Below are 144,179 nucleotides of genomic sequence, written 5' to 3'. Positions count from 1 at the left end.
CTTCCCCTCTCGCATCCACCACGACCAAGGAGGAGAGTTCGAGAATCAGTTGTTCAGTCAGTTAAAGGAGCTCAGCGGAGTGGCTGGGTCCAGAACAACGCCCTCTCACCCGATGGGGAACGGTCGAGTGGAACGCATGAATAGGACATTGTTGCAAATGCTAAGAACACTGACGGAGACACAGAAATCAAACTGGAAGGAGTCCCTGAACAAACTGGTGTGTGCCTATGACTGCACACGCTGTGAAGTGACAGGCTACTCACCATTTTACCTCCTGTACGGGAGATCACCCAGGCTGCCGGTGGCATGCTCTTTGGACTGCACACAGAGCCAGGTTCCAGTGATCAGTGAAATTATGTGGAAAAATGGAAACAAGGTATGGAGGAAGCATACAACATTGTAAACCAAAATGCTCAAAGGGCTGCCGGAAGGAGTAAAAGTTACTATGACACAAAAGTAAGGAGTTCAGTGCTACAACCCGGTGAGCGTGTCCTGACACCCAGAGGAGGACCAGGTAAACTCCGAAACTATTGGGAGGACACAGTCCACACAGTAGTGAGACAAATGGGGTCAGACCTGCCAATTTATGAACTGAGACCAGAAAGGGGTAAGGGACGCTCCAGAGTCTTGCACAGAAACTTGCTAATGCCCTGTGATCACTTACCTTTTGAGACACAACCAGAGATAGCTACAAATGACCAGGGGAGACAGAAAAAGAGACACCAGCCTGCACATCAAACATCTACACATCAGATGAGGACAGTGAGGATGAGGATGAGGATGAGCTTCATTACGAGCCACTCCGGCCCCCCAAGGTGCCAGCAGAAAGAAATGAGACATTAGGTGGACCAGAGATGGAGCCTGAACACAGGCACCCACCAGCAGTAAGGAGGGTTGAAACGCAAGCTCCTGTTGCACCACCCACGCAGCCTCCTGAAGGGGATCAGCTGGAGGAGTTTAGTGCACCTGGTGAGAAAACAGACTTACCTGCTGGAAATCTGCCTGATGAACATTCCTCACACCCCTCTTCTTCATCAAGTGGTGCTGCTGAACCTGAGGAACTGCCCTACCAGCTGCCACAAAGGCAGAGACCCCCGCCGAGACATACGACCTACGATCAGCTTGGCGTCCCTTCCTGCTACAGTGTCCAGCCAGCACCTCAGATGTTGCCTCTCTACCATGCACCAGGACTGGTCCCATGGCTGCCACCCATACAGCCATACTACTTCCAGCCTCCCCCCATGTATGGACACCAGCCAGTGTGAGCCTACAGACTTGATGTTTGACTGACGTCACGGGCAATGCATAGGCTGTTTATGCAGATCATTGCCATGAGAGACTAATGGACTGTTGAAAGACTGCGTATAGACTGTTTCAGTGGCTCGTCACCAGACAGGGACTGTGGCCCTGTGATTATGGACTGTTGACAGTCATCAACCTGTGACCCTTGCGTACCAACTCACAGAAGGTCTTCAGTGCCAAGTTCATGAGAGTCTGGAAAAAAAGGGAAAAGGGAAAATTGTTTAATGTTGGGACAACATTTACTTTTGTTGGTGAGAGTGTGACAAGTTAAAGGATAAGACACTAAAGATCTGTTAAGTTCAAAAATTGTTTAAAGCCAGTGAAAACACATGTTAAAAAGGGCTAAAATACTAACAGGTACTTAATTCATTTCATTGTTTCTTTCATTCTTTATTGTGTAAAGTTAAGCCCTGATAGTATTATCAGAGATCTGCAGAGTAGCCTTGATCTGCGAGCCAGAGGTCGATTGCTTCTGTCTCCACCCACATACCCAGGGGACATCGCGGTACTTTTTTCACTTGAGTAAATTCTCAATGAGGAAACCACATCACATCTTTGTCATGATTACTTCTCCCCATTTTTCAGGGGCGTAACGGTGGCATCAAAATTCATCATCACTGAGGAAGACGTTAGAAGAGCCTTCCTGAAGATAAATCCAAGGAAGGCAACGGACCCAGATGGCATCCTGGGACGGGTTCTCCGGGCCTGTGCAAGCGAGCTAGCTGGAGTGTTTGCTGACATCTTCAACTGCTCCCTGCTTCAGTCTAAGATCCCCTCGTGTTTTAAGAAGGCAACGATAATCCCGGTGCTGAAGAAAAGCAAGGTGGCATGCCTGAATGACTATCGACCTGTGGCTCTGACATCAATTGCTACGAAGTGCTTCGAGCGATTGGTTATGGCACACATCAACCATAACCTACCGGTCAACCTCGGCGCTTTGCAATTCACCTACCGGAGCAACAGGTCAACGGCAGATGCCATCTCTCTGGCACTACATTCCTCCTTAGAACACCTGGAGAATAAAGACGCGTATGTAAGGCTCCTTTTCATTGACTACAGCTCTGCCTTTAATACTGTTACGTACCCCGTAACTGGGTATCTTACCAGCAAAGAAAGAAGTGTCCATTGGAGTCTGGTGATACTATTTTCAACAATACTTATTAGCAAAAATATACAAAATAATATCATGCGAATATACAGAGAATATACATTAGCAATTCTAAACCTAAAAGTGCGGGTATAATAATAATCACTAATGAAACAAGCTCTATCGTTGTCTAGGGGATAATGAATTGTCAGATGGAAATATAAAGTTCAGTTCAGTTCATGCAGGCTGCGGTAGTTGTTGGTCGCGGTGTTTCAATTGTTGGAGAGAGAGAGAGAGAGAGGAAACGTGCGAACAGTAATAGCTATTATCTTGCCAACCTTACTTTACGATTTTGATCCGTCGATGCGTTGTTGTTGTGACCATTCACGTTAGACCCCTCCGTCCTTTAGCTAGACCGTTCTTCCATGGTGGACTCGTCACCCAGGCAAGGGTAGACACACACACAAGTCCCCACCGGTCTCGCTACAAAACACTGTGAGTTAAAATTTACCAACCCTTCGTTCGGTCTCCGGTCTCCCACCCTGTCTTGTGGGGTTTTGATGCTCACTAGCATTTTTCCTGGTGCGTCTGAGGGGTGTTACCCCAGACCTCACTTTTATCCCCACTCACGGGGTCTCAGGTGTCAATCAGGTTAGGGTGATGTAACCCCATCAAACCAGCCCACTCTGGTTGCCCCCTGAGGGGTTTCAATGAATAGAACAGTACCAAGTAAACAATCCTTCTCCAAAAGACAATAGCAGTAATCAATGGTTCCGTTCCTCTTTTGTTAGTATGAGACATTCCACCTTAGCTGTGCCTCTCTCTCATTAACTTTCATGCGCTGTTATCAATAACAACTGCCCTGGCAGATTTCCTTTTTGTCTCTCTTACTTCCTTGTTATCAGCATCGAAATAGTAGCAATTTGCGATTTTCCAAAAGGGGAAGGGGCATGGGCGACTCTGCACCCTTCTGCCCATCAGAGTTGTTCATCCTTGGTAACAATACCATCATTCCAAATAAACTGATTCCTAAGCTCCGGAACCTGGGTCTTAGCACTCAGATCTGCAGCTGGATCTTCAACTTTCTCACAGACAGGACACAGGCTGTAAAGATAGGGGACAAGCTCTCCTCTACAATCACTCTGAGCACTGGTGCCCCACAAGGCTGTGTACTCAGCTCCCTGCTGTACTCACTGTGCACCCATGATTGTGTAGCCAAGTTTCCATCGAACTCAATATATAAGTTTGCTGATGACACCACAATTGTAGGCCGCATCTTGGGTAATGATGAGTCTGAGTACAGAGAGGAAATTAAGGACCTGGTGGCATGGTGCGAAGACAATAACCTATCCCTCAACGTCAGCAAGACAAAGGAATTGGTTGTTGACTTCAGAAGGAGTAGCGGACCGCACGACCCCATCTACATCGGTGGTGCACAGGTGGAACAGGTCAAAAGCTTTAAGTTCCTCGGGGTGAATATCACAAATGTCCTGACTTGGTCTAGCTAAGCAGAGTCCACTGCCAAGAAGGCCCACCAGCGCCTTTACTTCCTGAGAAAGCTAAAAAAAATTGGCCTGTCCCCTAAAACCCTCACTAATTTTTAGAGATGCACCGTAGAAAGCATTCTTCTAGGGTGCATCACAGCCTGGTATGGAAGTTGTCCTGTCCAAGACCGGAAGAAGCTGCAGAAGATCGCGAACCTAGCCCAGCACATCACACAAACCAATCTTCCATCCTTGGACTCACTTTACACCACACGCTGTCGGAGCAGTGCTGCCAGGATAATCAAGGATAAGTCCCACCCAGCCAACATACTTTTTGTCCCTCTTCCCTCTGGGAGAAGGTTCAGGAGCTTGAAGATTCATACGGCCAGATTTGGGAACAGCTTCTTTCCAACTGTGATAAGACTGCTGAAGAGATCCTGACCCGGATCTGGGCTGTACTTTCCAAATATCTGGACCTGCCTTGCACTACCGTACTTTCCCTTTTCTATTTTCTAATTATGATTTAAAATTTAAATTTTTATTATATTTACTTCGATTTGTACTTAAGGGAGCGCAAAGCACAGAAACAAATATCACTGTGATGATTATACGCTCTAGTATCAATTGTTTGGTGAAAATAAAGTATTTGTATTGTATGCGAGGTGCTTCCTCCGGGTTCTCTGGCTTCTTTCCACAGTCCAAAGATCTACTGGTTAGTAGGTTAATTGCTCTTTGTAAATTGGCCCACGATTAGACGAGAATTAAATTGGGGGTTGCTGGGTAACATGGTTTGAAAGGCTAGAAGTGCCAATTCTGTGCTGTAACTTTAAATTGTTTTAAAATATATAAAATAACTGAAAATAAAAGAAAAAGTAAAAATAAAATTAAACATGAAAATGAAAGACAGAAGATGTTACTATAAAGCAAGCCCATGGTATTACAGGAAAGATATTAGCATTGGCTGATTGGCAGGAGCCAAAGAGTGGGAATAAAGGGAGCCTTTTCTGGTTTTCTGCCAGTGACTAGGGATGTTCCACAGTGGTCTCTATTGGGACCGCTTCTTTTCATGTTATATGTCAATGATTTGGATGAGAGAATTGATGGCTATCTGACCAAATTTTCAGACCATACAAAGATAGGCGGAGGAGTGTTTAGTGTTCAGGAACACAGGGGCTGCAGAAGTACAGAAGGAGTTAGATTAACAGAATGGACAAAGAAGTGGCAGATGGAATACAGTGTCAGGTAGCAGAAAAAAAAATAGACTATTTTCTAAATGGGGACAAAATTCAAATTCAAAGATCTGAGTGTAAAGTGACTTGAGAGTGCTTGTGCAGGATTCCCTTAACTTGCAGGTTCAATTGGTGGTGAAGAAGAGGACTAGAATATAACAGCAAGGATGTAATGCTGAGACTTTATAAAGCATTATTGAGGCCTCACGTGGGGTAATTGTGAGCAGTTGTAGGCCCCTTACCTTAGAAAGAATGTTCCAAAACTGGAAAGGGTTCAAAGGATGTTCATGAAAATGATTCTGGGATTGAAAGGCTTATCATATGAAGAGCATTTAATGACTCTGAGCCTATACTCACTGGAATTCAGAAGAATGAGGGGTATCCCATTGAAACCTATCAAATGTTGAAAGCCTTTGATAGAGTGGATATGGAGAGAATGTTTCCTACAGTGGGGTAGTCTAAGACCAGAGTACACAGCCTCAATCTGCCCAAAGTGACTGGTTTTGAGGTGCCAGTAACCTGCCTTTCCCCCTTCTCCTGTCAGTAGAAATGGTTCCGCTGGGCTTAGCAGCTAAGCCACACGTGAAGCCCAGGAGCTGGACTTGGTTGCCAGAGGCTATTTGAGATGCATGCCATTGGGAGCATTTAATAGATAGTGGGTGCTTATCCCCACTACCTCCCCCCCCAGCTATGATAACATTAAGGAACCTAAATAGGCTTATTCCTTAAAATCCATTTATATAACATCCACTGGTCTATTCCCTTCAAATTTGTAAGACATGACCTCCTCCTCACAAAACCATTTTATCCTTCATAAGTCTATGCTTTTCCAGATGCAAGGAGATTCCATCCCCAAGAATCTCCTCTAATGATTTCCCTAACACTTGATGTAAAGCTTACCAGACTGTAATTTCCTGGCTTGTTTTTATTGCCTTTCTTAAAGAGACTAACAATTTGTTTATTCTCCAGTCTTCTGAGACCTCTCCTATGGTTAAAGAGGGCACAACGATCTCTGTCAAGGCCCCAGACATCTTCTCTCTTGCCTTTCTCAATAACCTGGGATAGATCTCTTCAGGCCCTAGGTACATCCCACTGAATGATCTTCAAGAGCCCCAAAGCCTTTTCTTTGTTGATACCGACTTGCCCCAGGATTATTAGAATTCACCACCCGCCCCACTCCCCCCCGCCCTTGGACTCTCTTTGATGAATATTGGTGAGAAGTACTAATTCACTATCTTACTCACTTCCTCTGGATCCAGGAACAAATTCTCTCCTTTGCCCCTGAGTGGTTCTCTAGTTACCCTCTTGTTTTTAATGTACTGTATGTATAAAATGCCTCAGGTTTCTTCAATCCTATTTGCCAAAGATTTTGCGGGGCCCTTTTAGCCCTCTTAACTCCTGCTTAAGTTCTTTCCTGCTTACTTTATATTCCTCAAAGACCTGTCCAATTTCAGCTTCCTGAACTTTATATATGCACTGTTTTTCTTTTTGACTATATTTATAACTGCCATCATACAAGTTTACTGAACCTTGCCACCCTTGTCTTTCTTCCTCACAGCAAAATGTTGGTCCTGAATTCTAACCAGCTGTTTTTCACACAGCTCCTACATGTCAGATGTGGATTGATCCAAAAACAGTTTCTCCTAATCTACTGTCTCCAGCTCTTGACTAATACTGCTGTAATTATTATCCTTCCCTCAAATTAGCACTTTCCCCTGCAGTCTAGTATTATTAGTACTCATAACTATCTGAAAACATCAACATTTAAATTTATTGTCAAAGTACATTTGGTACACACATATATACAGTATATATCTATCAATCACCGTATACAACCCTGAGATTCACTTTCTTGTGGGCATACACAGTAAATCCAAGAAGCACAATAGAATCAGTGAAAGACTGCAACCAACAGTAGACAAAGAACCAATGTCAAAAGACAACAAACTGTGCAAATAATGTTTTAAATAATAATAATACTAAATACATAAGCAATAAATATTAAGAACATTAGATGAAAACGAGTCTATAGGTTGTGGGAACAAATTTAGTGATAAAGCGACTGAAGATTTCCCCTCTGGTTCAAAAGCCTGATGCTTGAGGGGTAATCCACAATCCTGGGGCTTCGATGCATTGTACGGGATGCAATACACAAGTCCGTCTCCAAGAGACAATAGCTGGTATCAATGGGTCCGCCTTTCGGAGGTCAGGACACATTCCAACCCTTTTGTGGATTCTGCATGTCTTTTTCTCATTTCCTGTGTCCCCTGAACTGACTTAACAGTGATCTTGCGATTCTCACAAAGGAGGGGGCTACCCCACACCCTTCGGCCCCTCAGAGCTGTGGCACATTCGTAACACCCCCTTTCTTCAAAGCGTTTTCACCAGCGGTGAAAACGAAGTAGTACAGAGTCTTACAGGATTTTAGAATCTAACACAATACAAAAGCTTTTCTTTTCACTACAGAGTAATACAGTTATACATTCAATTCAGCATCTAGATGGTTACCGATTACAATTGTCACTTCCTTTAATAGCTTAACATCTTGTACCCTACTAAAGTCTTGTAGCATCAGACTCCAATTTAGTAACCACCTATTTTTTTTCAGCAAACAAAACTAAAGAGTTGTGATCTTAAGCTTACGTGTATACTACAAAAGTTCATGCAAATACCAATCGTTATGTTGCTTTCAAACTTAACAGGCAGGCTTCCATGGGGGTTGTCTTTGATTATTCACAGGCTTTGTCGAAATCCCTTAAAACCGGTTTCTGCTATTTAAAAATGGCGTCCCCATTAACCCTCGTCTCTTTTCCGGTTAGTTCCCACGTGGGGAGCTTGGGTACCCTGGCGAAATAGGCTTTTTCCCGCTTCTTTCATAGGAGTTATTTTATCAACACTGTGTCCCAAACTTAGACCATCTTCTAAATTTCCACCCAATTCTTTAATTTTATGCAAGTTGCTAGCTTTCTCTTCAGGACCCCTCAGGCTATTAGTTTTCAGTTCAAACTCTTTGTTCAAGCAGCATTTCAAATTCTGCCTTTTCACACCACACTCTGGAATAACAATAGTGGGGGGGGGCCCCGTCATCTTCCAACTCAACCTGTAAGTGATCCGCAGGTTTTAAATTTTCTTCATTCGATTTGGGAACTACATATTTCCCGTTTTCTTCAATGATAATATTCATCTCCCCACTTTTGATCTCCGCATTAACTTTTAACACACCTTCGAGCACAAACACCTGGGAACTCTCACTTCCCACTATTACCAAGGTTAACCCTTTCTTCGCTGAACCAAGTCTATCTGACCCACAAGGACTGCCTTCCTTGTCAACTGAATCAAATACCTCAGACTTTTTCTGAGCTTCATTACTAGGTTCAGTACCACGTGCATCCACATCTTGGACACACTCCAATGGGACATTTGCCTCTTCCAGGCTTTCAATACCCATACCCGGTCCAAATTCTAAATTCCCCTGATTCTCCCAGCTAATCTCTGGGCAACTCCCTTCCGGAGTAAACTCAACCCCACAGGCTGAAACAACCTCATCTGCCAACCCAGCAGACTTCTTCAAGGTAAGGGCACCCTTTTCATCTAGGACTGCCCTCAGTTCATTATCGGGAACACCTTTAGAATTTTCAACTTCTTCAAACAGTTCTGCCAAACCAGACAGATCATCCATGTCCAACTCTGGACCTTTTAACAGCTCTACCTGTTTCTCATCTTTATCTCCTGCTTCTAGAACTTTTCTCCTCGCTAAGGGCAGATCTACCTCCTCTCCCTTACTCTCTTTCACTTTACTACTCTTCGTTTTACCACCCTCTAAACCCTCGTGGTACAGGGTCAGTAAAAACGTCTTGGCCAAATCGACACTGGCCAGATTTAAACTGCTCTCGTTCTCAGCTGCCTTTCTCGACATGCTGCGAGTAACCGCGCATGCGGGATAGATCTTGGACGCTAGGGGCGGGGCTGCAACGCTCACCAGCCGGCTCGTCAGCGTCATTGCTGACCAAACCTTACCACCGGCTAAATCATTACCCAGAAGGACGTCCGCGTCAGTTCTCGGGAATTCTGATCGCACCCCCATTTCAACTGGTCCAGAGACTAGCTCGCAATTCATAATGACCCTATGCAAGGGCACCATTTCCGTCCCTTTGCCTATTCCTTTCACAGCTACCATTCCTGTCTTGCGACCAAAATCTAGTACCTTACTGCAGATCAATGATAGTTCCGTCCCCGTGTCTCTCCAGATCCGTACTGGAACTGGGGTGCCTCCCTCCCTCACAGACACGGTTCCGTTTGACATACAAGTCTCAGACCCTTCTCGTACTCTGTCTACCTGGGGCTCTCTTGTCGATTTACTGATTACCAAGGCACATCCAATAGAGACTGTTGCTTTCCCTTTTCCTGTCTCTTTCCTCGGAGCAAAGCACCTAGATGCAATATGCCCCCCCTTTCCACAATTAAAACAGGTCAAGCCCGGAAATCTCTGGCCGTCTTGCCTTTCCCCCTCAATCTTACCACTAGCTCCCGGCGGGACATCTGCCTCAGCCGGCGGGCTTTCTCGATCATTCCCACGGTCTCTCTGGGAACTTTTATTCGAGGAAAACTTTGTCTTGTGGGTTAGGGCATATTCATCTGCGAACCTAGCAAATTCTGAGATGGACTTATTCGGCTTCTCATTCAAATACATCTGGATATCCTCCGAAACACAACCTTTAAATTCCTCAATCAGAATTAACTCCCTGAGACGCCAATAATCCTCTTCCACTATCTCTGCTGTGCACCAACGGTCCAAGAGCACACCCTTCTCATAGGCAAACTCGGTATACGTCTGATTCCACCCTTTTTTCAAATTTCTGAACTTTTGTCTATACACTTCAGGTACTAACTCATAACTCCGGAGAATGGCCGCCTTTACTTTGTCATAACTCTCCTCCTCTTCCTCCTCCATGGACAACACCGTATATGCCCGCTGTGCCTTCCCTTTTAACACACTTTGTAACAACGCCACCCACTGATCTCTGGGCCACTTCTGATTCACTGCCACCTTTTCAAAAAGCAAGAAATAACTATCAACATCTGTCTCCTCGAACGGAGGTACTAACCTCAACTCCCGACTAACATTAAACCGCTCCTCTCGGTCTGACCCCTGAACTCGTTGCTCTTGCCTTAACTTCTCCATCTCCAAGTTATGTTTCCTCTGTTTCTCTGCCTCCCTCTCCTTCTTGGCCCTTTCCTTCTCTTTCTCAGCTCTTTCTTTCTCCTTCTCAGCTGCTTCCAGCTGTTTTAACTGAAGTTCATGCTCTCTTTGCTTCTCAGCTCTGTCCTGCTCTAACTCCTTTAGCTGGAGCACATGCTCCCTTTCTTTCTCAGCCCGGTCCCGCTCTAACTCCTTTAGCTGGAGCTCATGCTCCCTTTGTTTGTCGGCCCTTTCTTTCTCCTTCTCAGCTGCTTCCAGCTGCTTTAACCTAATTGCATGTTCCAACCTTAATTTCTCCAACTCTAACTGAGCCATCCCACTAGCTGGTACCTTTTCAGGGATATTTTCCAACACCTCAGCTGTAAACACATTCTTCCCAATATAATACTGAGTTATTGCCCTTCGCACCTCCCGCTTTTTCATTGACAACCTCACCTCTGCGAGGTTTAACCCCTTCGCCAAATTTATCAAGTCTGATTTGGTGGCCGCCTCTAGCGCCTCCAGAGTCGGGTTTTCTATAAATTCACCCACGTCCATCTTTGCTGGTTTCCCGTCTGGCTACCCGCGTAACCAGATCCAAGTTTGGACTTACAAGCCCAATTCACTGGCCTCCCAATTTGGTGTCAAATCCCGAGACGAGAACCCCAAGTTGTTATGTACCCCGTAACTGGGTCACTTACCAGCAAAGATAGAGAGGTCCGTTGAAGTCTGATGATACTATTTTTAAACAGTATTTATTAGTAAAAAGACACAAAAATAATATCAATGCAAATATACAGATACTATACGTCATCAATACTAAATCTAAAGGTGTGGGTATAATAATAATCAATAAGAAATAAGCTGTATCGTTGTCTAGGGGATAATGAATTGTCCGATGGAAATATATAGTTCGTTCCGTTCATACAGGCTGCAGCCGTTGGGGAGAGAGAGATTTAGAGAAAAACTTGCCGATTCCTTTTATGATGTCAATCCTTCAAGAGTCGTTGGGAAGTTGAGTTCCCCGTTGTTAGCTAAAAACCGATTTTCTGTGGCAAAGGCCACCGATTCCGGGGCAAATGGAAGCGGACGCACGTGGCCTTCCACCGGCTTTCGCTATTACAGGATCGCTAGCGTTTCTTCTGGTGCGTCTGAGGGGCTGTTCCCACAGACCCTCTTTTTATCCTGACTCACAGGGTCTCAGTTGTCAATCAGGTTGGGATGATGCAATCCCTCCACCAACCTCCCCCTCGGTTCATTGCCTGGGGCTTTGATGCATCGTACAGGATGCAATACACAAGTCCGTCTCCAAGAGACAATAGCCGGTATCAATGGGTCCGCCTTTCGAAGGTCAGGACACATTCCAACCCTTTTGTGGATTCTGCATGTCTTTCTCTCATTTCCTGTGTCCCCTGAACTGACTTAATAGTGATCTTGCGATTCTCACAAAGGAGGGGGCTACCCCGCACCCTTCAGCCCCTCAGAGCTGTGGCACATTTGTAACAAACAGAAACCAAAACACAAAATATCTTGTCATCCTTTGTGTTTATATATAGATATGCACAAAATTAACTCCTTTGCTAAACTTTGACAGTGGAAATGAGGATTAACTTCTGCCAACAAACCCCTACCTGCTCTCCCCCCACCTGGAAATTGTCTGTGGTGGAGTTATTCAGATTCCTGGGGACTACCATTACCAATATTTTGAAGTGAACCAAGCAAGTTACGCTCGTCACTAGGAAAGCCCAGCAATGATTGGTCTTCCTTTGCCAGCTTAGGAAACTGAACATCTCAGAGCATATCCTGATGAATTTTTGCCCAGCCATCACTGGAAGTGTTGTGACCACCTGTATCACTGCTTGGGTTCCCTCCACCTCCTCCCACTCCAAGTCCAGGTTGCAGTGAGTGGTCCACTCAACAGAGAAGATCCCTGGCTGTCAGCTACCAACATTAAAAGAGCTGTTCATCACCAGAGCAAAGAAAAAAGCTGAAAAAATTACTGCTGACTACACCCACCCTAGCAGTCACCTATTTACAAAATTGCCATCAGGGAGGCACTACATCCATCACCACCTGAACTACATGTCATCTCTGAAGCTTCTTTCCTGTAGCTATCCAGCCTCTCAACAAAACTCAGCCAAGTGTAATAGTCTCACTGCCCCTGCACTGCATCCATTAAGTGGTCTTTCCAGCTATCCTTGATAATTTATTTATTTATTTAAGTTTGATTATTGACATTTGCGCATGAGACCCTTCTGCTAATTGTTGATTTCTCACAGCTGTTTGCACTATTGTCTTGTAAATTGTTGGTTGCTATTGTGTTGTCTATTATGGTATTGTCCTGTGGTTTATGCTTGGCACTGAACCACAATCAATTCTCGAACGTTTCATATACTGACAATAAAGTGATTCTGAAATATAGCACCTAACCATCAGGTTATCAAAGGAATCCAGACTGTAGCTCAATTGTCTTTAGGAAATTTTGCTCTAAAAGATTTGGGAAAAATAAACATCCAATTCATTTTATCTTGAAAAGTTGAAATACTGGCTGGAGAAATTATTCTAATAAGTACTTTTTCCACATGACCTTGAGATATACATCAGAGGTTTAATGACTCATTAAATGAATTAATACATTAGGAATTTTTAAAGACACTCATAATGGACATAATCTCTCAAAACAGAAATATTAGAGGTAAGCATGGCTTAACTCACTAGAGAATGCAGTTGTTGACCGTCCATCAATGGAACCAGGTTATGAAACTCACAACACAACTCTTAATTATTGAAGCTCATACTTTATTGTTTCTACACAAACAATAACATAATGATGTTGACTCTAGGCCAACAATTTAAAACATGAATTCTATTGTTCCCTTTGTACCAATTCTCACTCACACCACTTTTCAACATCTTATCTGAGAATGATCTCAGGTTTAGCAGGTACATAGTTAAAACTCCTTGTGTGCATGTTCAATTGCTCTAGTTAGATTATCCTAGATTAAGAATCTGTTCAAACAGTTCACAAGATGGAGGTTACAGAGCAGCTTCACAAAATGCCAGCCTCCATCTTGTTCAAGCATTTAGCAAGAACAAGACAATTAGTTTGTCTGCTTTCACTGACCTTGAACCATTTGAGTTAGATGTTTTCTTCCACATTTTAATTCCTCCACGGCCAACACAGCAACATTTAGAAATAGCTTACAAATATCTAATTTGTGCTCTAACAGCAATTCACATCATCAATATTGCTGTATCATATCCATTTAGAGTTGACCACAATCATTATTATGGGCATAAGGTTTGTCCATGAGCAATCCAAAAAAGGAAAGGGAAAAACTCAGAAATGTTTTGCAACAAACCTATTGTGTTACACATACATTCATGATTAAAATACTTCTTAGGTCTATTACAAACTTCAGTAATCACCTTAACAACTCTAAATTTAATTATTAAGTCAATGCTAGAATATAAATGTTAAAGAGAAATGTTCAAGCAAACACTAGTGGAAAGAGAATTAAGAGATATAGTCAGAGTCGTTAGAAGCTCAAGAGACCCAATGTCAAATTCATCATTTCCTCCCGAGTAATTTGCACTGATTTCCACTGAGTTGGATACATTTTGCTGCCTGACGTGTATAGACTAAACATAAATTTCATGTAAAATGTCAACAGTATTCAAGAGCTACTTTCACCCTGTTTTACCACAGGTTCAAATTCTATTACAGATTAATTTTACATCAATTGTTGCAATGTGCGTAGACACCTGAGGCAGAAGAGCAACTGCATGCTTATAGCCATAAGTGAGATACCCTGAATATAAAATAAGAGTTAGTTGTTTTTAGGGTGAATAGGGAATTGCAATAGTATGCTAATTAAAAACAATCTATCATGCCTATATGACATGCAGCCAATATCTTGTCCATGGAATAGTGGGACTGGCTGAGATTTATCTTATTTTGTTTTAAGATGGGAGTCTAGAATATTAATTCATCTGAAAATCAGCATTAACAAGACACTGTGCAGTGGTCCCACACGATATTTATCAACAATATTCTCAACAACGCAAGGTCTTGTGCATGTTAAAACACATGGAAGCCTTCCTTCATGCTGTTCTGCCATCACAGACAGTGGAGATCATGGTGGTTGCGTTGGATAGTGTATTAAGAACGGAATGGATGACCGGGAGGTGAAGATTAATGGGGAAAGTGCGGAAAGGATTCCATGGAAGAAAGGTAGCAGTGAAATGTGGTTGTACTCTGAGTTACATTCCCCTTTCTACCTTTCCTCCTATCACAATTCCTTTCACAGCACAGCTGCTATGAAGATGCTGTAAATCAGTGTAAACACAATACTAATGTGAGTGCTTTTTTATTTAAGGTGATCGGTGCATTGGTATTCAGAAAATGCAAGACTTACAAAAGCTCATGAGTCTGGTTCACATGGAACTGATTATTTTGTTCTTGAGAGCGGAAGCAGCAGCGATAGGTACCATAACAAAGTCTAAAAGACATCTGGATGCATACATGGAGAAGAAAGGTTTAGAGAAATATTGGCCAAATGCAGGCAGGTGTAAGCAGCTCAGGTTAGTAACCTGTTCTCCATGGTCCAGATTAAGGGTTTCAACTCAAAATGTCATCTGTCCAATTCCCTCCATAGATACTGCCTGGCCTATTGAATTTCTCCAGGTTTTTTTTAATGTTGCTCCAGACTTCAGCATCTCTTGTGTCTCCATTGTTCTTTCTCCTCTCTCTCTCTCAAGTGAAGTGTGATTGAATCTGGGTGAAAACCTACTTACCAGTGTTAAAGTCAGGACAAAGTGGCAGTAGTAAGTGTGAGTACTGTGGCAGTGTGCCAATAGAAAGAACCTTTTCTTTGCTGAAATCATCATCCCTGGCTTCCATTAACCACTCCTTCACAAGTGAAATCCTCAGCTAAGATACGTAAATATGTGAATTATTGTTGGCAGGGTGAGAATATTGTGACATGGACATGAAGGTGCGTATGTTTCACTGGTTTTGTGATCATATCAATATGACTGAGTATTACATTCCATGTGGACTGGTGTCATCCGGTAAGTGAGGGCCAGTAGTCTTCTGATCTCTGGCAACCATTTAGTCAGAACAGGAATGATCATTCTGCTATGTACATTAATCTTTTCCTCCTACTACAGTGGGGAAAAAACTGACCTATAAATGACACCAGCCTCTAGAATTTGTAAGGGCTTACCAAGGACATATCTTATGCACCATACTTGGGTAAGTGCAGGCATAATCGACAGAGCACAAAGCAGCATGCCAAATGACTTGGTATGGGTAAGCCTTGAATAAATTTCATGAGGATGAGGCTGAGTGCCCTAGTAGGATGGAAAAGGAAATTTGAAGAGTGTAGGCTAGTGGGCAAAAAGAATGGTCCAAAACAAGAAATACTGTGACTGCAAGTGTTTGTAATGTTCTGAAAAGAGATGCAAAAAGCACAAAGTAAATGTAAGCATTTATTTTCTATTTTTTACTCATAGAATCACAGAGTCATATTGCATGGAAACGGGCCTTTTAAGCCAAGTAGATTGTGCTGACCTGTTTCTCTGCCTTGTCCCATCTACCTCGCCTAGACCAATGTTGCAAGTGAACCCGCATCTGTCACTTCTGCTGGCTGCTCATTCCACACCCGCACCACCCTCTGAGTGAGGAAAATCCTCCTCAGGTCCCTCTTAAATATTTCACCTTTCACCCTAAACCTATGACCTCTAATTCTAGTCTCACCCAACCTCAAGGAAAAAGAATCCGCATGTATTTACCCTCTCTATACCCCTCATAATTCTGTATACCTTTATAAGATTTCCCCTAGTTCTTCTATGCTCCAGGAAATAAAGTCCTAACCTAGTCAACCTTTCCCTCTTGCCCAGTTCCTCGAGTCCCAGCAACACCCTTGTAAATTTCCTCTGCACTCTCAATCTTATTGATATCTTTCCTGTAGAAAGTTGTCCAGAAATGCACAGAATACTCCAAATTCAGCTTCACCAATATCTTTTACAACTTCAACGTAACATTGCAACTCCTGTACTCAATTCATAAAAAACAAGAGATTCTGCAGATGCTGGAAATCCAGAGCAACACACACAAAATGCTGGAGGAACTCAGCAGGTCAGGCTGCATCTGTGGAAGAAAATAAGCATTTCTCTGTCTGATAAAGGGTCTCAGCCTGAAAATCGAATGCACATTTTCTTGACCTGCTGAATTCCTCCAGTATTTGGTGCGTGTTACATTATCTATTGCTTGCAGGCCTGCAGAACCAGCACATACCCACCAACTAATACCCAAACACAAAAAAATGAACTTTCTAATTTATGTTTATGTATAGTTTTTTTATAAATTCTATTGTATTTCTTCATTTTTCTACACAATGAATCTCAAGGTAGTATATGGTAACATATACACTCACTGGTCACTTTATTAGGTTACATGCTTGCCCAAGAGTGAAACTTCGAGCCTCCTTGTTTGAGAAGCCCTCAATTTGTTTCAGCTGTTAGTCCCACATAATCCTTCTGAGATCAGGTTTGAGGAGATCCAAACGTGAGTGCAAGACATGACAAGGGAGCAGCATAGTTTATGAGTGTTGGTTGTGTACTATGCTGCATTTTAATATGCAAGGAGGAAATTGATTCAGTGTCAGTGTGGTGTATTCTGCTGGCATTGCTCTCAGTGGGTTCTTTAGACTCTGGACAAACCTTTCCACCAAGCTATTTGTAGCTGGGTGGTATGGTACAGATGTAATATGTCTTATTCCATTAATTTTCTAGAATGACAGAAACTATTCCACATCAAACTGTGGTCCATTGTCACTGACAAAGTGTTCTGGAACACCAGTCCTTGAGAAAAGGCTTCTCAATACAACAACAGTGTGCGAGTCTGTAGTTGAAGCTATTGGGAACACTTCTGGCCTCTTTGTACCTGCATCCATTACTATCAAGAAATTTGTACCCATGAATGGTCCAGCAGAGTTGACATGAGTCTCCTGCTAGGGCAATAGAGGCCATTCCTAGGGATGGAGAGGCACTGTTCTTGGCATCTTCTAGACATGTTGGTATTCTGAACAATGCACAGCAAGCTACTCAATCTGCTGACCTATCCCAGGGCACAGAGAAAGCTTTGAGCCAATGTTTTCATTTTGACCATGCCTAGAATGGCATATGGTTCCTCCAACACAATGTGTATCTTTGGACATTCCATTCTTTCAGCCATGATTCAGTGATGCCCAAAACATCATACTCAGTGTCATACCTAGCTCCCTAAAATCCCTCTTCATGACTCTCTTGCCTTCCCTGCCTTTGTCATTGGTGCAATGTGTACCAACACTCTCCCCTTTTAAAAAGCCATAGAACCGATTTGAAACATCCTTCACATTGGCACCTGGAAGGCAATGTACCATCCAGATGTTTCTATCGTGCCTACAGAATCTCGTCTCTGTTCTTCTGACTATGGAATCTCCTATCTTGAAGACTATCCTTGAATAGTGTTGAAGACTATTCAAGATGGTGCCACACATGGCGGTCGTGTTGTGAGCTCCATTCCAAATCTATAGTATACTACTAATTTCTACAATTTTCTTAGCTTTTTCTTTTCAAGTAGCTGATAGTCACATCAGATATGATGGACTGACCCTTCTGAACACTGGAATGATGGCATTTACCCAACTATATGTGCCGCCTTTCCTACACTGGGATCCCCTACTTGCGCAATCCATGGGAGACTCATCTCTTACACTGCCACTACCTCAGAAGAAGTGCTGGAGGGAGGGAGAAGGGCCGGTGTCCTGGTGAGGCTGAGACGGCATGCAAATCAGCCACCACTCCCTAGCATACTCTTAGCTAAAGTTCATTCCCTGGACAACAAGCTGTGCGAACTGAGAGCCAGAATCTCTTATCAATGGGAAACAAAGGAATGCAAGGTTTTGTGCTTCGTGGAGACCTGGCTGATGGAGAAGATATCGGACCATGCTATCGAGCCCTCTGGGTTCCCCCTGTTCTGGGTGGACAGGTAAAAAAAAACCCCTGGGAAGAGTAAAGGAGGAGGGGTATGCCTCATGGTCAACAATGCTTGATGCAACACCCAGAATGTCCATGCTCTCAAATTCTTTTGTTCCCCAGACCTGCAATACCTGGTGCTGCTGTGCAGACCCTACTGGCTGCCTAGGGAATTCACGGCTGTTATCATCACAGCGGTGTACATTCCACTGCAGGCTGATACTGGCCTGGCTCTCAAACCGTACGAGACCATCAACACGCTAGAGACTGCACACCCAGAGGATGCCTTCATTGTTGCCGATGACTTTAATTGAGCGTCACTGATGAAAGTCTCTCAGAAGTTCTGTCAGCATATCCAGATGAGCACTCGTGGAGATAACACACTTGACCACTGCTACACTCCCTTCTGCAATGCTTACAAAGCTCTCCTTCGTTCAGCTTTTGGAAAATCAGATCACCCTTTGATCCTGCTTTTGCCAACGTACAGGCAGAAGTTGAAACAAGAGGCGGGCATAGTTAAAACCATCCACTGTTGGTCCGACCAATTGGCCTCCATGCTGCGGGACTGCTTCGATGACATCGACTGGAATGTCTTCCACGATGAGGATGTCTCCGAGTTCATGGATGGGGTCAAGTGCCTCATCCAGAAGTGCTCCTACGATGTTGTCCCCCAGAAGTCGGTCAGGGTCTTACCGAACCAGAAACCCTGGATCAATAGTTCCATGCGAGCAGCACTTACTGCACAACATTGAGCTTACATCGCTGGCGATCAGCTAGAGCTCAAGAAAAGCAGCTACGATCTGCGCAAAGGTATCAAGGTTGTAAAACAACAATACAGGGACAAGACTGAGCCAAGATTCACAACGAATAGCACATGTGACTTGTGGCGAGGGCTACATACTAACCCAGACTTCAAAGCCAAACATAATGGTACTGCCAACATCAGAGCCTCTCTCCCAGATGAGCTCAATCACTTTTATGCTCAGCTCAACGTTGCTAACTCTGGGCCTCCGAGGAAAGCCACCACTACAACCTGCAACTCGGTCATCTCTGAGGCTGAGGTACGCAGATGTTTCCAATGAGTGGACGGTCACAAGGCTGCGGGACCGGACGGCATCCCAGGGCGAGTACTCAGAATGTGTATAGCACAACTGGCAGATGTGTTTACAGACATTTTTAATCTCCCAGTGTAGAGTGGCCTCCTGCTTCAAATTATCCACCATTGTCCCTGTACCAAAAAAGACCAAGGCAACATGCCGGAATGACTGGCATCCTGTCACAGTCACCTCAATAATAAGCAAATGCTTGAGAGGCTGGTCAAGGATTACATCTGCAGCTTGCTACCACCCATACTGGACCCCCTACAATTAGCCGACACAACTGATCAACAGACGACACAGTAGCCACTGCTCTACATACTGTCCTTATATATCTGGAGAAGAAGGATGCTTATGTGAGAATGCTGTTCTTGGACTACAGTTCAGCATTCAACACCATAATTCCATCCAGGCTCGACAAGAAGCTTAGAGACCTCGGCCTTGACCCTGCCTTGTGTAGCTGGATCCTGGACTTCCTGTCGAATTGCTGGCAAGTGGTAAGAGTTGGCTCCACCCCTCTGACTCTCAATACAGGTGCCCCTCAGGGCTGTGTACTGAGTTCTCTCCTTTACTCCCTGTATACCCATGACTGTATTGTCACCCATAGCTCTACTCTATGAATTAAATTTGCAGATGACACTACATTGATTGGCCTAATCTCAAACAATAACAAGATGGCCTACAGAGAAGAAGTCACCTCTCTGACACAGTGGTGTCAAGAAAACAACCTCTCCCTCAACGTTGCAAAAACAAAGGAGCTGGTTGTGGATTACAGGAGGAATGAAGATGGGCTAACCCCTATTGACATCAATGGATCTGGGGTTGAGAGGGTAAACAGCTTTAAGGTCCTTGACATTCACATCACCGAGGACCTCACGTGGTCTGTACACACAAGCTGTGTGGTGAAAAAGGCACAACAGTGCCTCTTTCACTTCAGGTAGTTAAGGAAGTTTGGTATGGGCCCCAAAATCCTAAGAACTTTCTACAGGGGCACAATTGAGAGCATCCTGACTGGCTGCATCACTGCCTGGTATGGGAACTGTACCTCCCTTAATCGCAAGACTCTGCAGAGAGTGGTGTGGACAGCCCAGCGCATCTGTAGTTATGAACTTCCCATGATTCAGGACATTTACAAAAACAGGTGTGTAAAAAGGGCCCAAAGGATCATTGGGGATCCAAGTCACTCCAACCACAATCTATTCCAGCTGCTACCATCCGGGAAACAGTACCGCAGCATAAAAGCCAGGACCAACAGTCTCCACGACAGCTTCTTCCACCAGGCCATCAGACTGATTAACTCATGCTGATTTTAGTGCATTTTTATGTTACATTGACTGTTCTATTTATCATAAATGATTTTAAATTACCATGATTGCACATTGCACATTTAGACGGAGATGTAATGTAAAGATTTTTATTCCTCATTTATGTGAAGGACGTAAGAAACAAAGCCAATTCAATTCAAAATCACCACTGTAGTGCTCTTCACCTCTCTTCTCTTTTCAAATACTTCCCCTTTTAATACCTCCTTTCTATCATGTGTAAAACGATGGAACCCCAGAACATTAAGCTGCCAGTCCTGCCTCTCCCTCAAGCATGTCTCACTAACAGCTACAAAATTGCAATTCCATGTGCTTATCCATGCTCTAAGTTCCTTTGCCTTACCAAAATACTCTTTGCATTGAAATATACAAGTCTCAGAACATTAACCTAGCATTTTGGTTTTCGTCTTTGTATGCAGATCGAACATCTACTTTCCCCACAGCCACTCCACTTGCTGACCTGCCAATCCCCTGTCACTCTAGTTTTAACTTCCCTCACCGACCCCCCCCCCCCCCCACCAGAGCAACCCCGGCAAACCTTCCCTCAAGAACATCAGTCACCTCTTCCCCTATTCTATTCCGTGCTTTGCTCATCCACGTTAATAGCATAGTTGTGAACAATAATAGGAGATTTGCTGGTCAATTAAAATATCTGATCTTTTCTTTGAAAACCTGGTTAAAGTTCAATGATTTGTGATTGAAAGTTAAATATGTGGTGGCGGCCTTGGAGAAAATGATGAAGCAAAAATGCCAACATGTAATTCTGGTTGTAACCATGGTAACATTCTTCTAATCCATGCAACAATCAACAGTATGATAGCGTAAACAGACATCCAAAGATATCAATGTAATCTAGCAGAAATGTAAATACTTATAATTCTCTAATCTTAGTTATTTATGGACCTTTTGACTCTGAACACCACTAAAACCAGGGACTGCTGAGGTTTGCCTTTGTTCCCACACTAATTCCTCCATGTAACAGTCCATACTTCCTCTTCATATTTAGCTAAAGTTTTGAATGTACTTGTTCAGAAGTCTGTTAATTTAGATCAGCAGGCATTTCATCCATTCTGGGGAAAGTGCATCTGGGAATAGCAAAGAGAAATAGTCATTGTCAAATCAGTTCAAAGCTGAACAAGAAATTCTGATAGGGTGAAAAGACAGAGCTCAGCTGGACTGATAAAACTGTGAGGTCCCCTTGGGAACTCTGTTTAAATTGTATGTGGAACATATGCTCTCCTTACTCTGCCCTAATAACTTCATCAGTCCTGAAAGAGATTACACAATTCTTCGCAATACTTGGTTACGTTTCAACCCTGTAGGCTTTAAATACACCTGCTCCTCTCTAGGGTGCAACTTTGCACATGATCTATCAGCAGGGCAATAACTGGAAATTATTGAATGGTTTACACTTTCCAGTAATTATTATCCTGGCATGCTTAGTTTTATAACATAAACATATTAAAAATGAAAAGTCTAAAGCATTCGTTAGAAAATGAGGAAATATGTTGTGTGAACATAAGAAAATAATAAACTACTGGTATTCAATTCCACATGCCTGCTCTACCATTGAATAAGATCATTGCTAATATTTTACCTCAATATATTTGCCAGCACTGACTTCATATTCCTTGATGCTCTTAATACCAAAAAATCTACAAAACCTTTCTTCTGAATATATTCAGCATAAAAAGTCTTTCCAAACCACTTATGAAGAGAATTTCCAAGATTCACTATATGTTAGGTGATGAAATTTCTTACTGTCAAATAAAATATTTTTATGCATTCTACAAAAATTAATGACCACGCCTTTTTCATATTATATTCCATCTTCCATGTCCTTTTCCATTGAAGTAGTCAGACCATATTCCCCCAAAGCAGGGGTTCCCAACATTTTTGTGCCTTGGACCCTTAACATTAACTGGGGGTCTGTGGACCCTAGGTTTGGAATCCCCTGCTAAAGAATATTTACATTCTCCTCACAGTCTACAGTGCTAATTGGCTTTGTATCATTTGCCAACCTGGATATATTACACTTGACTCCTCTCATCTAAATATGTGACATAGATTGTGAACACTTGTACCAATCCCTGCAGATATCACATCCATTAGTCACAGCTTCAAACATAAAAATGGCCATTTATTCTTACTTTGTTTTTTCAGTTTGTTAACTAATGCGCGGACTACTGAAAGCCTTACATTATTTGCAATTTTGTCTATTCTAATTTTATCAAAGGCCTTCAATGAGTTTAAATTTCTTCATTAACTCTGCTATCCTTATCTATTCAGTTGGTTACAATCTCAAACAAAAGATCAACAGAATTATTAAATGTAATTTCGCTTTCATAAATCTCTGTTGACTCTGCCCATTATTTTTCAATTTCCTTAAGAGGTTTCAGCATTTTGCTAGTACAGATGTCTACAATTCCCAGTTTTTTTCTCCCTCCAATCTGTAGGAAATTCTCCAGAATCTGTGGATTCTTGAAACTAGAAAATTAATGCATCTATTATCTCTGCAATCAATTCTGTTAAACCCTATGCTTGACACTATCAGCCCTGGATTTTCACTCACATTAATTTCTCAAATACTAGTATCCAGCAGGTGTTAAATTTGTTGCTCGTTTTTTGCTCGAGAGCTGTATTCCTCCATTATTTCTGAGGGCTTTCTTGTTTCTTCTTCCACAAATGTAGACACAAAATACAATTAACTTCTTGGCTAATTTCTCCTATCTGGAGAGTACCCTCATTAACTTTTTTACATATCTATAGACGTTTTACAATCTGCTTTTAAGTTTCCTGCAGGCCTCTTGTCTCAGCTTTCCCTTTCCTTATGAGTGCCTTGGTGCTTACTTGTTAAATTAAGAAACATACACAATTCTCAGGTGGTGTGCTTTTTGGCAAGCCTCCTTATTTGATCTTCAACTTCTCTTGATGTTTAACCTTTTTTAAAAATTTTATTTAATTGCGTTTTTAAGTAATTACAAGAGTGGAAAAAAAAAGTATATATCCCTTCCCCCCTCCCCTTAAACCCTCCCCCCTGACTTCCCTATATAGAAAAAAGAGAAAGTAAGAAAGAAAAAAAAAGAAAGAGTGCCTGGTTGTTGGAAGATCTCCACATGCTCCATGGAGTTCTTAATAACTTTAATATATATTTATTTATTTATTTCCCCAAGTAACCAATTGTTTCATCTTCAGAGCACCTATATATTTAGTCCTGTCTTTTGTAAATAAGGTCACCAAATTTTCAAAAATGTTTCATATTTATCTCTTAAATTATAAGTAATTTTCTCTAATGGAATACAGCCATAGATTTCTTTCTTCCAACAATCTATACTTAAATATGTATCCGATTTCTAAGTAACTGCAATAGCCTTTTTGGCTACTGCCAGTGCAATTTTTATGAATTCTTTCTGATATTTATTTAGTTTGAGTTTCAGTTTTATCCCTTCAATATCACCTAGTAAAAGTAATATTGGATTATGAGGAAGTTGTATTCCCATAATTTGTTCCAGTAAAAGTCTTAAATTTGTCCAAAAAGGCTGAATTTTAGAACAAGACCATGTAGAATGTAAAAATGTACCAGTTTCTTGGTTACATCGGAAACACTGATCAGATAAACTTGGATGTTTAACCTTTCTTGATAGAAATGTCTTTTCTCCATAAGGGCATATGTTTTACTTTATAACCTAAGCATCAGTTCTTGAAAAGTTAGCCATTGTTTGCTTCCCATCGTTCCTAAAGACTACCATCTATCATGGCCAAAACAAAGAAGAGATTCAATATCAAAAAATCTGTAAATATTTGAAAACTGAAATAAAAATGGAAAATGCTGGAAAAATTCAGTATCTGAGGAAAAAGAAACAGCTACTGTTTCAGGTTCTAAACCTTTCCTTGGATCTGTAAACAAAGGAGGAGAAGATGTTTCAAATATCAATTGTCCTACTTTTAAAGCAATGATGTGTTACAATACCATAGTATTTTTGGTCGATTCTGTTGCTGCGATGCTCTGAATCCATTTATTTGGATCACTGACCTTTAAGCTGCCAGAGGCCTTTAAGTCTTGCATGACAGACCCTGACCAATGTGATAGGCTCTTAATCAGTATATTTCCTGGTACCTGGACCTTACTTCAATTATTAGAATTAGACTGAGTCCAGTAACTGAGGTGGCCAGATGATTCACATAAGCTGAATGCAAGCAGCATACTGCCCTTTTAACCTCACAATTTCACTGGTAAAACATCTTGATTAAATAACTTCTAACAGTGCCTTTGAGTCCTTCCCTTTTGTAAATCTGTTTGTGTAAAGATTAAGTTCTTACGTTTCTTATTCCAACAGAATGGAAAATGGAACAAAAATATTAGAGACACATTCCAATTTGAAGGTGCCCTGACTTCATAATTGCACATTTACCTGGGTTAAATCAAAAATTGGAGGAGAAGAAATTGATCCTGAAACATTGAGTGTGTGCCTCAGGCTGCTGTACCTCCTCCTTGATGGCAGCAATGAGAAGAGAGGGTTCTAAATGATGGACGCTGCCTTTTTAAGCCATCGTATTTTGAATATATCTGGATGCTAGGAAGGCTATTGCCCATGATGGGACTGACTGAGTTTCAACTTTCTGCTGTTTTTTCTTCTGATCTTGTGTAGTGGTCCCACTGTACCAGACAGTTATAATGCTCTCCACAGTAGGAATTTGGGAGTGTCTTTGGAGACATAACAATTCTCCTCAAACTCCTAATGAAATATAGCTGCTGTTGTGCCTTCATTGTAATTGCATCGATATGATGGGCCCGGGATAGATCATCAGAAATGTTGACAATCAGAAACTTTAAACTGATCACCCTTTCCACTTCTGATCCCTCTGAGGACTGGTGTGTGTTCTCTTGCTGAAGTCCACAACCATTTCCTTGGTCTTACTGATGTTGAGTGAAAGGTTGTTGCTGAGACACCACTCAACCAGCTGATGTGCCATGCTCTGTTCTCAGTATTACTATCGGGCAGGAGGTACAGAAGCCTTAGGTCCCATGTTACCAGGCTCAGAAACATTTATCACCTGACAATCATCAGGCTCCTGAACTAGTGTGGATAACTTCACTCACCACAACTCTGAACTGATCACCTAAGACATGCTTCCAAGGACTCTTTACATGTTCTCAGTATTACTATTTTTTATTTGTACAGTCTATCTCCCTTTGCACATTGGTCATTTGTCAGTCTTTTCTCATGTATGTTTTTCCATAAATCTTAATGTATTTCTATACGTTTCCTGTAAACACCTGCAAGAAAATGTATCTCAATGTGGTATATGGTAACATGTATGTGCTTTGATAATAAATTTCCTTTGAACACTAAATAGAAATCATTCTGGTAACTCCTTTCAACAGCCCAGGTGTTCAGCTCAACACACGCAAAATGCTGGAGGAACTCAGCAGGCCAGGTAGCATCTGTGGAAAAAAAGTACAGTGGACGTTTCAGGCTGAGACCCTTTGGCTGATCTGGAGAAAAGAAGCTGAGGAGTAGATTTAAAAGGCTGGGGAGGGGATGATAGGTGAAACCCAAAGGGGAGGTAAAGAGCTGGGAAGTTGATTGGTGGAAATGATACAGAGCTGGAGAAGGGGGAGTCTGACAGAAGGACATAGAAGAAAAGGTGGGAGGAGCACCAGCTGTTCAGTGTTTGATCTCTTGTTCATATTGATCATGGAACAATGAACTCTATTGTAGAATGATTAAATTATATTCCACCCACCCTACATTTAATGACAGGTTCTTTTATATAGCTGAATCATTCAAAACAAAGTCATAGTGAATCACACTGAAAAGAAGATGATATCAGGCAAAGATCCCAAGTAAATTCCCACTAAAATGAATACCAGTATTTTAGAAGACTTTGTGGAAATCAACATCACCCCTGCCGCAGCATCAGCAAGAGTGTAAAGAGTGATGAGACAGCAAGTGTAAAATTCCATTTTCTCATCAGGGACGGAAGAGTTGTTGTGAGGGGATGGGGTGAGGGGAGTTATTGAGGTTCAGTGGAATAGTGGATAGGGTAAAATACACATAAATCATAAAAATAAGGCTGATCACCTTTACTTCAACAGACATGTTGAGATTGCCTTTGGGGTAACCTAGCTGGACTTACTTAACGTGGGTGCTCCAAAATGTCCATGCTATTCTGCTAAGGGCCATGTCAAGTTTATTGTTGAATCAATTTTCATTAATATAACATATTATCCAGAAAGAATAGTTGTTCAAAGTTTATCAAAGGTAATAAAATCACGGTATCAAAGTTCATAAAATCATCTGTTTGGCAAGCTAGAATTTGCTGAAACCCAACTTCCTTGTTACAGAAACACTGGAACACAAACACTTGCCTTAGTCCTTGTTTTCAATTTCAGATGAGCAATAATTTAGATTATTACAGCACTGCTGTCTCTACTTTTGTACTAGCAACATGACTAAAATAATGATGAACTCTATCTAAAAGATTGTTTCTTTCTACTATTTAATTACCATTCCTGGCACTCCATTCACAGTTTGCAGAGAAATCGCTGAAAAGGAGTAAATATGCAGGATTTCTAATATCAATAGCCCGCAAAGAATTGCTGGCCTCTGCAGTTTGAAGGAATCAATCTGCCTCAGAAACCATTATGGAGGAAGTCAAAATCTGCAGATGCTGGAAATCCAAGCTACATACATAAGATGCTGGAGGAACTCAGCAGGCCAGGAAGCATCTATGAAAAAGAGTGAACAATCAATGTTTTGGGCTGAGACCCTTCATCAGGACTGGAAAAAAAAGATGAGAAGCCAGTGTAAGAAGGTGGGGGAAGGGGAGGAGGCCAGAAAAAGTGGGATCTTCTGGTGGCCACCCATTTCAGTTCCCATTCCCATTCTGACACGTCAGTCCACGGTCTCCTCTACTGCCACAATGAGACCACACTCAGGCAACACCTTATAATCCGTCTGGGTAATTTTTCACACTTCTAGTAATTGTCCCCACCCTTTCTTTCACCATTCCCCATTCCCATTTCCCTTTTCCACTGCCCATCACCTCCCTCTGGTGCTCCTCCCTCTTCCCTTTTTTCAATGGTCTTCTACCCTCTCCTATCAGACTCCCCCTTCTCCAACCCTTTATCTCTTTCACCAATCAGCAACCCAACTCTTCACCACTCCTCCCCCTCTTCTGGTTTCACCTACCACCTTGTATTTCTTCCCCCCACCTTCATACTCTGACATCTTTTTTTCCCTCAGTTTCAGATCAAGACCCTTCATCTAGACTGCAGAAGGGGGAAGAAGCCAGCATAAGAAGTTGGAGGGAGTGGAAAGAGGACAGCTAGAAGGCGATAGGTGAGGGAGGGAAAATGAAATAAGAAGCCTGGAGGTCATATGTGGGCTGGAGATGAAGGAATCTGATAGGAGAGGGGAGTGGACCATGGGAGAAAGGGAAGGAGGAGGGACTCCAGCAGGAGATGAGGAGAAGAAGTAAGAGGGGAGCCAGAGAGGAATTGAAGGGGGGGGGGGATTTACTGAGGAAATCGAAGTTCATGCCATCAGGTTGGAGGCTACCTAGATAAGGTATTGCTCCTCCAACCTGAGAGTGGCCTCATGAAGAAGAAGTAGCCATGAACCAACATGACAAAATGTGAATGGGGTTTGGAATTGAAATGGTTGGCCACTGGGAAATTGCTTTTTGAGGATGGAGCAAAGGTGCTCAAACAAAGCGGTTCCCCCAATGCATGTTGGGTCTCACCAATGTAAATGTAGCACCATCGGAAATACCAGACACAGTTCCATTTCTTCCATGGTCCACTCTCCTCTCCTATCAGATTTCTTTTTTCCAGCTCTTTACCTTTTCCACCTATCACCTCCCAGCTTCTTACTTCACCCTTCTTCCCCCACACACCTGGCTTCACCTATCACCTTCTAGCTTGTACTCCTTCCCCTCCCCCACCTTCTTATTCTGGCAGCTTCCCCCTTCCTTTGCAGTCCTGATGAAGGGTCTCGAATAGAACGTGCAGGCAGGGATTCAAAAAGTAGAGGTTCAGATGATCATGTTGAGCTGAGAGACTTAACTGCCTCATATGGAGTGAACTACAAAAATAAAGCAAAGCCAATGGTGGTTATGTTTTGTCTGCAGTGAGAATCTTGAGAGATGCCCAAGCCACTCATTAGCAATCACATCCTTGCTGCCCTTTAAAGGAAACATTTTGACTTCCAAAATGTTATGCCTGGTGACTGTATGGGGCCATCTCTGTCAGAAAAAAATTGATGCAGCACGAAGATTCAAGGTAGAGTGGTTTCCTGAGTGAGAAGAAAGAGAAGTGTTAACTGATTTGCCCAGGAAAATATGCATACATAGAATTATTCTCGCGAAGATAGAAAGGGAATATTAATTAAGATGAGATTTGATAGAGGTATACAAAATTATGAAGGGAAAAGATAGGGTAAACACAAGCAGGCTTTCTCCATTGAGGTTGGGTCGAACTACAAATAGAGATCATGGGTTAAGAGTGAAAGGTGAAAAGTTCAAGAGAACATGAGGGAAAACTTTGTCACTCAGAGGTTGTGAGATTATGGAACAGGCTGCCAACTTAAGTGGTGCATGTGAGCTCAACTTCAATGTTTAAGGGAAGTTTGGATAGGTACAGTACATGGATGGTAGGGGTATGGAGGGCTACAGTTCTGGTTTAGGTTAATAGCAGTTTAAATGGTTCAGTATGGACTAGATAGCTGAAGGACCTGTTTCTATGCTGGACTTTTCTATGACTCTATGACTCTAATAAGTGAAGGTGTTGATAAATAGAGGGAAATAATATTTTTGTTACAATTAACTGACTAATTCGGAATGGAAAATTAATTTATGAGTGTATCTTTACGAAGTTCAAGATTCAAGGTTCATTTTCTTCTCAAAGTATTGCATATACAATACAACTCTGATATTTGTCTTCTCCAGCTAGCCATGAAATAGACAAGAAAAAGTAAAAGTATGCATCTGAAAATGACATGGGCTGATACTATTGAGAAATATACCTGATATAATCATTATATATACCTGAACTATAATCACTATGTATTAGCTATTTACTATACTATGTAATCACTTCTAGGTACCGAATATTAATATGTATTATTTTACTAGGCACATTTTGTTATGTGTTGTTTTCACTAGATACTTTGTACTCTCTTAGCTGCATATTATGGCACTTACAGTACACCTGCTTGTTTTGCAACACTATTAGCTGCGATGTATCCCATGTATTACACTCAGCCTTTGTTTAGTACGAGATAACGGTGGCGGACAGGATGCTGCGAGCAGGAATGTACCGTGAGGGAGGTTGTCTGAAAAACATAATCTTGGCCACGAAAAAAGCCCCAATGTGAACGGGTGAAAAACAATGGTGACGTACCGCGGGCTAGGCAAGAGCGATTAATTAATTCATATATAGATGATGTGCAACTAAAAATTGATTGGGTATGCTAATAAAACCGAAATGTAACTGAGATAAGGAATTACTATAAAGAATGCTGTACACCGGAGCTCGGTGGGCTTTCGGTGACAAGTTCATTGATTGCCTCAGCCTTTGTTTGCAAATAAAGGTTTAATTTTCTTGAAGAATTGTCTGTGTCTCCAAGTCATTTCAAGTAACCACGACAAAATTGGCGACCGCGAGCAGGGTCGGAAAGAGACCCGCGGAAAAGAAACGGCAGATTGGGGACGCTTCCCAGTCCTCTAGGGACCCCCATAAGGCTAACAGAATTAAGGGTGCACCCAAACAAAAGGTAAGCGCTTTTTGCGACAATTTGGACTAAGAATTCTGTTGGCTTTGGGGAGGTCTTGGAGTCTCAGAAGTGTGGAACCACTGCCGAAGGGTCTCTCCAGTCCAAAGAATCTGGCAGAATTGGGGGTTAACAGAGGAGGCTCAGAGGATTGATCAAGAACACTGCAGTGAGGGCAAGTACAAATAAGTTAATAAGAAGTTAAGAAAAATTCCACGTGGTGTTGGTAAATCCCTGTGGATACCGCTTCGCACAGAGCGAAGGGCTGCACGGGCAGGGTAAGGAAAAGTAGAGTAAATCCCTGTGGATACCGCTTCGCACAGAGCGAAGGGCTGAACGGGCAGGGTAAGGAAAATTGAGTAAATCCCTGTGGATACCGCTTCGCACAGTGCGAAGGGCTGCACGGGCAGGGTAAGGAAAAGTAGAGTAAATCCCTGTGGATACCGCTTCGCATAGAGCGAAGGGCTGCACGGGCAGGGTAAAGAAATATAGAATAGAATTAGAGTAGAAAATCCTCGTGGATACCACCTTAAGAGATAAGGGTCTGAACAGACGAGGTGCAAAGAGCAAGTTCTGTGGGTACCGCTCTGAATAGAGGTCTGCACGGGCAGAACAGAATAGACTAGGCATAGAATTAGAGTAAATAATATTATCCAGTAAACAAATTGTGAATCTCTGAAATACCTTAAAAAGAGAATAACACGACAGGTGAAGGAACGGCAGTAGAGATTCTGAGCAAAAAATTCCCGTTAATTAAATGAGATCACAAAAACTTCAGAAAAATGGGAAAAAAGAACCAAAAACCTGGTCACAAAGTGGCCAAGAGAAGGAACGTTTGATGTAAGTTTGTGCGAAGAAATGGAGGGACTAATTAAAAAATTACAAACCAAAAGATAAATCTAAGAAAAGAGGGCAAAAAAGAGAACGAGAAATGGAAGTGCTAAAACTCTTCAGAACGGAGGGAGAAAGGCTGAGGAGGACAGGTAGAATATTGATTACAAACGAGGAAGACACTAAGGTGCTGGAAAAACAGCCTGTTAGAGAGAGAGGAGGGTACAGTGAGAAGCTGGCTTCAGCTCGTACCCGGATGCGAAAGAAACAGAAAAACCCCCCTCCCTATAATGAGGAAGGAACCCCTAAGCAGTGCCCCCTGCTGACGGAAACAGTAAACATGCAGGGAGAAGTCCAAGTTTGGGATAATGAGGAGGAAAAAAGCGGGGATATAGAACGAGATAGAGGGAGAAAAGATAAAGATAGAACAGGAAAGAAGGGAGATGGAAAGAGTAGTGGAAAGGCTACAGCAGCTGAGAAAGAAGAGGGATTATGAGGAGTATCGGTTATACTATAGAGACAGACAGACTAGAAGAGAACAGGAATCATCTAGACAGCAAGAATGGAGTGAGTTGAGAGGAAGTTGAAGGAAGGTAGGAGACGAGAGTTTGGAGGAAATACGAGAGAGGACGGAGAAGCAGATATTGGAGATGGAAGAGGGGACTAGAGTGGAGAAGGAGCAAGGAAGAAGGTATACCCCAGGAAGGTATGAGTGGCAGCCAGTAGTACTTGGGCCAGCAATAGATAAAGAACCAAGTGAGGAAGGAAGCTTGATTACATGGAACGGGGAGAAGGAAATGCTGCCACTGCTGGTAAAGGGATCAGGACAAGTACAGTATATCCCCTGGGGATCCCAGGACCTGGAAGGGCTGAAAAATACTCTGCCTAGTCTGCACGAGGAGGCAGGAAAGTGGATTAGAGCCTTTGAGGAGGAAACAACGGGACGATTGTTGGCTATGGGAGATTTGAAGGCACTGCTGATAAGATTGATGGGAACTTCCAAGTTGAAAGAACTGATGGAGATGGCTGGCTTACATAATGTGGACAGTCCACAGACTGATGGGGCCAATTTTGATCCAGTGAGACAGAGGGTATGGCAGACCCTCAGGAAGCTTTATCCACCCAGAGTAGACCCCAAAGCCTTAAAGGGGGAACTACTGGGAGACACTGAAAACCCAGCAGCCTATGCAGAAAACCAGTTGAAAAAGTGGAGACTGGAGACTGAGCAAGAGGTGGAAAATAACTTGTTTCTGAACTCACTGTTCCAACAGAGCATTTTGAATGCAATGCCTCCGCAGGTCAAGTCTAAATTGGAGGAGGTGGTTGGGCTGTCATCACTGACCCCACAAGCATTCAGTGATCACGTAGTCCACGCAGTGGAGAAATATCGGAGAGACAAACGAAAGCTGGCTGAGCAGCAAGAAGAGGTGCAGCGAAAGCTATTGCAAATGCAGCTCGAAGAACTGAAAAAGAAGGACAAAGACAAAAGCAAAAAGATGCTGCCAGCCATCACTAATGTGAGTACAGCCATTACACCATTAGATGGAGGAACCAGTCATTCTGTCAGTCAAGGGCCAGAAAACCCCATGCCAATAATGAATGTCTCCGGCAGAACATTTCCACAGATGCCCTATTGGGGACAGAGTAGAGTTAAGCAACAGCCCAGACAGGACTGGAACTCCCAAGGAGGGGGGCAGAGGAGTTATGGGCAAAGTGGATTAGAGAGGAGACAGGGGGAAAAGAGAGGCAGAAAGATTGTGCTGGGGATGCAGCCAGCCTGGACACATGAAGAGAGACTGCCCATTTAAACCATGGCCTGTCTCATACCAGCAGGAGCCGATGGCAAGGGAGCCACAGTTTGGCTACATGCTGGCTCCTGGGGGTCCGAGCGGACCTGTAAATCCTTATGCAAGGTATTAGGGGTGCCCCGAGAACTCGAGTGGGAAGGGACATTACCCAATGATAACAAGGGAGGCAGAGGAGGAACCTATGGTTCAGGTTATGTTAGAAGGGCAACTGACACCAATGATGATAGATACTGGAGCCACATACACTTGCGTACAGCCACAGTATGCCCTTCACCTTCCCATGTCAGGAAAATTTATTAAGACGGTAGGGTTCTCGGGGAAAACACAGTTGACACAGTGCACGGCTCCAGTGCATTTGAAAATGGGAAATAAAGGAATTGTCTTACCAGTACTAGTATATAAAGGAACTCCGATTAATTTGTTAGGCAGAGATGCTTTATTGAAACTGGAATTAAAATTAGAATGCACCAGAAATGGGTTAAGTGTGGAAAGAGCAGGGGCTCAATTGATAGTGCGAGAAGATAAGAGAGCCAATGTTTTTTGGATAGGGGACATAGAAGATCAGATCTGGGATACCTGGGAAAAGTGGAAACAGGGTGTGCAGGCCATATTACCTGAGGCTGTAGTGCCCAAATCTGAGTTACATTGTACTGTAATTTTTGATGAGGCTCAGAATAAGGAGGTAGAGAGGAGATGGAACATGAGGACAGAAATTCGACAACACCTAAAAGGGGAAGCCATAGTAATTGGGAAGCAGGGGGCAGCCCTGCAAGTCAGGTGGAATACCTTCTTGAAAGAATGGTACAGGATACCGGAAGCTGTACCCCACATAACCTTGCTGGTAAGGAAGTTGAAGTAACTCCTCAGCCACACATGCCGTTGTTGGGGCAGGCAAGGGGTCAGCAGAAAAATAAAATATTGGACAAGTTGCCATCTATTCTGTGGTCGCAACATGACACGGACGTGGGGAAAATAGAAACAGCCAGTCCGGTGGAGGTAGGGTTAAAGAAAGGAGCAGTTCCACCTAGGAGACCACAATATCCCTTAAGACCAGAAGCAGAGGAAGGTATAGCGCCGACAATACAGGGACTGTTAGCGGCAGGAGTGCTTAAGAGAGTAAACAGCCCCTTTTCAGTAATTGATTTGTGTTCGGCTTTCTTCAGCATTCCCCTAGCCGAACAGTGTCAGTATTTGTTTGCATTTACATACAGAGGCAACCAGTACACCTACACTAGAATGCCACAAGGATTTAAGCATTCACCACATGTTTTTAATAAAGTATTGAAGGAAGATTTGGATGGCATTTCGTTGGAAAGTACACTGATACAGTATGTGGATGATTTGTTGATTTGCTCTGAAAGTGAAGAGCAGTGTGAACGGGATACTGTGATACTTTTAGAGAAACTGGCATATGGAGGGCATAAAGTATCTAAGAAAAAGCTGCAATTTTGTAAGCAGCAGGTGGAATATTTAGGAAGGATGGTATCTAAAGGCGTAAAGGCAGTAGCGCCAAGTCAGATTGAGGTGATAACGAAGGCTCCAAAGCCCCAAACAGTAGGGCAGATGATGACGTTTCTGGGAATGACAGGATATAGCTCAGATTGGATAGGAGAATATGCTGAGATTGTGGCACCTTTGAGAAAGATAATGAAAGAAGCAGGACATACAAATTTGAAGAATGGCTTACAGTGGAATGGAGAGGCGGAGATAGTTTTCAATACTATTAAGCAGGAATTGCAGTCAGCACCAGCTTTGCCTGACTACGAGAAGGTTTTTCATTTGTATGTATCCAACCGACAGGAGGGTTATGTCACAGTGGTTCTAACACAAGAGACAGGCACAGGAAAAGCAAAGCAGCCAGGAAAGCGTCTGGGTGTACATCAGTTATTATTGCACCCCAGGTAAGCCTAGAGCCGGAATCCATGATAGAGGACCTGGTTGAAATGCAAGGTAGGGCAACGTTGGCAGAACAGACAATGTGGAGGCAGAACTTAGAAGGCCTGTGGAGCACAGAGGATGGTTTGTGGGTAGCTCCTACTCCTTTGTTGACTATCCTAATTTCAGAAGCACATGGAGTGGACCATTGTGCAAGGGGGGAAGTAATAAGGAAAATAAAAAAGGATGGTTTCTGGTCGCCTTATTTACAGGCTTCGGTAGACTATATTTTAGCACAGTGTGAGGTTTGTGCACAGAATAATGTTCGAAGGGGGATTGCAACCCCAATAGGTCACATACCCGTGCCTGAAGGACCATTTCGACATCTGGTGATCGACTATGTAGATATGATAAAGACGGTAAGAGGAAAAAGATACATTCTGGTGGTAATTGACAGGTTCAGCAGATGGGTAGAGGCAATACCCTCGAAGGATCAAGGGGCAGGAACAGTGGTAAGGTTCCTGACAAATGAAGTGATCCCAAGGTTTGGGATACCTTCGGAGATTAGCTCGGACAGCGGTTCGGCCTTCATCCAAAAGGTGGTCAAATTGGTATTACAAGTACTGAGAATAAAACAAAGGTTTGGATGTGTGTACCACCCACAGTCACAGGGCATGGTGGAAAGAATCAATGGCACTCTGAAGGCCAAACTAAACAAAATTTGTGCAGACACTAAACTTAATTGGGTCGATGTTTTACCGTTAGCATTGATGAGTTACCGCATGCAAACTAATCGAGTGACATGCCTGACACCGCATGAGATGCTCACTGGGAAGCTATCATACCTGTGATAGGGGTAAGCAAAAATGTTGAATGGATAAATTATATATACTACAATCAATAGAGGTTCATCAACTACACTGACGATGCGCTGGAGGCCTTAGGGTAACAGCTGGATGCAACTAGCAGGATGGCGTGGCAAAACAGACAGGTACTGGATTGGCTTTTGGCAGAAAAAGGGGGTGTGTGTGTGATGTTAGGAGATCAATGCTGCACTTTCATACCGAATAATACTAGCCCAGAAGGGTCTTTCACCCGAGCAATGAATAAATTAAAGGATCTGCGGAAGGAGGTCAAACAGAATGCAGGATTTGGGCATCGGTGGTTTGATTGGTTAGAAAGCAAACTAGGGGGATGGGGTGCGTGGCTGATTAAATTGGCAATGACTGCAGGCATTGTGCTGATAAGTTGTGCATTTATTCTGTGCTGTTTTTTTCCATGTCTCAAGACTTTGATAATGCATGCGACAGCAAAACAATTCCCGATGCTCCTGGAAATTGTTGAATCTGACCCTAGACAAGGAGAAAAGCCGATGATGTACTGTTACAGTCTGCACGATGCATCAAGCGGACTGGAAGGTGTTAATAATGTGGACACTAGTCTGTAAGGGTGCCTGAGTCTTTTTTCCTGTCTCAGCTACGGAGGGACAGGTTTTTGGCTCAACAGCCTAGGGTAACAGAGAGAGATCATTTTGAGCTCTGAGTATGGAAATTGTAGTTGACCCAAATTTGGGATTAAAATGCTGGACTTTATTTTGGCTTTGGTGCAAGGCCTCTGAGTGTTCTCTTTCTGTGTGAGACCCTGTGGGTCTCAAAGGGGGGATTATATTGAGAAATATACCTGATATAATCATTATATATACCTGAACTATAATCACTATGTATTAGCTATTTACTATACTATGTAATCATTTCTAGGTACCGAATATTAATATGTATTATTTTACTAGGCACATTTTGTTATGTGTTGTTTTCACTAGATACTTTGTACTCTCTTAGCTGCATATTATGGCACTTACAGTACACCTGCTTGTTTTGCAACACTATTAGCTGCGATGTATCCCATGTATTACACTCAGCCTTTGTTTAGTACGAGATAACGGTGGCGGACAGGATGCTGCGAGCAGGAATGTACTGTGAGGGAGGTTGTCTGAAAAACATAATCTTGGCCACGAATAAGGCCCCAATGCGAACGGGTGAAAAACAATGGTGACGTACCGCGGGCTAGGCAAGAGCGATTAATTAATTCATATATAGATGATATGCAACTAAAAATTGATTGGGTATGCTAATAAAACTGAAATGCAACTGAGATAAGAAATTACTATAAAGAACGCTGTACACCGGAGCTCGGTGGGCTTTCGGTGACAAGTTCATTGATTGCCTCAGCCTTTGTTTGCAAATAAAGGTTTAAATTTCTTGAAGAATTGTCTGTGTCTCCAAGTCATTTCAAGTAACCACGACAATACTGGCATACACAGCATGAACAAGATATGAACCAGAACACATTGCAGCAAATGAGTCACAGAATGAAACAGCAAAAGAAATGGCTCAGTAGATTTAAGCTACAAAAGCAGAAAAACTGAAAATTTGCAACACTTAGCAAAGATATCTCTCTCACACCACCACTGTTCAATCAGCAACCATGTGACTTCAGAGCAGAAGGTCACTCTGTCCCTTAAGCCTGCATTGCCGTTCATTAAAATCATTGTAAACCCAACTGTGCACTCCTGCCAACAGACGTGCCTCTCAAAATACTGCACATTGCCCTCTGCCTTACAGTTATTCAAAAACTCTGTTTCTACTCTCCTTCGAGGAAAGGAGCCACAGAGGCTCCTGAACCTCATCCCTTAAATAGATAATCCCTTGCAAATATGAACCCCCTACTACTAGGTTCTCCACACTCATCAGAACCACTTTATTGCCAGTATGTGAAGCATACCAGAATTGATTGTGGTTCGGTACCAAGCATAAAGCACTGGACAATATCATAACAGACAACACAATAGCAACTAATAACTTACAAGACAATAGTGCAAACAGCCATAAGAAATCAACAATTAGAAGGGTCACATGCACAAATGGCAATAATTAAACTGTGTGAACATTTGAACAGACTCAACAATTATCAACAGAACAAGGAGAGCAGGAAAGGCCACTTAATGGATGTTGTACAGGGACAGGTAGAGTATTACACTTGGCTGAGTTTTGTTGAGAGGCTGGATAGCTACAGGAAAGAAGGTTCAGAGATGATGTGTAGTCCAGGTGGTGATGGATGTAGTGTCTCCCTGATGGCAATTTTGTAAATAGGTGACTGCTAGGGTGGGTGTAGTCAGCAGTAATTTTTTTCAGCTTTTTTCTTTGCTCTGGCGATGAACAGCTCTTTTAATGTTGGTAGCTGACAGCCAGGGATCTTCTCTGTTGAGTGGACCACTCACTGCAACCTGGACTTGGAGAGGGAGGAGGTGGAGGGAACCCAAGCAGTGATACAGGTGGTCACAACACTTCCAGTGATGGCTGGGCAAAAATTCATCAGCATATGCTCGGAGATGTTCAGTTTCCTAAGCTGGCAAAGGAAGACCAGTCATTGCTGGGCTTTCCTAGTGATGAGCGTAACTTGCTTGGTCCACTTCAAAATATTGGTAATGGTAGTCCCCAGGAATCTGAATGACTCCACCACAGACACAACCAGGCCATTAATTTCCAAACTGGAGGGCAGGTCGGGGGTTGTTGGTGGGAGTCAATCCTCATTTCTGCTGTCTTGATAGCGTTAACCTCCAAGTTGTTATGAGCACACCGTGCTGCAAGACAGTCTACTTCTCCTCAGAATTTCTCAGCACCGACCTGATTTTCCCAATCTACCTGCATATTAGAATCCTCCATGACTATTGTAACATTGCCTTTTCCGTCCACCACCTACCTGCCTGTCCTTTCAATACAATGGGTATCCTTGGGCGCTAAGCTCCCAACTATAAACTTCTTTCAGCCATGACTCAGTGATGTTCACAACATCATACCTGCCAATCTCTAACTGTACAAGATCATCTACCTTATTTTGTATATTGCATGCATTCAAATATAATATCTTCATTATTTTATTTTCTAAGTACCTTTGTATCATCAGAAAATTTAGCAATTATACCCCTAGTGCTTTCATCCAAATCATTTATATAAATTGTAAAATAATGATGTTCCAAATTTGCATGGATGTGATTGTGCCAGGAAGTTTAATATTTAAAGTCCATCATCAGGAAGATGGTGAATTACTTTCTCCATTTGCCACTGTGAAGATTTTCAGACAATGCTGCAGAGAAAGGAATTCCAAGATTTTGATTAAGCAGAATTAAGGTCACGCTGTTACATAGGTCAGAATGCTGTGTAAATCAAGGCAGTGGCATTCGAATACAGCTGCCCTTATTCCTCCAAGAGATGTGTACAATGTCCTGTGTATGTTACTCAAAATGGCTTCTTTGGTTTGTTAAGAGTAGGAATGCTTCTTTGTCTGATAAGTGTTTCTCTCGCAGTTGTTTAGCTTTAGACTTGCTGATATGGGGATTGTATTAATTTGTTAACCAATGGGGAATGTTATTTTGTCTTGTGAGGCTGGGAACTTGGGGGGGGGGGGGGTGTTTCACGGTCTTTTGAGGAGAGTCGAGAGGAAAACGCCGAGGAAGGTGGACGTGCGCTGCACTGCTTGGTTGACCACCGGGGGTGGTCCCAGGTGCGAAGACGTGGAGGTTGGAGGTAAGCGATGAGGGGTCGAATGGTTCGATGGTTGAGCTCCAACGATGTGCACTAAACTGACTGAACTTTGATAAGTTGGCGCCTTTTGTTTTTTTCTTTCCTTTCATATATATTGTATTGCCTAGTACTCTTTTAGTTTTAGTAAACTCTTTAAAGTGTATTTCATAATGGTATCTGGTGTGAATTTGATACTGTGTGCAGGCGCGAGGCATAAACTTGATTCTCACAGCACCTGCGTGTACAGGAGGTGGGGTTGGTGTGTGGCTGGATCTCCTTTTCCCCTAGACATATACCAGCCTGTTGGTTAAGTGTTACATCTGAATGACATGGTTCCCAGATGCACTATCTAAAAGATCTTGGCAAGATGCTGAATGGTATTTTATAGAAGGTGCACATTACAATAGCAAGGTGTCGATGATGAAAGAAATGGGAAAGAGATGCAGTTCAAGAAGAGTGCATTTCTCACAATAATATTGCGCTTTTTGAGTGCAGTTGGAACTACTTCCTTCCAGCTGAATGAAGTGAATTCCATCAGAGTCTTTGCTTTCCATAGAGTTGTAACAGTATGAGAGGAGGCCATTGGGTCATCAAGGAGAAAATCCTGCCAATCAACCCTGCAACTAAGGTAATTGCCAAGCAGCAACCACAGCCATTTCCCTTTCCCTATGACTCTAATTTCTCAGCTTCCCACTGACAAAAGTTTTACTAGCCTTCCTTGGTGTCATACAGTTAAATGCCAGCTTGAAGTCAACAGCCATTTTCTTCTTCTCATCTCTGGACTTCAGTTCCTTTATTAATGCTTAAAACAAGCCTGGAGTCAAGTGATCTTGTCAGAACATAAACTGGGTTTGGCTGAGCAGGCTGTTAATGCTTGACCATTCTGTCAATGAGCCCCTCCTTCACTCTGTTAATAATTAAATGAAGAATGATGGGATGGTAATTAAATTCGATTTGTCTTGTTTCTCTTTTTTCACAGACAACTGGGAAATGTTTTACTCTGTCAGATAGATACCAATGTTCACATTACAATGGAACAACTTAGGTGAGGGCAGTTCTTCAGGACTCTTTCTTATTTATTCAAAGGACATGGACATCTTTGGCAATGCCAGTTTTTATTGTCCTTTCCTGACTCCCCTGAACTGAGGATTAATTAAAAGTGAACCACATTTGTGTTTCCAAAGTCATATTTAGGTGAAACCTAGAGAAGGCAAATTGCCTTCCCTGAGTGACATAGTGCTGGAGTGGCAGCAAGAATGTGTTACTGGCCATGGGTTTTGTTGTACACTGCATAATCCATCTTTTCTTGATATCATAGAGTGAAATGAATTAATCAATGACTTTTCTCAGATGATTAATACCTTAGGAGGAAGCCAAGATGGGTCATCCATTGGCAGTTCTTGCTAAAGATGACAGCAAACACTCTGCCTTGTTTTTCTACTTGCCTATTTTCATCTTTTTGTTGTTTTCTGTGGTGGTTTAAAGCTGGGTGGCTTGATTGGCCACCATAAAACGTTAAAGATGAAGCATTTATCCAGAAATTGATTGATTTCCTTTTCTGGGCAGTTTAGTAAATCTGCTGGTCATTTAAAATTCCATATATTTATTGGTTAGTATTCAATAAATGAATCTCATATGTGATTTGAATGCAGTTCACCAGATCTTTAAACACAGGCAACTCGGATATTAGTCCATCCATATAACCACTAGGTTACCTTGGTTACCAGATGGAAAGAAAAATCACTCTCACAACTTGTTTTCTTGCTGTACAGGTATTGGTAAAATTTTGCATCGCTAAAAGTCTATTGTCCAAAGACCTTAAAAGAATATTGTGTGTGATTCTGTTGTCATGTGATAGGAAGGATGTGAGATTCACAAAGAGGTTGTCAGGACTAGAGGACTTGAGTTATAAGGAGACAGCGGATATCCTAGGTCTGTTTTTCCTGGAGTGAAGCAACTGAGGGGTGATGTTCTATAATATCATGAAGGGTGTAGATAAGATGGATTATCATAGCCTTTTTCCCATGGAATAGAAGTCTAAACCTGGAAGGTATGTTTAAAGTGAGGGGAGAGATTTAAAGGGGACTTCAGGAACATGGGTGGTGAACTTATGGAATGAACTACCAGAGGAAGAGGTAGAGGCGGGTACAATTATAATGTTAAAAGACATTTTGACCGATACATGAATAGGAAAGGTTTAGAGGGATGTGAGTTAAATGCAACCGAAATGGGACTAGCTCAAATAGACGCCTTGGTAAGCCTGGACAAGACGGACCAAGGGGCTTGCTTCCACACTCCTTAACTCTGAGTACAACTCTTGTGAGAACAGGCTATTTATCTTCTGGATAGGTAAAGGAAAGACTTAACAAAATTTGGCACAAATTATTTCAGATTGTTGCTGATCTGTCATTTATCTTTGTGCATTGAGCTCTCTGATTTTATAATACATTAGCAATGGAAGCAAATATTAGTAATCTAAAAAGTGATTATTTAATTGCTTACACTGAGGAGCAAAAATAAATTTATAAAGAAATCTTATTTATTTAATTTGAAATTAAAGACTACATGAATTTGTTTTTCACTATATACTTCAGCCGACATTTGCAGCAATGAAACAACAACTACCACTGAGTATCAATAACAAAGCTCACTGTAAAGATCTAACAATCTCCTTCTCCAAGTTTACAGCTGCAAATCATAGCTGTGAAAGGCATAAATAACCAAGACACTACCTTGAGATAGTGCATGGGAAGGCCCTTTGAAGCAAAAAATACTGCAATATGATTTCTACAAATCTACCAGGATGTAGTACAATCTTTTACATGTTACATTAAATATAGGCTGCAACTTACCAAAATGATACCCACAATTAAATAGCCCAAATATACAAATACTGAATAATAATTCACAACAGGTTTTGTAGATATTTTACATAAAATATTAATTATGAAGCTGCTACTAACAGAATTTGGAGTTTAGAATGTGGAAATATTTGGATGTCAGTTAAAGCGATTCCCTATAGTCTTAAAAGAGAGAATCATTTATGAGCCACTAAAAGTTCAAAAATGTTTCAAAGGTTCATTTATTATCAAAGTATGTATGCCGTATACCTCTCTGAGGTTCATCTTCTTCAGATAGACATGAAACAAAGAAAACCATGGAAGTCAGCTCAAAGAGAAACAGCAAAACCCAACCCCCACACAAAAAAGAACAGCAACACGATCATCAAACTAATGAAAATGCAACAAGAACATCAACCCCCAAATCTCCTCCACCCTGCACAAAAAAGACAAGGAGAAAGAACGGGCCAAAACACAGAGCATAAAAGTCATATGACTGAAAAAAGTCCATAGTCAATAGGCCAAATCCATGAATACAGAACCTCGATAATATCCTCCGACATCTTCGAAAGAGAGAGACACCGCTTGAACACAGAGGCCTACCCCTGGGTCACAGCGAGCTGCCACTCAGCAGTAGGCTGCTCACAGACTCCCTTTTCCGGCAGCAAAGGGATCCCATCAGTGATCAAAAGACAGGTAGTTCGCTCTGAGCATTCACTCACCTTCCACATTCACCTTGATGCTTAAACAGTGAATAATGGACAATTTAATCAGCTCGCACCCTGTCATGAAGTTTCTTCACCTTGATGTCTCAAGGGTTCGAGTTTGAGCTCACATTTGCTTCCCAGAATCTTCTCGGAGACAGCAAAGTGCTGGATCACTCAAGACAGCTTGTAAAATACAAATGTTTTCAAACAAGAAAGATCAATGGTTTGAAATGTTAATTCAGTTTCTCTCTCCATGGATGTTGCCTGAACTGCTGAATATTTCCTGTTTTTTGGGGTGTTATGTCAGATTCTTGGCATCTGCAGCTGAAAGCTGAAAGTCTATATGTCAAAGTTCAAAAACATACAGTGAGACGTAGGCTAAAAGCTGAATTAAGTTATGATTATACAGAATGTGACTTTTAGAAGTAAGGAGATGCATAAAAAGACCAAATCCTTAAGATGATTTAATTAGAATCATGAGAGGATTTTATATTTCAAATGATTTAATATCACATCTGTCATGGGCAGGAACAGAGGCAGATTTTAAAATGGCATGCAAAAAAAAAGAGCTGGCTAGGTAAACAAAAGCAGAGGATTTGCAGGGAGGAGGAAGAATGTGAGCAATTGTGATTAGCTAGAGCGGTTTACATATGGCCAGTACAGATTCAATAGGCCATAAGATCTCCGTCAAAACTGCTATCATTCTGTCATTACTCCAAACAAATTAGGATGTAATTAAAATCCTCAGAAAGACTGTTGTTGGAAGAAGAAATTATTCAAGATGATATAAATATGTAATTAGGAGCTAATTACTAATATATACTCTAATTACACTTTGGATGATTCTCTTCATTAAACCTGTTTCTCCTTGCATCTTTATTTATTGTAATAGATTAAAAAACTGAGGCTTTTGCACAGTTCTTCCTTCAAGCTGAAATCCTGAAGTCTAACCCTAATGATGTCACATCCAGATTCTGGATCATATATTGTTGATCAGTCTTGCACCGGTCTCAGTTAGCATCACATTTAATGTTCTAATCAGGAAGGATTCACAAGACAATACGTACAAGAAAAGTAATATAGTAGGGTTTTTGGTGTCAGCATTTTGAATATCAGCATTCAAGAGTACAAACTAATTAATAGAATTAGGTTCAAAGGTCATTTATTATCAAAATATGCATGCAGTATATCTCTGAGATTCTTCTTCTCCCGATAGCCACAAAATGGAGAAGAACATGGAAGTAAGTTCAAAGAGAAACAGCAAACCTAACCCCACACACAAAAAAATTGGCAAAATGATCATAAACCCTCCAAATCTCTCCTCTGCCCACATAAAACATTGGCCCCCAAATCCCCCTCCCCCACACAAAAACGAACAAAAATACAACAAGAACATCAGACCCAAGCCCATACAAAATCACAGTAAGAGCAATAGGGACATCAACCACAAAATCCCCCTCCACCCGCACGAGAAAAATGAACAAAAGTGGAACAAGAACGTCAATCTCCAAACCCCCCTCCCCACACACTCAAAATAAACCGAGAAAGTACAGGTGGCAACACAGAATATAAGGCTAACACTAGAATCTAAGACCAGAGGACACAGCCCCGGAATAGAGGGGTGTCCTTTTAGAATGGAGATAAGGAGGAATTTCTTTAGCCAGAGAGTGGTGAATCAGTGGAATTCTTTGCCATAGGAAGCTATGAAGGCCAAGTTTTTATGTATATTTAAGGCAGAGGTTGATCGATTCTTGATTTGTCAGGGGATGAAGGGATACGGGTATGGGGGGTTGGTAGACAGGAGATCGGGGCTGAAAGGGAAAACGGATCAGCACGATGAAATAGCAGAGCAGATTTGATTGGCCAAATGGCCTAATTCTACTCCTATATCTTATGGTCTTATGTTCTTATAAAAACCATAAGACTGAAAAGGTCTATGAACATTTCTATAGTCCAAATATAGAATATGGAAAGAGAGAGATATGGATTGTGCTTTCTGATTATGACTGTTGGCAATTATTTTTTTCATTTGCAGAGTGGGATTCCACTCACAAACAACATTTATTCATGTTATTGCACAAATTAGAAGGAAGCTATTCATCCCATTGAGTTTATGCTAGTCCTTTCAGCAATCCCACCAATCCCTTTCCCCCAATAATTTCTCTATGAAGTTTTCTTTCTGACCTGCCAGATAACTCTACTCTGATTCTCCTACCATCACCTACACTTGGGGCAATTTACCGTGGCCAATTAACCAATCTGGTGGCATATCTTTGGGACGTGGGAAGAAATTAGAGTATTGAGGGAAATCAATAAAATCACAGATACAATATCTAAACTGCACGGACAGCTCCAGAGGTCAGAATTGAAGCCGGATCACTAGATCCATAAAGCAGCTGCACTACGTGCTACACCATTATATTGTCTATTCACAGGTCCCTTGGCCATTTATGAATGAACTATATTATTACCATGCTGGAAATACGCAAGGGCCAGATAATCTTTACTAATTTCTATCTAACAAGACCTTTATGAACCCATGGGTTTGTATAATAAGACCAAAAGACCATAAGATATAAGAGCAGAAGTAAGCCATTCATCTCATCGAGTCTGTTCCAATCATGGCTGATCCAATTCTTCCAGTCATCTCAACTCCCCTGCCTTTTCCCCATACCCTTTGATACCCTGGCTAATCAAGAACCTATCTATCTCTGCCTTAAATACACCAAATGATTTGGCCTCCACAGCTGCTCATGGCAACAAATTCCACAGATTTACCACCCTCTGACTAAAGTAATTTCTCCACATCTCTGTTCTAAATGAACTTCCTTCAATCCTGAAGTCTTGCCCTCTTTGTCCTAGGCTCCCCTACCATGGGAAATAACTTCACCATATCTAATCTGTTTAAGCCTTTTTAACAAGTCAGAATGTTTCTATGAGATGCCCCCTCATTCTCCTGACCTCCAGGAAATACAGCCCAAGAGCTGCCAGATGTTCCTCATACAGTAACCCTTTCATTCCTGGAATCATTCTCGTGAATCTTCTCTGAACCCTCTCCAATGTCAATATCTCCTTTCTAAAATAAGGAGCCCAAAACTGCACACAATACTCCAAGTGTGGTCTCATGAGTGCCTTATAGAGCCTCAACATCACATCCCTGCTCTTATATTCTATACCTCTAGAAATGAATGCCTATATTGCCTTTGCCTTCTTCACCACCGACTCAACCTGGAGGTTAACCTTTAGGGTATCCTGCACAAGGACTCCCAAGTCCCTTTGCATCTCTGCATTTTGAATTCTCTCTCCATCTAGATAATAGTCTGCCTGTTTATTTCTTCCACCAAAGTGCATGAACATACACTTTCCAACATTGTATTTTATTTGCCCATTCCCCTAAACTATCTAAGCCTCTCCGTTTCCTCAACACTACCCACTCCGCCACCTATTTTTGTATCCTCAGCAAATTTAGCCACAAATCCATTAATCCCATAGTCCAAATTATTGACATACATCGTAAAAAGCAGCAGTCCCAACACCGACCCCTGTGGAACACCACTGGTAACCAGCAGCCAGCCAGAATGGAATCCCTTTATTCCCAGTCTCTGCTTTCTGCTGATCAACCAATGCTCCACCCACGCTAATAACTCCCCTGTAATTCCATGGGATCTTAACTTGCTAAGCAGCGTCATGAGTGGCACCTTGTCAAAAGCCTTTTGAAAATATAAGTACACTACATCCACTGCATCTTCTTTATCTACCCCGCTTGTAATTTCCTCAAAAAATTGCAGTAGCTTAGTCAGGCAGGATTTTCCTTTCAGGAAACAATGCTGGCTTTGGCCTATCTGGTCATGTGCCTCCAGGTACTCCATAATCTCATCTCTAACTATCGATTCCAACAACTTTCCAACCACTGATGTTTAACTAACAGTCTTATAGTTTCCTTTCTGCTGCCTCCCACCCTTCTTAAATAGCGGAGTACCATTTGCAATTTTCCATTCAATCAGTACAATGCCAGAATCTATTGATTCTTGAAAGATCATTGTTAATGCCTCCGCAATCTCTCCAGCTACTTTCTTCGGAACCTGAGGGTGCATTCCATCAGGTCCAGGAGATTTATTCACCCTCAGACCATTAAGCTTCTTGAGCACCTTCTCAGTCATAATTTTCATTGCACATACTTCACTTCCCTGACACTCTTGCATGTCCTGTATACAGCAGATGTCTTCCACTGTGAAGACTGATGCAAAATATGCATTCAGATCCTCTGCATCTCTCATTACAATATCTCCAGCATCATTTTCTATTAGTCCTATATCTACTCTTGACTCTCTTTTACACTTTATATACCTAAGAAAGCTTTTATTATCTTCTTTAATATTAGTTGCCAGCTTCCTTTCATAGTCCAGCTTTTCCTTCCTAATGACCTTCTTAGTTTCCTTCTGCAAGTTTTTAAAAGCTTCTCAATCCTCTATCTTGCCACTACCTTTGGTTTCATTGTATGCCCTCCCTTTTGCTTTTACTTGGGCTCTGACTTCACTTGTCAGCCACATGATGGTTCATTAGTTTCACGATCATTATTTAAAGTCCGGAAATGGTGAGGTAAAAGGGGCAAGGTAACAGAGAAAGACAAGTGTTGTGATCACAGGAAAAGTGAGAGAGAGATTGGGCTCAGTACTAAAGTTAGAAGGCTGAAAGAGAAGAGGTCTGATCAGAGAGAAAGAGTGAGCTGGAAGTCATAATCAAGAGGGGCAAGAATTACGGTTCAGGGAGAGAGGTGAGGGAGAAAGTCAGATTAAAGATGAAGAGGGATATTATGATCAGAGAATATCTGATATAAATCATAACAGATGGTGATGGTTGGTTGTTAATAGTGAGTGAGTGACGGATGGAACAAATTGCTGGTCTTGGTTATCTGAAATGGGAAGGGGACAATTGTCAGAATGTGCTATTGAGAAGAGATGAAAGTAAGAAGTTATTAGTGCTGTTGACAAAAATAGAATTAGAAAGCATTCCAGCTAGATTTAACTGGAGCTAGCCAGTCAGGATCTTGGCCTGTCTATTAATGATCCACTAAAACAGTTGGCAATTTACAAAATATTGAAAATTTTTAAATAAGCTCATTAATTTGCTGCCTGCATTGTAATTTTGCTTCATAGTCAACCATCTACTTTTAGTGATTACCTATTGTTTTTTTAAAATTTAAAACACTTCTAAATCACCATTATGCAAGTTATTTAACATAATTCTCATCTTCCTTTAATTCTTCAGCATTTATCAGATTGACCTCAATACCTCCTTGTGTAGTTGGATCCTAGATCTTCTCACTTGCAGACCCCAGTCAGTTTGGATTGGCAACAACATCTCCTCCATGATCTCTGTCAGCACAGGTGCACTACAAGGCTGTGTGCTTAGTTCCATGCTCTACTCACTTTACACTTATGACTGTGTGGCTAAGCACTGCTCCAATGCCATATTCAAGTTTGCTGATGACACCATTGTCATAGGCTGAATCAAAGGTGGTGATGAATTAGCAGATAGGAGGGAGATTGAAAATCTGGCTGAGTGGTGCTACGACAACAACTTCTTACTCAATGTCAGCAAGACCAACGAGCTGATTATTGACCTTAGGAGAAGGAAACCAGAGGTCCATAAACCAGTCCACCTTAGAGAATCAGAGATGGAGAAAGTTAGTGACTTTAAATTCCTAGGTGTTATTATTTTGGGAACCTGCCCTAAACCCAGCACATAAGTGCCTTTACAAAGAAAGCACAGCAGCATCTCTACTTCCTTAGGAGTTTTAGGAGATTTGACATGACATCTAAAACTTTGACAAACTTCTACAGATCTGTAGCGGAGAATATATTGACTGGCTGCATCATAGCCTAGTATGGAAACACCAGTGTCCTTGAAAGGAAAATCCTACAAAAATTTCATGAGCAAAGCTCTCCCAGAAATTGAGCTCATCTACATGAAATCCTGGTGCAGAAAAGCAGCATCCATTATCAAGGAGATCTGCCACACAGGATGTGCTCTGTTCTCACTGCTGCCATCAGGAAAAAGGTATAGAAGCCTCAGGGCTCATATCACCAGGTTCAGGAACAGTTATTACCCCTCAAGCATCGGGCACTTGAACCAAAGGGGATAATTTCACTCAATTCACTTCCCTCATCATTGAAATGTTCCTACAACAAATGGACTCACTTTCAAGGACTCTTCATCTCATGTTCTTGATATTTATTGCTTATTTGTTTATTATTATTATTATTATTCCTTCTTTTTGCCTTTGCAGTTTGTTGTCTTCCGCACTCAGGCTAAACACCCTAGTTGGGTGGTCTTTCGTTGATTTTGTTATGCACTTTAATTTGTACTTAGGTATAATTTTCAAACAGCAGAGTTCAATGAATGCAGGCATCAAATGATTTAAACCTCTAACATTCAAATTTGGACCCAATGACTCATCTGATGAATCACATCTGTTCTTATCATGTTAACCACAACACTAAAGTAGTCACTGAATGATTTACACTCATGAATACATTTAGACAGGAAAGTGGAAAAAAATGCTAACTTCATGGACATCAACATTGTGCTTAGATACAGGTTTTAATGTAAAACTTAATTTTCTTGTCATATTTGATCACCACACTGAAAATAGATCACAGAAATCTTTGAAAGCAATTATAAGCTTAACTAAGAATGTAGTGTATTTAATATTTCAGTAATAATTGATCAAACATTCTTTTTTATTTAATAATTCATTACGTTATATGTAAAAGTGTTTGAATGGCATATGTCATCACACCACCAGGTGATACATGCGTGTCTCACTAAATGAAAAAACTGAAAATGTACACAAGTTATCCCCCAGCTCCCTTGTTTTATTTGAAATTAGTTTTTTTTTAATGGTTTAGAGTTACAAAACATAACAGCAGCAATGAGGATGTTTTAAACAAACTCAAGCTGGCTACCTACTTCTTGAAGTGCAGTGAGCCATTAGAGTTTTTTTAAAAAGTGCAGCAAGATATTCAATTTTTTAAAAATAATGCAGCACGTACTTCTTCAGAAAAGGAGACAGAAAATGTCGAGTTAAAAAAGGGCAGAAAAGGAAGAATTCATGGTTTCATAAACAGTGAGTACCTGGTGATAATAATCATAAAAAAGAGGAGAAGTGGCTGGTTACATCAGAAAGATTATCACATTTGATTACACAACAGATAAATGGAATATGTATATTGTGTTAATTAAGTAATAACGAAAAGCAAGTACCAGTTTTGCTGAGTGAATTGGGTAGAAAAACATACAATTTGGTTAGGAACACTCCAGCCAAACCAGTCAAAATGAGCTTTGCCGATATTATGAAAGTAATTCTGGAAAACTTAGAACCAAAGCCATTGTGGATTGCAGAATGTTTTAGGTTCCACAAAAGAAGGGGAGTCCATTTTAGCACACATGGCTGAATTGAAGAGATTGTCTGAGCATTGTCAGTTTAATGATGGGCCTAATGATGCACTGGGAGATCACTTAGTGTGTCAAATCTTTCAAGAAAGCATTCAAAGACGGCTCCTAACTGAAGCACAACTTACATTTAAAAGAGCAGTTGAAATAGTTGTATCAATGGAAACTACAGACGGACACAATTGAGTTGCAGTCAAGAATGAAAGTGAGCATGAATGAAATAGCAACATCTAAACAGAAATTGGCCTGGCCAAACAAATTGTGTTACCATTGTGGCAGGGGCTCAGATACACCAGACCAATGCACGTTGAAAGGCGAAGCTTGCAGAAAATGCGACAAAGTAAGACACATACAAAGACCATGTCAGGCAGATAAAAATAAATGGACTGCACAGGGAAGAGAAAAAGCTAAAAAGTCAACTTGTAGTTTCAAAAGGAGCACTAATCTGCATGCTGTTGATGAAAAATCTGATCATGGTAACAGTGACACAGGACTGAGTAGCCTTAAGATTTATCTTGTGAAAACTAACAATAGACAAGCAATATGGCTTACACCAGAAGTAGACAGCAAATTAATTAAAATGCAATTGGACACTAGCTCAGCTGCTTCAGTCATTCCACAAAATGGGTTTGATTGGCATTTCAAAAATACTAAACTGAACGAGTAAACTCTTCTCGGGCTTCCACCTTGGTGTAGGTATTGATTTTAACCAACATTTCCTTGACAAGTTCTGTCACCTTCATCAGGGATGATGCCTGGGCATGTCTAGTCCAGTGGTACTTATACCCCTGTCATCCGCCCCTCCTGACTGGCTAGTCCTCATTCAACTAGGTTTCCACTGTCCCACCTGGTTTACAACCAAATCCCATTTCTTACTAAGAACAAGACCTTCGTTTTTGTTAAAATTATTTTCCTCTAGCTTCATTTCAATTGCTTCCTTTACCAGGCGGTCCCAAAAACCACTGACGTGACACAGTAGTTTTGTGTCATCGAAGTCAATCCTATGGCCATTGTGAAGGCAATGTTCTGCTACTGCTGTTTTCTCCAGGTAACCAAAATGGATACACCTCCTGTGCTCCTTGATGCAGGTTTCCACTGTGGGTCCTGTCTGGGTGATATACACTGCTCGACATTCACAGGGAATCCTGTAAACGCCAGTTGTCCTGAGTCCCAGGTCATCTTTGACCCACATAGCTATGATTTGAGCTTCCTTATGGGTTTGTGGATGGTATTAATCTGGTATTTCTTCAGGATCCTGGCAATCCTTCCAGAAAGTGTGGAAATATAGGGAAGACAGGTGGAAGTGATGGGTTCTTCCTCATTGTTAGGTTTCCTGGATTTGCCTCCCATTCCCGGACATTCAAAAACAATGGAAACCGGACAGCAGCCTCGGGCATGGCGTCAATTGGAAAGCCAATCACACAGACTTACAGCTCAATAATAACAGCCACCATCATGCTCCCAATGTAAAGCAGTCCATTCTACTTTGATTAACCGTGCAAAAACTATTTAGGAGCCAGAGAATCCCCACGAGGAAGTAAGATGATTATGCATGACGATGCTACAGAATGGCTAAAAAAAGAAGGAAATCAATCGGGCCCTTAAAAAGGAAAAACCAGGAAACCCAACAATGAGGAAGAACTTATCACTAGTGCCTGTCTTCCATATATATCCATGGTTTCTGAAAGGATCACCAGAATCCTGACGAAGTACTGGATTAATACCATCTGTGCAGAGCAGCATATATCAGCCAGAAGGGATGCACGGTGGGAACCAGCATCAAGGGGCACAGGAGGTGTATGCATTTGGGTTACCCAGAGAAATCAGCAGTAGCAGAACATTACATTCACAATGGCTATAGGATTGACTTTGACAGCACAAAACTAGTATACCGTGTCAATGGCTTTTGGACCATCCGGTGAAGGAAGCCTTTCAAATGAAACTAGAGAAAAAGAATTTTAACAAAGACAAAGATATTCCTCTAAGTAAGAACTGGAATTTAACTGTAAACAAGGTGGCACAGAAGAAACCTGATTGGATGAGAACTAAACAACAGACGGACAACAAAGGTATATATATATACACCACCAGACTAGACGTGTCCAGGCATCAATCCTGATGAAGGTGGCAGAGTTTGTCATCGAAATCAATACCTGTACCCAGCTGGAAGCCCGAGAAGAGTTTACTCATCATGTATGCCAGGAAAGTACTAGATCCTTTTATACCAAACTGAAGCCTATTGGTATCCAACGAAGAACTTGTGGTTGTGGTTGGTTGTGAAATTCAACAACCAACAAGTAACACTGGTCTTATATGTGGTAAAACAGGATAGCTAGCATTGTGGGAATGTGATTGGCTAAGGCAACTACAACTTGATTGAAGATCCATCCACATCCCTGTAATAGAGTCAACTGAAAGCAAATTAAGAAAGGTACTGGGTGATGCCACAACTGTCTCCATGCTGTACGCCATGAACCTTTGCCCAACAGATGGCAAACAGGTGTTGGTGCCAACCTCTGTGCCTCTGGTTAGAAAGCATTTTGGACCAAGGAAGGTCCACGCTGCTCAGAGGAATCTTGAAGGTGACGAAGCAGTGGTTGACTACAACAGTTTTGGTAGGCAACGTATCTGAGAAGGCTTCTGATATGTTAATCAGGCAGTTTCTTGTGAAACGTAGCTTGCTATTGAGCTGGAAGAGAGTTCAAGCAGCTTCAGGAAAGTTGCAAGCATTCAGCTTTTGTGAATATAAAGAACCAAAATCTACGTGCATTAAAATTATTGCATGAACTTCAAGTGGGAGACAAAAAGCTGCTGATAAAAGTAGATGCAAAGACCAAAGCCCAGCTGGATGAATGGAAGGCCAAAAAGGAGTCAATGGAGATATGAAAACAGAGAATTCATCAGATGATGCTGTGGATGGGGTAACCAAGAGGAAAGATCAGAGAGTAATGAGAGCAATAGAAAGATTAGTGAGAGAATACCCCAGTGAACTAAATGCACCTTCCTAAGATCAAGATGTACATCCTAGAAGGAAGAAAAAGGAAAAGGAAGCGCAGGATGGCATAAGTGCTATAGAAATGGAAAAGAATATACGAGACCAATTTTCTCGAGAAATTAGCAAATTCAGAAATACTCACAAAAAAATAGAAAAAAAGGAAGGCGAGAGAAAGAAAGACAAGATGTTGAAAAGGGGAGAAGAGACAGAGAGAAAGAACATGAGCAAGAAAGAGAAAGCCGTGAAAGAGAGAAGGAATGTGAGAAGGAAAAAGAGTAGGATAAAGAGAGAGAAAGAAGTCAAGACCAGGAGAGAAGGAAGGATCAAAGTAGATGCAGAGAGAAAAGCCAAGAAAAGGAGCAGAAAATTGTCCAGAACTGTCAGAACCACTTCCTGCAGTCTCAGAGTCGACTCCTACAACCACCATGGAGGAGGCTCCAAAACCTGAGATTGTCTATTGAGTTGGAGTTATAGCTAAGCAGAGAGGAACATTGTACATTTACTATCTCAGTAATATTTGAGTAATATTGTAAATATATTGTTTGATTAGGCATTTTAGGTTATTAAAATAAGTCATTACAGATTATATGTAAAAGTGTGTGAATGGCGTAAGTCATCATGCCAGTATGTGATATGTGTTTGTCTTGCTAAAAATAAAACTTAGAATATACACAAGTTATTTCCCAGCTCTCGTTTTCTTGCAATTAGTTTTTGTTTATGCATTAGAGTTACAAAATATAACAAGAGATTTGGTAGGAAGCATTTAGTTAATATTTTGTCTTTGTCTCAGTGGTAAATCAAAGGTCACTGATTCAAGCTTCTGTTCAACAATGAAAGCTGTATGGAGATATTGGAATTAGAAGCAACATACAAAATACAGAGGAACTCAGCAAGTCAGGGAACAACTATGGGGAGATCCTTCATCTGAAGCTTTGAAGCTTTAATCTAGGTTGACACTTCAGTGCAGTGCTGCTGGAGTGCTGGCAATATTTGCATGAAACAGTAAAGTGAGCTATTTCTATTTGTGCCATGATTCATTAAAGTATGAAGTATGTATAAACAAGTAAAAACAGGCCAAATTATAGTCAATTGACTTAAAGCATTATTGTACAGATCAGTCAGCTTTCATCACCAATCACTGCGTGTGCCAATATTACAAAAAAATTTGTAAGTATTCAGATGCTAAAATCGATTAAATAATCAAACAGTTTAGAATTAAAATCTTAAGTATATTCTATTAAAGTATTCTGAGTTTTGTAGTAATACTGACAAAATTTGGTATGGGACTTCTCACAGCTCCACTGTAACATGCCTTTGTAATTGTTTTTAGCCCATTGTTTTTAATTTTAATGAATTTGTTCCATGGCACAATAAAGCATTCAACCATACTGTAGGTATCAAACATAACCATCATTTGTATATTTTTTCAGCTGCAGATAACACATCTGCTTATTAAGCCAACATCTGTGCAGCTACTGTATAAAAATAATTATGATTTCCCAAGAGATGGAGATTTGCACTTAACTTCCCCTAAAGGCTAGTACTTCTAACGAAGTAAACAGATTGGATCACGTAAACAGTTGCTGCAAAAGATTTATTAAGTCAAGGGCATTGATGATGGATTTCCAAAAATATATATATTAAAATATATTATATATATTTGGTCCCCTAATCTGAGGAAAGACATTCTTGCCATAGAGGGAGTACAGAGAAGGTTCACCAGTTTGATTCCTGGGATGGCAGGACTTTCTTATGAAGAAAGACTGGATCGACTAGGCTTATACTCACTGGAATTTAAAAGATTGAGGGGGAATCTTATTGAAACGTATAAAATTCTAAAGGGATTGGACAGGCTAGATGCAGGAAGATTGTTTCTAATGTTGGGGAAGTCCAGAACGAGGGGTCACAGTTTAAGGATAATGGGGAAGCCTTTTAGGACCGAGATGAGGAAAAACTTCTTCACACAGAGAGTGGTGAATCTGTGGAATTCTCTGCCACAGGAAACAGTTGAGGTCGGTTCATTGGCTATATTTAAGAGGAAGTTAGATATGGCCCTCGTGGCTAAAGGGATCAGGGGGTATGGAGAGAAAGCAGGTACAGGGTTCTGAGTTGGATGATCAGCCATGATCAAACTGAATGGCGGTGCAGGCTCGAAGGGCCGAATGGCCTACTCCTGCACCTATTTTCTATGTTTCTATGTTTAAAACCTGTGTTATTATAATCACCCAGAGGGAAAATATATATATATATATATACATAAAATCAGCTTTTGATGGCATTCCTGAAGATTTTTCTGTGTAATTAATTCTGTAGATTGCATTCCCAGACAGTGGACCAACTTTGAGTTGATTTCTTATTATCACAGTTACTGTGTGTATCCAGCACTAGCCATTTTTAGTTGGCTTGTACTTTATAAGGGACATCAAAGGGCTGAATCAGCTGGTTCTACATAATCACTTGGAATGCAACAGTAGAGCCAATCCTACCCTGATGGGATATTCATTCAGCTCTCTAATCCCACACCAGTCAACATATGCACTCACTTGACTGCAGGTTTCATCATTTGGAGCTGAGGAGAAAATAAATTAAGATAATTCATTTTGTTTTGAATTATTGCAACAATCTAACCACTTCTTATGTTTTAATGTGTTTTAGTTGTTCTTCATATTTAAATATATGCTATCTTAAAATTATTTGCAGCACTTTTCATAGTTTCTAAATTTAATATTAAAGACATTTAAAAGATCTAAAAGAAATTGTCCACCTTATCCTTTGTTAAAACTTGCATGTGCATTCCTGGAGGAACCTTGGAATTAACATCCACTCCTGAGGTCTCAGTATGCCTTTCTGGCCCTCTGCACTCAGTCCTGGTAAATGTAGTTATGCAAGGACTGCAAACTGTGAGTCCAAACAACAGACCAAATTCAGCATAATTCATTACACTGTCTTTCACTGTGTGAAATGCAAAAGCATTTGTACCAAGATAAATGAAATGTTGATATGCAAATAGCTTGACCATCTCGCCATTATAGAGAAGTGGATGAAACGTTAACATGATTAGGAAACAAATGTTTCAGGGCACTTAACATTTTAGAATGAATGGAAAAGATTTTTTTAAGTGAGGTATCTTATAATTATGGTATTAGGATCATAATGAGTAAAGATCTTTGTTCAAAGAATATGAGGTATAACAAAACTGTGGAAAGGTAAGGATTAACAGAGCACATAAAATACTGATACAGACTGTAGACCCCCTATATGGTTGGACAGAGAATCAAACAGAAATAATAGGGCCTTGTAACAAAGGTAACATCTATATGTAACATTAGCCTTCTTGTAGTATAGAAAATCAAACTGGCAAACAAGAACTTCAACAAGAATTCATGGAATATTTTTTGAGACTATTTTCAAAACATCTTTTTGGGATCCAGAAAACGGACAGGCTATTTTACAGGATTAATTGCATAATGAGAAGAATCACGAAAGACTTACACATTTATTTTGCCAGTAGCAAAATTAAACCAATGACAAGATTCTTAAACTTAAGTAAAGGCAATTACAGAGGAATGAAGCATGGCGTGCCTTAGGTGGATGAGGAAATTAGACCTTTCTCTTTCATATGACTGACTTGTTTAACTATAATATTATAATTACATATTGAAGCCAAATAAATCCATCTGAACTGCAAGGTGCCTTGCTGTTTTGCTTTATTCGTGTTCATGATTTGCATGTTGTGTTGTTATTTATTCTGTGGTCGCACATTAGATTTCCATTTGTACATCAATGGTTCACATCTGTCATGAGTTGTGTAACAATGATTTAGAGATGATCACAGAGATCAAAGCCAGGAACTCTCTACATTTTTTCTTAAAAGGGGTACTATTGTAAGTTCCTTTCAGCTTTCCAGATTTCATCAAGAAGTCAAAAAAAGAAATACTCAGCAGGTCAAGTAGCAGTGAAGGGGGAACAGAAATAGTGCTTCAGGTCAATGAACTTCCTTCACTTGGAGATAAAGTATGTGGATCCGGGTGGGTTTGTTTGGCTTAAATAAAGGCAAGAGTTATTTGTGAAACCCTGTTGAATGAGAACATGCTTATTTTTCTCAATTTGCTGATTTAGTGAACTTTGATTAAGGAATGTGATAGCAGGTAGGCAGTGACAGACATTGAAATAAATATTTCATTAATCTCAAAAAATATACATATTCAACTAACAAATTAAAGACTCCATAGGAAAAGTAATAGAACATGGAACATAAAGATCTATGGCACATTACATGCCCTTCGGCCCACAATGCTGTGTCAACCGTGTAACCTGCACTAGAAACTACCTAGAATTACTCTACCACATAGCCCTCTATTCTTCTAAGCTCCATGTACTATTATATCTGCCTCTACCACCTTCGATGGCAGTGCATTCCATGCACCTACCACTCTTTGTGTGAAAAACTTACCCCTGACACTCCCTTGTATCTACTTCCAAGCACCTTAAAACTATGTGCCCTTGTGTTAGTCATTTCAGCCCTGGGAAAGGGCCTCTGACTGCTATCAATAATCTGTCTATTATTGACTAAAAAGTGTTTTAAAGCTGTAAATAATAGTAGCAGGCCTGGAGAAAATTGGATAATTTTAGAAACTAGCAGAGAATGACTTTAAAAGTTTGATTTTTAAAAAAGAGAGCAAATCCAGTGTAAGAATAAACTACCAATAAATATTTTTTAAAAGATATTAAGAGCTTCTTCAACCACATAAATGTTATCAAAAGTAAATTTTAGGCATGTTTCACTGTAGAAGACACTAAATATATATATATATATATATATATACATATATATATATACTGTATATACCAGAAATAAAAGTTAACACGTGGCAGATTTGAATGGGAACTTGCAACAATATTACAAGAGAAAAAGATTCATGTGAACAAATATTATTAAGGGAATTAATCTGGATTCAGTAGTCTGTATCTGAGAGATCTAAAGGGATGGTTGACCTTCCAAAATCTGTTGCATTCTGGAAAGGTGTAAGTGGATACAGCTGTTTTCAGTTTGTACAGAATGCACAAGAGTAATTATAGAACCTTTGTGAAAAATCGTCCATTTCTCTGTTGACATACAATCCCTGAAGGGTCCAGAATGTTCTTTCATATAATCTATTTTCTTTAATTTTTGTTACATTAAAAGTTCTGTGATGCACAGACTAGACCTACTACATGCTAATAGTGAATTATTAATGACTGCACTGATTCATTTTGTTTGTGTGTATTGCGTTTCACCTCTGACCTAATGCTTGCCTCCAATTTACCTGTGTTAGTAGCCGACCTACCCTGCAATATACTAGTTGAGAGAACAGAATTTTTGGTTGGATGGATGACTCACTGCAGAGATGCAAGAAATACTAAAGCCAGCTATCTCTAATTATCAAGTCGAGTCAAGTCGCTTTTATTGTCATTTCAACCATAACTGCTGGTACAGTACACAGTAAAAACAAAACAACGTTGCTACCTGAAACAACACAAAACTACATTAGACTTCAGACCTGCAAGGGAATACATACAGTGCACAAAACAGTGCAAGACAGTGCAATAATTAATAAACAAGACAATAGGCACAGTAAAGGGCAAGTTACAATATAATAATAAATGATGTAAATGTAGATAATGCAAACAATGTTTTAGCAGGAATTGGGAAAGAAATGAGCAAAAATTGCAAAGGCAGTGGAGTGGTGTTCAGTTGAGAGAGAGAGAGAGAGAGAGAGAGAGAGAGAGAAAGAAAGAGAGAGTGAGTGTGAGTGTGTGTGTTGGGGTGGGGGGTGGTTGGTATCAGACTAGACTCTGGAAATTGAGGATTCTAATGGCTTGAGGGAAGAAACTGTTACACGGTCTGGTCATGAGAGCCCAAATGCTTCGGTGCCTTTTCCCAGATGGCAGGAGGGAGAAGAGTTTGTATGAGGGGTGCGTGGTGTCCTTCACAATGCTGTTAGCTTTGCAGGTGCAGCATGTGGTGTAAATGTCTGTAATGGCGGGAAGGGAGACCCCAGTGATCCCTTCAGCTGACCTCACTATCCGCAGCAGGGTCTTACGATCCAAGACAGTGCAATTTCCGAACCAGGCAGTGATGCAGCTGCTCTGGGTGCTCTCAATACATCCTCTGTAGAATGTGCTGAGGATGGGGGGTGGGAGACGGACTTTTCTCAGCCTTCACAGAAAGTAAAGACGCTGCTGGGCTTTCTTTGCTATGGATATGGTGTTGAGGGACCAGGTGAGATTCTCCGCCAGGTGAACACCAAGAAATTTGGTGCACTTAACCATCTCTACCGAGGAGCCGTCGATGTTCAGTGGAGAGTGGTCACTCCGTGCCCTCCTGAAGTCAACAACCATCTCTTCTGTTTTATTCACATTCAGAAACAGGTTGTTGGTTCTGCACCAGTCTGTTAGCTGCTGCACCTCCTCTCTGTATGCTGACTCGTCATTCTTGCTGATGAGACCCGCCACGGTCATGTCATCGGTGAACTTGATGATGTAATTCGAGCTATGTATTGCTGCACAGTTGTGGGTCAGCGGAGTGAACAGCAGTGGGATGAGCACACAGCCCTGGGGGCCTCCGTGCTCGGTGTGATGGTGTTGGAGATGCTGCTTCTGATCTGGACTGCCTGAGGTCTCCCAGTCAGGAAGTCTAGGATCCAGCTGCAGAGGGAGGTGTTCAGGCCCAGCAGTTTCAGCTTTCCAATCAGGTGCCGAGGAATGATTGTGTTGAATACTGAATTGAAATCTATGAACAGCATTCAAACATATGTGTCTTTTTTGTCCAGGTGCGTGAGGGCCATGTGGAGGGTGGTGGCAATTGCATCGTCTGTTGAACAGTTGGGACAATACGCGAACTGCAGGGGCCCAGTGAAGGGACAGCAGGGTCTTGATGTGCCTCATGACGAGCCTCTCGAAACACTTCATGATGATGGATGTGAGTGCATTGAGGCAGGACACTGAAGACTTCTTTGGCACGGGGACGATGGTGGCGGCCTTGAAGCACGTTGGAACGATGGCGCTGCTCAGGGAGATGTTGAAGATGTCAGTGAGAACATCTGCCAGCTGGACTGCACATCCTCTGAGCACTCTGCCAGGAATATTATCTGGTCCAGCAGCCTTCCGTGGGTTGACCCTGCATAGAGTTTTCCTCACATCAGCCACGGTAAGACACAGCACCTGGTCATTGGGAGGAGGGGTAATTCAACTAGACGAACTAGCATGAGCCAAAGAACTGTACTGATCAACTGGCTGGAGTGTTCACTGAAATCAGAAACTTCACTTATACTGGTGCTGAAAAAGAATGTGGTAACTTGCCTCAATGACTGTCATTTAGTAGCACTTACATCCACAGTGATGAAGTGTTTTGTAAGGTTGATGAGGGAACATTTCAATTCCTGCCTGAGAAGTGAATTGGATCCGCTCCAGTTTGTCTATTGAAGCAAGAGGTCCACAGCAGATGCCATCTCATTGGCTCTTCACTCAACCCTGGAATATTTGGACAGCAAAGATGCAAACATCAGGATGCTCTCTATAGACTACAGCTCAGCATTCAATACCATTATCCCCTCAAAACTAATCAATAATCTTCAAAACCTTAGCCTCAATAACCCCTTGTGCAATTAGATCTTCAATTTCCTCATTTGCAACATCTCCTCCACAATTTCCATCAGCACAGTGCACCACAAGGCTGTGAGCTTACTTACTACTGTATGTGTGGCTAAGCACAGCTCAAATATCCAAGCTGGCTGACAACACCAATGTTCTATGCCGAATCAAAGGTGGTGATGAACTTGCATATATGAGGGAGATTGAAAATCTGGCTGAGTGATGCCATAACAACCTCTTAATGTCAGCAAGACCAAGGAGCTGATTATTGACTTCAGGTGAGGAAATCAGAGGTTCATGAATCACTCCTCGTCAGAGGATCAGAGGTGGAGAAAATCAGCAACTTTGAATTTCTAGATATTATCATTTCGGAGAACCTGTCCTGGGCGCAACACATAAGTGCAATTACAAAGAAAGCAAGGCAGCGCCTCTACTTCCTTAGGAGTTTGTGAAGATTCAGCAAGACATCTAAAACTTTGACAAACTACTGTAGATGTGTTGCGGAGAGTATATTGACTGGCTGTTTCACAGCCTGGTATGGAAACACCAATGCCCCTGAACGGGAAATGCTACAAAAAGTAGTGAACCTGGCTGAGTCCTTCACAGATAAATCCTTCCCCACCATTGAACTCATCGACAGAGCGTTGGCGCAGGAAAGCAGAATCTATCTTCAGTGACCACTACCACCCAGGTCATGCTCTCTTCTTGGTGCTGCTGTCAGGAAGAAGGTATAGGAGCCTCAGGACCCACATCAGCAGGTTCAGGAGCAGTTATTATCACTCAACCATCTAGCTCTTGAACCAGAGGGGATAATTTCACTCAACTTCACTTGCCCCATCACTGAAATGTTCCCACAACTTATGGACTCACTTTCAAGAACTCTTCATCTCATGTTCTCAATATTTATTGCTTATTTATTTATTATTATTTCTTTCTTTTTGTATTTTGTTTGTTTATGTATTTTCTTTTTGTTTGTTGTCCTTTGCACACTGGTTGAGCACCCAAGTTGGTGCAGTCTTTCATTGATTCTATTATGGTTATTATTATAATATGGAGTTATTGGGTATGCCCAGTAGAAAATTAATCTCAGGGTTATATATGGTGACATATATGTACTTTGATAATAAATTTACTTTGAACTTTGAATTTTCTATGGATGTTTAGTTGTTTGCCTTTTATGTAATCTTCACTGCTCACAGACTTAACTAAGCTTAAAAAAGAAAATCACTGAGGTCTTGGGTTACATTTTAAAGACCTGGCCAATCAATACGCATGCTTCCTATAGTTTCTTACATTTTCCCTAATAATTGAAGTTATGCAGAAGATTTTTTTTAAATCTTTTGATGTGCACTCCCAAGTCTTGCCGATTTCATCTCACTGCTCAGATACCCTCAACCGCAGAAAGGCAGACTCTCACTGCTGGCACCGATCTCCAACTGATTCTTGCTGCATTGACTTTCTCTTGAGTGAAGTCAGAACCTAACTACATACATACTGATAACCACAAATTAAAGTTTAACGTAACACATCTCAACTCTAAATTCTGTGAGGGAAGATGGGAGGGGAGGAAGGGAGAAAAGAAATAGACGAAGAGGAGGTGAAATAGACCAGAAGGGAAGGAGGGGGTCATGGTGAGAGAAAAGTGAAATGTTTTGTAACTCCAAAGCATAAAAACTAATCAAAATAAAAACATGGAGACGGGAATAACATGTCTAACATAATTTTTTCTTTAAGCGAAGAGCACACATATGACGTGGTGGTGTGATGATGTATGTCATTCATCTACTTCATACATATAACCATAATGAATTGTATAAACAATAAAGAATGCTTAATCAAACGATATATTTACAATATTACTGAAATATTAAATACACAACACTCCTCCCTGCTTAGCTCTAAATTCAATTCAATATAGAATGCATACAACTATAATACAACTACTATATAGACATCCAGAGTATAGTAAATTTTAAATTGTCCCATTCTGGCCTAACGATTTAATCGCTATAGAGAATTTCTCACTCTTGTGGGATAGAGTTTTTCCTGACAAGTGGGTGGGGGTGGGGGAGCACTCTGCTTGGCAGGTGAGACTTGTGGCTGTAAAATAAGTCATATTCTTCTGTGGTGGTTGTAGAAGCTGTCTCTAGGACTGCAGGAAGTGGCTCTGGATACCTTTCTTCTCCTTTCTCCATCAGCATTTCCATGATTAGTTGTCCTCTTAAATTTGATTTTGTAATTGTGTCCCCCAAAACAAAGAACCCATACCTGCATTCGAGCTGCTGCTGTTAGTAGAGCGCCTTTCTCTGGATTGAAAATGGGCACAAATGGTTGATATATCAGGAGGGATAATGGCATCTAATAGCAACTCCTTTACTTGCATCTTCAGAAACATCTCTATTTCCACCTTTAATATCTTTTTTTTTTCTTTTCAGGGTTCTTTAGAAGACCCTGACCTGGAGTTACACACAGGCTTTGGTTCTTTGCAGGAATGGGACCCGTTCCCAGGGTTCCATGACTGGCCATTATTCAACATGCCAAAGGTTTGGCCTGAGAGTCTTGATTGTGTTTGGAAGCCTAAGATCTCAGGGCTCTGGAGATGGGCGGATCAAGGGTCCGTATCACAGCATGATACTCGTGTCGTCAGGGGGGCCAGAAAATCTCTCGCTGTAGGCCCTAAGACCCTAGGTCTTTGTGATCTTTGGACACAGAGCTTGCAAAATGCAACGAAACGGACTTTTAACATCGTAAACCAGTGGGTTGTTGTTCTGTCTCCCTCTCGCTGTGAAAATGGGGGACGCCTCCCTTTCCCTTGCCAGGGAGAGAGAGAGAGAACTGTGGTTTGTCGAATGTCGGATGAAATGCGAAGCCTTTGGGGTAACTTTGGGCTGTGTCTTTGCTATTGCTTAGCACACGCTTGGGCTTAGTGATGGTACCGATGTGCTTTTTTTGCTGGTGGGAGGAGGGAGGATCTTTGCTTGCTGCCGCTTGCGCACGGGATGGAGGAGTTGGGGGGGGACCTTTGGGGTTCTCACATTTAACTGTCATCCATTCTTTGGGGCACTTCTCTGTTTTCATGGATGTTTGCAAACAAAAAGCATTTTAGGATATATATTGTCTACATTTCTCTGATATTAAATTCAACCTTTGAAACTTTGAAGACTTGCAAAGATACCCTCTATCCTGGGCAGTGGGTATTGGCCTAGTTTCAGTAATGGATTAGTGACCTTAGAATTGCCACAGCTTTTGACAGACCCAATCTTCTTGGCTACTGGGACCACTGGTATTGCCCATGGGCTCCACTCAACCTTGGAAAGTATTCCTTCAGATTCAATGTGATCTAGCTCAGTGTCCGCTTTATTAAGATAGTATAAAGAACTGAACAGGCTTTTTAAAGCTTAGGTGTGGCACTTACATTTAACACCACTTTACCCTTGATACGTTTGATTTTTTCAAACCCATCCTTGAACACCGCTGTGGCATCATCCAGTACCTTTCTTAATTCCCTTTTACTTGACTCTTTTGGAGGGGACATAGCATGCAAATTGTGGATGGATTTCCAATCAAGTTGAAGTTGGCCTAGCCAATCACAGCTCCACAATACTAGCCTTCCTGTTTTTACCACATACAAGCCCAGTGTGGCTTTTTGTTGCTGTACTTCACTGTTACCTGGTCCATAGCTTCCCAAAAAATTTTCTTTTCTCCAGTATAAGTTCTTAGCTGGATAACTGCAGGCTTCAGTTTAGTACCTTTGAAATGCAGTTCGAACCCACTTTGTGGAATGACTGAAACAGCTAAGCCAGTGTCCAATTTCATATTAATTAATTTGCTGTTCACTTCTGGTGTAGGCCATTTTGCTTGCCTCTTGTTAGTTTTCACATTTTAACTCTTAAGGTTATCTAGTCTTGTGGCATTCTCATCATAATCAGATATTTCATGAACAGCATGTGAATTAGTGCTCATTTTGAAACTGCAAATTGACTTTTTAGTTTATTTCTACCCTGTGCAGTGCATTTATTTTTGTCTGCCAGACATGCTCTTTGTATGTGTCATATTTTATTGTATTTTCTGCGAGATTTGCCTTTAACTCTGCATTGGTCTGGTGTATGTGAACCCCTGCCACAACAGTAACACAATCCGTTCAGCCAGACAGGTTTCTGTTTAGCTGTTGCAATTTTGTTCACACTCACCTTCATTCCTGACTGTAACTCAACTGCTTCTCTCTTCGCTGTGTCTTTTGACACAGCTATTTCAACTATTCATTTAAATGTAAATTGTCCTTCATTTAGAGCCATTTTTGAATGCTTTCTTGTAAGATTCCACAAGCGAAACAATCTCAGTGCATCATTAAGCCTATTACCGAACTGGCAAAGCTCAGACAATCTCCTCAGTTCAGCCACATACACTGAAATGGATTCTCCTTCCTTTTGGTTCTGCTTATGAAACATAATGTGCTCTGCAGTCAACGATAGTTTCAGTTCTAAATGTTCCTCCATTGTTTTCACAATATCAGCAAAGCTCACTTCAGCTTGTTTGGTTGGAGCAGTCAAACTTCTAAGCAAACTGTATGCCTTTAAGTCCAATGAACTCAGCAAAACTGGCACTCACTTCTCATCGGCTATTTCATTTGCTTCAAAATATTTCTCAATTGTTCCATATACATATTCCAGTTATCTTTCCAACGTAGCCAGCCATTGCTGCTCTTTTTTATTTATTTATGACTATTATCACCTGGTACTCACTGCTCATGAAATCATGAATTTGTCCATTTTCTGCCTTATTTTTAAACTTGAATGTGTTTCTCTTCCCTTCCGAAGAGACACGTACTGCAGTGATTTTTTTTAACTTGAACATCTTGCTGCACCTCAACAAGTTGGTAGTTGTCTGGGGTTCATTTAAAACTTTATCATCACCACTGTTATGTTTTGTAACTCAAAAACATTCAAGCTAATCAAATATAAAACATGGAGCCTGGAAGAGTGTGTCTGGATTTGGTTTTACTTTAAATGAGGCACACGTGTGACACAGTGGCACAGTGACGTATGCCATTCATGTATATTTGTACAGATAACCATAATGAATTATATAAACAATAAAGAATGCTTAATCAACAATATACGTACAATATTACTGTAATATTAAATACACAACAAAATGTACAGAATGAAGCTCCCTAACCTCCATCAAAGCTGAGCTAAATTTATTTTGTTGCGTGTTCTCCCATCTCTAACACAGACTGGCATTCCTACCTCTCTCTTGCTTTCTCTTTTCTTACTTCCCCAATTTCTCATGCTCTCTACACTTCCTTCCTCTCCACTCCGCTCCCTCCTCCCTCTCCCTGCCCCTCTGCTCCTTTCTCCCCCTCCTGCTTCTGTGCCCCTCTCTTCTGTGACCTGTGCCATCATCATATATTCTTCTTGTGCCCATCTATCCCTTGAGTCAATCCTCTCATTCTCTCTCTTTCCAAGATTATTTTCATTTTATGCTATTCAAAATTTTAGACCCACAACACCAACAACCTGTAAGAAAATATTATAAATACCTCCTTATTCCTCATTCCAAACAATTTTCTTTTATTATACCTAGTTGTTCCTTGCTGACAGAATGTTCATTTTTGAAGCGCAAAGCAGCATGTTTATATTAAAATAATGCCAAAAACACAAAAAGATTCTAGGCAGCTGGTAAACACTTAAAAAAAAGGTACTGTATACTAAGTTGTGAAATGTAATAACTTTTGAATATATTGAACTCAACTAAGTGGTAGCATTTTAATGTCTAGCTTCAGTTATTGAATGTAATATGAAGTGAAGAGGAAGTAAAATTGGGTGCAATTTAATATGGATACTTGTATTGATGCCGCACACAATTACTGGGCTTGCTGAGATACTTCTTCTACACGACCAGCTTTTTTATGAGCTTGCCTTCAGCCATTTGCACCATTAACTCTCTAAACATTTAACACATCAATATGTCCTATTATACATGCAAATATAAATATGTAAGCAAATAGAAAAGATATAATACCCATTTCAGATATACTTCAGAAATCCAGACTCAAATTCTGAATTTGTCCCCCCTCTACTTTGTCCCCCCTCTACTATTTTATGGCTTTCAGTTTTATTCTTGGGGTAATCTATTCCTTTATAATCACACCTCAGAGAAAAAGGAATTTGCTGAATTTTGGTGTTATCAGGTAATAATAATGACTGTATAATAATCCCAGTCTTTGGCTATTGCTGTTGCAGTCTCTGTTGAACATTTGTACTTATTTCAAGTTTTATGCAAGAGATTTATTTCCTCTGACTAGAACTGTTCATCTCAGCTTTTCCCCTCAGGACAAGTGAACTCATCCAGAAGCTTTTCTGAAGAATGTCAAAACGTATTATAATGTGCTTGGTTGGCTACAAACAATATGCAATGCGAGGAATCAAAGCTATGATAGTAGCATCACTGAAAGTAAATGGGGATATGAGCACTTTTCTTTTTCATGTTTATCTTCACATCCTGAATGGATTTTAGAATGTTGCCAGTTAAAATACTTATGTGGTTCACTAATTGCAAGAGAAACAAGGTAATCTCATTACAGTAAATGTGAATATAATGTGAGCTACATTATTTTTTACTGCTATTTAAAATGCATTTTAAGAAGCATGTGTTACAAAGCATGAAACATAGTTATTAATTATATTGATAGATGAGACTGTCTCATAATTTTAATTTACAAAGATAATAATACTATCTCCTCATTTTTCCACATTAGAAAAGGATATGATGGAATGTGGAGCTGGTGAAGACGGATTGAGATGATATAATTTATTTAATATAACTTCTGTTCCTGTCTTCATTATATCCCTTTCTTTCTTTCTTTCAAGTTCCTCCTAAATTTTTCATGTCAATGATGTTTTGACTTACCATAAGTAAATTATAAATTTTGATAGCTCAAGGTATCAGTTTCCCATATAATGCAATATTTGTTGTTCCAAAAACGTAGTTCGAATTGCCAGAGAGCAGAGGTACCATTGATCCCCTTAACAGACATGAGCCTCTTGAAACCAAACACGTCTTTATTTCTGATACGTTATCCACCTTCCCTGCCAAACATCCTGGCCAACTTTATACCTCAGTTTCTGCCTCTGTAGCAGTTCTTCCTCCTCTAGAGAAGCTTTTCCCCCTCCACAGCAGCTCTTCCGCTTTACACCAGCTTTTCCTCCTTAGGGCAGCTCTTCCCCCCCTGCACCAGCTTTTCCCCCTCTACATCAGCTTTTCCCCCTCTACATCAGCTTTCCCTCCTCTACAGCGGCTTTTCCCCTCCACAGGAGCTTTCTCCCCTCCATTTTACAGCCAGATTTCAAATAACAATGAAATTCTGTTAATCTGACATTCACAACCTATGATTCCAGTCCCTAGGGACTCACTTTCAAGGACTCTACAACTTATGTGATTAGTATTATTTATTTATCTGTTTATTTGGTTGTTTATTTATATTTTGTATTTGCAGTCTGTTTTCTATTGAACATGGGTTGTTTGTCAGACTTTATGAGTAGTTTTTCATTGATTCTATTTTATTTCTGCTGTGAATGGTGACATGTGCATACTGTATTTTAATAATAAATTTAGTTTGAACTATGAATTTGAAAAACATTGAGACATCAGTCTCACTCATTAATCAGGCATATTGGTCAGGGTTTATCATGTATGTGGGGTGTGATTAGAGCCGAGGCTCTGGAGTGTGGCCAGGATGAGGGTCCAGACTATGGGTAAACTGTGCAGCTGGAGCTGGAGTTGGTGTCTCAAGTACCAGGGGTCAGGACTGTAGCTAGATCCATGGCTGCAGCCAGAATTAAAAATGTCTGGTATTTCCTATTCCCTTCAAATTCACTGGTTCACTAAAAAAAAAATCTACATGGTCAGATTCTACTCTAACTCCATCTACAAGTCTGCAGATGACACTACCCTAGTGGGCTGAATCTCAAATAACAATGAGTCAGAGTACACAAAGGAAATAGGCAGATGATATGCCATGGAAACTGCCCTCTACTCTAGATCAGTAAAACAAAAGAGCTGATAGTAGACTTCAGAAAGGGGTCAGTGCACATGCTGCTCTTTACATCAATGGTGATAAGGTCAAGAAAATTGAGAGCTTCAAGAAATGAACATTACCGGTGGCCTTTCATGATCCAACCATGCAGATGCCACAGCCAGGAAAGTCATCAGTGCTTCTACTTACTCAGGAGGCTAAAGAAATTTGATATGTCTACTTTGATCTTCACTATCTTTTATCATTGCAGCATAGAAAGGATCCTATCTGGATGCATCAACTGCTTTGCCTGAGACTGTAAGAAACTACAGAGATTTGTGGACACAGCTCAGCACATTGCAAAAATCAGCCTTCTGCGAATATTTGTTTTGGTTTGACTGGAATTAGATAATATTTTGTAATCAATTATAAAGTAGTATCTTCAGTTGATTTGGAATCTAGGAGTGTTCAATGATGAAGTTAGCAAACACAAGAAAAATCAGTGAGAATTGCAGGAATACATGAGTTTCCTTTAAGTATTTTATAAATCTGTTTCTCAGTTCTTCAAAGTATGCAGGAAGGATTATTATTCACATAGAATTTGTTGACTAATTCCACAACAAATAAATTTACCTCTTCAACTTATTCATGTTTAGGATTAATAATTATATGCTGATATACATTAACCTAGCTTCCCTATGCCAAGGCACAAATATCACAGCAGCTGGGTCTTTTTTGACACCTCCTCATTTTGTCACTACATTCTCTCCTTCTCAGATTCCACCGCTACTACTGCACCCAATCTCTCTCCAAATCTGTCTCACTCCTGGACTTCCCTTTCTTTTCCAAGTCTCATTCTGTCATAACATTTTCTCCCTTTATCCCTCTTCTATTCTCCCTTGACTGAGCAATCCTTTGAGAAAGGTGGGTCAGGTCCTGGACAAGATATCATTGCCCTCAATAGACTGGTCTGGAGCTATTTTATTTTTGTTTCAAGATACAGCATGGTATAGGTCCCTATGGCCCTTCGAGCCGTACCACCCAGTAACTCCCAACTACACCCTATTTAACCTTAACCTAATCATGGGACAATTTTCTATGACCAATTAATCAACTAACCGGTACATCGCTGGACTATGAGAGGAAACCAGAGCACCTGGAGAAAATCCATGCATTCCACAAGGAGGATGACCAGATTGCTAACAGAAGACATTAGAACTGAACTCTGAACATTGACGCCCTGAGCTGTAATAGCGCTAACTGCTAAAGTGGATGAATTCCAATGGCTAACATAAAACTAAGAAGATAGTCATGTCTTGGGTGGGAAACTAGGTGCCAATTCCCTAAGAGGGTGACAACGCACACTTAGACAGCAAAATGATACCTGCCTTGACAATGAAAGGGGGCATTTCCCAAATCCCACGGAACCATGTACCTTCACTTTTCTCATAGTATCACAGAAAGCCCCAAGGAACTTTCTAGTCAGTCCCAGCAGAGGGTACCAATTAGCTTCTCCAATGCTGGCTGAGCTTCCAGACAATCAGTACTCCTGGACCAACCTTTCAGCAGGTGTTCCACAAAACTATGTGTGCATTCTCATTGACTGAATCTGTGAAGTCACATACTGTGGCCACTCTAAATTGCCCCAAGTGTGTAGATACATGGAACAGGAATTGGTTTATTATTGTCATATGTACAATAGTGGAGGTTGAAGAGCATGTGGGGAGAATTAAAAAAGACATTAATCTAGGAATAGCATAAGATGGGTGCTAATTCAAATATAATCAAAACAAATATTCATAGAACCATTTATTAAACCAAACATGAACAAATTTGTGAAGGGCCTGTTTTGAGTTGTATCTCTCTGAATCCATTCCTTCCGGATCCCTTATGGAGGAACCAGCATCGGCCAGCATCACCACGAGCTGTTTCCAAAGCTTCTGCCATTGTCCAGAGCGCAGAGGAAGAGTGAGGCACTGTTCATTGCAGCATTTGCAATCTCCATTTACCCCTCAGGGCCCACTGAGCTTGTCCTTTTTATGCCAAAGGGTTCGATCCTCTACAGCTCAACCTTGATGGGACTCTAAACTGAGCACTTCCTTCATAAGGCACTTACTCTTTGGTTGATTCCTTCCTGTACTCCTGAAAGAAAATATATATGCGAGTTTTACCCACTTACCATCAAATCTTCAAGATGGTTGGGGGGGGGGGGGGAGAGAATTCTTTCAGTATTTTTTCCTCCACTTTTTCCCCACATGGACCCTAGAGTCACCTGTCTTACAGCAGCTAGTTGTAAAAGTGCCAGTGTGGAAGAGGCCGTCTCATCATGGCACTTGTCATAGGTAGGCTGGTAAAATACAGGAAATGTACACATGCAAAACATCCAGATGGCTAGTTAGAAAGACTTCTCCTTCAGACATCCAGGAGAAGGCACTGGGGTCTGATGGTGAGCTTGCCAAGCTGAGGGAGCTGACAATTCCCTCAACTTCTTCACCAACTTTGTCCCTCTGAGATGATCCCTCACCTTGGCGTACCATTGAAATCTTCCCTTCCCCCAGTGAAACATTCATTGCTATTGGTGGAGCTTAGGGAAGTGGACACTTTTTTAAAGAAAGAATTTGTAAAGATACAGACAAATAACGATGTGGAGCCAGGACCTGATAAAAATTGCTTGATCCCCAAAATTCTGATTGAAATGAATTGAGATAACTCATGAAACCACGACAGTAATCAAAATCCAATAGGAAGCTTTCTTCAACTAAAATTTATTGTGTGATTATTTATTAAACAACTTTACATTAATCACAGCATTGGGAGTGTGAGAACTAAAGCCATTATCACCCTAACTGATTACATATTGATTTATGATCATCCTCTTATGTTTTACCTCAAGTAACATACTCTACTCAAAAACATCAGGTTGTAACACATATTTTCTTATAATGTTTTTGAAATGGCTATCTTTAGACACACTATTTTCATAATTTTATTAATCTTCTTTAATATCTTCCCACTATTCAGCAAGAAGTCGATCTTTCTTTATCAGTCTGACAAGAGTTTGACCATTTCTGCTTTTATTTCAGAATTCCATCATCTGCTTTTTAAAATATTTTTATTTCTATTTACCGTGTACAGAGATGTTCGATCCTGGGACTGAGCATATATTGGTACATAATGGTGTACTCAGGATACAAAATGAAAAACACGGGAGAGAGAAACAGCATTCAGCACAACTAATTGTTTTTACTGCTGCTGCTAGTGACCTCTAGTGGAAGTATAATATCTGAAAATCGGGTCTTCTGTAACCCAGGGACCCACTCTCACTGATTTTGATGAAGATTTTTGATGATTCTGGTATATATAGCCTTCGACTATATATACCAGAAATCAACTTGATTCAATGAGATTTGAAAAAGATTGAACTTTTTTAAAGTGCTGAATCCTTTTTTAGGTGTCAATCTTGATACTTCTTGAAATCTCCATATCTCTAACTCACAAAGTGGTGGATTTAAGTAGTACTCCTGAGATGTGAACACACACTCAAAGTTCAAAGATCAAAGAAAATTTATTATCAAAGAATATATATGTCACCATATAAATCCCTGAGATTTGTTTTCTTGAAGGCATAAACAGTAGGTATAAGAAACACAATAGAATCGATGAAAGATCAATCACACCCGACAGGATGGATAACCAATGTGCAAAAGACAACAAATTGTACAATTACGAAGGAGAAAAACAATAATAGTAATAAATAAATAAGCAATAAATATCAAGAATATGAGATGAAGAGTCCTTGAAAGTGAGTCAGTGATGGGGCAAGTAAAGTTGACTGAAGAGTTCAAGAGTTCCTTTGGTTCAAGAGTCTGATGGTTGAGGGGTAATAACTGTTCCTGAACCAGGTGGTGTGGGTCCTGACACTCGTGTACCTTCTTCCTGATGGCAGCAGTGAGAAGAGAGCATAGTCTGAGTGGCAGGGGTTCTTGCTGATCAATACTGCTTCCCTGCAACAATGCTCCATTTAGATTTGCTCAACAGTGGGCACTCAATGGCCACTTTATTAAATACACCTGTACACTGCTCATTAATGCAAATATTTAATCAGCCAATCACGTGGCAGCATAAAGGCATGCACACATGATCAAGAGATTGTTGTTGTTCAACCCAAACATCAGAATGGGGAAGAAATATGATCTAAGTGACTTTGACCATAGAATGATTTATGGATGCCAGATCTGGTGGTTTGAGAATCTCAGAAACTACTGATCTCCTGAGGTTTTCACACACAGCTCTCCAGAATTTACAGAGAATTGTGCGAAAAACCAAAAACATCAAGTGAATGTGGACAAAAAATACCTTGTTAAGGAGAGAGGTTAGAGGAGAATGATCAAACTGGTTCAAGCTGACAGGAAGGTGACAGTAACTTAAATATCCACACGTTGTAACTTAATGTGCAGAAGAGCATCTCTGAAAGCACAAGATGTCAATCCTTGAGGTAGATGTGCTAAGGCAACAGAGGACCATGAAGGTACAGCAGGTATCTAATGACGTAGCCACTGAGTGTATAACTGCAGCTAACAGTGCAGAAATAAATCAGCACAGTGGAAGAAGCTGTGTTTTTCAGGTAAGATGGTAAAACATATACACCTGCTCTCTCAGGTAAAGGTATTTCCTGATTTATACAAGGATTATGCTCTGGGGAGATGCTGTGTTATGTAAATTTTTACAATTCAGAAAACCTTCTTGGCTTTCCGTATTCTTTGTTTTTCAAAGTAACTATGTCACAGGAAAATACTGCATTAGCTTCATTGTAAAAACTCTGACTGGATTACAGAAGTAAGGAATTATGGTCATGTAAACATAAGACACTTAAAAATATGGAGAGATTGCAGAGGCATTAGCAATGATCTTTCAAGAATTGATTGATATACCGGATAACTGGAAAATTGCAAATGTTACTCTGCTATTTAAGAAGCGTGGGAGGCAGCAGAAAGGAAAATATATACCTGTTAGCCTGACATCAGTGGTTGGGAAGTTGTTGGAATCAATTGTTAGGGATGAGATTACGGAATACCTGGAGGCATATGACAAGACAGGCCAAAGCCAGCATTGTTTCCTGAAGGGAAAATCCTGCTTGACTAACCTACTGCAATTTTTTGAGAAAATTACAAGCAGGGTAGACAAAGGAGATATAATAGATGCGGTGTATTTGGATTTTCAGAAGGCCTTTGACAAGGTGCCGCACATGAGGCTGCTTAGTAAGGTAAGAGCCCGTGGAATTACAGGGGAGTTACTAGCATGGGTGGAGCATTTACTGATCAGCAGAAAACAGAGAGTGGGAATAAAGGGATCCTATTCTGGCTGGCTGATGGTTACCAATGGAGTTCCACAGGGGTCAGTGTTGGCACTGCTGCTTTTTACAATGTATGTCAATGATTTGGACTATGGGATTGATGAATTTGTGGCTAAATTTGCCAATGGTACAAAGATAGGTGGAGGAGCGGGTAGTGTTGAGGAAACAGAGAGCTTGCAGAGAGACTTAGATAGTTTAAGGGAATGGGCAAAAAAGTGGCAAATAAAATGCAATGTTGGAAAGTGTATGGTCATGCACTTGGTGGAAGAAATAAACGGGCAGACTATTATTTAGATGGAGAGAGAATTCAAAATGCAGAGATGCAAAGGAACTTGGGAGTCCTTGTGCAGGATACCCTAAAGGTTAACCTCCAGGATGAGTCGGTGGTGAAGGCGGCAAATGCAATGTTGGTATTCATTTCTAGAGGTAGAGAATATAAGAGCAGGGATCTGATGTTGAGGCTCTGTAAGGCACTCGTGAGACCACATTTGGAGTATTGTGTGCAGTTTTGGGCTCCTTATTTTAGAAAGGATATACTGACATAAGAGAGGGTTTAGAGAAAATTCACGAGAATGATTCCGGGAATGAAAGGGTTGCATTCACTGGTGTTCAGGAGAATGTGGGGGGGAGGGGGGGGAGTCATAGAAACATTCCAAATGTTAAAAGGTCTGAACAGATTAGATATGGCAAAGTTATTTCCCATGGTAGGGGAGTCGAGGACAAGAGGGCATGACTTCAGGATTGAAGGACATCCAGTTAGAACAGAAATGTGGAGAAATTACTTTAGTCGGAGGGTGGTAAATCTGTGGAATTTGTTGCCACAAGCAGCGGTGGAGGCCAAGTCATTGGGTGCATTTGAGGCAGAGATGGATAGGTTCTTGATTAGCCAGGGCATCAAGGGGTATGGGGAGAAGGCAGAAGAGTGGGGATGACTGGAAGAATTGGATCAGCTTATGATTGAATGGTGGAGCAGACTCAATCAGCTGAATGGCCTACTTCTCCTATATCTTATGGTCTAAAATATACCAACATAAGTAGCTGAAATAATAAAATATAGTTTTATTCATAATTAAATCTTAAATTAATAAAAAGTACATAATATTGCCCTTCAGAGTACCCATCCAGAGTAAGATCCTGAAGGGTATTGACCTTTCCTCTTGTAGGAGGATCCAGAACTACCATTAATAATCTAGGGACTATTTAAGACAGAAACAAGGTGTTTTTTAAAAAATCTCTCACAACACTCTGAGTCCTGGGAACTCTCTTCCTTAAAGACCAGTGAAAGCAGAAACTTCAGAGACAGATTTTTGAAAAGCAATGGGGTGAACAATTACTGTGAGTGGGTGTGTGGGAACTGGAGTTAAGGTTGCTGATCAGCTGTGGAAGAAAAGTTTAAATATAGGATTAAAAGAACTGTGTCTATTGCTAAAGCTTTGTGTCCTTGAGAACTTCCTATGGTTCCCAATTAAGAATATTGTACAAAACACTACTTCTCCTTATAACAATAACACAGCTGCACAAATGAGATGAGTGCAGATAGATGAGCCACAAATCATGTTTTTAAAAAAGCCATTGTGAACTAACTCCTTTATTCTGCTAAGGTTTCACAGACTTATTAATAAGATATTAAGACAAGCTTTTTCCTTGTACTGTAGAGTTCCACACATGTGGGCTCTCCGTGATATCATGCTAAAACAAAAGATTTGCCACTTGAAGTCTGGTATTGAGCTTTATTTTAAAAATTCTCTGACATCAGCCACAATCTTTCTGAATAATGGGGTGCATTCAAGGAGCCTGGTAGTAAACTTCTAATTCATATCTTATAAGTAAGTAGTAGTGATGACTTTGTAGGTCAAAGTGGTAGCAGGAGAAGTGAAAAACGAGTTGTCACAGATGTTTTGATATTAGTGATGGTGTATCTGAGCTTGATGGAATTGATGACATTGTAGGTGAGGGTCTTCCTCTGTTTCTGGGTGCCTGATGAATGAAGTTAAAAGAAAAGCCAATAGCTGAAAAGCTGTCTTTCATCTCCTAATATGAGAAAATCTGCAGATGCTGGAAATCTAAGCAACACACACAAAATGCTGGAGGAACTCAGCAGGCCAGGCAGCATCTATGGAAAACAGTAAACAGTTGACGTTTCAGGTCTCAGCCTGGAACATAGACTGTTTATTCTTTTCCATGGATGCTGCTTGGCCTTCTGAGTTCCTCCAGCATTTTATGTGTGTTGTTTTCATCTCCTAATGCTCTTTGTAGCATATCGTTATCTTCCATTATTTCCACATCTAATGCTACATACCTTAATGGAAGTATACAACAGTGTAAATGTCAGTTTCCTTTTCAATTTAGAAGAATGCCTTGAAAGGCCTTTTCATATGAACTATTTTCAAGATGTTTTGTGAATTCTGTTGTGTTTTTTCCAGTACTTTCTCCATATCATCCTTGTCTATGTCATTAAATTTAACCATTTGGCAACAACAATGTCTTGGTGCTTTTTCTAAGTCATAAACCCATGGGAGACTTGAAAACACTCGGCCATAATTTCCTTCAAATACAATTCATTATCTGCTAGGTTATTTCATCCTCATAACCACAGATGTAATCTATAACTGACTTAATATCGTACCTTTACCTTTGCTGCTTCACATTCTAATGACAAGTTTCTGTATGAACTGCAGATATTAAGTCTGTTCCATGCATGAATAAGGCTTTTTGTCTAGGTTATTCCTCACATGATAACATTTGATGAAAGTGGATAAAAATTATACAACTTTGGAAGAACCTTCAAGCCCTCTTGTTAGATTGCCACTTCACTGAACAATTGGCCTTTAAATACACCTTTAGATTGTTGAGTCTTCTGTGTGGTAGAATTGGAGAGGTTTGAATTTATATCCACCAATGGCATTCCAAGGAGTTGTATCCCTCATTGTTTTGAAGTGTTCTAATCTGAAATTAAAGTGCTTGAAGACATTTTTAAAAGAGCCTTGTATCATTAATTTTAAACATTTTTTCAGGAGAGTAGCTTCCTCAATGATACATTTATTGAAAATTCTCCTAGCATCTTTAGAAAATTCTCTGCCTCCACTTGTTGCCTCCCCTGCAAGACAAACATTAACCGTGTTCTTGAAATATTTAAACTGGTCCTGACTGGCTTTGAATATAATGATATGGAATCAATTCATCACCCCCTTTATGACTTTCAAATCTTGCCATAAAAGTCTTATTCCTACCTTGACCAAAGAGTGAGGGGCTGGGTGAGTATAAAGAATAGGACATTGTTAATAAATAACTCAGAAGTTATTTTAGATTCGGTCATTGGGTTTGTAGTAATTGAATTGCCAGTAGGCTTATTTGCACTGAATGGAGTAACTCTGCAATCTCTGTCCTCAGCAATGACAATAAAGCTCTAACTCTAACTCCGACTCCATTGAGACACCAAATCAGTAGAAGGAGCATGAAGCCACACATTTTAATTCCACTTTACCTGGGACCAAGAGGTCAAATGGGTGCAAGGAGCTGGACAAAGGCAGTTGGGTGAGTGATCAAAGCCCATTGCTGGAAGTGAGTATGATTCACAATGTGCTAGGAGATGTGTAAGTTGTTGCATTCTGTTCCTGGTTGCTTGACACACTCTCAGAGCTAATAAACTGGAGATGGTGCTTCATGCACTATGATACATCAGAAAGAGGGACACACTGTTCCAGAAGGCAAATGACTTATCCTTAGATAAATAACTTCAAATGCGATCAGGGACAGCTGGTGTTACCGCTAATGAAGCAGACAATGGAACATAGAGGATAGCTCTGGAGGAGTCAGCCACCCTTCTTCTAATAGATATGGGTTCTGTTTGGATATGGGTAGGGACCGCCGGTGGGGGGGGGGGGGTTAGATATGCAAACAATGCATAGCACCCTTGTATGGTGGTGTGGGGGTTGGGGGAATAAGAGAAACATTGTAGTCATCAAACATAAAAGGACAACAGACACCGTTTCTGCAGCAAAGACAGAAGCTTTATTGCCTCACAAACACGAGGAAATCTGCAGATGCTGGAAATTCAAGCAACACACACAAAATGCTGGCGGAACGCAGCAGGCCAGGCAGCATCTATAGGAAGAAGTACCGTCGACGTTTCGGGCCGAGACCCTTCGTCAGTCTTTATTGCCTGTCCTGTGCCAGGATTGAGGACAGTTGCTGTGTGCTGCATAAAAGCTTGCAGTGGTAGCACAATGATCCAGTTGTTGTGGTCCATGCAGGCACTTACCAGATAGGTAGGAGGTTTTGCTGAGGAATTGTGAGCAGCTAATTACAAAATAAAAAAGGAGTGACAAGGGATAGAACCTCTAGGCTAAATCCAGAGCCAAATACAGATTGGCAGCAGGTAAATAAGATAATGTTTGAATGTAATTAGAGGAGGGAAAGGACTCCAGTAATATGATGTTCAGTAAATCAAAATAACTGAGAGAACAATAGCTCAGGATAGTGACGGAATGAATTAAAAAAATCAAACTTTATCAGGAAGGGGCAGAAAACATCAAAATTATGTGGCAGAGATTGAATTTCAGAGTAAGATTTGTAAAAAATCAAACTGAATATGTATAACATTTATAATGACACAAATAGATAAAAATGAATATTTATTAATCATTACTACAGAGACATGTTTGCAGGGTAACCAGGAATAGGAAATTATAACACCAGGTGTTCCAAAATAGTCAAAAGGGAAAAGGGTATTTTTAATTAGGGTAGTGGTGAAGAGACATATGCATTTAAAAAAAACAAACTGCTGGAAAAATTCTGGGGGGGGTGTCAAGCAGCATTTGTGGAGGCAAAGGGATAGTGGACATTTAGGGTCAAGACCCCGCAGCAGTTCCTTCAAATGTTTGTTCTTTGCTCTAGTTTTCACATCTACAGTTTCTTGTGGAATGCATTTATTGGATTATGATGTAAATTAATTTGGATGCTAGAAGGAGGAAAAGAAACATACAGGAGAGTGTTCCATAGGCACCCAAAATGCTGTCTCCAATAGAATAAACAATAAATGAGGAAATACCAAAGGCAAGTAAGAATATTGACTGGACTAATGAAACTGGCAAGGGTGTCATTAAAAGAAGAATTTGTGGAGCGTGTCACAATTGTTTGTGAAAGCAATGTTATAGGCTATTTTAGATTTGGTCACATGTAAAGGCATAGGATTAAAAAGAGATATTTAAATTAAGGATTGTTTAGGGATCAACATAGTTGAATTTCATATAAAGAGGACAGTAAATGCCTCAGGCCCACAATTTAATGCAATCAAACCAAGTCAACGTAAGTTCATGAAAGAAAAATAATGTTTGACAAACTTGCTCAGGTTTTTTTTAGGATAATAAGAAATAGTCAATAAACCGGCAACTTGTAAATGTAGTGTATTTGGATTTGCAGAAGATATTTCACAAAATGTCATATAAAAGCCATATGCACAAGTTAAGGGTTTATGGTATTGGGGGGGATGTGTTAGCATGCTATCACATGGAGAATTGGAATAAGCAGTTGTTTTTCAGACTGGAAAGATGTAACCTGTGGAATGACTCAAAGAGCATTTCTTAGCATTTAGTTATATACCGTTACTTATATTAAGGAGCTGGAGAAGGAGCAGATCAGAGTTGCTCAAGTCGAGAATCGATAGGAGAACATGAGGGAAAATATACAATTGCGCGCTTCACTTAAATGAGTCAAAAGGCAGACAATATTATCTAAATAAAGAGGTGTTACAGATGAATTATAAGATCATAAGACCATAATACTTGGAGCAGAACTAGGCCATTGGGCCCATTGAGTCTGTTCTGCAATTCAATCAAGGCTAATTTATTTTCCCTCTCAACTCCTTTCTCCTGCCATATAGGTTTAAGGTGTTCATATGTATAAAGCACAAAATTTTAGCAAACAGACAACAATTCATAAAGAAAGCAACAAATATTGACCTTTATTGCTTGAAGGAATAAAGTTTAAAAATAGAACAGAGCGTTCATGAGGACACACTTGACCCAGTTGGTGCAACTTTGGTCCCCTTAACATTGGAAACAATTCAGAAGGCTACTGTCATTAGAGAATGGTGTCCTATTAAATCCTACTTTGTTAAAAAATACAGTAGATATACATTCCAAAGAGAATAATCAGGCATAAAGATATAAGATCATCAGGGGCATTGACATGATAGATGCTGAGATGTTTCTATTAGTTGGAGCGTCTCAAATGAGGGGACACAGTTAATGATTGGGAAGCATTAAAACTGAAGTTCAAGGGCACAAAAGGTGTGAATTTCTGAAATTCCCCAGCTCAAAGGATTGTGAGGGCTAGATTAATGTAGGTAAAAAAGAGATAAATAAATATACTGTGCTTTTTTGAATGTTTGGAGTATTGAAAGACACATGGAACTAGCACAGAAGAGGAACTGAGTCCCGGGAAAATCAGCCACGGCAATAGTGGGCCAGCTAGTCTCCTCCTGTTTCTGTTTTCTTTCATCTTTATATTATTGTACCTTATCATTTAACTCTGGTGTTATATTAGAACTACTTTTATGATTCTTTCCATTATATATTGTAACATTCTGCTACTATCAGTAAAGGTCTAGTTCCAACACAGTACGTATTGAACAGATTTATGACATGCCAACTGATTTCTCCCTTTATACTTCATTATACCCGAAGGATTTCATTTTCTTTGTTGTACTTCACTTCAAAAGTAATCTGTGTAAGTGCTATAGTTAGTTTTAAGGATCAATTATATTAAATTGAATATTATGTCAACTGAATGAAGTCTGTTCAAGGCAGCCGACAAGCTAACGGATAGTTATTTAACTGATACAGCCACACCTGTAATTTCAATTGCCACTCATTACATAATGTTTCTAAAAACAAACTGGAGACTCTTACAGTGTTAATATTAGATTCAGCTGAAACAGACCGAAAGCTAGTCTTGTATATGATTACTAATGATTCTTAATAAATAAAACGATGTATATTCCTCTGCCCCAACATTAAAAGCTTAATGATATTCAGAATTACCTGTAAATGTGAATATTCTCATTGCGTTGACCAAAGCAATGCATGGAAATCCTTTGCAGGGTACTGGTATACTTGTATATGATAATAATGTTTATCATCTTCATGTGCGCCAGTTGAACATTAATTACTACATATTACTAAACTAAACGGATTTTTTTTAAACACAATTTGCTATAAAGTTCTTTGTCGGTGTTTCTCAAACCTCCGTGAAGTAGCTTAGCAAGTCCTCTAAGCCTAAATATCAACAGCTTTTGGAAGCTGTGAAGGTTTCTGAACTGGGCGATATTGCCGTTGCCTAGCAACCGGAAATTCGGCTCCTGCTGTCTGGGTGGCTGTTGATAAAGTTACGTTATTGAAACCGGAAGTCATGCCGGCCAGCAAGATGGCTGCGCTTGGGATTGACGTGGAAGATGAGAGTATTCTTGCTTCTATTTTCAGGGACTCTTTCCCGGAGAATTGGAGAGAGAACCCCGATTTCACGTTGTACCTGTCCGAGCTCAGCTCGTACGGAGTGGACAAGCTGAACCGCGAACCCGAGCGGCTGGCGGAGGAGCGGGCCCAGATCCTTCAGCAGACTCAAGAATTGGCCTTTTGCAATTATAAAACCTTCATCAAAACGGCAGAATGCACCAAGGAGATCTACCGGGACTTCGGACTGGTGGAAAAACACGTCTCCTCTGTCCTGGACAAGCTGCCTGCGCTGAGCGAGAAATGCAAGCAGTTCATCAAGGAGACAGAGGAAACCGGCGCCAGCAGAAGGATGAACAGTCTGACGCTTAATCGCCACACTGAGATCCTCGAAATCCTGGAGATACCACAACTCATGGATACCTGCGTTAGGAACTGCTACTACGAGGAGGCTCTTGAGTTGGCCTCCTACGTGAAGAGATTGGAGAAAAAATACTCTTCTATACCCGTCATACAGGTACTAACCTGTGGGGTTTTAGAATTGCTTAATGAGACTTGAAATAGATGCAATTGAGTAGTTAAGACAAAGTGAAAGTAAGCTTATTTGGAAAAAGTGCGTGTGTGCAACACAACCTAACAACTATTTGGAATATAGCTTTTTAAAGAGTCACAAAACCACACAACGCTTAAACAAATCCTTTAGCCTACTGCGTCTTTCCCAACTGTCAACTTTTTATTTACCCCACTTCTACACGAATCCTCTGTTATTCTCTGCGTATTCCCAACAGTTCCCCCAGATTCTATGCTCACCCACTAACATAGTGGCAGTTCGCAATAATCAATTAACCTACCATCCCACACATCTCTGGGATGTGGGAGGAAACCAAAGCACCTGGAGGTAATTTCTCACAGGATCCGGGATCCAATGTGCCACTGTAGTGCTCAACTAATCCTTGGGAAGTTAGAGGGTTTTTTTTTTTTACAACTCTTGAGTATTTGAGTCTTTTCTGCTCATCTTGATTATTGTTTCAAATAAGCTAATATAAATAAGCTTTTTTTTAAAATGGACTGTTCAAAAATTTTTAAATGACATTTGTTTCACAGGGAATAGTGAATGAAGTCCGTTCCTCCGCACAGTTGATGTTAAACCAGCTCATCCAGCAGCTACGCACCAATATCCAACTGCCAGCTTGCCTCCGGGTCATAGGCTATTTGAGGAGAATGGATGTTTTCACTGAAGCAGAATTAAGAATAAAGTTTCTTCAAGCACGAGATGCCTGGTTGAAATCCATGCTTGGTTCCATATCAGATAATGATCCTTATTTCCACATAACTAAGACAATTGAAGCTTGCCGAGTTCATCTGTTTGACATCATCACTCAGTATCGTGCCATTTTCTCAGATGAAGATCCATTGCTAATTTCCAGCAATCAGACTGTGAATGAAAGTGCCATTTTCCATGGCTGGGTAGTGCAAAAGGTTTCTGAGTTCCTAGGAGCCCTGGAATTGGACCTTCAGAAAGGAGTTGGTAGCCGCTTAGATTCATTGCTAGGCCAATGTATGTATTTTGGACTTTCTTTCAGTCGGGTTGGAGCAGATTTTCGTGGGCAGCTTGCCCCTATGTTTCAGAAAGTTGCTATGAATACTTTTGAGAAAGCAGTTCAAGAGGCTGTGGAGAAGTTTCAAGAAGACATGAATTTGTATACCTTAATTTCTCCCCCATCAATGTTGGGGAGTACCATCCCTATGACTCTGCCAACTGAGCAACCTGGAACTCTGCAGCCTCCAATGGTACTTCTAGATTTCCCTCCACTGGCATGTTTTCTAAATAACAATTTGGCGGCTTTTAATGACCTTCGACTCTGCTGTCCGCTGGCACTTGCACAGGAAGTAGCAATGTGCTTGGAAGATGCTCTTGTGAAGGTATTTCCATTGCTACTGCAAGAAAGTTAGACAAATGCTAAGACAAAAATATCTTTAGATAAGGTGCTGATGAATAAGCTTAGGGACACAAATGTTCTGTTGCAATTTAGTTTAATTAAAGTCGTAGTTTACTCTTCTCATTGGCCATCTCTTTTGTCTCTCAAGTTTGAATGTAAACTTGTTTTTCCTTGTATATAAAATTATCAAATCCTATTGTGCATCGTTGTTCTGGGGCAAAAATCAAAAATACCATTATCAAATATCCAAATCAAAGAGTGACGGTACTGGGATGATTCAAAATTTGGTTCAGAGAGATGGCAAATAAGAAGAGGACAGACTAGATGAGGAAAATTCTGGAATTTTGAGCCTGGTAGTTGAAGAAAGAGAACTAAATATGTGATTGGGGATGTATGAGCAAGATTTAGTTCAGGATATTTTGGAATATAAACAGCAAAGTCTTGGGCAATGACAAAACTTTCCAGAAAATTTGGTGGTAACTCGACTGCCTAAATCGTTATTTTTGCCTAATGATGGAACCTGAGCAGGAGCAAATTTGTTTTCTTTTTAAAATAAGTAAAATAATGTTTCCACTGAGCTTTTGGAACTTATCTGAGAAGTTTCATTATTATTCAAAATTTCTTCCCTGGATATCTCTAATGTAGAATCTATATTCAAATTCACCACTTGACATGGCCACATACAAGTATCTGATTTTTAATAACATTCAAACCCTTTTCACTGCAGCGCACATTTGGTAGGAGTTCTGTACACTTAGGAGAACTTTCAATTCTCTGCTAGAGCTTTCAGGTATGACTTTCTTTTAGGATCAGCTAAACAGTTTGCTTCCTTTCATTATCTTTTAATATGTCCTCAGAAGATACCTAATAAACTGGCCATTGAGGGTATACTTGTGGTCTTTTGCTTGCTGTAGCCCATCCACTTCAATTCAACGTGTTATGCATTCAGAGATGTTCTTCTGCACTCACTGTGATAGTGTGCAGTTCTTTGAGTTACTGTCACTTTCCTCTCAGCTTGAACCAATCTGGACATTTTCCTCTGACATCTCTTATTAACAAGGTATTTTTACCCACAGAGCTGCCACTCACTGGATATTTTTTGTGCTTTTCACACCTTTCTCTGTAAACTTTAATTGACTGGCATGTGTGAAAATCCCAGGAGATCAGCAATTTCTGAGATACAAAACCATCCTGTCTGGCACCAACAGTCATTCCACAGTCAAAGTTACTCAGATAACATTTTTTCCCCATTCTGATGTTTGGTCTGAATAACAACTGAACCTCCTGACCATAGCTGCATGCTTTAATGCATTAAATTGCTGCCACATGATTGGCTAATTAGATATTTGCATTAACAAGCAGATGTACTTAATAAAGTGGTCACTGAGTGTATTGTGTTTCATATTTACTTAAATTTTTACCTGATCCAATTCTCGACTCTTACCTATTTTATCATTTCTAACATTGCCATTAAATTTTCACTGACAATCTATTCTGTAAGAATTATTCTGACGGTGATCCAACCAGTTCCCCTCTATCACCACCTTCCTCCATCTGGCAGCTCCTCTCACTTCTCCAAACTCGGGGGTTGCCATGGGCACTTGCATGGGCCCCAGCTATTCCTGCCTTTCTGTTGGCTATGTAGAACGATCCATATTGCAAGCTTACCCCAGTAATACTCCCCAATTCTTCCTCCACTACATTGATAACTACATGGTACTGCTTCATGCACCCATGCTGAGTTCATCATTTTCATCAACTTTGCCTCCAGCTTCCACCCTGCTCTTAAAATCACTTGGTCCATTTCTGTCATCTTTCTCCCCTTTCTCGATCTCTCTGTCTCCATTGCTGGAGATAAACTGTTGACCAACATCTTTTATAAACTTACTGACTGCCACAGTTATCTTGACTCTCCTCTTCCCACTTTGTCTCCTGTAAAAATGCTAATCCTTTTTTTCAGTTCCTCTGTCTCCATTGCATCTGTTCCCAGGATGTGCCCTTCCTTTCCAGGCAACAATTCACCTGCAGAACTGCAAATCTGCTGGGTCGCTTTTTGTGTCCAGTGCTCTTGAAACGACCTCATCTACATTGGTGAGACCCGTCGTAAATTGGGGGACTGCTTCATTGAGCACCTCCACTCTCTCTGCCAAAAGCAGAATTTCCCAGAGGCCAAACATTTTCATTCCCATTCCCATTCCTGTTCTGACATATCACCCCATGGCCTCCTCGCATGCCAAAATGAGGCCACCCTCAGGGTGAAGGAGCAACACGTTGTATTCTGTCTGGGTAGTGTCCAATCTGTTGGCATGAATATCGATATCTCCTTCTGGTAAATAAAACATTTCTTCCCTTCTTCTGTTGCCCACTCTAGCCTCTTCTCACCTGCCTGTCACTTCCATTGGGATCCCCTCCTCTTTGCCAATCAGATTCTTTCTTTTCTAGCCTTTTACCTTTCCACCCACCTGGCTTCACCTGTCACCTTTTAGCAATCCTCCTTCCCATCCCCACAACTTTTCATTCTGGCATCTTCCCCCTTCCTTTCCAGTCCTGATGAAGGGTCTCAGCCCAAAACGTTGACTGCTTATTCATTTCCATAGACACTGCCTGACCTGCTGAGATCCTCCAGCATCTTGTGCTGCTCTGGTAGAATAATCCCACGTGTTTTATTTGGTTTGGAATATGGGAATTACTGGAAATGCCAGCATTTTGTTACCAAAAATGATTCCAAAATGTCCTTCAGGGTAGTAATTGTAGGATGACTTGATCCTTGGGAATGAGTTCCTTCGGGTCAGCATATTGTACTGTAATAGTGACCTTCAAAACACTTTGGTGTAGTGGGGAGAAGGAAATGCATACTTATGCTGTGTGATATACTCTGTTCGTAATAACAGTGATCAATCTATCCGGAGGAAACAATTGCCTTATCATGTTAAGTGTGAGTAGCTGGCCAAAAAAAAATGTCTTCTAATTCTTTTTTTTGTATAGGTTACAAAGCTAATTCTTGCTTTTCACCGAGCTGAGGAAACCGCTTTCAGTGTGAAAGAGCAGGAACTGTTTGTCCAGTTCTGTGTTACATTCACCGAAGATCTGGTTCCCTACTTGAATCGATGTTTACAAGTGCTTTTTCCACCAGCACAACTAGCACAGATACTTGGTATGTAGTAGTCCGATCACTTGAGTGGAGTTTGATGTTCTCCTGAGGGGTTGTCTGTTGGTGGGTGTTCAGGTGGCTGTAGAGGCCAAACCAGCATCCACATATGCTGATGCAGTGTTGACAAGCGTAAGCATTGGCTGTGGTTGCTGATTTGGGTCTTTTGGTTTTTCATTCTCTCCTTTTGCTGCTGCTGCTTGTTCTGTGCAACACAGCAGAGATCACTCTCATAAATGTATAATATTTCCATTTATGTTCATTGTCAATAATATCAGTCTACTTGAATCACAATCTTACCACATTGACAAATGTGTATCTTTCATGTTACGTAACTTAATTTCCTTTTGTTTTTGGGCAGGTGTTCCTCTCACTCAGATTCATAAATATGGCTCCATTGGTTCCATTAATAAAGGCGTTATACTAGAACTACTTGATTTTATCCTCCCCAAGAAAGAAATTATAATTCCGCCCAAGAACAGTCTGGATGATGAACTGGAACATATCCTGTCAGTAGAAACCACTTTGCACAGTTCCGGACTGGAAACAAAAACTGAGACTTTGAGTGAACAATATTCTCCAGTTTCTTCTGCTGTGTTGAGTGCTGGAACAGAAGAGGTTAAGCCAGCCACGCCTGATGTAGATAGCCAAAGAGCAGAAGGGACTTCACAGGTGTAGGCCTTTTTTTAAATTAGAAACTGAGACTGTATACATCTGTGATTGGGATCTGGGAACACTGGACTGGGAGTATTTGGTTATTAAATGTTTTAAAAAGGGGAAATAAAAGATCTCGGTAGTCAAGGTGAGTTAAGATCCAATATTTTTCTGACAGATTTATTAATGTAAACTTCTAATAATGTTAACAGTTGATTAATTTTCTTAAGTTATGAAATCAGACACTTGTATATAAAAGTCTTAAATCATCTATTGTGAATTTCAGCATCTGATGTAAACAGTTGTATAAAATAAAAACTGAGAAACCAAAGATTGAATGTCTGTTTAAAACTAAGTTGGTCCGTAATATGTGGAAAAATTAATTGGCTACTAAATTACTGTAGTGTTTGTAAGTGGCAGATTCAAGTAGAGTTGATGGGAATGTGGGGAGAATGAAATGGGATTATTGTGGGAGCAGGGACTTGATTATTGCAGACCTGTTGGACTGAAAGGCCTGTTTTCTGTGTGCTGTATCACCCCATGACTGGACTTCATCTTGGAATGCAAATGGGCAGTCTCCAATGATCAGCTAAACAGTTTCCATCTTTTGATATATATTTGCACAAGCTTGTGCAAGTTGCGGAGCTGAAAGCCATCAGGTCTCCGTAGAAGGCATTTTAGCAGAAATTTCATGTACTTGTTTTAATTTATTTGGAGCCATTTTTTTTGAAGTCCTATTCTCAGAATGTTCATCAGCTCTAATACTAATGATAGAATAACTAAAAAGCATTCTTCCACAGCACTACTAGTTCTCATTGCTTGTGTTTCAATTTTACTCTAGAAATGTGAAATCACTTGTTTGGGGAAGATAATGAATGTACAAAAAGGATTAATGAATTGATGTTAAATCTGATCTAGGTGAGCAACCAGTGTGGTGTTGCATCTTCTTAACAATTCATTTTGGGGACTAATGGTTTATAGAACTTGCATGGAATTGTTCTGAAAGCATTCAGGTGGTGGAAATTCTGAAAATAAAACTTGTACTAATGGCTATGAACTATTTATTATGGGCAAGTGTGGTGTTATATACTGCAATGTTGACATGGGAAACTTAAAATTATTTAAAATTCCCAAAGCATTTTTTCACTTTAAATATAAGACAGGAGGTGTTTTAAAATTATATATAGGACTTAAATTCTTAGTCATGCTAGTTTCAATTGGTTAAACTAATACTAAACTTCTGGTACAGAATAGCTGAAAGGTTTGTTTGTCAATGGAGAAATTTTATCCAATCCAATTCTCTTGATGAAAGTATTGCTGAATCTTTTCTTGTAGATGGTTTTAATAAGGATTGTAAAATCTGCAGTTCAGAAGGTTTCAGGTGTCTCTCAGGCTGTTTTTACACTCTCATTGTATTCAGTCACCTTCAGTGGTTTAAAAAATGCAGCCGACAGAAACCCATTGAGTTGAAAAAGAGCATTGTAAGCCTGGGTCATTGAGTGATGGTGATGACCAGCTGAAATGCTTCCACTCCTGCAATATGAATCCATCTGCAGGAGCTGTTAAATAATGTGCTGAGAACCACTAACCTTCCTGCAGAGCAGCGGGAGGCTGCAGTCTTCTGAAAATGAGTAGGAATTGATGAGCAGCTAGATTCTCCCGGAGTTATCCGAGAGGGGTTCAGTGGGCCTTGGCTAAATCAGAGACTTTGGCATAACTGGGAGAATGGGGGCAATTAGGGAGCGACCCTAAAGAGGGTAACAATAGCGAAGAGTGCCCAACTTTGATGTTGGAAAATGCAAACATTAACAGCTGGACAGTGGGGGAGTGAAGAGAAAGGTGATGAAAAGGGGCTTAAGAGACAAGGAAGGGGTGACTGAAGAGAGGTGATCAAGACGGAGCAGAATGTGAACTGAATCTCTATATGCATTCTGGCTCCTGTGCAACCTGACGTCCATTCATCTTGGACCTTCCTTACTTTGGACCAGGACCCTGCTTTTGTATCCCATATAAAAATAATTTTTGTATAAACATATTCCATTCTTCATCCTGTATCCCATGAATTGCCTGAGCAGATGGAGACACTACTGATTGCCCTCTCCCAGATCAGTTTCGTGGTGGTGGGGAAGAAAATCAACACTAAAGAAACCAGTAAAGCCTAAAGCTGTGATCAACATCATTGTGAACATTGGGGTCTAGAACACCAAGAGTCAAGCATGTAATAGGTTTGTGGCTAGAAGCAGGGTATTTGTAATTTCTTGCACCCTTTAAACTCAGTGTTTACTTGAAAATTTAGAGTACTTAGTAAGGTTTTTTTAAAAGAAAAGTAAGTGTAATTTTAAAGAAAAATTAGTATTGTTGAAGTAGTGCAGCCATGCAACAGCCCTTTAGAAAATCTAAGCCGTATACAACTTATAAGCTATCTAAATAATACTCAAGTTCAACATAATTTGACCTTTCAAAACACTTGATCTTTCAATTTTCATTCTGTGGACCTGAAAACAAATCAGCACCTTTCTTGCTATAACTTTTGGAACAGACCAGGCTAAGGATTCCTGACATAATTTAACATCCTGTGTGCACAAGATCAAGGTTACTACATTTGAGTACAAAAATACAATGAATGTAGTTAAATATTTGTATTATCACAATATAAATAAGTCTTTCAAAAGTGGTTCAGGCTCAGAGACCCAAGAGTACACATGGGTACTCTTTAATCTTTAAAAGATCACCTTTTAATTACAATAAGTTCTACTGATTTAAGTTTATCTAACATTAAATTAGACCTTTATTCTAATATTGGGAGAAAACTTAATTTGCTTTAAATATTTCAAAATAACTACCAAACTGTATATACTCACAAACATCTCCAAATACCACTATTTCTATTAGTCATTCTTTATCCACACTGCAGCATATCTAAAACAGATCTAATTAAACTTTTCCATTGCACTATTTTTTAAATAATTCACTATAGGCATTTTACAGTCCATTCTTGATTATGTACTGTACAGGTAAAGGATAAAGTGAGAATAATGGAGTATGTGAAAAGCCCTGCCCCAATGAAAGCTACAATTATTACTAAGCAACGCAGTGGTTTAATTATTGAAATACACACGTTTCTTAAGTGTTTTATATGCATAGAAAGGTAAAATATATACTATATACTAAGAGAAACATTAGACCCACTGACGCTAAGTGATACCGGATGTCCCTGTTCCGACTTATGTACAAATTCGACTTAAAGACGGGCTCAGGAATGGAACTCGTTCGTAACCCGGGGACTGCCTGTACTCAATACCTCCTTGTGCAACTGGATCCTCGATTTCCTCACGTGCAGACCCCAGTCACTTCATATTGGCAATAACATCTCCTGCACAATTTCCATCAGCACAAGGCTGTATGCTTAGCCCCTGCTCTACTTGCTTTGTACTTATGACTGTCAGGCTAAGCATAGCTTTAATAACATACTTAAATTTTCTGGCACTACTACTGTTGTAGGCCAGATCAAAGGTGGTGACAAATCAGCATATAGGAAGACGATTGAAAATCTGGCTGAGTGGTGCCACAACAACATCTCACAACGTCAGCAAGACCAAGAGGCTGATTATTGACCTCAGGAGGAAACCAGAGGTCCATGAGCTAGTTCTCATCAGAGGTGAAGAGGGTCAGCATCTTCAAATTACACGGTGTTATCATTTCAGAGGATCCATTATGAAAGCAGAGGGTGGTGAATTTGCCATGGATGGTTGTGGAGGCCAAGTCATTGGGTATATTTAAAGTGTAACTATAGGCTCTTCAATAATATTGGTGTCGAAGGTTATGAGGAGAAGGCAAGAGAATGGGGTTGAGATGAATAATAAATCAGCCATTATGGAATGGTGCAGCAGACTTGCTGAACCAAAACTCTCATTTTCTGCCACTCCTTTTGGTTAAATGTGACTTGTAACTGTACTCCTTTGCAAAACAGTCACCTGCCAAAACTCCATACTGTGTCTCTGGAATAAACGTACCACTACTCGACAGGAAGCAACTCTCTGTGAAGTAAAATATTAATGAAATTCATCATCTCCACCCAAGGTCTACCAAAAGAGTAATTCCTATGCTCTTGCGCATATACCTATATACATCCCTGGTAAAAATTTCTGTTACTGTGAATAATTAAGTGAGTAGAAGATGAACTGATCTCCAAAACTCAAAGTTAAAGAGGAAACATTCTTTTCAATATTTTAAGCAAGATTAGTGTATTCTTTGTTTTGTACAATGTTAGAGTGAAAAAAAATGAAAGGAGCACCATGCAAAAGTTTGGACACCGCAAGAGATTTGAGCTCTCAGATAACGTTTACCAAGGCCTCAGACCTTAAATAGCTTGTTAGAGCTCTGGCTTGTTCAGTCATCATTAGGAAAGGCCAGGTAATGCAAATTTCAAAGCTTTATAAATACCCTGACTCCCCAAACCTTGTCCCAACAATCAGCAGCCATGGGCTCCTCTAAGCAGCTGCCTGGCACTCTGAAAATTAAAATAAATGATGCCCACAGAGCAGAAGGCAGTAAGATTGCAAAGTCTTTTCAGGTAGCCGTTCCCTCAGTTCATAATATAATTAAGAAATGGCAGTTAACAGGAATGGTGGAGGTCAAGTTGAGGTCTGGAAGACCAAGAAAACTTCCCAGGAGAACTGTTCATAGGATTGCTAGAAAGGCAAATCAAAACCCCCGTTTGACTGCAAAAGACCTTCAGGAAGATTTAGCAGACTCTGGAGTGGTGATGCACTGTTCTACTGTGCAGTGACACCTGCCAAATATGATCTTCATGGAAGAGTCATCAGAAGAAAACCTTTCCTGCTTCCTCACAAAATTCAGTGTCAGAAGTTTGCAAAGGAAAATCTGAACAAGCCTGATGCAATTTGGAAACAAGTCCTGTGGACTGATGAAGTTAAAATAGAACTTTTTGGCTGCAATGAGCAAAGGTATGTTTGGGGAAAAAGGGTGCAGAATTTCATGAAAAGAACACCTCTCCAACGGTTAAGCACGGGGGTGAATCGATCATGCTTTGGGCTTGTGTTGCAGCCCGTGGCATGGGGAACATTTCACTGGTAGAGGGGAGAATGAATTCAATTAAATACCAGCAAATTCTGGAAGCAAGCATCATATAGTAAAAAAAGCTGAAGATGAAAAGAGGATGGCTCCTACAACAGGATAATGATCCTAAATACACCTCAAAATCCACAATAGGCTACCTCAAGAGGCGCAAGCTGAAGGTTTTGCTGTGGCCCTCACAGAACCCGTGAGACATGTAGAAGAAGGGAAATGTAGAAACATATTTTACGTTTCCCTTCTTCTGAAGTTCAGTAAATTTATTATCAAAGTACATATACTGTGTGCCACCATATACTACTCTGGGAATTATTTTCTTGCAGGCATTCACAGTAGAACAAATAAAGACAATAGAATCGATAAAAACTGCGGTCAAGAAGGAGTAACAACAACTAATCTCCAAAAGAAAATAAAGTGTGCAAACACACCAAATAGATAAATAAACAGGCAGATGGGACTCGTCAGCCATTGTCATCTTTAACTTTATGCCTTTTGGAAATCAGGTCATCTTTTACACACTTGGCTATTCACAGTAACAGAAATTTTGACCGAGGTGCCCAAACTTTTGTAGGTCAAACTATTGGACAGGTACCACATATAGCAAGATCTTCCAAATTCACTGTAGGATAAGTGTCCTCTCCCACATAGACAGTCCCATGACAGGCTCTCATCACTTGGCCAGTTCCAGTGATTAGACCTACATTTTTTATGTACCTGATACCCAACTTCCAAAACGTACATTCTATGTTATGCCAGAGCAAGAGGACAGTGGGAACTACTCAAACATGTTCTCCAAGTCTCTATAGATGTGTAATATTCCAACCAACCCTGGCCCATATCCACTTGAAATTAAAGTGTTTGAGGAATAAATTGGAACCACAAGTCCCTTTGTTTGCATTGTGCAGAAGCCAAAAGATAATAAACAAACTCTCCGCTTCCAACCTGGCCACATCTCCCAGGCTCCATTTAGCCCCGAAATGCAGAAAAATGTAAGCTTTAAGGAGTATTGTTTTCTTTAGTATATTAATTAGGCAAACATCATGCAGCTGGACAGATAACTTCTCTTACCAAGTAATGCAAGTCTAAACACACCCTAAAGAAAACAGTTTCACATATTGGGTTTCTTGGTTATAACAGCTTGTGTTCATAATTAAAAGAACCATGTCTGGAAAGCACTTTTCAACACTTTAATAAATCCTGACAATTTACATGATACACAAATTTATAGCTTAAATTTTTAATAAAACTATATTGAAAATGGGGATACTAAAGTTCAGAAGAAAAACATTTATTTCTTAACAAATTTTTTTGGGGCAGCATTTGGGTTTAACCTCCTCCTCCCACCTCCAAATCTGCTGTCACGAATGTTTAAGTGAGCAGCTCTGCTGTAGACATCATTTTCCACAAATGGGGAAACTCCAGCAATGTAATCCGGGTCAAAAACATTAGTCTTCTGCCTCGCTTTCTTGGAAAGTCGTTGCTGAGGGAAGTTTTGATCCTCAGTCAAATGCGGATTGTGGGCATGTTTTCCACCATGTGGTAACGGGAGAGAATGCTATTGAAGAGGGGAAATACATTATTTTCACCTAAAGTTTAAAGTCCAGATATTTAATATATATCATGCTATGAAAGGAATTTACAATTGTTTTCTAAATATGATCAACCATGAATTACCAAAGGTTGATCTTAAAATAGAACTATTCTTATTCCTTCCAGATATTTAAAACATTTTTTCCTTAATTTTTCACAAAGCACTTATCCCACTACACTACAGAACAGTTACTGTATGGACTGCTGCTGTTTTTCATACTTCTAATTCACTTACTAAACAAATTCAGCTGTTAAACATGTATCTCCATCCTCTCCCCCTCACAAAAGATCACTTTTATTAAAGCTTCCAAGAAGACATTGTGGGGGGGGGGGGGGGGTTGATGGTAAAAGATTATCAATTACACCATTTCATGCATTACTGCTCTTCACAATGAGCTTTAAAGAATTAAATTCCCCCCCCAACCCATACTCAAATGCTACACAACACTTTTTAAGACTTTATTCCCTAGAATGTAGATGATTAAGAGGAGATTTGATAGAGGTATACAAAACTATGAGGGGTATAGATAGGATAAATGCAAGCAGGCTTTTTTCATTGAGGTTGAGTGAGACTACAACTGGAGGTCATGGGTTAAGGGCAGAAAATTAAATATTTAAAGAGAAAATAAGGGGAATCTTCTTCATATAGAGGGTGGTGATAGTGTGGAATGAGCTGCCAGCACAAGTAGTGGTGTGGGGTCAATTTCAGCCTTTAAGAGAAATTTGAAAAGTACATGGATGAGAGAGGTGTGGAGGTCTATGGTCCAGTGGCACCTCGATGGCACCAGGCAGGAGCCTGTCTCTCTGCTGCAGTGTTCCAATTTAAACCATTATATTTAGAGGGCAGAACCTAAAACATTTGCAACGGTGGAAAGTTTAAAAAATGAAATTATTAACCCTGAGATGTTGCTTTATATAAAGTAGTGACTAACTATAGCTCAACATCAGGTTTCTCTTAAATAATGTAAACTATAATCCCAGCAATTTTACATTACAGGGTATGTTAAGAATAGAGACACAAATACAAACATTTATGCAACATCTCAAAGCATGTTTCATGTCAAACAATACAAATAAAACCTGATCTTACCCTCAAACCTCGTGGATTTAGCACTTTTGGATTTTTTGAGAAGTGTAAGTGAAGACTGCCATCTTCATTCACAGTGACTGCTACCTTTTTCAGCGTCCTGTTACCACAGTTTGGGCAGAATTCCTTATTCATGTTAGTTGTGGTCCTGGTTAAACCCAAGCAGAGATACAATTGGTCTAGAACTTAAATATTTGATTATCTTCATTGCCCTTTCACATTTACTGAAAAAATTAATAGAATATAAAAAAAACTGTTGCATGATTCAAGTTTCTTAGAAGTTGTTTTAACTTATAGACACAGAATGAAGACTTAAGTTAAATTCACAGGTCTTGAATGCTAAATTAACTTTAATAATTTCAGTTGTGGAAAGTGTGCTACAATTAGTCTTAGCACCAATTAAGACCATAAGTATAGGAGCAGAAGTAGGCCATTCAGCCCATCGAGTCTGCTCCGTTATTCAATCATGGGCTGATTCACTTCATCCAGTCATCCCTACTACCCTGCTTTCACCCCATACCCTTTGATGCCCTGGTTAATCAAGAACCTATCTCTGCCTTAAATACAATTGGCTAAAATGGGAAAAGATTTTCCATTGTGTCCAGTAAACATGGAATTGAAGTGAGTAAATAGGTCAGCAATGAGTCACAGGGCGATAATCATGTCTGATATGAAAAATGAAAACCATATCACGCTCTTCAGTTTGGAGCTTCAGCACAGTATTAGACCAAAGGTAGCAAGCTGCTTTGCAGGTATTCATAATATTTTTTACTCAATAAATACTGTTACAGCATCCGTGGAGAATAAAATCCTTTCCCACTGATAGGATAAAAATATATTACAACTCAATTAACTGGATGCAGGTAGACATAACTGGATCAACAATCTTGGAGAAACTAGCAGGTCAATTAGTATCTGTGGGAGGAAAGAAAATGTTGCCATTTTGCGTCAAAACCCTGCATCAGGCCTAAAATGGAGCAGCAGGGTGGTCAATAGAGAGAAGGGGAGTGGCAAGAGAGTATTCCAAGGTGACTGGTAGACTGAGGAGGGTTCCGAAATCCTTCAATTGTCTCAGAATTCATTGTTGCCACTCCCTTTCTCCTCTCTATGCTGGCCATTTCATTTTCACTCCAGAGCTATGTTTTTGACCCAAAATGTCAACTATTTATTTTCTTCCAGCTACTTCTCAACCCACTGAGTTCCTCTAGTAGATTGTATTACTCCAGATTCCCACTTCTGCTCTTTTGTGTCTCTAGACATAGCAGATGATTGCCTGGTGCTCAAAGTCAATATGTACATGAAAACATCAAATAGGGAAAAGTTATAACTTCAGTGTTCAATTTCTTTCTTCTTCAATATCTCAGCAATGCTGAAGACAAATTTGGTAGAATGGTAGGATTTGACCAAATTAGTATGCTTTAAGTTATGTTCCTCATAAATTCTCAATTAACTTGAAATGTATTTTTCCACACAAGTCTTTTAATACTGCTTGTTAACATTACTTTAGCTACTTATGTTTTCATTCCCATTTATAGCATCTTGCTTCTAAAGAATCTTATATCCTGCCTTTTTAAAGAAAAAACCGAAATCTCTCCTAGGTTATATATAGGGTTCACACACATAATGATCTAATAAATGCAAGGATTTCATTCGATAATCTCCAATTACCCCATGAAATCCTGGTCCTTTTATGCATTATTTGTTTCACATATTGGCAAAATTTACCAAAGTATATTAATACTCAAAATTTTAAAAAAATGCTCTAAACACCCACACTGGGCAGCAGCAGGAAAAAGAGAAACAAGCCCCTTCATTAATACTCACTTGAAACATGCAAAACAACGCAGAATGAAGTTCCTTGCTTGCTTTATAATCATTCCATTCAAAGAAATGACATGAAGCCCCATCTGAATAAGGACATTCTAAGAAAGTAAAGCACTCACAATTATCCTTTTGCATTGCTACACTTGCCTACAGAACAAGTAACTTACACAATGCAATACCTAATATAGTCAGAAAAGATCATTAAAGTAAATGAATGTATTTTATTGACAACAGATGATGGACAAATGGATCCAGAATCAAAGTAAGCTTTAATCCAAATAATGTTATGTAATGTTATGTCATACATTCCAGTCCAACATACAACACAGCAGCCTTCTGTCCAAGCTCCTACCTTTGATGTCTCAGCTCTTAATTTTTCATCAATGACCCCTATTTTCTATGTTGTCCAAAGTGTGCCTACAATACCTGATCTATTGTTCGAGTTGGCTCCATGAAGCTCAGTTTTTTGTGTGCTGGATTTTTTCTTCAAATGATTTTAAAACTTTCGCAGAGGGACAATGGCAATAATGAAAATTTCCCGTGTATGTGTGCATATATATCCTAACAATTCAAAAACTTTAAACAGGAAGCAAAATCTATTACCTGCATTGCAAAATCTGTAGTCATACAACCAACTTTGATATCTGCTGCTGTCTCAGAGCAGCCCATATCTCTATGAATCTGCTGAATGTTACTCGGCGTTATCCACCCTTCACTGTCGTCACTGTCGTCGCTGTCATCCTCCACCTCCTCCTCCTCGCTTCCATCCTGGCTCAACGATCTCTCTCTCGAATTGCAGACATTCTCTTTGTTCTGCTAGGCAGCAAAGTTAGTTACAATTAGGATACCTGGAATTACTTCTCAGAACCTTAAAGTTAATTCATAATTGCTAAATTTATAAAAATGCTACTTATTAATAAAACAGAAAAAAACACAACTAAAATACTTCAAATGTTCAAAACAGAAAATGCCACAAATACAAATGTTTCAAATCAATAATCTGTCAACAGAATAAAGCTTACATCACTTGCGAGTAAATCTTGCAGATCATCTTCAATATCTGGTAGCGGGTTTCTCCAGAAGTGAAAGGCTTCAAATTCTGATAAATCAACTTCTGGCGACTCACTGGAATGTCTTGTAGAGGGATGGCACAGCTCCTCAGAACTTAAAGGAAGTACACTATCTCCTTTTGTGAAACCCCTCTGAGGATTCTACTCCATAAAAACAACAATGTTTTTAGATGTTTTGTACATTTGTTGCACTTCTAAATTACAAAGTTTTACACAGTAGATATTCAGTAATAAAACATAGCTTTTCTTGACCAAGTATTGACTTGATAAGGTATATTAAATCACTGAAGTACAGAAATTAAGTCTGTATTTGTAAAGCTTAACTTATAAATTAAACTTTACTCCAAAACATCTCATCACTCATTTCAGTGAGATTGAGGTTTCAGATGAGACACTGAGGAATTTCAGCCTCTGTTGAACAGTTCTCTCAATGTTACCTCCAACACCACACAACAAAAACTACACAGGGCAAATCCTGCTGGCCGAGACCAATGATCCCACAGGCAACATCAACATTCAGATGCTTCCACACAAGCAAGTCCCAGACTCACAAAGACCCACAGATGCATATCCGGACCTTGCTGAATCATGTATCATTTAAGCTCTGCCACTGAAACGAGAAAATCTGCAGAAGCTGGAAATCCAAGCAACACACACAAAATACTGGAAGAATTAAGAAAGAAACAGAATTGTAGTGTCAGGTCAGTGATCTGAAGAATTTGAAAGAAGGTGATTGATCTGAAACATTAACCATTTCTTTTCACAGTTGTTTCCTGAGTGCTGATTGTTTTCATGTTTTCAGCATTTCCTGTTTAATACTGCAGCTCAAAATCAAACTTAAATCCTTTACAATGTTCTAAACTATGCATGTTTAATTTTGTTTACCTTAGATGGTAGATGAAAGCCTGCTACGTTGATCGGTGACTCTGGATGTCTTAAAGTGCTACTCACTTCAATCTACCAAAAAAATCACAAATTGTAACTTTGCTCAGCGCTGCTGCCAAACATTCCTATTACACAAAACAATCACTGGATTGACGATGAGATAGTTTACTGAGGCAATGATGCAAATTCGGAAAATGGCGCAAATATCAACACACTTCAAAGTCTTTATATTTTAGATATACCAAATGTAGATCCAATATCCATGTTTTGACATGATAAATGGTGCTAATATATTACCTCGTAAATAATGTAATTTTACTTTGGACCAATAACTTATATTTGTCTTGTTTTGTATCCTCAATGGGTACAATTTTAATTTTGAAATAGAAGAATGAGGGGCAAATCTTGAAAATGTGGATTTTGGGTCATGGATACACATTTTTACATCATTCTCAAATCATTGGAACAAATCATAAGAAGCTACAATTAAGTTCTAGACCTGGCCACCAAGGAGAGACTTTTTTTGTCCAGTGAGTAGTAAATTTTTGGAATTTTCTAAGAGGATATGAATGTTCAATAGCCAGATGAGACAGTAATAGAGTTTTGGATATTAAAGGAAATCAAGAGATATGCAATTAGTACTTCTGAAAGTAGCTCCAAGGTAAAAGATCAATCATCATATTGAATCGCAGAGTAGGTCCTCAGGGTCACAGCCAATTCTTTTTCCTATGTTCCTACATATACCTTGCCTCAGGGGGTAGGTGCAGCCAAGGAGCAACTGGTGACCTACTGTAGTGCACACTATAGTCATGGTACATCAGGAACATATTCACATTAATGAATCACATTGATTGCTTGGACCTGGATGGTGCCAGTCTTTCACTTGTTCTTCCGGCAACAAAGGAGCTGGCCCTTCTGCCCATGATAGCTGTGCCAAGCAGTACCATTCCAAATTGAACTGAAATTTTAGTTTTATGAAATGAAAATTAAACCCAATTTCATTTGCCTGCATATATCCCTTTATCCCCTGAATATTCACATGCCTCAATGGTTATTAAACACGGCTATCGTATTAGTTTCTACCACTTCCACTGGAAGTGTATTCCAGGTACCTACGACCCTTGGTGCAAGTCTACTTAAAACTGTTCCCCCTCACCTTAAAGCTATACCCTCTATCATCTGACATTTTCACCCTGAGGAGAAGGTTCTGACAATGTACTCCATATCCCTCAAAATTTTATACACTTCTATCAGGTCACCCCTAATGCTTCTGATGCTTTGGATTAAACTATCCAAGTTTGTCCAGGGTCTCCTTATAGCTAATACTGCCCATCCTGGCAACATTTAGGTGAGCCATTTCTGTACCTGACTGATGAAGGCAAGCATGTCATATGCCTTCTTTACTACCTAACTTCTTTCAGGGTGCTATGGACTTGCTCCCCAAGAGTTTTCTGTACATCAGTGCTCTTATGGGCCTTGCCCTTTACTATGTACTCTCCCCTTACACTTGAACTCCCAAAATATAACCTTAGACTCACTTGGATTAAACACTATTTGCCATTTCTCTGCTCAAATTTCAAAATCCTGATGTATTCACTGATAACCTTCATCACAATCTGCAATTACACCAAGTTTTGTGTCACCTGCCAACCTGTTAATCAAAGGTTTTAGTCCTAGTAAGTTATGTATTACAAACAAGAGGTCCCAGCACTGATCCTCATGGAACACCACTGATCAGAGACTTCCAGTCATGATGAGCCCTTTCTAAATGCTGCAGGTTAAGCAGGTTCCCAGTCACCTTAGGTAGCTGTGGTAATTATATGATATTATGTTCGAGTTTCTGGTCACTGAAGCAGCTGGATTCTGGGAGACTCAAATTGCTTATTCCTTTTCTTGACCGGTATCGTGTAATCAGCAAAAGCTTGGATGTTGTGTGAATGTCACTGAAGGTGGGGAAACAATCCAAAAAAAAACTGAAGTAGGATACCTATCCACCCAATGAAAAGTCCATCCATAGCCAAAGGCATCTGAACACAGTTGATGTTTAGACAGTATTAGAAAGAATCCAGTAAAAGAACTTGCAACTGATAAATGACTTACTTTCTGCACAGGTTCTTTTTTCAAGTGGCCAGCTCCCACAAATTCGGTTTCAAGTTGACAGGTTAATGCCAGAACTTTAATGTCAGTTGCCGAAAGACTGGGGTAGTCACCAGTTTTTTTGGAAAATTCTGACACTATGAAAAAAATAGCGAAAATGAAAAATATTTTAATTATTTTGAGATTACTGAAAAACATTAATCCACTTCTTCAGGATTAACACACAAATGAATTTTGAAACTTTACATTGGTAGACCCACCCATAAATTTCCACATAGTGAGGTTCCACACACACCAATAAACATTAGTTTGTTTTAGGGCATACAGCCCCAGGAGAACCTTTGTGGTTAAAATCAATTGCAATATTTTATGTTTGCTGAAATAAGCAGAGATAACTTTGGTTTCAATCTCGATCCAATAGTACCTCTACAATGCAATATTTACAATTTCAACATCTGAATTCACAGACTCGAGGAGCAAGTATCTTTCCAATGACCCAAACTAACAGCCTACGTGTTTGCATGTGAATTCTGTTATAAATTAATCGAGCTATCCTTCTGGGAAATCTAGTTTCTTATTTTCAATTAGCCTAGTGCTATTATTAATTTTCAAGAACCCTGCAATGCATACATCCATCCTCTCCTGAACTTGTCCTGAACTATCTATCCTTCCACACATCCTGAAATACAATGTGGAAAATGCACAGTCGTGCACTTTGGTAGTAGAAATAAAGGTGTGGACTGTTTTCTAAATGGGGAGAAAATCCAGGAATCTGAGATGCAGAGGGACTTGGGAGTCCTTGTTCAGAACACCCTGAAGGCTAACTTGCAGGTTGAGTTGGTGGTGAGGAAGATAAATGCCACGTTAACATTCATTTCAAGAGGTCTAGAATACAAGAGCAAGGATGTGATGCTGAGGCTTTATAAGGCACTGGTGAGGCTTCACCTTGAGGATTGTGAACAGTTTTAGATTCCTCATCTTAGAAAAGATGTGCTGGCATTGGAGAGGGTCCTGAGGAAGTTCACAAGGATGGTTCCAGGAATGAAAGGGTTATCATACAAGGAACATTTGATGGCTCAGGGTCTGTACTCACTGGAATTCAGAAGGCTTTTTTGGGGGGCAGGGGGAATCTCATTGAAACCTTTCGAATGTTGAAAGGCCTAGACAGAGTAGATGTGGAAAGGATGTTTCCCATGGTGGGAGAGTCTAGGACAAGAGGGCAGAGCCTCAGGATAGAGGGGTGCCCTTTCAAAACAGAGATGCGGAGAAATTTCTGGAATTTGTTGCCGCATTCTGTGGAGGCCAAGTCGTTGGGTGTATCTAAGGCAGAGATTGAAAGGTTCTTGATTGGACATGGCTTCCACAGGGAGAAGGACAGAAACTGGGGTTGAGGAGGAGATTGAAAAAAAAGGATCGGTCATGACTGAGCAGACTTGATGGGCCAGATGGCCTAATTCTGCTCCTATGTCTTATGGTCTCTCTTTGCAAACTTATAATGTTGATTTCCCTTGGGAGTATCTTCATTATTCTCTTTTTGGATGTTTTTTCCATTACCTTATTGAATATATTTCTCCTACAACCTTTGTTTCTTGTTTTGCTGCTTTGTATGGTTCTGTTTTATTTTTAAGTTGCCTTAACTTTTATTTGAGAAGTAGAATTCCTGGTTCTTTACCAAAATTACTGGTTTCTGTTGCTTCATTTACTGAAACATTTGACAAGTTTACTGCTGATGGTATAGGTCTGATTGCTTGGAAGCCGCCGTATCGAATTCTACACAATTCTCACTTGCAGACATAATCTTGAACTCTGTTAGATAACAATTGCTATTTACACACCATTTCAGTCATTAATTCACTTGCATTTAACTGTAAGATCCTGCAGAATGAAATAGCTACTCTATACACCATCATAACAGGCTTGTTTCAAAGTAACTAACAAGCAAAGCATTTAGTAAGCCATCTAGAGAGATGATCGCAAATTCTTACTTCATGGATATCCACTTTGTCTAAAGAATTGTGAAGTCATTAAACAGTAAATTTAGTATCAGTTTTATAAGGAAGCATTTAGTTTCACACATATTTTTAATTCATTAAGCCAGGGGAATTACAAGGGGAAGAAAAACTCACCTTGTCTTATATATTCGGGAAATGGCTCTTTAAAATGGAGCTGGTATGGCAAAACTGCCAGCCTTCGCTTAGTTTCCTTATCCCTTATTTCATTTACAACTTCTTTTAATGTGTAGATGTTTTTACCAAATTCCTGTTAAAACAAAAAGCAGTAATGTAATGAAATCTCATCTATCAAATGCTTATGCAATAAACTCCTGACCCAGATTCATTGACCAAAAGCCAATGAAGTAAAACGGATAGTCACATGAACAGCAAAAATATGATGCTCTCATATAGATTTGTCCAGACGTGTGGAAATGTCTAATGCCTTTTCTTTAGGGCTCAGTACTGAAACCATATTTTGGCTCCTTTAAATTATCTTATTTTTGTTGCAGTGGGCACAGATAGACAAAATAACTTTCACAGCTGTTAGGAAAATAATTTACATTTCTTCATTGACTTTTGCCAATCTATACTTCAACTATTCCTGTTATTTTTCAATACAGAAGTTAGGTTCTACATTTGATTGTTTCCATTTTATTTAGAGATACAGCACGGCAACAGGCCCTACTGGCCCAACGACCCCATGCCCCACCATTACACCCATGTGACCAATTAATCTACTAACCCAAGATCCACAAACCTGTCTAACCAGGTAGACCCATTGTTTCTGCTTGTTCCTGCCCCACCAAACTCGTATCTGCATACCTTGACTCTGTTTTATACCCCTGGTTCAGTCCCTTCCTACCTACATTTGTGACACTTCATACATTCTGGATCTTTTCAATGACTCCAAGTCTCCTGGCCCCAATCATCTCATTTTCACTGTGGATGACCCTATAAACCTCAATCTCCCATCAGGAGGGCCTTAAAACTTTGCACTTTTTTCTAAATAACAGACCCCCACCTGTTCTCCTCCACCACCACTTTCCTCCATCTGGCAGAAGTGGTCCTCATTCTCAATAATTTCTCCTTCAGCTCCTCCACTTCCTCCATACCAAAGATTTAGCCATGGGCACTCATGTGGGTCCCAGCTATGCCTGCCTTTTTGTCAGCTATGTGGAAGTCTGTGTTCCAAGCCTACACTGGTATCAGTCCCAATCTTTTCCCACACTACATCATCAACTGCATTGGTGCAGCTTCCTGCACCCGTGCAGAGCTTGTCAACTTCATCAACTTTGCCTCCAACTTCCACCCTGGTCTCAAATATACTTGGTTCATATCCAAAACCTACTTCCCCTTTCTCGATCTCTCAGTCTATCTCTGGAAACAGTTTATCTACTCATATCTTTTATAAACCCATTGATTCTCACAGCAACCTGGACTATCCCTCTTCCCACTGTGTCACTTGTAAAAATGTCATTCCCTTCTCTCACTTCCTCCATCTCCACCACATCTACTCTCAGGATGAGGCATTACATTCCAGGACCAATAAAATGTCCTCCTTCTTCAAAGAAAGGGGCTTTCCTTCCTCCAAAGCTGCCTTCACCACACACGCATCTCTTCCATTTTGTGCATGTCTGCTCTCACCCCATCCTCCTGCCATCCCACCAGGGATAGGCTTCCTCTTGTCCTCACCAACCACTCCATGTCCAGTACATAATTCTCTGTAACTTCTGCCGTTTACAACGGGATCTCACTACCAAGCACACCTTCTTTCCACAGGAATCGTTCCCCACACAACTCCCTTGTACATTCATCCCTCCCCACTAATCTTCCTCCTGGTACTTATCCTTGCAAGTGGAACAAGTGCCATACCTGCCCCTACACCTCCTCTCTCACTAACATTCAGAGCCCCAAATAGTCCTTCCAGGTGAGGCAACACTTCACCTGTGAGTCTGTTGGGGTCTTCTACCGTATCTGGTGCTCCCGGTGTGGCCTCCTGTATAATCTGTGAGACCCGATGTAGATTCGGAGAGTTTCACCAAGCACTTATGGTACACTCTGTCCGCCAGAAAAAGCAGGATCTCCCAGTTCAATTCTACTTCTCATTCCCATTCCAACATGTCAGTCCACGGCCTCCTCTACTGCTGTGATGAGGCCACACTCAGGTTGGAGGAGAAACACTTTATATTCCGTCTGGGTAGCCTCCACCCTGATGGCATGAACATCGATTCCTCAAACCTCCTGTAATTGCATCTCCTCCCAGCTTCACCATTCCCACTCCCCTCTCTCACTTTATCTCCTTACCTGCCCATCACCTCCCTCTGGTGCTCCTCCCATTTTCCTTTCTTCCATGGTCCTCTACCCTCTCCTATCAGATTCCCCCTTCTCCAGCCCTTGACCTCTTTCACCCATTAATTTCCCAGCTCTTTACCTCACTCCTCCCGGTTTCACCTTTCACCTAACACTTTGAACTTCTTCCTCCCTTCCTCCCACTTTTTTCTCTAACTTCCCTTTTTCTTCCCCAGTCCTGATGAAGTGTCTTGGCCTGAAACGTCGACAGTTTACTCTTTTCCATAGATGGTGCCTGCCCTGCTAAGTTTCTCCAGTATTTTGAGTGTGAAACCTAGTAACTCGTAGGTCTTTGAAATAAGGGGGAAACCGGAGCACCGAGAGGAAACCCATGTGGTCATGGGGAGAACATACAAGCTCCTTCCAGACAGCAGCGTTAATATGAACCCCGGTTGCTGGCGTTGTGATAGTGTTACAGTTACACTAACCACAATGGTACTGTGCCACCCACACAAATTTCCCCCAAGTAATAAATGGGAGGCAGCTAATAACTTTGCAACAACTTAAATTACAATTCTTTAAAAGATACATGTCCCTCTATTTTTCTTCATCAGCTTTCTCTTATCCCCACCATCCATTTTTTGCTGCCATTTTTGCTTGCTTCTCCACTAAAGCTTTCATCATTCCATGCTATTTCTTTCCATCAATTTAATTTCTATTACCAAATTTCTTGAAATTACCTTTCAACTATCGCAAGTTGAAGAGTCATTAAATGGAAATTTTTTTAAAAACTTGCTGATAGTGGAAATCTAAAGTAAAAACACAAAATGTTAGAAATACTCAGCTGTGCGTGTGGGAAGGGAAAGGTAACACTTCAGGTCAAACAGTACGGTTTGGAGGAATTATTATTGAAAAGTCATTAATGCATTAAAATAAACCATATTCCCAGTACTGACTTCTACATTTTCCCCAATGTACAAAAATTGACATTGAAATATCAACAAAACGTTTGCTATCCATGCTACTGTCTCTTATTGGGTTCATGTTTTCCTAACAAATCTATCTAGAAATTAAACTTGGAGTCTCACTCATCCTGTTACTGCTTCCTGAAAAACAGTTAGATGCAATTTACCCTTAACAGCTCCAAGTTACTCAGTTTTCACCACAAGTATCTTTTCCCTTCACCACTGGCACACAGCTGGTGCTATCTACAAAACGGACTACCATTAGGTGCTCAGACTTTTCAAACCTGCAATCTCTACCACTAAGGACAAGGGTAGTGGTTGCAGGGGAACGCCACCACTTGCAGGTTTCCTCCAAACTGTGCTCCATCTTGATTTAGAATGTACCTCGTCCTTCATTCTGGTTTGGTTTAAGTAAATGTGAGCACTCTGCCCAAGAGCAGCAGGTCTGGCAGCCGTTCTTTCAAACGCAACAGAGCGGGAGGGATTAAAGGAGGAGGGGTGGCGTTACTAGTCAGGGAAACTGTCACAGAAGTGCTCTGTCATGATAAATTGGAAAACTCCGTCCTGTGACACATTATGGGTGGAATTGTGTAGTATAACCACGTTAATGGGGATATATTACAGGCCACCCAACAGTCTGAGGGATTTAGAGGATCACAGTCTGTTACAAGAAACATAAGGTTGTTACAGTAGGGGGCTTTCAAGAGATATTGGTTAAGGAGGTGCATAGCAGGTATAAGCAGGTAGGAACTAACGAGGTGCTTATGGAGTGTAAAAAATGCAAGAGAACACTTAAAAAATAAATCAGGAGAGGCGGGCTCTGTCGTGGGCAAAGTACTGGAGAGTTTAACATCGGTAGATGAGCGAAGGGCGCTGAGTAGGCTACGGTCAATTATGGATAACTCTGAACATCCTCTACATAGCACCATCCAGAGACAGAGAAGCAGTTTCAGCGACAGGTTACTATCGATGCAATGCTCCTCAGACAGGATGAAGAGGTCAATACTCCCCAATGCCATTAGGCTTTACAATTCTACCGCCAGGACTTAAGAACTTTTTAAAAGCTATTATTAATGCTTTTTGAGATAGTGATTTAGATGCATATCATATTTTTACTGAGTTAAGTATTGTATGTAATTAGTTTTGCTACAACAAGTGTATGGGACATTGGAAAAAAGTTGAATTTCCCCATGGGGATGAATAAAGTATCTATCTATCTATCTATCTATCTATCTATCTATCTATCTATCTAAAAGGCAGCATGAAGTTGCCTTACCAGACAAGGTGAAGGAGAATTCTAAGGAATTCTGCAGACATGCTAAAAGCAAAATGATTGCAAGGGACAAAATTGGTCCTCTAGAAGATTAGAATGGTAATCCATGTGTGGAGCCAAAAGAGATGGGGGAGATCTTAAATGATTTTTTTGCAACTGCATTTACTCAGAAGACAAACATAGTCTATACAAAATGAGGCAAAACAGCATCAACTTCACAAACCCTATACGGAGGAGAAGGTGTTTGCTGTCCTGTGGCGCATTAAGGCAGATAAATCCTTTGGACCCTGTGGGAGGCAAGTACAGAAATTGCCAGGGTCCTAGCAGATACGTAAATCACGCTTAGCGATGGGTGAGATACCAGAGGATTGGAGGAGAGTTAATGTTGTTCCACTGTTTAAGAATGGCTCTATAAATATCCCAGGAAATTATAGGCCAGTGAGCCTGACATGAGTAGTGGTAAAGTTATCTGAAGACATTCTAAGAGACCAAATATATGACTATTTAGATAGACATGAACTGATTAGGGATAGTCAGCATGGCTTCAGGCATGGTCTAACCAAACTTATAGGGTTTTACAAAGAAGTTACCAGGAAATTTGATGAAGGCAAGGCAGAGGATGTTACCTACATGGACTTTAGCAAGGCATTTGACAGGGTCCCGCATTGAACGTTGGTCAAGAAGTTTCTGTCACTTGGCATTCAAATGCCGCAGAGATCGGAGCTGGGTCCGTTGTTGTTATCTGTATCAATGATCTATATGATAATACGGTTAACTGAATCAGCAAATTTGCAGATGACACTACGATTGGGGGTGTAGTGGACCGCAAGGAAGGCTATCATGGCTTGCAGCTGGGTCTGGACCAGTTGGAAAAATGGACTTAAAAATGGCAGATGGGCCAACCAGGATGGGTCTTACACAGTGAACAGTAGGGCACTGAGGAGCGTGGTAGGACAAAAGGATCAGGGAACACAGGTCTATAATTCATTGAAAGTGGTGATACTAATAGGTAGAAAGCTTTTGGCACGTTGGCCTTTATAAATCAATGCCATCCTGCCGAAGGGTCTTGGCCTGAAACACCGACTGTACTTTTTTCCCCATAGATGCTGCCTGGCCTGTTGAGTTCCTCCAGCATTTTGTGTGTGTCGCTGTTACTGAGTACAGGAGATGGAATGTTATGTTGAAGTTGTATAAGACATCGGTGAGGCCTCCAAGTTCGAATATTGCGTGCAGTTTTGGGCACCTATCTACGAAAGAGATAAATAAGGTCTAAAGGTACAGAGAAAATTTACAAGGATGTTGCCAGGTCTGGAGGACCTGAGTTATATGAAAAGATTGAATAGGTTAGGACTACATTCTTTAGAATATAGAACACTGAGAGAAGATTTGATAAAGATATACAAAATTATGAGGGATACAGGTAGAGTAAATGCAAGTAGGGTTTTTTCATTGAGGTTGAGTGGGACAACCAGAAGTCATGGGCTAAGGTTGAAAGGTGAAAAGTTTGAGGGCAACATGAGGGGAAACTTCTTCAGTCAGAGAGTGGTGAGTGTGTGGAATGAGTTGCAAGCACAAGTGGTGCATGTGTGCTTGATTTCAACGTTTAAAAGAAGTTTGGATGGGTACATGGATGGTAGGAGTACGGAGGGCTTTATGGTGCAAGTCGATGAGAGTAGGCAATTTAAATGGTTTGGCATGAACTAGATGGGCCAAAGAGTCTGTTTCTGTGCTCCACTTTTCTGTGATTGTCTACATCAATTACAATACACTGTTCTCATCAGTATATTTGATTTTTTCCCCAAAGAGGAAATAATTAAGGTGTGTGTGTCCCCCCCCCCCATACGGGACTTCACGCCCAACACCTTTGATGAATTCCAACCTGTCCAAGTACAGATTCCCAACAACCTCCCTTTCTCCTCTTTGCTCTCTCCCTCCCTCTCGCCCTTTCTCTTTTAGGTTGAGAAACCCTGGGGATCTATCCAGTTTTAAACCCATGTAGTGCCTACTATCTTAAAATATGAAACATTCTGTAATTTCACCACACCTACCGAGTACCCGCAACACTTCTGATCCCGACAACTTTCCCAGAACCTGGAAAGCGAGATTGAGCCCCACCACCGCTCGCCCCTATAACGAAGACTCAGCGCCAAGCATCGCACAGAACAAATGACTTTCAGTAAATTCGTTACTCAAGAGTTCAAAGATCTGCACCGACCTGCAGTGGCGCATTCTTCAGGAAAGCTCCAGCGTCTGCTACGACATGCTCCACCATACAGGCCGCCATCTTCCGCTCTTACTTTGTCCAATCACGAAGAACATTGCTGGCGCCGTACCGTTCAGAAATCCTGCTGCTGATTGGGCAAGATAATAATCTGCGAACCCGGAGTGTGACAGGACAGAACAACTTGCATTCACCTAGCGCCTGTCACACACTGCGGGTCCGCCAAAGAAACGTAGAGTGAGTTTATTCCCCAAAAAATACTTTATTCAAATATTTTACAAAATAAAATTACTTACAAAAACGATTCCTTGACTCTGAGTCCTTGTTCACTAAATAAAGTTATTTACAATAAGTGATGCGTCGATTCTCAGTCCTTATTCAAAATAAAGATGTTTACAAAAATGTCATTCGTTGACTCTCAAACCTTAGTCAAGAATAAAACGTAGAGCGAATTATGTACCGTCGAAGAGCGGTCACCTTTGCAAAAGATAAAAAATATAAGATTCCACAGACAATGATGCAATAATGATCAAATAATGTTATAGTGATATTAGAATAGAACACAGAACATAGAAAACCTACAGCACAATACAGACCCTTCGTCCCACAAATCTGTGCTGAACATGTCCCTATCCTGGAAATTACTAGGCTTACCCAAAGCCCTCTATTTTACTAAGCTCGAAGTATCCACCCAGGAGTCTCTTAAAAGACCCTATAGAATCCGCCTCCACCACCGTTGCCAGCAGTCCATTCCACGTACTCACCACTCTGAGTAAAAAACTTACCCCTGACATCTCCTCTGTACCTACTCCCCAGCACCTTAAACCTGTGTCCTCTTGTGGCAACCATTTCAGCCCTGGGAAAAAGCCTCTGACTATCCACACGATCAATGCCTCTCAACATCTTATACACCTCATTCAGGTCACCTCTCATCCTCCGTCGCTCCAAGGAGAAAAGGCTGAGTTCACTCAACCTATTCTCATAAGGCATGCTCCCCAATCCAGGCAACAGTTAATTGAAGGAAAAGTTTCAGTTATGTAACTGATTCTAACTATAAATTATGCATGATAAGGCTGTTCAATGGCTTAAATGACTTTAATATGAAACAAATGTAGATTTGTAATTCAAACACAATATGTTGTAAATACTCAAAAGCTGGCAACTCCTGTGGAGAAAGAGTGTAAGTTAACATTTTGCATTAATTACTTTTCTTTCAGAACTGGAAATAAGAAGTATTGATGTAACGGGTCGAAATAAGTAGAGAGTCAGGTAAAATAGGGATCTGAATTTTCTTTTACAAAAATGTCTAGATATGCCTTTATACTGTTTAAAGAACTCGGTAACTTGCCTCAATGACCACCATCCACAACCATTTACGTCCACAGTGATGAAGTGCTTTGAGAGGTTGGTGATGAAACATATCAACCCCTGCCTGAGGAGTGACTTGGATCCACTCCAATTTACCTACCATCACAACAGGTCAACAGCAGATGCCATATCATTGGTTCTTCGTTCATCTCTGGAACATCTGGACGGTGAAGATGCACACTACATCAGGATGCTCATTATTGACTACAGCTCGGCATTCAGTACTATCGTCCCCTCCAACCTAATCATTAAGCTCCAAGATCTAAGGCTAATTACAGCTCCACTGTCATACCTTAAGTTTGCTGGCGACACCACTGCTGTTGGCCAAATCAAAAGTAGTGACAAATTGGCATATAGGAGCGAGTTTGAAAATCTAATTGAATGGTGCTGCAGCATCAGCAAAACCAAAGAGCTGAGTATCAGCTACAGAAGGAAGAAGCAAAAGGTCCATCAGCCATTAGGGGATTGGAAGCGGAGAGGGTCAGTAACTTCAAATTCTTGGGTATCATCATTTCAGAGGATCCATCCTGAGACCAGCATGCAAGCGGCATTACAAAGAAGGGACAACAGTGCCTCCAGTTTGCACAGACTCAGCATGTCACCTGACAAATATCTATAGATCCATAATGGACAGCATCCCGACTGGATGCCTCACAACCTAGTATGGAAACACCTATGCCCAAGAACAGAAAGGCCTACAGAAGTAGTGGATACAGCCCAGTCCATCACAGGAAAAACCCACTCCACGATCGAGCACATCTCCAGGGAGCACTGCCACAAGAAAGCAACGTCCATCATCAAGGACTCCCACCATCCAGGATATGCTCTCTTCTTGCTGCTACCATCAGGAAGAAGGTACAGGAGCCTCAGGACTCACACCACCAGGTTCAGGAACAGACAACTGATTACACAACCTATGGATTCATTTTCAAGTAATCTGCAGCTCACGTTCTCATGTATTGATGGATGTATGTGTTTATCTGTGAGGCCTCTGTTGATCAGGGTTGACCATGGATGTTGCGTCCTAGCTATCTTCACAGTCAATACACAAGTCAAGGCAGTACGATATGAAGAGCAAGCTGCTGCCCATGCAACGATTCCCCCTTTCCACAAACCCGATGAATCCAAAGGAACGGCAGAGACCAATACAATTTGGCACTAGTGGCATCCCAGAGTTGCCAGTTAACCTTGAACTTAACAAAAGACTGTCTTAGGGACTCCAGCTCCGTATTTTCCATGGGTTAATTCCCGACGTCTTCTTCTTGACAAGTTGTCAACAATGGCTGACGAGTCCTATCTGCCTGTTTATTTATCTATTTCGTGTGTTTGCACACATTATTTTCTTTTGCAGATTAGTTGTTGTTAGTCCTTCTTGGTCTGCAGTTTTTATCAATTCTATTGTATTTCTTTGTTCTACTGTGAATGCCTGCAAGAAAATAATTCCCAGGATAGTATATGGTGGCACACCGTATACGTACTTTGATAATAAATTTACTGAACTTCAGAAGAAGGGAAATGTAGAATGTAGAAAAGGCCTTTGACACAGTGGCAACAGGAAAGATAAAATGATCCTGTTGATCTCTGCACGAATAGTGGCGATGGAGTTACTAAAAATACATGCTAATGCTTAATTTTCAATGAAAAGATGTACCTAAGAAACGATGGATGAAGTCTGAATGTATCTGCAAAAAGGAGTTAATGTGCAGTAAATGCTATAAATGTGAGGTGTGAGCTGGCTGATTTGTTTTTCAAATTGTTGAATATAGTGGAATATGGAAGAAGGTAAGGACTGGGGAGCCCTATCTTTGTTCTGGGTGAGAATAGGAATGTGATGCACCAGAGATGGTTGAAGAACCTGTATTATGAAACCACAATACGCATTCTCCAGCATCCCCAAAGTTCTCCCGCGGTTCATACTGCATGTTGACCATGACCACGGGCTTCGATACTACGAGTAGTCTTTACCAGTGTTGTATGAAAGGGGAGAAGGTTAACACTCCCCTTGATAAGGATGGAAGGGGCTCTAGTGGCCTTACAACACACAGATGATTAAGGCATTGCCATCTACTTCGTGGCATCTAACGGTACAGCCAGAAGGCGCAGGTTAATGCAGTCTGCCCATACTGTTGGGGGCGCTGCAGGTGGAAAAGTGCCGACTCTGCTTTCCAATGTCGGATGACGGCATCAGTCTGCGCCTCGGTGTTTGTCGATGTAAAGTTTTTTTCTTGAGTTTCTAATTGCAGGCGAAAGAAAATTAAAGGCTCGACGGCTGAGAGGGAGAAACCAATGAATTCACGGAGGCTGTTAGAATCAGGATGAGATTTGCAGGTAAAGAAGAAGTTCAGCTAAAAAAAAAATCACTCCGACGGTCTGTTCGATGAAGTTTAAAAATCTGAAAGTGGGATCTAATTTCCTGCTGGGCCTGTCGGTGGTGTAACTTTAAGATTTAGGAAATGCTTCACGTTCGGTCAGGTATAGTGTGTGACTTTCAAAATAAACACAAGAAACTTTACAGATAAAGATATCGGTTTGAAGTTGGTGTGTTTTTGTTGCAAAACAATTTCATTTGAGCATAAAATTAAAACATCAATAATAATGCCTTGATGTTGTGGTAACTTGACGAGAATATAGTCCCGAGTGCAAAACTAAGATGGCAATTAACGGGATTTCTGGCCTGTGCTGAAATGGCTTTTGGTAAAGATAACGGAATTTGCTTCTGAAGTAGTAAGAACATATTTTCCCAGATTTGCACTATTGACGGATATGTATACGTGCATTGAAGGCTTATCCAATGTTAGTAGACAGTTTCTGAAATTATCAACTCTCAACACCTTCAGCTACATACAGAGAATTGTTTAAATAAAGGAAATACTTCCCCGCTATATTTAATATTTACGTTAAACTTATCATAGAGTTTAACTGTTGAGGTAATGGGTAAGATTAACTTGTTGAGGATCAGAGACAAGAGCTTTGGTTCGCACTCTCTATCTCTGAAGCAACAATAGAGGGATGTACTGACATTTTTTTTCTGATTCTGCATTGTTAACTTTGAGATCTGCTAAAGCTGCCAACATACAAATAGCAGGATTAGAGCCCTTGACCCTTCACATTTAGAAAGCCATTCCATAAGATCATAGCTGATCTGAATCTCAACTTCACGTCCCTGGCATCGTTTCACCCTAATTTATCAAGAATCTGACAACCTTATAAATAGTCAAGAACTCTTCTCCCACTGCCTTCCCAAATGTTTGTGATTCTTTGACTGAGATATAACTTGCCTCATCTTTGTTCTAAGTAGGCAAACTCATATGTTTCAAACAGTGACTCCTAGTTTCCAGAGAAGACATCCTTGCTTGCATCCACTCTACTAAGATCCTTTGGTATCTGTATTTGGTTTAGCTGGTAATCAAATGAGTTTCTGTGGGCAGCACTTGCAATTGAGACATGAAAATCACTGTGCGCTGCAGGCTCTGAACTGTGTTGGAAATGTTAAAGATTCTGCTCCAGGTAGAAGTGGATCTAATGAGTAAAATAGTGGGTTCTGCAAACAGATTGTAATGATGTTTTGGGCTCGTGTTGTAGCATCATCCAGCTTTGCCTCCCACCATTTCTACCAGTCTATTTTACTTCTAATTGGTTACACTATTAGCCACCATTAAGTATTGGTTGAGAAATTTTCTGCAGTTTACTAACAGAATCTACTATAGAATATGTTCCTTGGCCATTGGGGTAATTCCTCTCTCTTACCAGTACAGTATATAACGTTCAGGTCACTTGTAGGCTAAGTGCTATCTTTCATCTTGTAGTAAATAACGATGTTTGATAATTATTGGTGTGTATATGGTGGCTTGTTTTAGTACTACGTGGCTGTATTTTTTTTTCCAACTATAACGTAACTCATCCCACCCTTGCCGCAGCTATCAACTAAATAGTTTCACTTCTCCTGAAGCACTGGCTAGTCTTTTTACCCTTCTAAAAATTTAGGCACATTTAAGTTAAAACTCTGCTTTTCATCACCTATATTTCACTCTGTATTATCTGATTCACCCAGGTTCACCTGCACCCTGCCCCCCCCCCCGTTCTACTCTACCTGATATCACATCCCCCATTCTACTCTATACCCTACCCTCCCCTATATCCCAGCTTCTTTCCCTTTGCCCACCTGCTCCATTTGTCCATCACAAGTGCACCCTCCAATGTTCACATTTGTCCACCTCACCTTCGTTGCTCAATGCTCCATCTTTGTTTTCTATCAGACTCTATCATCTGTAGCCCTTTCTGTCTCTACGTATCTCCTCCCAGACTTTGTTGCTATTTCCACCCTTCCCTCCTCCACATGACTTTATCTCCCAATCATTCCACCTCATCTGCATCCAGCCTGCCAGCTCTCGCCAACACCTCCACCTTACTTCTTTACAACCTTCTTGAGGTTCTTTCCTCTCTCTCTATTCTTTTCGTCTTGACAGAGTCGCAACCCAAGACATCAGCAGTCCATTTCCATCTATAGATGCTAGTTGACCTGCTGAATTGATCTGGCAGTTCATTTTTATTTATTTATCTAACCTTGTCTTGAACATTAAGATCACCTACGATTCTGAAAATGCTCTTCAATCAATCATGCAATCTCTTCTAAGCCTCTTGCATTTAAACTTTTAATTGTGTGCCCATGCTCCGAATTCCCATGTCACTGCGAGCAATCCATTTTCATCTCTTTGCTAGTATCTGTTCTTGGGATATCTTCAAACATAGCCACACTCCATTGTTGGCCCTTCACGAGTTCTTTGGGGCCAGATCAGGTATTAGTGCCAGCAAATACAACATCTGCAGAGAGAGAAACAGCTTATATTTTAGGTTGATGGCTTTTAGAATTGTTTCCACAGTTCCTGTTTATATAATTTCAGATTTCCGGCATCAGCGGGAATTTGGACTTCAGCTTGTGACAGTTGTTAACCTTCCTTAATAACTTTATTATAATGCTATTGTGTTGCCTCAAAGTTTTTCCTGATGCAAATTTCAAATGTTTTCAATGACTGTGTTTCCTCACATTCAGCAGCATCTATACTGTGCCTTCTCTTATTATCTCACTATCCCTTAACTTTTCCATTACACACTCCTATTTCGTATTTAAAGTATAATTTGCCAAAATATATGCTTCTCATATGGTGCCAAATTTCATCTGTCTTTTTTTCCTGTTCCATCATCGTATGTCTTGCTGTGTGATTAGGTTCCCAGAATTAGCTGCTATATAATTTTGGTGGTATCTGCAGACTTTATATCCCACTTGGTTCTGCATTCAAATTCTGGTTAGACATGGAGAATAGGGGTGATCCTAGAATGATAATAATCCTTTCTGACAACTCTGAGAAATTGTTGCTAATACTCTCCTTTCGTTTTGACTATAGTTTTACTCTTGCTGAAATTTCCCTCATTCAGTAATCCTTTGCTAATTTGTTAAAAGGTATCTGAGCACAACATTTAGTACAGTCTCTCGCAATAGCTTTTAGCTCTTTAAAAAGAACTAGTGTCATTTATGGCCTTTTCTGAAATACATTTTGGTTGCTTTTAATTATCTCAGCCTGACTTGCTGAGTTCTTCCAACATTTTGTGGGTGTTGCTCAAGATTTGCAGCACCTGCAGCATCCCTTCTGTATATAATGATCTTTTAATTTTGGATTTCAGGTATTTTACCTATAAAGATTAACAAATTTCTTTGTCATTATTAAATTAAAAGCCTTTAATTATCTATGTTGTCTCAGTGTCCCTATGAGGTTGGCAGCTCTTCAAGTCCTTTACTGCCTCAGTTGAACTATTTACCTAATTTTATCAGAAATCCTCATTTATTTGTTACTTCCTGCCACCTTTACCTCCTTTAGTTCAGTTATTTTCTCTTATACGGTCCTTCTGTTTTTGATAACAAAAAAAAGACCACAATATAAAGAAAAATTATAGCTCAAGGAGGGATAATTTCTTTTTAATTTTTTATAATGCTAGAAAAATCTTGTAGATTTTGTTACGCAATTTGTTTCCTAGTTCACTGTATATTTATGGAGCTCTTCATATACACTTTAAGTGATGGTTGAAGGGGTTTGAAGTTGTCAAAATACTTGCAGAGAAATGGGAAACTAAGCTTTTCGGGCTTACTTTAATACTGGAAAAGTTTCACTGGACTGCGATGGTAACTAAATATGAAATGACAATTGAAGAAGAGCTGTTAGTTTAAGTCAGGCTTTTGCGCCATCAGAAAATTAGCAACTATACCAACTGTGGAATATAAAATAGTGCACCATAAGAATCCATTTTGTTAAGTAGAATCTGTGGAGGCAAAAGGTGTAAGTCAGAGTTGCTGATCCTGACTGAGAGGCAACAGGGAAAATTGCCAATATGTAGCAGTACATGTTGGGGGTGGAATGGGGATGGTACAGAGGCTAGAACTGAGTGGAGGAGGAGCGGATGGGTGGCGTATCTGATTGCATGACCTTTTAACCCTCCTTTGCACTCCTCCATTGCTATGAACAGGCTGAACGTAAATTGGAAGAGCAAGACCTCATTCTGCTTGAGTAGCACACAGTTTAATAATAGTATGAATGTTGAATGTTCCAATTTCAGGTAACATATCCTGATGCTCTTCTCCCCCACACACTCATCTATATGCTTAGTTTTCTTCTATCTTTATTCATTCCTGCCATCACCTCACTCACCCAGGTTTCATTTATCAATCATCCCCTCTCCATGTGGCTCCATCTCTCACCAACCAGCCTCAGTGCTTTCTCTCCATCCCCCAACTGGTCCCTTCTGCCTATCAAACTGTATCCCATCTTCTGTTCACTGTTGTATACTGGACTTTTCTGTTCCCTCTCATTTATGATGCAATCCAGAACATTGACCTGTACCTTTTCAAGACTTAAGATCAAGATTGTTCAATGTCATTTCCCATACACAATTGTAAAGGAGAATGAAATAATTGCTATTCTTGATCCTATACACCACAACAAAAATCACTGAACATAAGGAACACATGACGTTTCTGGCCCTTTTCTGGCACCTTTCTCTAAATATGTCCTTGATGGTGCCAGTGATGTGTTGACTACCCGTTGTATATTCCTCCTGTCTGCCACAGTGCAGTTTCTGTACCAAGCAGTGATGCAGCTTGTCAGGATGCTCTCTGTACGTATCTGTAGAATCATGTGAATATGGATGTGCAAAGTCCAGCTCTTTTCAGCCTCCTCAGAAAGCAGAGGCATTGGTGAGCTTTCTTGACGGTGTATGATGTATTCTGGGACCGTGAGAGGTTGTGTGTGATGTGAACTCCCAGGAGTTTGACTCTGTTTGCAGTTTCCACTGCTGTGCCACTGATGTAAAGTGGTGTGAGTTCTCCTGAAGTCGATAATTTTTATCTTGTTGACGTTAAAGAAGAGGTCATTTCCCTGGCACCAGGCCTCAAGCTCTTCCTCCTCCTCTCTGCTGTCTCATCGTTGTCAGTGATGAGCCCCACACTGTCGTGTCATCAGCAAACCTGCCTCAAGTGATGCTGCTTAACCTACTGTGTTCTTACAGCTTTCTGTTTTCCTGATTTGCATTCTGCAATCTCTTTGGCCTTCATACCTTTAATAGTTTCATCTAAGTCATTTATATAAATAGTGAAAAAGAAGTTCAAGCCCCATCACTTGTGGCACACTACTTGTTACATCTTTTCAACTAGGCAAACAAGACACGACTGGGTTTATTTAGTTTCCTTTTAGCTACCTGATCTATCATCCATGCCAATACTATATACAATAACCTGCACAATTTTTATAAAATGGCTTCTGGAAATTTAAATATGGTACTAATATACAGTTTTATCCTTATCAATGACACATTTTACTGCTTCAAACAATACCAATAATTTCCTTTCACAAAGTCATATTGACTTTGCTTGAATATTTCAAATTTTTATGTGCTCTTCTACGGCATTTTTGATAATGTTAACATTTCCTCTCTGACAGATGTTAACTGACCTATAGATGATTCTTTCCTTAAGAAAATGGAAAGTTGAAGCTAAGGGTAGCACAGCTATTCTTGTTTACAACTAAATAAAGACTAAATGAAATTAAATAAATGAATAAAATCCTTGTGGCAGTATCACAAAATATGCAGTTTCTAATTAAATTATGTTGTGGAAATCTTAATGGTTTTACTGCTAGGCAGAGAGTGGCTTTTCTGTACATTGGGTATGCGGTGGAATTTCTGGTTTCCTTGCCAACCAGCAGCAACATGATCTCAGTTAGACGATCCATGATAGAGGCAGACAAATTGCATGTAGGTCTAAATAGCTTCCAGCCTAGAGATTGCTATCCAAATTGTTGATGTCTTCTTTGCTTTAATTATTATATTTGTGTGAAATTCTTTGCTTACAGGAGTGAAACTTAATAAAGGAAATTGGAAAAAACAATGTTCTCAACACTGAGAAGTTGTGGGTGCAGAGCAGTAACCAGTGCTTTGCTTATACACTAAGAATCATGTTCCTCTGTTTCTCATTTTGAATGCTTGTTTTATTAAAGAGGGTAAAATAAGTGAGAAGAAGGTTTAGCATGCTGTGCAGCTGATGTAGCGAAAAGTGCCCTTTTTGCCACCTGCACACACAAAACGCTGGAGGAACTTGGCAGGCCAGGCAGCGTCTATGGAAATGAATCCAGTCAACGTTTCGGCCCAAGACCCTTCAGCAGTCCTCCTGAGTTCCTCCAGCATTTTGTGTGTGTTGCTTGGATTTCCAGCATCTGCAGATGTTATCTTGCTTGTTTCTCTTTGCAACCTGCACAGGTTTCTTTGAATAGTGAGATTAAGGCAACGGCAGATTAATTCCTGGTGGAATGAAAACCCTTTGTCTAAACTTATATGTGGGGCCAATGAGGATGATTTGTATCCAACCTAGGTGTTGCTGTTGCATTGCTCCAGGGTCTCGGCTTTGATCCTGATATTGGGCACTGTCTGAGTAGAAATTTGCATGTTCTCCCACGTTTCTGAATAGGCTTGCCCTCAATGCTACTGTTTACTTCCAAGACATGCCGGTAAATTAATTAGCTACTTACAAGGGCATTGTTGAAGAAGAGTTTGTGGAATATGTCAGGGTTTGCTTTTTATAGTCTATTCAGGACAGGAAAGTTTAGTTTTGATGTGATGTAATGAGGACGGATTAATGAGGGACCTTCTGGTTAAAGAGTTCCCTGAGGGTACTGACCACAATATGAAAGAATTCAAAGTGCAGTTTGATAATGAACACTGTCAGTCCATAATCAGCTTGTCAATTTACACAAGAATAATGGTAATTGTTTGAGGGAAGAATTGCTAAATGGAGTGAATAATCAGCATGGGATTAAGAGACGGGTAAGTAGAGGAACACTGGGAGATACTCAACCAGCTAGAGTTCATCCCAATCAAAAAGGAGGACTCTTTCAGAAAGAGGCATGCTTAACAAAGGAGAAAGGGCAATGTTAAATTGGAGAGTATGGTATACAGAAGTGGTAAAGACTGGTAGTAGACTAGTCTTGGAACTTATAGGATCCGGCAGCAGAATATCTAAAAGCTCATAAGAAAGGAGAAAATTAATTTTGCGAGAAAACTTGCATGTAGTATAAAAACAAACTGTAAGAGATATACCAATAGGGACCCGGAAGCCCAGGTAACGTGGAGCCTCGAGAAAACAAGGCTGGTGAATTAATAACGCAAGCAAACAAAGAAAGTGCAATATGTTGAATAATATATTTTACTTGACTCTTCACCATGGAACACATTCCAATGATCCTGAAAATATCAGACAAGCTAACTTCAAATAACATGCTAAAACTTTTTTAAATCCTCATTATAACGGATAAAGTATTGAGAAAGTCAAAGTGTGGTGGGAGACTAAAGGCAGACAAATTAGCCTGGACCCAGTGGACTAGGGTTTTAAAGGGAGTGGCTGCAGAGATGGTTGATCCATTGCTTCAATTTTTTGATAACTTGCTCAACTCTGGGAGGATGCTAGAAGAAAAGAAGCCAATTTATTTATTTATTGAGAGGCAGTGTGGAACAGCCCCTTTCGGCCCTTCAAGTCACAATGACCAATTAACCTACCAACTGTGCGTCTTTGGACTGGTAGAGGAAACCAGAGCACCCAGAAGAAACCCATACAGTCACGAGTAAATGTATAAACTTCTTACAAGCAACGGCAGGAGGTGATTCTCTTGTTCAGAAAAGAAGAAAGGCAGAAGTTGGGGAACTACAGGCCATTTAAATAGCTAATATTGGCAAGATATTAGAATCGTGAAGAATAGGAGCTGGAGCTAATCATTTAGGACAGCTGAATGTAATCCTAACCGATGTGCGTTTTTGAAAGTTAGTTGTTCATTATTTCATTAACGACTTAGAGGAAGGAACAGTATGTAAAGTTTCCAAATTTGCACATGATATAAAATAAGTAGAAGAGCATATTGTAATTTTGAGGCTGTGAATCTGCAATGGGATAGAGATAAATTGAGTGAGTGGGCAAAAGGCTGGCATGTAGTGTTTATTGTGGACAAGTGTGATGTCAGAGTTTCATTTGGGGAAGTCTTCAAGTCAAGTCAAGTCACTTTTATTGTCATTTCGACCATAACTGCTGGTACAGTGCATAGTGAAAATGAGACGACGTTTTTTCAGGACCATGGTGTTACATGACACAGTACAAAAACTAGACTGAACTACGTAAATAACAACACAGAAAAAAACTACACTAGAGTACAGACCTACCCAGGACTGCATAAATTGCACAAAACAGTGCAGGCATTACAATAAATAATAAACAGGACAATAGGGCTGTAAGGTGTCAGTCCAGGCTCTAGGTATTGAGGAGTCTGATAGCTTGAGGGAAGAAACTGTTACACAATCTGGTCGTGAGAGCCCGAATGCTTCAGTGCCTTTTCCCAGATGGCAGGAGGGAGAAGAGTTTGTATGAGGGGTGCGTGGGGTCCTTCATAATGCTGTTTGCTTTGCGGATGCAGTGTGTAGTGTAAATGTCCGTGATGGCGGGAAGAGAGACACCGATGATCTTCTCAGCTGACCTCACTATACGCAGCAGGGTCTTGCAATCCGAGATGGTGCAATTTCCAAACCAGGCAGTGATGCAGCTGCTCAGAATGCTCTCAGTACAACCCCTGTAGAATGTGATGAAGATGGGGGGTGGGAGATGGACTTTCCTCAGCCTTCACAGAAAGTAGAGACGCTACTGGGCTTTCTTTACTATGGAGCTGGTGTTGAGGGACCAGGTGAGATTCTCTGCCAGGTGAACAGCAAGAAAATTCAGTAAGAGAAATCAAAGGCAGATTTTTATCCAAATGGAGAGGGACTGCGAGTGAGTGAAGTACAGAGGGAACTCGGTGTTCTAGTGCATGAATCACAAAGTAAACTCGTAGGCTGCTCCAACGCATAGTTACAAAAGCAAGCGGCCTTTTAGATTTGCATTGAGGGATTGGAGTTAAAAGGAAGGGAGGTTTTCTTTTATTTGTTCAGGGTTCTGGTATGGCCTCACTTTAAATACTAAGAAGAGTTTTGGTCCCATTGCCTTAAAAAAAGAAATCACGACCATGGGAGAGCCATCAAACTAATTCCTAGGATGATGCGGTTTCCTGCAAAGAGCAACTAGATAGTTGGGGCCTGTATTGCTTTAACTTTAGAAGAATAGGCAATGACATTATTCCACCATAAAAAGGTCTTGAGGGGCTTGTCAAAATAGATACTGAGATATTTTCATTGGTAGGAAAACTACAGATGGTCTGGTCAGTTCATAATGAAGTATGTTGAAATTTGTATTCACAGTAGGTGTTCATCTCTGGAATTCTGTCCTTTGGTGGTGCTTGAAGCTGCATCATTGTAAGTATTTCAAGAAGAGGTAGATAAATATTTGATAAATCAAGGAATAGAGAGGTGTGTATAAATGGCACAGAACAGGTTGTGAACTCAGCATAGATCAGCCATGATCATTTTAAATAGTGGAACAAGCTTAGGCTGGATGGGCTAAATCACCATCACCTGTGTCATAAAAAATATGTGGGAACATAAATGACTTGTTACTCTGAGGATGAGTGAAGAATAAATTACAGAGCAAGTAAGTTTTATTTTGCATTTCTCTTGCAGGACTTGTGATCACTTGAATCTAAGTCTTAGTCTTAGTTATATAAGAACAGAGAGACAATGAGAGTGTGATAGAATTTTCATGAAATTAGTTGGCTACTGTAAATTGCCTCTTCCTTGTACCTATAATTTAATTTTTAAACATATAATATGTTTATATGTGTTAAAATTATCTTTATTCCATTTTAAGACAATTTTAACCAACCCTTGATACACCAACTATATCCTTGGTCATGGGTATTTTAAGATATTTTTGACTTCTGACTTAGACCTTAGACAAGAAATGCATACAGTGGATTCTGGTTAATTGGGGCAAGTCTTAAAAGAACAGAAAAGAATCAAGAAAGTAGCAGGGGTTCCCTTTGCTCATTTGGGACAGGAGACTTGCTGAACAGTTTCTAACTAGCATCAGTAGCGTGCACTTTGTGGCCATTAGACATTACATCATACTTAGAGTGAACTGTTTTTAAATAGCATCATTTGCACGTGTTTGTGTTCAAAAAGCAGTGATTTTTGTCACTGATAGTTGGCGAGTAGTAAGCAATAAGGCAATTCAGAACTGGTTTGCTCACTGAGGCTTCAAGCAATCAGGCTTGGAGATGCCAGAAACTGCCGGAAGTGAAGATGAAACTATTTCACTACTTCAGCAAGTTAGGAACTATGAAGAATTTGAAGGTATTTATAATCATCTTGAATGTTTCAATGAAAATGAAGATTTGGAGGATGCAGTCGTTCGAAAGCATTGTCTGAAAGCAGTCCATTATCTGCACTAAGTGTCTGTGCTAACTTTGTTCCTTTACAGTCAATCAAAAGAACACAGAAATGTGCACTGGATCAGTTCTTCAGTCAATAAGGCTATATCCACACTAGACCAGATAATTTTGAAAATACCGGTTTCACGTAAAAACGATAGGCGTCCACACTATGCGTTTTTAAAAATATCTCTATCCATATTGAAACGGAAATTTCGGCGAATCTCCTCCGAGGACACATCTACCGAAAACAAGTGACATGTTTGGTGTCGAATCTCACCGTAAAAGTGCGCGTTTGTGTAGTTACAGACTAGAAAAACTTAAACCAACGGACAGCTGTTGGCTTTCGCGCAGGAGAACTTAAAAGTAAAAAAAAAACAAATACTGGAGCATACGGAGGCAACCGACAGGGAGTTCACGGACAGATTGATCCGGCTGACGAACATTGAAAAACTGATTAACTCTGTTGCATTAATAAAGCCCTTTGTTAAATGTATAAAACATGTCTGCATCAGTGTTATCTTGTATTTCCATACAATGTTACATTAGGCTGTTACACATCTATTGTCAGAGAAGTACTTGCATAAATAGGTAAACCACCTTCATACGAGCAAGGACAGAAAACAGGGCAAAGTGAGTATACTTACTTATTCAGTAAGTTATGGGTCAAAGTATTTGGTGAGTAATATTTCTAACGAAACTGGCGTCTGAAATTGTTAGGTTGCATTCTAGAAAACAATGAAATAGCGTGCTGCCGTCTGAGAGTGAATTCAGAAGTCTCCAGTTACCCCGTCCACACTGATCCAGCCAATCCGGCGTTTTCAAAAATACACAGTTTGGAGAGCGTTTCTGAAAAGCTCCGGTTTTGGGGGACGAAAACACCGTTTTAGTGTGGACGAAGGGTAAAAATGAAGAGAAAAAGCTTTGGTTACGGATTTATCTGGTGTAGTGTGGATGTAGCCTAAGTATTAGGAACTAATATACAGTTTTATAGTAATGTAGTGGTAGTGTTCTAATTTGTTCTGTATTTAATTTAAATACATTATTTGTTACTCAGTTAAATGGCAGTTTGTCATTTTTATACCTTTTCAACTATTTCCATGAAACTTCAGCTAATTAGGGCCAAAATGTATGAGTCCTGATGTGTCCCAGTTAACTGATATCCACTGTATTTTCCAGTCTCTCTTTTGTGAAGATATTCAACACACCTTTGATGAATTAGATGAATAACAAAGCAACTCTATAATACACTTGAACATTACAAAAATTGCATTCAGGATTATATCACACAACTCCCATCTTTTTTTCATGAAAGTAGGAAAACTAAGAGCCGTATTCCTGGTTTATTGAGGATGTTCGATAGTTGTGGCAAGGCTTGAATACTATCACCTCTTTAAAAAGTTAAATCAAGTGACATAGGCGATGGCAGGGCTTTGCTTCCAAGTGAGTTCAATGTTTTCTTTGACCGTCAAAACATGAAGGAACCAATACAAACTCCCGCATCCCCTGATGATCATATGATTTTGGTCTCTGAGGCTGATGTGCGAACAGCCTTCAGAAGGGAGAACCCATGAAAAGCAACCAGCCTAAAAGGGGTACCTGGCCAGTACTAAAGACCTGTGCTGACAAACTGGCTGGTGTGTTCATCGAGATCTTTAACCTCCCGCTTCGGCAGTGTGTGGTACCCACCTGCTTCAAGCAGGCTTCAGTTATTCTGGTGCCCAAGAAGAGCGTGTGACCTACCTCAATGGCTACTGACCAATAGAACTTACATCCATAGTAATGAAGTGTTTTGAAAGGTTGGTGATGAAACATATCAACTTCTGCCTGAGAAGCGATTTAGATTCACACTAATTTGCCTACCAGAGCAACAGGTCCAGAGCAGATGCCATCTCGGTGACTCTTCACTCAACCCTGGAACATCTGGGCAGCAGGATGCTCTTTATCAACTACAGATCAGCATTCAATACCATCATCCCCTCAACTCTAATCAATAAACTCCAAGACCTTGGCCTCAATACCTCCTTGTGCAATTGGATCCTCACTTGCAGACCCCCGTCAGTTCGGATTGGTAACAACATCTTCATAATCTCCATCAGCACAGATATACCATGAGGCTGTGTGCTTAGCCCCCCGCTCTACTCACTTTACACTTATGGCTGTGTGGCTAAGCACAGCTCCAATGCCATAATCAAGTTTGCAAATGACACCACTGTTGTGGGCCGAATCAAAGGAGGTGACAATTCAGCATATAGGAGGGAGATTGTAAATCTAGCTGAGCGCTGTGACAATAACAGACTCTTACTTATTTATTTATTATTTTTATTTTTATTTTTTATCTTATATATTATGTATTGCATTGAATTGTTGCTGCTAAGATAACAAATTTCATGACACATGCCGGTGATATTAAACCTGATTCTGATTCTTACTCAATGTCAGCAAGACCAAGGAATTTATTATTGAGGAGGGAACTGGAGGTCCATGAACCAATCCTCATCAGAGGGTCAGCACATTTAAATTCTTCAGTGTTACCATTTCAGAGGGTCTGTTCTGGGCCCAGTGCGTAAGTGCAGTTATGAAGAAAGCACAGCAGCACCTTTACTTCCTTAGGATTTTACAAATATTTGGCACGACATTTAAAACTTTGGTGAACTTCTTTGTGTGGAGGAGAGTGTATTGACTGGTTGCTTCACAGCCTGGTATGGAAACACCAATGCACTTCAACAGAACATCCTTCAAAAAGTAGTGGACATGGTCTAGTCCATCACAGATAAAGCTCTCCCAACCACTGAGCACTGAGCAAAAATCTGCAAGAAATGCTGTCCTCCTGTTGCAGGAAAGAAGCATCCATCGTCAGGGACCCCCGCCACCCAGGAAATGCTGTTGTTTCGATGCTGCCATCAGGAGGGAGGTACAGGAGCCTCAGGACTCACACCACCAGGTTCAGGAACAGTTACTACCCCTCAACCATCAGGCTCTTGAACAAAGGAGATAACTTCACTTGCCCCATCATTGAAATGACTTGAACAAAGCAGAAATGTCACTCAACTTCACTTGCCCATCATTGAAATGTTCCCACAAACTTTTAAGAATCAAAATCAGGCTTCTTATCACTGACGAATGTTGTGAATTTGGTGCTTTGCAGAAAATCTTTCATACTTTTAGACTTGACTGTGCCACTAAGCACTTGACTTGTCTCCTTCACTCCACCTAATTAAATAAGAGCTCATCCAAAATCCATGCCTAAACTGAGTTCTAGTCACCCATTGTCCCTGTATTTCGTGGCCTACTTTGGCTCCCAGTTGAATGACGTCTCCATTTCTAAAATTTTTGTTTTCAAATTACTCGTGGCTTTACTTTTCTCTACCTAGGTTTTTTTTTCCCAGCCATGCAGCTCTGCTAGAAATCTCTACTTTTTGTTTCTGGTCTATCATCTGTGAAATTAATTTTTCTACTTTTGTCAATCATGCTATCAGCTACCTTGGTTGTTCATTCTATAGTTCCTTCCAAAACGTATTTGACTTTATACCACTTCTTCATCTTCCAAGATGCTGCTGACAACCTATCACTTTGAGCATTTGCCTTGCAGGGCAAATGTAGAGACATTCCATTAGTAGAAATCTCTTGTGCTTTCACCCATCCTGGCAAATGATTCTCTCTGAAGAGTTTGTTTTCTTTCAAAGCAGTGGTTGACCTTCTTTCTACCACTCTTTCAGACAATGTGTTCCAGAATGTAATTGCTGAATTTAAAGATGATTTTCCTATAAACCTTTGTATTATTTGGCAAATGTTTAAATGTGTGTTCCTTGGTCCTTATCATCTGCCTCTCTTGCTTTTTCCTGCACACCTTAAACAAATCCCCTCCCGACATTCTTTTCTCCAAGAAGAATACTCTAGTTGTGTCTTTTTTTCAGTCTTATAGCTGAAATCACTAATGTCTGGAACAATTCTGTGAATCTTATCTTCAGTCTGTCTCGGACTGTTACATTCTTTCTAAAATGTGGCAATCAAAATTGGATTCAAATCCTCTCTATAACATTCCAATGAAGTGTTTAATGACCTATTTCTACATTAAAGGTGCTATATAAATGTTTTTGTCCTGCAAATTACATTCCCTTCTACCAATAGAACTGCAGCCATCATTCCTTCACTTAATATTAATTTCTGAATATTACGTTAGTGTATGAAAGCAATTGTATGCTTGTAAATCAAATTAAATTTTGCAAATAGACTATTATGTTCTGCTGAAATAATTTAACATGGTATAAATTAAATACACTCAGTGGCCACTTTATTAGGTACATCTGCTTGTTAATACAAATATCTAATCAGCCAATCATGTGGCAACAACTCAATTCATAAAAGCATGCAGACATGGTCAAGAGATTCAGTTGTTGTTTAAACATTAGTATGGGGAAGGAATGTGATCTAAGTGACATTGACCATAGAATGACATGGTGCCAGACAGGGTGGTTTGAGTATTTCAGCACAACAGTCTCTAATTTATAGAGAATGGTGTGAGAAACAAAAAATATTCAGTGACGGCAGCTTTGTGGGCGAAAACCCCTTGTATAATGAAGGAGGTCGGAAGAGGATGGCTAGACTGGTTCAAGGTGACAGGAAGCTGCCAGTAATTCAGATAGTCATGTGTTACAGCAGTGGTGTGCAGAAGAGCTTCTCTGAATGCACAACACATCATATCTGGAAGTGGATGAGCTACAGCAACAGAAGACCACAGATATACACTCGGTGTATGTTCATGGTCTGTACCTAATAAAGTGGTCACTGAGTGTACGTTGATTTAGTTTTCCTTTAGGTTTATGGTAGAAGCTGTTTTGTGGATTCTACTTCAGTTGATAGAATTATTTACATAATTTAAATATTAAACAATTGAAGGTTAATTATGTGAGGTTGTTCATCCTATTATTTTTTTTAATATAATCTAAAACTAGGAATTAGATGTGATATCCTTTATATCAAACCATGTTTGGGTTTAATTTTTATTTCTCTGCCCTCAAGGTGAAAGATGCCAAAGCTGGAAAACGCAACGTTTCTGCGCTTTGAGCACTCAATGTTCTCATTCACTTTCACAGGTAAGTTGTAACTCTTTATATGCTGTGTATCTTTGTAGGGCAAACTCAGGTTTCTGACCTGCATTGTTCTAAACTAGTTCCTCTGAAAAGCATTTTTAATAGCAGGTGGGAAAATGTGAGGAAATTAGTCTCTGGCTGAATGTAATGCATGTGTATAAAACTTCAATCCTATTCTCCTGGGCACCTGAAATAAATGGAATAATCTTACAATCTCTTCGACCCAGAAATGAGCTTCAGACAAGGTTTCTATCTTTGTAACATTAGCTGACTCTATTCATGCTGTCAAACCTCTTCTAGACTGGACTGTGTAAATTGAGTCCAGGCCAGTGTCTCTTAATCAATTCTCCATATGCTTGTGGTCAGCCAGAAATATACTGCCATGTTACCGGTCATATTCACACACCACCCTGAAGCTTGTGGACCTTCATTAGATTCCAGATAAGTAATAACTCAGTCTTAAAATTTTCATTTTAAATTATAGTTGTTTCACCTCCCCATTTTCCTCCTTTTGAACCTGTGATCTACGTGAAACACTTGTTCTAGTTATAAGATCTTCCCCAAATTTAATCATTGCTTCATTTGCATTCCCATCTTCGGTACTAAACCCCCCCCCAACCCCCACAGCACTAAAAACCCCTCCATCTTTTTCTTCTCCATTTAAGATGCAGCATAAAGCACACAAATAGAGGTCATCTATTGCCATATGAAAATATTAGCAGAGCAATCAGTTTTAATTTGATAATAGTCCAAGATCAATTTGGAACATTTTTACCACTTGACAGGCACTGCAAACTGTTTGTAGAAAATATTGGAAAATAGATTTAATTTGCAATATATAATTCTATTAACATGTTAATATGGTTTTTTTAAATCATAAAATTAAGTTATTTTCATTAATTTTTGATATTTTTACACATTGATGGCACTGTAATGTGCATCATACTTGCACTATCAAAGATATCTACCCTTCCTCATCTGTAGCAATTACAGCCAATTGCTGCAGTTGGTTATAGCTAAAATGGTAACTTTCTTACACCCGAAACACTAACTTGTGCCTTTTGTCTGTGCACATGTTGTTTGGCCTGCTGATGCTCTTTTGCTGGTGGGGGTGGGGTTGTTGCCAATGCTTGTGCGTGGGGGGGCTTTGGGGTTCTAACGTTTAACTGTCATTCATTCTTTGGGGCACTCCCCTGTTTCTGTGGATGTTTGCAAAGAAAAAGAATTTCAGGATTTATATTGTATACATATCTCTGACATTAAATGTATCTATTGAAACCTGCTAAATTCTTCCAGCGTTCTATTTTTGGTCCCAATTCCAGGTGAGGTTGAGGAAACAGCTAGGCTGCATTAGGACTTAGACAGATTAAGAGAATGGGCAAGAGAGTTGCAAATTAAATACAATGATGAAAGATGCATGGTCATGCACTTTGGTAGTAGAAATTAATGTGCAGACTATTTACTAAACAGGAAGAAAATGCAAAAATCTGAGAAGCAAAGGAGCTTGGGAATCCATGTGCAGAACACCTTAAAGGATAATGTGAGTTGGTAGTGAGGAAGGCAAATACTATGTTAACATTTTTTTCCAAGAGGTCTTGAATACAACAGTAGGGATGTGATGCTGAGGCTTTATAAGGCACTGGTGAGGCCTCACCTTGAGTATTGTGAATAGTTTTGGGCCCCTCATCTAAGAAAGGATGTGCTGGCATTGGAGAGGGTCCAGAGGTGGTTCACAAGGATGATTCTGGGAATAAAAGGAACATTCTCATATGAGAAACATTTGATGGCTCTGGGTCTGTATTCACTGGTATTTAGAAGGATGTGGGAGGATCTCATTGAAACTTTTTGAATGTTGAAAGGCCTAGACAAAGTAAATGTGGAAAGGATATTTCCCATGGTGAGGGGGGTCTAGGACAAGGGGGAAACAGCCTCAGTATAGAGGGGCATCCATTTAAAACAGAGATGCAGAGAAATTTCTTTAGCCAGAGGGTGGTGAATTTGTGTAATTTGTTACCACAGGCAGCTGTGGAGGCCAGGTTGTTGGGTGTATTTAAGGCACAATTGATATGTTCTTGATTGGACACAGCATCAAAGGTTACGAGGAGAAGGCTGGGGAGTGGGGTTGAGGAGGGGAAAAGAGAATCAGCCATGACTGAATGGTGGAGCAGAGTTGATTGGCCAAGTGGGCTAATAGTGCTCCTATGTCTTATGGTCTAATGCAAGAGATATGTTACTCTTTATTTGAAGGGATTTAAAAGAGAAAAATCAAGGAAGTGTCCAATTATATAAAGCTTTTATATAGCCGATGTATTATCGATGTACTTGTGTGGCAGAGTGAAGATGCATCTTGACCAAAGGAGGTGTGAGGCGCTCCTTCTCTCCACTCGCGTGCAAGTCGCCCTTGGGCAAGGAGTGGCACCTGCTTATCCCCCCAAGCAGGGTTATGGGAGCAGGTGGTGGGTGGACATATGAGCAGCTGGTGCATATCACAGGTCCTGGTTATGCAACCACTGACGCCAGGCAGACAATCTCTGAAGTGTATTGATAATGGCTGGGGTTATCCGTCTTGTAAAGACACTACCCAAGAAGAAGGCAATGGCAAACCACTTCTGTAGAACAATTTTCTAAGAGCAATCATAGTAACCATGTTCACCTACATCATACACCACAGCACATAATGATGGGCACGAGCCAATGTTTGACTCCGTTGGATGTTACTGAGTTTTCTGCATTATGGATTTTGGACTATGAACTTTTTCTTATGGTTTATATATTCTGTGTTTTCTTTCATGTTGCTTTTTTGCAGGCGAGGGACATTTGAGGGTTGATGTTCTTGTTCCTGTTGCATTTTGTGAGGTTTTTTTGTATGTGAGAAGAGGGATTGGGAGGCCAATGTTCTAATGTTTTTGTTGCATTTTGTGTGGGGTGAGGAGTTTGGGGTTTGACGTTTGTGTTCTTTTTTTGTGTGGGGCGGTTGCTGTTTCTCTCTGAACTGACTTCCGTGGTTTTTCTTTGTTTAGCAGCTATCTGGAGAAGAAGAATCTCAGAGTTGTATATTGCATACGTACTTTGATAATAAATGAACCTTTGAACCTTTTGTGATTATGGACAGTTTTGGTACACTAACTAAAAATGGATATATTGTAGTGACTACAAAGTTGCTTCACAAGATTGATTCCTGGGGTATTGTGAGCTAGCCTTTAAGAGGCCTAAATAGTCTGGTATTTTATGAAAGGTTATTTTTAAACAATATTCTGAGAGGACTTGCAGGTGCTGAGAGAATGTATCCTTGGCTAGTGAAAATGTGATTGGGTATTGTAAGTTAAGGTATTTTGAAATTAAAGTTCAAAAGAAGCTTCTTCACTCAAGTATTATTAATCAGTTGAACTATCTGTCCCAGAGTAGTGTGATGTCCATTTTCAAGATTAATATCAATAGTCTTTTTGAGAACGAATGGAATGAATGTGTATAGGATTAGGCTGGAAAGTGAAATTGATTTGGAAGGTTAGCCACGAGCTTATCAAATGGTGGAGCAGATCCCAAAGAACATATTCCATGATTGAAGTTAAAGCATAACGTTAAATCATTTTAGTGAAGCTTGATACTGACTCTGCATATTACAGCTATTACTTTTATCAATTTACAGATTATCAATAGAACAAATTTGAAAAAGCATTGTCTTTGAGAATGTATGCTTTTTTTTATAAAGGCATTTTTTCCCTTTGTTTTATTGTTATTTACATATTCTTTTTCTCTATTGATTGGTTAGGCTCCCGTCAGCAAGTGGTTTGAGGAGAGCTCCAGAATATCTTTGTTCTCCCATTGACTTTCCTTGGTGATATTTATAGGCAAAAGTAATACTCCAGAGTACAATATGAAACCTGCTTATGAGCGAAATCAGGAATGCCTGCCACCAAAGAAACGAGAACTTCTACAGAATAGCACTGGAGGTGAGGAGGTCTTAAAAAATAATACTTTGCCAACCAATATTACTACTGTGAGTGATGCTGATTGGTCGAGAAGTGCTGCTGAAGAGAATCAAACAACACTGAGATGTGGAGTCAGAGCTGATAATGGTGAAAGCTCACCTGGAGTTGCAGTGGATCAGTATAGTATGATGTACAAATTGGCTGTACCTTCTGCAAGCAATTCATTAAATGCTCAGAATTCATTGGTGAACATGGGGCATCTGTCACCAGGTTACAGCATTGCATCTCCGCTTCTTCAACACCATGGGGTTCCATATATGCCTGTTCATTACACCCAGCTACCCCATGCTTCACTGCAATTTGTAGGAGCTCCATACACAATACCATATGTGTCTCATGGGATTCTGCCAAATCCTCTAATTTCTTCTACCATGGGCATTCCCACCTCTCATTTTTCTCATCTTGTCTCGTATCCTTCCGTGATGGCTGAGGCTGTTACTCCTCCTCCACAGACAACTTCTCCTATAGAAACATACAGTAAAACCACTGGTTCTCCTATACAAAGTTTGACTCCACAAGGACCACTGGCTCACCTATCTGCAACAGAACCATTGCAAGGTATGGCTCATGGTAGGGTTCATTTTCAACCCTCGGTGTTAACGCCATCATATGCCTCATTTACTACAGCAGTACCGAATCTAGATATTTCCCATAACAATAGATTTAGCTTTCAGATGGCAAAAGACAAAGAAATTGCTGAAGCTATATTGGAAGTCTCAACAAACCGAATTGAAGGAGCTTCAAACCATCAAAATTTTGAGAAACGGCCACGACAAGAAAGATTTATAGAACTTCAGGCACCCCATAATGTTGGCAGAAAAGAACCGCAGTTATCTTCTTCACCCATTGAAAAAGCTAGAGGCAGTCCCCATTTTCCTTCTCATAGGGAACCAAGGAATGAGGTTACCTCTCCAGCACAAAGGAGTACACCGGACACAGACCTAGAAGTCCAGCAAGTAGTTGGGAGTTTGAGTGCTCAAGGAACTGAGGGTCCTGTAGTTGTTAGAAAAGAAGTCTTAAGTACTATGAAAGTTTCTCAGAATTCAGTCAAAAATCAAGAGCAATTAAGACACCATTTGCAAGTCATTCCAGGTAAGAACTTTGCAGAGTTTTGTTCTAGTGAAGAATTACCACAATCTCCATATCTGCCTGCTCAACAGCATGTTACCCCAGGACTCAAAAGGCAAATGCTGGATGACCAATGTGGGCATTTGCATAAAACAATGGTATTAGCCAATGGGCAGCCAATATTAATGCCTGTTGATGCCCCTGCTCTTGGGAATTCCTTGGTTAATACAGCTGCTGTAACTACAGAACCCGTAATTCAAAGGGCTCTTGATACACAAACAAGTGTTTGTACAGTGGTTCCACTTCCAGCTGCACAGCCCTCTGTACCAGTTCTTCAGCCTGTCCTTGTCCAGCAGTCCCCAGCTGCTCCTATTCCTTCACACTTTATGAAAGGTGCCATCATCCAGTTAGCGAATGGGGAGCTGAAACGTGTAGAAGACTTACAAGCGCAGGACTTTGTGCGTAGTGCAGAAATTAGTACTGGGTTAAAAATTGACTCCAGCACACTGATGGATATTGAGGAGAGCCAACGGGCCGGCTATGTCACCCTCCATTTCTCTGTAGGAGAACCTAAATCAAAGGTGAGTACAGTCTGTTACAAGTAATCACCTGAATGATACAACATATATTGAATAAAAACTGTTACCAAGCCAGGTTATTTACACTTTATTTCCATTAACGGGATTACAAGGCTAGCTTTTATCGTCTGTCCCTAATTGAGAAGTTGGTGACCTGGTTCCTTTAAATATTGATATCCTAGTGAAGGCACTTATACAATGCTATGTGATAGAGAGTTTCTGACAAACATTTGACTTGAAGCAGAATTGTAGTTGGGATAGTTATTAGTTATCTACTTAGAAGGATGAGCAACAGGTATTAAGGGTAGAGCATTTGAAATCAATAACTCACATGACTGGGATATCAAACAGAGCCCCATAGAATGGGTGAAATGGTAATGCTTAGCGTATTTGTTTAAATCACTTATGAAACGCGACTTGACCAATGAAGGGAAGTTTTGTATTTATAAAGGTGAAATGGGGGTGGTTAACATGGAAAAATAAAGTTATTTTTATTTCATGAATGGAAATGTGTTACTGTGGGAGTGAGACATTATGATTTTCTTTCCTGTGTTGTAGGTGAGTGTAGAGGTCCCTCAAGAGCACCCATTCTTTGTATTTGGCCAGGGTTGGTCCTCTTGTAGCCCAGAACGCACTGCACACCTCTTTGGACTTTCATGTCAAAGGCTTACAGTGGGTAATACCTGTATATCACTCAGCGCACAAACTTCTAGCAGGAGCTCTACCCAGCCAACATCTTCAATCAATACCATTTCAGCTCTTGAGTCAAGGACCATGGCAACATCAGAGGTTGTCTTAGCTCCTCCAGAGATTTCAGTCCACATAAGTAGAAACTCTGAGATTAGAAATTATTCTAAAGACTCTGTCATGCAGCATTTGCACACGGATTCTGAAAGCACCGGTGTTCCCAGCCACCCAGATTACCAGTGTCGCTGGTCTCCTCCGGTTTTCCAAAGAGGGAGTATTCAGTCAGAGGACACAAAAATGTCCACCCGACCATCCTTCATATCACAGGAAGTCAAACTTTCAATAGAAGGACGATCAAATGCTGGAAAGTAACTTGAGAAATGTAAATTAAGGCAGTTTCACACCACCTAAGACAGTGTTTGACCAGTTATATTAATGTATTGAAATGTACTTATGAAAATTTATGCAAATAATTTGCAAAATAGAAGAGCTTGGATTCACCTTTGAAGCATTAGTAGCAAGGGAGTGTGTGACAAGATGATTTTTTCTTTAATAATGAGGATGCTGTTAGCAGCTCATATTTTTGAAGTGCAGTAGAGCTGATCTAATGCTGCACACCTTTTACAACATAAAGATACCTAGTAAATTCTAAATGATGCTTCATGCCTTGCATGTTTTTTTCTGCATTTGGTGATCCTCTATGAAAGGATGAGAAATTAAACTCTTAAAGTACTTGCAGCAAAAATTAATTTTCATTTCCCCATTTGAAAAACTTTAGTTTTACTTCATTCACAACAAAGCAAATTTTATATTACATTAAATATAATGATCTGATGAAAAATAATCACTTAAAATTATTGAATGTTATTTTCAAAATGATTACTTATTTATGTACAAGTATTTGGGAAAACAGTAATAATCACAGAAACCAGGGGATAATGAAAAGTGAAGATGCTGTACTTTCACTTACAGGGTACATGAAATCTGACCTTGTATTAATTGGTCATCTTAGTTTCAGAGGTTTGCTTCAATACATTTTGCTTATCCAGATACAGTGCATGTTATTAAGTATGAATTCTTGGTTTAAGATCCCTAAAGGGACCATCACTATTCTATGTAGTGAGGTGTGCCTTGGTTCTTTAACTGAGTAAACACAAGGTTTGTTGCGCCTGGTTCAATTTTCGTTAAAGTCAAATTTTAATTTTCATAAAATAGGTAGTTGACCTGTGTAACTGTGTAACCTGGTTTTAACACTCATGGTCAAATAATGTATTGATTTTCTTATTCTTAAATCTAAGCTATCTAAAGTAATTTAAATGGTAATGATACCTAAAAATACAATCAATGAGATAGTAGATGTTAAGAGCATTATTTTGCATCTTTTTAAGAGGATCAAACTATTGAGTACCAGTGTTATATGGTGCCTGTGAGTTTTTGTACTAAATTAGTCTGAACTACAGCCTAAGTTTATATGTGAGCAACTGGAGTACCAAAGGCTGAATAATTCTGCTGTGTGTTGTTACTGATATTTAGGGTTATTCTCTAATAGGTTTGGCTGTCGAGACTTCATCTTATGATGTCCTAAAATAACCAACGTTTCAAATCTGTACACAAGTTGAACTTGCATTTATAATTGGAATTTGACTTCCATTTAAACAGAAATTTTGAACATTAGTGTAAGAGTAAGCAGAAGTGAGATATAATAGCATGCACAAAGGTGAAGGCCCATTGTTCCATGGGTGGCAGGTTCTAGTGAAATATGCAAAATATATAACTAATATGATCCTTCCCACTAATCAACTCTGTGGTTAAAGACTGATTAAGTTGTGCTGTACTGTACTTATGATCTACTACTTCCCTTGTTGAATGATGCCCAAGTTCTATGCATGCATTTGTTTTAGAAAAGTATTTAATTTTGGATTTTTTTGAGTGCCTAGTTGTGGTTCATGATTTATTTAAGAAAAAAAAAATCATGGTATTTGAAAAAGGTTAGCTGAATCAATTGGCTTAAATTCAGTTGTAGTGAGGATAAACTTCACTGTTGTATTGTTTTTGCCTCTGCTGTTTCTAGGTTGCTGCCATTAGAAAAAAACAAAATAGGAAGTTGCAATTAGGTGAACTGTAATTTTAAATTTGAAATGGTATTGAGAAAAAAGAAGAAATGTGACTGAGGGATTTGGAGAATAGTTGGTGCACTACTATGAAAATTAGTTTATCCTGTTGCTGATTGAGGATCCCAGAACATAAAACTAATTATTAAACGTTTATGAAGGTGATATGAAAGAATATTTGAAGTAGAATTAGTGCTGAAATGACTTATTTACTGTAGTTTTCCTATATTTTATTTTGTCACCTAGCACTTTTTATGTAATTAACAGTGCTGATGCCTTGAGCATCATTCCATACCAGCTTATTAACTGAACTGCCCAATGTAATATCTGATGTTGCTGTGCATACTGATGATCTTTTCACATGACATTAGCTTGTGTTTATGCACTTTGAGTTTAAATTTAAAATGTAATCTTCCATGACCGTAAACTAACATCAGTTTAGCTGAAACTTTCTCAAAAAAACTAGGTTTTCATAGTTCAGTATGCATTTAATAACAAATTTTAAATATATTGAGAAACCTATGCACAATATTTTTCATGTTCATCTGTTTAATTGTGGTTATTTTACTTGTGAAGCTATTGTATTTGATCAGTGGTGTCAGGAACAGAGTGCATTCAATAACTGGGGATTGGACTTATGCATGTAGCTGTGAAAAATCATTAATATTTGCACAACATATTGGATATACAAGAGCTGGCTTTTGCATTTTAAATTAACTACCACATCTCCAGTAACCTTGATGGTGCCCAGCCTTATTTCACCTCCCAAATTCCCAATTTAAAATGCAACATAATCTGAACCATGAGTGTTTTAGCACACACTTATTCAAATGTATTTACATATGTGGGTGGCTGCAGTGTTTTTTTGCAGCAGAGGAATTTTTCAATCCGAAATGTGGCAAATTTAGTAGCACACCAGTAATTGAGTCTAATTATGCTCATGGGGGAATGAAAGCTCTTTGTCAACTGTAACAGACTTGGAGTCACTTTTGTGAACATTTTAATTTTAGTGTTGTCACTGGAAGTAAATGACTGCCTGGATTATGCAGTATTTATATCTCTGACTGCATTTCTAATTTATATAGGAATTGCATGTGCTCAAAACTGACATGGGAGGATGCAAAAGGGAAATATAAAAGTTTAAGAATGATACCAAAGTGAAAGATTTAAGCAGTTTGATATTGTCTAGTAAATTTCAAAATTATACTTGTTAAAAACAACCACTGGGTGTGAAAGTAAAACAAAACTGCTGTAACCAAATCTCACATAAAAATCCCCTTATGTCTCCATTAGAAACTACATCTTTTCTGTTGTTCGGCTGCAACAAAAACAACTTAATGTTTTAGAATCTGTCGGCTCTTACTGATATGCAGTATTAATTCTGACTGCATTTTTTGTCAGACATTTTACAAAATAAACTTCTATTTCAACTTTGCATTATTTTCATTTGATTTAACAGTTTTTCAGAATTGATTTCTTGATTGGTGACTTGATTTCTACTAATCATTTGGGCCTGAACTAATAAGTGAATTCTAAACAGGACATAAGGGTATTTTAATTTGTTTTGCAACTTGTTGCTTGGAATGATGCATTTTCATTTTGCAGATTATTTACATTGAGATGTACAGAAAGTTCTTTTATGGTAGAACATTTTATCAAATTATCAAAAGTGCAAATTGAAACAATTGGTAAATTTTACCTCCTCAATTATGTTCTGTTGGTTGTATATTAATGTTTGACAAATGTTAGTTTTATATGTTTGTGCTATAGGAAATTTTTAATGCATGGAAGTTTCAGCCTATTTGATAAAGGAGATAATCCTATTTAACCTCTTATGTAGGGAATTGTGTTACAATCTTCTGTTGGTATGTTTGTCAGGATGGTCAGCACTTACATTTGAAGTCGACAGTATCCCTTTTGATGAGATAACCTTGCTGAATTTGAAAATCACCCATACAAAACTTTGTAGTGTTTAATAATATTTGCAGTAAATTTGTATACCTTAAAATATTCAAAAATGTGTACAATAGTTTACAACATAAATTTTTATTCCAAGTATTAAGTGCAACTTAAAAACATTATTTACATTAATCACCTAATGGATCATACAGAAAATTCATTACATTTATTCCCTATGGCAAGACTGGTCATCTGTTTCCCAGTATAAAGATAACACTAAGCAATTTTTGGTTTAAGATTCTCAGAAGGGATGCTGACAGGATTTATTTGTGTTTTTTTTTACTTATCTGTGCAGGTCAACAGAAGAAAAATTATGTAAATCAAAGTAAATTAGCTTAAAATATATTGAGCATCTTGTTAGTCAATATATACACAAGTGCAGTGGAGTTATGTTATTGCAAATCATTTATGTCTCTCTGGAATATGATTGGCTGAGACAACCTATACACGCAGACAATGTAACATATCTTGAGGTGAGGAGGAAGGAAGGAATATTTTTTTAATTCAAAAGTTAGGTTTTGCAGTTGACCAATAGCCTTAGTATTCATTCCTCAAAAGATGAGATGTGTGTTTATTATTCACTGCTAGCTTTACAAAAACTGAATTTCATTTGCATTTTCCAAAATTTGCACATTTTCTATACTACAATGTCTACAGCAGTTAAGTGCAACATTTAAACTGTAGGGATTGAAATTATATTCAAACTATTACTGAAACTATTAAAGCCCCAATGAAGTAAAAGAATTGAAATAAAAGTTGAAAAATCTGGAGATATTTACCAGGTCATACAGCTTTTGTGGAAAGAGAAACAATTTTAAAAGGAAAATATTGAAGATGTTGAAAATCTTAAATAAAACAGGAAATGCAAGGAGGCCAGGCGCCCAATGAAATGTTATCAACCAGCAGTGTTTCACCATTCACTGATGTAGTCTGATTGCTAAAATTTTCCAGAATTTTTGGTTTCCCTTAATATTTCAGGCTAGTGATCGTTGCTCAGAATATTAATATTCCACAGATGCTGCCTGACCTACTGAATCATTTCAATTTTTTTGTTATTTCAGCTATACATCATCTGCTATAGTTTTCTTTGGCATTGTTACATCCCATATATAATGCATTGCAAGAATGCATTCAAACAAACGATTTCAGGATGTTTTATTACTGTTGAGATAAAATGTAAAAACATCAGTAGATATGTGTATATGACAAAAATGAGCAAAGGTTTTATTTTAAATGAAACTATGACAGCCATAGTTTAAAAATAAAACCTTTGCTCATTTTTGTCATATGCACATATACACTGATGTCCTTGGTAATATCACAATGTACAAATGGTAATGCATTTCAATTCAAATTTTGCAATATAGAATTTGCTTCAGCTTTATCAATTTGTTCATGGATGTTGTATACATTTGGTGAATTAAGTGCTCTTTCCTAATAGGATTTGATCAATACCTATAACAATATTATGACATTTCAAGTGACCTTGCACACAGTAATATGTATACTAAGGAGACATTCCTTGCATTATTTGTGTTTTTGTGTGTTTGAGAGATGTTATAATTTAACTTACAATGCACGATGAGGAGATGCACAAATGTTGGAATCTAGTGTAAATTTTAATTGTTTCGCACAGATATTTCATGAACATTTAAGTTGCTGATGTTATTGTAGAAGGTTTGGAAGTTTTAACCCAATTCCAATGCCTAACAATACTTTTTTTCCCTTTTAGCTTATCCAAAACCAATTAAATAATTTATCGTGCATTCTGTTTAGAAAACAAAATTTGGTTTGTGATTTTCTAAAGTCATTTTGCAGCATTTTTATCTGTAGAAATGGCCAGATTGAAAGTTCTGCAAAAGCTAATATAGCTTCAATATCAGGCTTAGAATATTGCTCTAGCTCCATAGGTATTGGTCATATCTCAATGTTAGAATCACTGCATTCCTAACAGCATCCTTGAAAGCATTAATCTATATTTTGTTGTGTTTTGTAACCATTTTTCTAGAAAAAAGACTAAAACTTTTAGATTGTATATTTGTATTTTTGTGACCTTTTATGCTGTTTACTGTTAATTTTGTGTACTGCAAGAGAAAATGTATTTTTATGTCAAGTCTAACCTCTGTATTGCATTAATTTCTTGGTATGTAAACACTGCATAATATAAACTCTACATTTTACTTCTGTCTCAGGATGATTATTGAGTGGTTCAATAACTGCACACAATCATGACTTATGACATTAATCTCCTGTAGATTGATTTAAATAAAATTTTGTCCAGCCATAATTATTGTCTGAATCATGGGTGTCAAATGAATCAGTTTTCTTCATATCTGTGCATCTATTTTCCTTTTCATTAAAATCTTCTACCTTCATTATTACGCTCAAACTCTTTATGGTAATTCTTCATACAGTGGATTCTGGTTAATTGGGACTCAGTGGGAACAGTACATTTTGGCCCAATAAAGCGGCTGCCCTAATTAGCCGAAATTTCATGGTAATAGTTAAAATTAGTAATCTACCTATTCTACTACAGTACTATAAAACTGTGTATTAGTTCCAAATGGTTATCAACGGAGGGATTCATCCAGTGTCTGCTGCCATGTTCTTTTGACTGACTGTAAACAAACAAAATGAGTGCAGACACCCAATGCAGATAATGGACTTCCTTCAGGAAATGCTTTGGACAATCGCACCCTCCAAATCTTCATTTTCATTGTAACATTCAAGATGATTGTCCATACCTTTCAAAGTCTTCATAGGTCCTAACTTGTTGAAGTAGTGAAATCATTTAATTTTCACTCACAGGCATACCTGGCATCTCCAAGCCTGAATGCTTGACACTGCAGTGAGCAAAACAGTTCTGAGTTGTTCTACTGCTCATTTCTTGCCAACTATCAGTGGCAAAAATCATTTCATTTTGAACACAAATGTATGCAACTGATGCTTTTTGGACATTGTTTGACAAACAGTCTCCTGTCCCAATCAAGCAGCATAGTGTCCCAAATAAATCTAGGCAATCCAAGCTATTTTCTTGTTTACTTTTTGTTCTTTAAGAGTTGTCCCAAATAAGCAGCTGTCGGGATTAACAGATGGCCCAATTAACCGGAATACACTGTGTCTTTAGACAATCCCTGCAATAGTTTATCCCCAACTGCACCTCGGACCCCAATATAAATATAAAAGTGATATGAAAAGTATTCACCAACCTATTTAGAAATAAGATTCTGGTAAAATTGAGCCCTGCCTGGAGTTAATACCCCAATAAAGTTTTTTTAAAAATGAGGGGCCACAGATGCCTGGTGAGAAATGAATGCATAGAGGGCACGCAAAGAGAGGACATGATGCTCTTTTAGGCAGATCTCTCGATTATTCACATGGAAAGGTAAGCAGAAGGGAAATGTGATGCACTGTTCCAATGCCATACAAATTCTAACACATTAAAGATGTGCAAAAATGGCCAACCATGGAAATATATTCCTGATGGGTATGCTGCCAGTAGATTTTTACAGAAAGAAACATTAGCTGTTGTTTTAAATGGTTACATTGATTAGATTTATATTGATACTGCAATTTCAAAACTTTTTTCTCTATAAATGAGCTTTAGAGTTGTACGGCACAGGAATAGTAACAGCCTCTTCGCCCTAACTTGTTCACGTCGACCACAGTTACCCACCTGAGTTAGTTTCATTTGTCTACATTTGATCTATAACCACCTCTATCTGTGTACCTTTCTCAAATCCCTAGGGTCTCAACATTGCAATTACACACACCTCTGCAACTTCCTTGGCTACTCATTCCTCATGGGGCACCTTAGTAGCGTAGTGGTTAGCATGATGTGATTACAACTCGGGGTGTTGGGGCTCAAATCCGGCGTCCTCTGTAAGCAAGTTTATACATTCCTTCCTGTGTGCACGTTGGTCTTCTGCTTCCTCCCACAGTCCAAAGACCCATCAGTAGTAGGTTAATTGGTCATTGTAAATTGTCCCATGATTAGTCTAGGGTTAAATCGGTTGGTTGCTTGGCACCACAACTCCTGGAAGAGCCTAATCCGCACTGTACCTCTAAATATTAAAATACCCACCAGCCATTATATGGAAAAAGTTGCCCCTCATGCCCCTTTTAAATCTTTTCCCTCTTGCCTTAAATCTATGCCATTTATTAGACATTCCCACCCCGGGAGAAAGGCTGACTATTCATTTTATCTATGCACCTCATGATTTTTATACAACTCTGTCTGGTGACTCATCAGCCTCCTGTGGTCCAGGGATAAAA

At 40.1% G+C, this 144,179-nt stretch overlaps 4 protein-coding genes and 1 pseudogene across 6 annotated transcripts; 4 read left to right on the top strand and 1 right to left on the bottom strand.

The window, feature by feature from the left end:
- Nucleotides 1-30,247: 30,247 nt before the first annotated feature.
- Nucleotides 30,248-37,278, top strand: LOC140740759 (uncharacterized). Of its 2 annotated transcripts, none has more exons than XM_073070253.1 (2): nt 30,248-32,846; nt 36,301-37,278. In XM_073070253.1, exons 1-2 carry the CDS (start codon nt 31,980-31,982, stop codon nt 36,457-36,459), a joined length of 1,026 nt encoding a protein of 341 aa, XP_072926354.1. In that variant the 5' UTR covers nt 30,248-31,979; the 3' UTR covers nt 36,460-37,278. The 2 variants fall into 2 exon arrangements, with proteins under 2 accessions (XP_072926354.1, XP_072926355.1); XM_073070254.1 differs by having other exon boundaries at nt 35,917-37,278.
- Nucleotides 37,279-81,998: 44,720 nt separating this feature from the next.
- On the top strand, nt 81,999-88,833 carry cog8 (component of oligomeric golgi complex 8). Its single transcript, XM_073070252.1, has 4 exons — nt 81,999-82,559; nt 83,147-83,965; nt 86,968-87,136; nt 87,492-88,833. The coding sequence occupies exons 1-4, from the start codon at nt 82,002-82,004 to the stop codon at nt 87,806-87,808; spliced, it is 1,863 nt and encodes a 620-aa protein (XP_072926353.1). The 5' UTR covers nt 81,999-82,001; the 3' UTR covers nt 87,809-88,833.
- A 5,218-nt stretch (nt 88,834-94,051) lies between these two features.
- Nucleotides 94,052-110,335, bottom strand: nob1 (NIN1 (RPN12) binding protein 1 homolog). 2 transcript variants are annotated; one of them, XM_073070249.1, is made up of 9 exons: nt 110,168-110,335; nt 103,558-103,690; nt 101,435-101,568; nt 99,335-99,406; nt 98,402-98,590; nt 97,983-98,195; nt 97,380-97,477; nt 95,559-95,703; nt 94,052-94,433 (listed from the first exon to the last, which is right to left on the bottom strand). In XM_073070249.1, the coding sequence occupies exons 1-9, from the start codon at nt 110,234-110,236 to the stop codon at nt 94,167-94,169; spliced, it is 1,320 nt and encodes a 439-aa protein (XP_072926350.1). In that variant the 5' UTR covers nt 110,237-110,335; the 3' UTR covers nt 94,052-94,166. The 2 variants fall into 2 exon arrangements, with proteins under 2 accessions (XP_072926350.1, XP_072926351.1); XM_073070250.1 differs by having other exon boundaries at nt 97,983-98,192; nt 110,168-110,308.
- A 3,173-nt stretch (nt 110,336-113,508) lies between these two features.
- LOC140741013 (U6atac minor spliceosomal RNA) lies at nt 113,509-113,627 on the top strand (annotated as a pseudogene).
- Nucleotides 113,628-113,727: 100 nt separating this feature from the next.
- LOC140740756 (ataxin-1-like) lies at nt 113,728-142,191 on the top strand. The gene is made up of 4 exons (XM_073070248.1): nt 113,728-113,869; nt 129,442-129,515; nt 133,282-135,150; nt 135,706-142,191. The coding sequence occupies exons 3-4, from the start codon at nt 133,387-133,389 to the stop codon at nt 136,204-136,206; spliced, it is 2,265 nt and encodes a 754-aa protein (XP_072926349.1). The 5' UTR covers nt 113,728-113,869; nt 129,442-129,515; nt 133,282-133,386; the 3' UTR covers nt 136,207-142,191.
- Nucleotides 142,192-144,179: the final 1,988 nt, after the last annotated feature.

The sequence above is a fragment of the Hemitrygon akajei genome, chromosome 17 (assembly GCF_048418815.1).
Source record: "Hemitrygon akajei chromosome 17, sHemAka1.3, whole genome shotgun sequence".
Lineage (NCBI taxonomy): Eukaryota > Metazoa > Chordata > Chondrichthyes > Myliobatiformes > Dasyatidae > Hemitrygon > Hemitrygon akajei.
Note: the sequence above shows the minus strand (reverse complement) of the source record. Positions and strands in the feature narration are given on the sequence as shown.

What these genes read in the sequence shown, in the direction of transcription:
- LOC140740759 (XM_073070253.1), top strand. Translation starts at nt 31,980, where the DNA reads ATGGAAGAGGGGACTAGAGTGGAGAAGGAGCAAGGAAGAAGGTATACC. An exon ending in TGCTGCCAGCCATCACTAAT is followed by an intron (nt 32,847 to 36,300) that starts GTGAGTACAGCC and finishes CCATGTCTCAAG; the next exon opens with ACTTTGATAATGCATGCGAC.
- cog8 (XM_073070252.1), top strand. Translation starts at nt 82,002, where the DNA reads ATGCCGGCCAGCAAGATGGCTGCGCTTGGGATTGACGTGGAAGATGAG. An exon ending in TGGAAGATGCTCTTGTGAAG is followed by an intron (nt 83,966 to 86,967) that starts GTATTTCCATTG and finishes TTTTTTGTATAG; the next exon opens with GTTACAAAGCTAATTCTTGC. An exon ending in ACAACTAGCACAGATACTTG is followed by an intron (nt 87,137 to 87,491) that starts GTATGTAGTAGT and finishes GTTTTTGGGCAG; the next exon opens with GTGTTCCTCTCACTCAGATT.
- nob1 (XM_073070249.1), bottom strand. Translation starts at nt 110,236, where the DNA reads ATGGCGGCCTGTATGGTGGAGCATGTCGTAGCAGACGCTGGAGCTTTC. An exon ending in TGAAGAATGCGCCACTGCAG is followed by an intron (nt 103,691 to 110,167) that starts GTCGGTGCAGAT and finishes TTGTTTTAACAG; the next exon opens with GAATTTGGTAAAAACATCTA. An exon ending in TCCCGAATATATAAGACAAG is followed by an intron (nt 101,569 to 103,557) that starts GTGAGTTTTTCT and finishes TTTTTTTCATAG; the next exon opens with TGTCAGAATTTTCCAAAAAA.
- LOC140740756 (XM_073070248.1), top strand. Translation starts at nt 133,387, where the DNA reads ATGAAACCTGCTTATGAGCGAAATCAGGAATGCCTGCCACCAAAGAAA. An exon ending in TAGGAGAACCTAAATCAAAG is followed by an intron (nt 135,151 to 135,705) that starts GTGAGTACAGTC and finishes CCTGTGTTGTAG; the next exon opens with GTGAGTGTAGAGGTCCCTCA.